Below are 144,179 nucleotides of genomic sequence, written 5' to 3'. Positions count from 1 at the left end.
TTCATGGTTTTTTTTTTAAAGTGCCAACCCTAAATCTCTTGTAGATCTATTTTTTCTTCCTCCGCAAAGCTATTAAGTCAAAACGCCTTATCTTAAGGCGGGAACCTTTTTCTGAATTACGATTCCTTTTTTTATACCCTCTTACACCGTCTTGTGGCGATAGATTGTGGAGACAAAATGGTGTAATCGATTTGTTAAAAAAGTACGCTGAGGTTTATTACCTACTTCCTTAACGCAAAAACATTTGAATTTATCTTTGCCTGTTTCTTTATATAAGCCGACCAAAAAGAGAAGAAAAACGAAGCCAATGTACAGAATTCCATCTCATTTTGATTGGCGAAGAAGTATGTTACGCAGCGTCTTACAGCGAACAACTCGCGAACGCGAAGCGAAGCGGCGCGGCACGGTAGGCCCACGGCGTTCGCGTTCGCAATGAGATCGCCCACGTAGAACACTTCTGTAGGTATCAAAGGATTGATTCACCCCGCGTCGCATCGCAATATGATTTGATATTTACCAGTCGCTTTTCGGTTGTGGAATGGTTGAGGAAAACGTGAGGAAACCAGACTAATCCTAACAAGGCCTAGTTTCCCCTCTGGGTTGAAAGGTCAGATGGTAGTCGCTTTCTTAAAAATTAGTGCCCACGCCAATTCTCGGGATTAGTTGCCAAGGGGACCCCAGGCTCCCACGAGCCGTGGCAATAGATTTTAGATATTTATTCTCATAATATAATATTACAATATAAATTATCTTAGACTAATCTACACGAATTTATATTATGATCGTCAGTACATACAATTTACATTATTTGATAAATTCAAAAATACAATTTAATTACATAATAAACATTACATTATCAAATAAATTCAAAATTACAATTTAAAAATGTCTGAGTAAGTAATCATAATTTTATCCACTTATGTCAAAAACAATAAGCCGGGACAAACGCTAGGAAGAAGAGGAAATTATTTAAACTGCTCTAACAAGTTGTAGACCGTTATATTTAATCATAAACTTTTAATAGTTTTCTATCTTCTTTTAATAATTACGACATTGTAGCGTAGTTGATAAACTAAGTAAAGTTACGGCTTTGAGGTCGTTAGGTAATTCAGGTCCCGTCATATGCACTGAACGTCAGTTCAGCTGTTAAACTAGGTATTTGAGTGCTTTGTAATTTAGTCTTAGTAACTTAGGCAAATACTAAGACGCGTAAAGTTTTGATAGCTAAAGTAAGTAAATGGCGCTATAGATATAATTTTTTTTTAAATGTACTTATGGTAGTTTATATGACTGTTAAAGGGGCCCACTGACTATCAGTCCGCCGGAAGATATGGACCTGTCAGTTAGAAAAAAAATATGTCAGTTCCGAACAGCTGACAGGCCGCTATCGTCCGGCGGACTGACAGTCAGTCAATGAAACGCATTAAAGTACGAGTGTGGGTTTATCATAATAGCTGAAAGCGTGTTACGTCAAAACATCACACGAGTGTTTTAATGGCTAATTATGTACAGTTACATATAATACACTGCTTTATCTAACTCAATTATGTGTGAGGAACCTGTAATGACCGCCATTGCGAGTTTTCTAAAAAATTCTAAATTTTAATGACAATATTAAATCTATATCGTCGTTCTTATTAAGTTATTACCTACGCAATAATAACATTTCCCAGGATAAGAAATGTAAAAAACTGTTTATAATTATGGTGACCGTAATTTACGGTTTTTGAACCTATCAGAGGATTTATGATATGTGTGTGCAGATAATATAGAAGATTTCGATAGTATGGATTCATTACCCAAACATCCATGTAGGTAGCCGTAACAGTGTACCAATCATTCACAACAAATGACGATCATCTCACATGTGACAGACTAGAGAAATTCCTCGTTGATTACTTCGACACTGCCGATAACTTACGCGGCAGGTATCCAACCTAATTAGCATATTGATTTAAGAAATGCTTTACTAGAAAAGAGTAGTATGAGGCTTAGTAATAGGATTACATTATGATATTATGCTATACAGGGTGATCAATCCAAATGGGTCAGCATGGAGAAGGCAGAAACTATGAGAGATACCGAAATCTGTTCTTAGGAACCATGGCGTCGATTTTAGATTTAATAATAATGACATTCAAACGTTTTTTTATAACCGGGAATCGAACCTGGTCAATATTCTTTATGTAATTGCTCGTAGTATTTGTTTGTATAATTGATCCTGAAATTTGAATAAGAAATTAGAAAAAATTGAATGCCATCATCATCTTCCTCGCGTTGTCCTGGTGTTTTGCCTCGGCTCATGGGAGCCTGGGGTCCGCTTGGCAACCAATCCCAATAATTGACCTGGGCACTAGTTTTACCAAAGCGACTGCAATCTGACCTTCCAACTCAGAGGGGAAACTAGGCCTTATTGGGATTAGTCCGGTTTCCTCACGATGTATTCCTTCACCGAAAAGCGATCGAGGTACGAAGCCGGGGTTTGAACCCGCGACCTCCAGATTGCAAGTCGCACGCCCTTACCGCTAGGCCACCAGCGCTTTGAAAAAAAAAACTGAATGCCATTATTTGCCAAAGAATTTTATAACTCTGTAAACCTAAATGTATATTAAAATTTAGTTTAAGATAAAATAAATTGTATGCCCGAAAAGGGTAAAACTGTTGATACCCATAAAAAAATGTACCTAGCTATACTTCTTGTACCTACACAGTTTGAACAATAAATGTTTCTGATTCTGATTCTGATTCTGATTCTGATTCTGATTCTGATTCATGGTTCCTAACAACAGATGTCGCTATAGTTTCTGACTTCTCCCTACTGACCCATTTGGATTGATCACCCTGTATAATGTAGTCGAGATACTTTAATTCAGAGCGTTGCTTTAAATATGTTGAGTTGTCAATTAATTATTAATGGAATAAGGTATTTAAAGTCTTAGAAATATAGAATACTTTGTACATTTTCGTTTTAAGATGTTTATATATAGAACGCTCCCCGCGGCGTTGCTCAAAACATATCCATCTGTCGCGGAGTGATGGATGAATAATGTTTTAGTGATAATTACATAATAATCCATTAAGGTATACCCATGTGTGCTACGCTAATATGTTTGTTTATAAGGTCTTGAAATAAGGCTTTATGCATTTCTTTTCTTAGACACCAGAGCATTTTGCTTATGTTAATTGACTTAGAAATTTAATTAATTTAATATTTCCCAAATTTTATTGTAATATTTTTTTAAACATGAATAGTTTAAAGGATTCTTCTGCACGTCTAGCATATCTTGTCAAAGGTCGCGGCAAGTTGCGGAAAACAGACACAGTGAAATTATAAGAAAGACCCCACACTAGCGTCTCCCGGGCGGACACGCTATACATCAAAAATCACTTGGGTTTCTATGTGTGAACGGCACGTCTGTACACGTGGCATGCGTCGTGTAAATTGCAAACGGCCGTCAATCTGCTGTCGCGGGGCGAGGTAATTCGAGTAGGGGCGGGGCGGTGCGTGGCCATTCTGTATGATAATAACTTATTCTGTGTCGCTGACTAGACGTCGACGCCCAAAAGATGCTAGTATGGGATCTATCAAAGGGTTCCTAGTTAGCTATTTAAGTATCCCTAAAAGTTATAAACAAAGTTTAAAATTTTAAAACCGGCCAAGTGCGAGTCGGACTTGCACACGAAGGGTTCCGTACCATTACAAAAAAAAAAACAGCAAAAAAATCACGTTTGTTGTATGGGAGCCCCACTTAAATATTAATTTTATTGTTTTTAGTATTTGTTGTCATAGCAGCAACAGAAATACATCATCTGTGAAAATTTCAACTCTCTAGGTATCACGGTTCATGTATACAGCCTGGTGACAGACAGACGGACAGACGGACAGCGGAGCCTTAGTAATAGGGTCCCGTTTTACGCTTTGGGTACGGAAGTTACGGAACCCTAACTACTCTGACTGTCTGTGTCGCTGACTAGACGTTGACGCCCAAAAGACGCTAGTATGAGGTCAATCAAAGGGTTCCTAGTTAGCTAAGTAACCCTAAAAGTTAGAAACAAACTTAAAAACCATGCCGTGTCAAATCAAAATGCTTCATAATAACTAAAACAGGTTTAGTAAAATATCTAACTAAAAAAACCCTTCTTTTACTAAACTATACTATACGCTACGGTCATCTCCGATTTTGTATAAAATATAAACAGTTTATTTAGATGACTTGCACTTTGATTCAATCACTCTAAAATCAATTAACAAATCGAGCATAGCAATTAGTGTTAGTTCGGTACCATGTTTCCGCCCAATTTTTAATAAACTAATAGACCGTATAGCACCGAAGTTTGAAGGGTTTAACGTTTAACCCTTTATAAAGCTTAAAGGTGTCAGCAACTATGTAAAATTGGACCCTATCACTTTGAAATAAAGTTCAAAATCAGGTGGGAAATATATTAAGGCTTAAGAGTCACACGAACCGAGCCGCCATCATACAATCGGAGTTACGCTCACATTTTAAAACGACATACTAAAATAACATGAAATTTGACATGGAAATTCGAGATATCTGGAACTAAGTTTATGTTGCTAGAAATTGTAACGCAGCGTACTACGTAGGCGAACAACACGCGAACGCGAAGCGGCGCGACGCGGCGCGACGCGGCTCGACGCAGCACGGGGTGAATCAATCCTTTGATACCTATAGAAGTGTCCTACGTGGGCGATCTCGTTGCGAACGCGAACGCCATAGGCCCTCCGCGCCGCGCCGTGCCGCTTTGCTTCGCATTCGCGAGTTGTTCGCTTACTGTAAGACGTCGAGTGTAATACAAAGAAAGAGTAAGTAGGAACCATGAACGTAACGTCACGTTCGAAACGTCAGGCCATAAATAAACGTAAGTTTTTACACGATTAAGTCCTGTGTTAGTTTAAAATTATGAGTGAAAATCGTGTTAGTTTAAATCAATTTTAATAACTAAACTCAATAATCAATATAATCATTGCACAACTGTATTCATTATTTTTTGAAGTTGTAAAGATAACAATAAATTGTTAGTTTTTGTAATTGACCGAGCGTTAGCGTAGGTCTCCGTTTCAGCTTGGCCAAAAATGCTTTCGTATGTTCTCCTCTACAGGTCGCAATTCTCAACCGATTCTCGTGAAATTTCGTGAGTAGGCCCCGTAGACAACATGCCAATCGCTAACGCTCCGTAACGAACGAAACGCAACTGTCACTGTCACACTAATATGGAAGAGTGATAAAGAGTCACAAAGCGATTCGATGGCGCAGCGCAAGCGACTGTCACCTTGGCTAGGCAGCCTGTTTCCATGATGTTTGTTTGACTATTTCGTTTTTAGATATATTTTTTTCAAAATGGCGGAGCCATACATTTATTTAGATTTAAAGTTATGCTCGCGAGGTCTACAGCTCACAGAGCCACTAGTTTGATATTTAAAGCTAGTAAAATAAATTAAATATTAATTTGTGGCTTTCCATAGAGAAAGGTTTTATGCATCGTGTGCATTTCTGTCAGAATTTCAGATAAAAAGGACTTATTGCACTTGAAACATACGGACCCTTCTGTAATGGAAAGCCACATTAAGTCTTAAAAAATAAAATTTTAATTACAAGATTTCTCTTCAATTCTCAAGATCTTCTCGGGTCCGTGGTGTTTTTTTTTTTTTTTTTTTTATTTATTGCTTATATATATATATATATCTTTACTTGAAAAATAATAATAGTGTATAACTAGCCTTATGAACCGATTTTGCATGTACAACCAGCCTTAAAGTTTGTAGTCTATGATTGTTCATTATTTTAGTATGTGGGTATTTTTGCACTTTGTAATTTTTCCTCAGTCACCCGTTGACCACGAACGCTGTAAAGAGTTCGAAACGTCGGGATGTATTATAAATTCAATATACGCGATATAATCCGTTTTCATAGTTTTATTTTACAAGATTTATGACTATTGCTAATTCCTATAGAAACACATTTAATTTATTTTTATTATCACTGCACGTTTTTTCTATAATGATAAATTTAAAAAAAATCCGCTCAAGTCGTAAAAAACACAAACCGCCTTATAATGGTAACAGCAAATGACATCTATATTACTAATGAGTTGTCTCCCGCTGCGCAAAATGTCATTACTAGATCAACGACGCACTGTATAATATATGAGGTCAATGTACCGTTTCTTTAATTCTTCATTAGCTAACACAGCGTACTACGTAGGCGAACAACACGCGAACTCGAAGCGAAGCGACGCGGCGCGGGGTGATTCAATTCTTCGATACCTATAGAGTGTCCTACGTGGGCGATCTCGTTGCGAACGCGAACCCCATGGCCGTGAGCCCGCCGCGCCGCTTCGCTTCGCGTATGCGAGGTTGTTCGCTTACGTAAGGCAGCGTACTACGCAGGCGAACAACACGCGAACGCGAACCGAAGCGATGCGGCGCGGGTTGAATCAATCCTTTGATACCTATAGAAGTGTCCTACATGGGCGATCTCGTTGCGAACGCGAACCCCATGGCCGTGGGCCCGCCGCGCCGCTTCGCTTCGCGTATGCGAGGTTGTTCGCTTACGTAAGGCAGCGTACTACGCAGGCGAACAACACGCGAACGCGAACCGAAGCGATGCGGCGCGGGTTGAATCAATCCTTTGATACCTATAGAAGTGTCCTACATGGGCGATCTCGTTGCGAACGCGAACGCCGCGGGCTCGCCGCGCCGCTTCCCTTCGCGTTCGCGAGTTGTTCGCTTACTTAAGTCGAGAGTCAAGACGCAGCGTAAGAATCGCGTGAAATTATTTTTAGAATGTTTTTACAAATAGTTACCCATTTAATTGTATTAGAAAATTAACAGCTTAAAATTGGTCATAACAAGGATGTAATTACAGTTGCCAAAACAGTTTCCAGTAAGGATATAAATCACAAATGTTCTAAGGGAACTTATTACAACAGAAAAAAAAACTAATAATTTATTATCTCCAAGAAAAAAAAGAGAAAATGTACCATCAAAATAACATCCAATTTGTAATGATAAATAATGTTAATTATTGCTTGGTAGTTCAATAATTTGACAATTTAGTTGAAATTGACATCATCATCATGTCAGCTGATAGACGTCCACTGCTGGACATAGGCCTCCCCCAAGGCTCGCCACTCCGACCGATCCTGTGCCGCTCGCAACCACCGAATTCCCGCGACCTTCACCAGGTCGTCGCTCCATCTTGTTGGAGGCCTACCGGCAGTTCGTCTTGAATGAATCTTTATAATAAAACATTCAAAATTGTTGTTTAAATAATCGTTAAGTGATGTCACTTTAAATTTGTTAAAACATTATAAAGCATGTTTAATAGTGTTCATATTGCCGAACTATTGTTTTAACTTTTACGAAATATAAAAAAAAAAACCGTATAAATACTATCTTAATTAACTCACTATATCAATTTGCTTTCTGCTCAACAACCACGATTCATATCGTAGCGATTTCAAAACCCTTCGTCCCTTCTATCGACAGTTTACGACTATTTTATCGATATCTATCAAAATAAAAATATCTAACCGCCCCAACATTTTATCGATATCGTACATATCAAAATAAAAAACCCCAGACGGTAACAGCCTGATCGATATATCGATACGGTTTCGTATCGGATCTGTATCGTATCAAAATAAAATAAATATGGCGGATGGAGTGGAACTAATGGAAATAAATCAGCTGTGTTGGTTCGATTACCCGAAAGAGTCGTCCATGCGTGCGTAAGGTGTAGGAGGGGGCGGGGCGGATTCATAGGTGGAAGCGATTTAATGAATAAGATTGATGATTGTATAGTTATCAACTTTTGTAGCAGGTATGTTTCTTAGGGCCACTTACACTATTCACTAACCCGGGGTTAACCGGCTAAACCTGGAGTTACCATGGTTACCAATTTGACACTGGATTAACGGTTAAACCGGTTACACACGGGTTAGTAAGATGGTGCAAGTAGCGCTTAGAAGGAAATATGTTTACTAGTTTTATGCAGTTTTCCATTTCTTCATTTGTATTTTGTATTTCCATTAATAATAAAAAAAGCGAAAAACCTTACTACACTATTATTTTAATACTACCACTTCCTTACTTATATGGAAGGTCTATCAAGTGTTTAAGATAAATAAAGTCTAAGAAAAAACGTGCCTCGAAAAATCAAGAAGAAAATATGCTCGAATACATGGCCAACACGTTTAGGTGCGTAATATTGTATTGAAAAAGGCGGTGGTCATTTCGAACACTTATTAAAATAAATTAAAGGATGTATTTTATTCATTTTAAACATCATGTTTCATAGTAAAATTTACTGCTTAAGACCTACACAATCGATATATAAATATAAATAGTTTTAGTTTTGTTTTTCAAAACGTCCGGGTTCGATTCCCAAGCTGAGTACAGGTTTTTTTTTAAATGTATGAATGCAGTTTTTCTTTTTACTAAAATCGATGACATGGTTCCTAAGAACAGTTTTCGTGTGTCTAATAGTTTCAGACTTTCCCATTCTGACCGATCTAAATGGGCCACCCGGTATATCTATGTATGTATTTATCTCTTTAATTATGTATATCGTCACCTATTAGTACCTTTAGTACAGGATTTGTTTAATTTGGGGCTAGTTTTTTTTTTTTTTTAATTACAAAAAGGCAAGCATTTGACCGCAATCTCACCTGATGGTAAGTGCCGATGCAGTCTAGGATGGATCATGCTTACCTAAAAGATATCTATTCACTCTCGATTTAAAAAGATCCACGTTATAGTGGACTGGGAATATATTTGCAGGAAGTGAATTCCACTCCTTAGCCGTTCGAATGATAAAGCTGGATGCATAGCGTACGAATCAGTGGCAAAGTAACGACGTAAGGGTGAAACGCAAGTCCGCGTCTAGTCCCACGGTGACAGAATGGAGATGGGGGGATTAAATTATGTAATCCCATCGCACACTCCCCGAAATGTAGATCGAGTTGTCAAGAGTGTCCTCAAATATTTATTCTATTAAAACGCTATAAGCTATGACTTATAAACATCCCAGAGCGTAGATCAACTCATCTAGAATGAGATGCACAATATCTCCATAAAGCGTCAGTCGTTTGGATGTTTACACTCTTTTAAGTACCTATTTATACTTTATAGCTATATTTTAATTATAGTTGTTTTAGTGTGTGGTGTAGGAAAGTGTGAATATTAAAGTCGGTAATATGTCGTTCTAACTTCTAACTTTAAATTAATTCAAAAAAATCTATGTAATTGACAGTATTATGAAGCATCTTGTGTGGCTCAAAATAAGTGCTGTTTAATACGTTTGGAGGCACATTAATATTTAAAAAAAATGGTATTGATTGTCGATATCGATTATTTGTGACCTTTTCGCAGCTCTCAGAACAACGGAACGGAGATTTTATATTTTTGAAAGCATTTCATCAGTTTTCAATTTATTAAATTAAAATTGTATCAATTACTCGCATATTTTAATTGACCGACCGAAAAGCGAAGGTCTCCGTTTCAGGTTGGGCAAAAATGCTTTCGTATGTCTGGATGTTATCTACAGGTGGCATTTCTCAACTGATTTTGGTAAACATTTTTTTGTCGTTTCGTTTTTTTTAATTTTTCAAAATGGTGCTAATTGGCAAAATGGACTTAAGCGCCATGTTGTTGTGAGGTCATATTGAAAAAATTTTGCGTCATAATTCACCTCTCAGAGTATAGTCTGATAACAAAATCTCTCTGTACTTTACTTACTCTCTGTGATCCAAATTTAACCAACAGGTGTAAATGTGTATGATTACTCTCAACACACCTGTTATTTCTTACCTTCCTCTAAAATGGCTTCCAAAAAATTCTCAGTTACATTAAACTAACCGGCACAGAGTAAATAAACCATACTTATACAAATTATAAGTAAAATTAAACAAATTATAAGTATAACATGAACAACATATCATTATAATAATTCAAAATCAGAAAGCCTTAAACGCCATGGTTTTATAATGTATAAGTTTGTAACTACACATAAAAAGGGACCTTAAAGCGATTGGTGTTTACGCCATTACTAACAATTATCCAATACAAATTGGCTGTTTTTGACGTAAGCACCATTCTCTGAGGTCCTTTTTATTTAATCCACTTATATTACTTTAGTCATTTTACAAATAAGAAAGTAAAGTTGCCTTAGTGTAAAAATGACGTAACCGACAATAATTTCTTTCACATTTACATCATTTTAAAAGTAACAGGCAACGAAAGTTCGAAGAACAATATGGTTATTGTAACCCCAATTTCGTAATTAACTACAATTTTCATAGCAATCATCTCGTTTGCGTGTCGGACTTACTGCACCCAGGAAACGGCAACTAGTCAACTTTTCTCACGGACTAACATTCTATCTAGCGATCGCCGGATGTGAAGGAACGCTAAGTGGCTGACTGGGGTAAAGTGGCGTCATTGACTGGACTAATCGTGTGACTTAACACTAATAGATACCTGGATAGTTATAGATCTAGAAGAATGTAGTGTGACCAATCAGCGACTCTCACGTTTAAAATAAATCTAATACTTTTTCAAACGAGTTATTTACATAATATTGTCTTCGGTTACCGCGATAGTTACCCATAAAATAAAGCAATGAATACGGATTATATACCGTGATTACCTTTTGTATTTTTATCAAAAGTTAATCACGGTCCATATCCCGATCAATATAAGTCTAGTTTAATTCAAATATTTATATATCGACAGGAAACAGATGTCAATTTATATCTACCATCTAAAGTAGCCATTTGTCGACTGTCTTGAAGAACAATGCAAAAACAATAATTGTCACGTCAATTCTTAAAATAGTACATCGACCGCCAGGCCCGTGTGTCCAAAGTTTTTTTTTTTAATTTTTTAAACCTCAATCCTTCTGGGAACGGATGTAAAAGGCATCCGTTTAATCGCTTTAACTGCTGTTGCAATTAAAGTCTTATTTCGCGGTAGTAAAGTTTCAAATTACTTGTAGACGCTGGTGGTCCGCGGAGTAAAACACCTGTCGAATCATTTTAAGCTAGTTAAACCTTATCGTTGAAAGAATAAAGTTGAATTTGGAATGATGTGAAGATTGGGTGTTTAAACGGGTTTGATAATGTGGTTTTTTAAATTGAATCTTTTATAGAATTTATTGTCCGTATGAGAGAGGATATAGATTGATCTTAAATATACCGGACAAGTGTATAAAGAGTTTAATTAAGAAAACTAAGATTTTATTATCTATAAAAGATTATTTATGCCTAATGATTTTTCAAGTGACCACCGTTTTATCGCTACCTAATTAAAAATAAAGTTGGTCCCAAACTTGATCTCGACATCTACATTAAAAATGTACATATAATAGAAAATTCTATTTTACTGGTATATCTAAAGGGGCCCACTGACACAGAATAACTAATATGCCACTGACTATCAGTCCGCCGGACGATATCGGCCTGTCGGTTAGAACAAAAGTTTGACAGTTCCGAACAACTGACAGGCCGATATCGTCCGGCGGACTGATAGTCAGTGGGCCCCTTAAATATGCCACTGGCGCCGCCGGACGACATCGGCCTGTCAGTTGTTCGGAACTGACAAATTTTTGTTCTAACTGACAGGCCGATATCGTCCGGCGGACTGATAGTCAGTGGGCCCCTTAAATCAGAAACTGACAACGTGATTTGTCACGATAAGTTGAGATATTGATTTTTAAGAATAAATGTGGCTTTCCATTACAGAACGGTCCTTATGCTTCAAGTGCAATAAGGTCCTTTTTATCTGAAATTCCAAGACAAATTCTGACAGAAAGGTCCTTATTGCACACGAAGCATAAGGACCCTTCTCTGATGGAAAGCCACAAATGCAATTAAAAACTAAAAGTTACACAACCTAGCCACCGCCATACAATCGAATGTACGCTCTCATTTTAAAATTACATTCTCGAATAACATGAAATTTGACATGAAAATGCAAGTAACATAACTTTATAGTTTTCGTTGCTGGAACTTGTAACGCTGCGTCTTACGTAAGCGAACAACTCGCGAACGCGAAGCGAAGCGGCGCGGCGCGGCGCGGCGGGCCCATGGCGTTCGCGTTCGCAGCGAGATCGCCCACGTAGGACACTTCTATAGGTATCAAAGGATTGATTCACCCCGCGCCGCATCGCTTGTCTTCGCGATCGCGTGTTGTTCGCATACGTAGTACGCTGCGTAATAGGTAGGTACAAATAAATTAGAACAAGTAGAAGTTTAACTTATATAAATTCTACTCACTCTATTTTCGCTGTTTATCCATTTTTAGCAACGAAAAATACAAGATATTAAATCATGTAAATGGTCATGCCAAGTTACATGTAACGCTGCATCTTACGACTCTTACGTAAGCGAACAACTCGCGAACACGAAGCGAAGCGGCGGGCCTACGGCGTTTGCGTTCACAACTAGATCGGCCATGTAGGACACTTCTATAGATATCAAAGGATTGGTTCACCCCGCGCCGCCGCCGCATCGCTTCACTTCGCGTTCACATTCAAAATATTATTTATTTGCGTTAAGTACATGCAAATACAGGTTATACAGTATATAGAATTATTTACAATATTTACATAAATTAACTTTATACTTACGTTCGCGTGTTGTTCGCCTACGTAGTAACAAAGATAGATATAATTCCGTAATAGATGGATACAGTCTAAGGAAAAACGTGCCTAGAAAATCCACGAAAATTTGATTCTCGATCAGATGGCGCCACTACCTTTGGCCTACTCCCGTATAGAGGGCGTTGACCGTCTCGTTTGTTATTTAACAATTTTAATGCATATCAGTGAAAGAACATGGGTCAAAATCATAAAAATAATTAATGCAAATAAAAAAAAATCATTTATCCATATTTAAATACATTTTATCGTATTTTTATAAATCTTTATTTTTAGTTTTAAAGTGTGTCGATAGATGGCAGTGAATTTACTGTGGTTACAAAATTTACTATGACAGTACCGCTCTATCTTATATCCTTTTTGGTAGTACGATGCGTTACTTTAGCATGTCGTTTTTAAATTAACGTAACTTCATTTATATGGAAGCGGCTTTTAAACGTGTTCGTGTGACATAGAACGCGTATAAAACAAAATCCTGATTTATACCACGCTCAACTAAACCACCAACTAACGTCGATATACTAAGCAATATTAATTACTAAAAGCACCGTCCATTATTTAGCTCACTCGATACAGCGATAATTTATCCGAATTTGTATAGAGTAAACTGAAAGCTGTGATAGAAATTAATTGTCAGCTCGAAGAGCGTATTTTTATCACGAAACTCGAGATTTTTTTATTTAGTGGATCGCATTGAATCGATTAGATTTTTGTAGACAAGTGCTGTTTTCTTTTCTTTTAAATAAAGATATTGTGACTTATGACAAATTTCGTGATATTATATCGGCTGATATATCACGAAATTTGGTATGATTATTGTCGTTTTTAGGGTTCCGTACCCAAAGGGTAAAAACGGGACCCTATTACTAAGACTACGCTCTCCGTCTGTCTGTCTGTCACCAGGCTGTATCTCATGAACCGTGATAGCTAGACAGTTGAAATTTTCACAGACGATGTATTTCTGTTGCCGCTATAACAACAAATACTAAAAAGTACGGAACCCTCGGTGCGCGAGTCCGACTCGCACTTGGCCGGTTTTTTTCCATATTATACAGATTTGTATCTCAGGGCCATTTTATTCAAAGTTGCACTCTACCCTTATTTTAAATTAGGAAATTTTTACGTCATTTTCCTATTAAAAATCACGAGCTCTTTCCAAAAAATGTGTCCCAAAGTTTTCATTCCGTTACCATTTTACGGAATGGAAGGAACAAAAAATATGGAAATTTTGATGGCCACCTTTATATAGGTAAATGCTGCTGCGACATTATTTTTTTTCATATTTTTTTTTCATATTTTTATTCATTAAAGATATACAACAAACTTTTCACTATTTCTAATTATACATTTTAATTTAAGCCAGCGTTTAAAGACATAGTGTGCAGTAACAGCCCAAAAAGACCGGGGCCTGTGCTAGGGCAAGTTACAATATATGTGACATAATTTTAGAGAGCGATCGGATTTTGGATAAACTATTTTCTTATAATATAAAGTTTACTTAGTCAATTAAAAAAGCTTAATTAAATAAACATGCATTACTGGTATTTTTTATTTTTATGTACGTATTTAATATACGTATATTGGATTTTATAATTATGTAAGTAGCTATATATATTATTTGCTATCTAATACACATACATACACCATTACATTTATACTATACTATATACATCTATTTATTTAAACTTTATTGCACAAAATACAAAAAAATATATACAAATGGCGGACTTAATGCCTAAAGGCGACGACATTGACGTGGGCTCTGTCACTGTCAATTTACTTGATAAAATGAGTGGTCGATTGAACGTTCTATTCACGGCTGTAATGCGGCGACGAACGCCACTTATTTTATCAAAGAGATTGACAGTTGAAAGTGACAGCGCCCGCGACAACGCCGCCACAGATTGAAAGATTTATTATTAGTGCAGTAGCACCTCTGCTTTCTTTTTTTTTGTGATAGAATAGAATAGAATAGAAATAATTTATTCGTTAGCACACAAAAATAGAAAATTATACAAAACAGAGAAACATAAAAAAGATAAAGTGATATACTTAACGTCGATCAAACGAGTAGACGGATCACCTGATGGTTAGCGATTACCGCCGCCCATGGACACCCGACACCCGCAACACCAGAGGGGTTGTAAGTGAGTTATCGGCCTTTAAGATGGGAGTACGCAGTATTCTTGAAGGTCTGAAGGTCGTATCGGTCCGGAAATACCAAAGGCGGTTCATTCCACCGTTTAGCTGTGCGAGCCAGGAAGTTTCTGGAGAAACGCACAGTTGACGACTGCCAACCATCTAAATAAGTAAGGTGGTGGTATTTCGATTTGATTATTCTTTTATTCCTAAAAAAGTACATAAGAAAACGAGTGAGTTAAGTCCTCATAACTTAGTATCTCACGATAGTTTTAATCCGATTTGATACACAACAGTTGCTGTGCTAAAACATTTTCAACGTACTTTAATTGGGTGTCTATAAAATTAAGACTTTTTCCTAATTTGGTCACAAAACTAAGTATTCTCTTCTCTACCAACAGACAGACAGGAACGAAGTTAAAATTAACCATGCTTAATCGTCTCTGTGAGTCATTTAGACAACTTACAAGGGGGTAGGTTAAAAATATACTTTCACAACGACTCGAAACCAGCATAACTTTGAACTCTCATCGGGTGTAATAAGTAGAGATCTGTTAGGTCAGGTTGTGTTGGGTATTATTAGTAGAGACATTTTACATTAGGAGCTAGCGTTGGAAAATGGTAAACGATTTCAGAAACGAAAATCTTTATATTTATTAATGGTTTATTTTCATAGTAATTTACCAGCTGTATTAATGTTTATATTGCGGTTGACCCATGTCTCCACCTGGTCATATAATTTTGACAAATATAAATGAAATAATAATATAGTTATCTAGTTAGTTTCCTAAACTTCTTACTAGATCCGGGCCAGTGAGTGACAGACCAGCACACATAGTTTTTGAGTTGAAAAAAAAAGGAATGCCAAAATACTTCTAAATTGCCGAAGTTGTCTTATTTAGAGACGATGTGTCCTATATTTTAATATTAGAATAAATACCATTGTGCATCACAGTTTGGCCCAAAAATGCGTTGACAAACAATTATTAAGAATATTTTTTTACTAACACATGCTGCGCCGACCCCAAGTGAATGGGACATGGGCAAGCGAATGTTAATGATGATAATGATGATTTTTCTTACTTACAAGACTTATTTTAACTTGGTGGTCAGAAATACAAAGATACCTCAAGGAAGCCCATTTGCCTGAAAAGACAACTCAGGCCGGATTAGCTTGGCGCAGAAGAGTGAGGAGACCCAACCCCAAATAATCATAAATTAATCATTTATTTGCACATAAAAAGGGTTTTACGTAGATATTATAAAAGTTACACAGTTAATGGGAAAAGGGCAAGACGAAAAACAAGACTTATTTTACAAAATGTTATTAAAATTTAAACATATTTTGATATGCAAACAAAAAGTTTAAAAACTTATCTTTAGTAAAAAAATTGACAGTGTCTTAGGGCCACTGTAGTTTCGTTGATAAAATCGTTAACCATTCTCCTGCACTAGCTCTCCATCTAATTCAGGAATAGGGTGGTCGGATACATGCAGTCGTTCTTTGGCAGTTGGGCAGGCGTTGTCTGAGTTTGGATTTAAAAAGTTTCAGTTGGAATTTGGAAGTGTTTTTGTGTTCCATTTTATTTTTGCTGTTGTGGTTGTGAAAAAGGTGAGATTTTTTTTAAATTAAAATCGGAACCTAATTTTACTTTTGTATGCATTTCAACAAATGTTTATTTTCTTGTCCATGTATTTTCTTCTTGAGGTAAAATTCTCTATACTTAGATTTTCTTCTATAGAGATTATTTCTATATTTCCATAATCTGTACAATATTTATAAGCACAATTTCAGCGTGTGTCCTAAAAAATCCTGAGTTTTGAGTTACCAAAACATAGAGAATTTTCATAAGTCAACTAAATATAACATGCATTTTATACGGGACAAGATTTTATTTAGTATTTATTCCGCCCAGAATGAGTTCTCCTGATAGCTGATACAAATATAGCAAAAGAAACAAATTTCCAATCAATATATATTAAAGAGCAACTTACATCACATCGTTTCATTTCTAATTACTCTCACACAGACATAAAAAAACAATCACTAAAAATCCAGAGAACTAACAAATTTAGGTACTACTAATAAAACTAAAACTAAATTAATCAATATGTATCTATTGTCAAGAAATTTAAGATCACTTAACAAAATCTCGTCTGACATTTTACATTTGACACCGTTATCATCAAAGTAATTTTGTTAATTAACTTATCTTTAATACGCCGTTGGCATTGGACCCTCAATTTGCTTATCGGTCGTAAAATTAAATGTTATTTAGTAGATAATGCCTAAACCTTAGGCATCGGTGCTTTGAGGTTACAACCGGAGATTGGACAAATGGCCGTCATCACTAGCAATAATATGGACATGACTTCAAAGATTAATTAATTGATTTCTTACCTGAAATTTAAATTTTATTATTATTTACAAGAAAGTAGTAAATAAATAAAACAGACACTTTTTATTGTATAGATATCAATAATCAATCAATTAATCTTTGGAATCATGTCCATATTATTGCGAGTGATGACGGCCATTTATCCGATCTCTGGTTATAGCCGAAACTTAATTACTAATATGATTATTTTCTACATTCAAAATTCCTAGTTTTATCTTTAAAAAGATAGGTACCGTTATATAGCTGAGATTTTTTTTACGCATTAACTCGTTAAGTGGACTAATCCTAGACAACTATAATCTGTACCTATTTATTATAAATCGATGTTTCCTGTACTCGTACTATGAGTCACTGACAGTGTCAAAACTGGCACATACGCTAATTTACTTCTTATATATCTCGCTCGCACTAATATGCGAGTACGAGTGAGATGCATAGAAAGTAAGTTACTCGATAGCGTTTATGTCAGTGCCAGACTGGTGGTAGCCCCACTGTAAATTTACTGTAAATTGTAAATATTCATCTTTAAATTGTAAATTAATTGTAAATAGGCATGATTTATTTAGGTAATAAGGTATCATTCAGACACAATTTTATTGTTTATGAATAAATAAAATGTACGTACACCTGAAAAGGTAGTCTCAGTGTAACTGAATGTGTAATTGTATATTCGACCTGCAATGTAACCTGATTCTTATATAGGGTAGGGTGGTCTAAGACTGCGCACTTAAGGTTTGAGACGTGATAAAATAAAAACAAACGGTATAATTAAAGTCAACTTTTGTTATTTTCTTCCCGAATAACAAGACAACATAATTTTAAACTCTATTAGTAAATGAGATCAACCAATCTTGATATATTAGAGCATAATTGGAAAACGAGAAATGCGCATTCTTACACTACCCGCGTTGTAAGAATGCGCAGCAGGATGTGTAAGATTGCGCGGGTGGTGTAAGAATGCGCGATACCTAAGGAAACGCGGTAGCATATCCAGCCAAGTTTAATTATTTACATAAGTCACAAGCAAAGGCGGCAGCACCCGTGTGCGCTGTGTATTGATCATGCCACCATTCATTACAAGCGATACACGTGATCCAGTCTTCAGTAATTGGATCTTTATAGATTTCGCCACATCACGGGCATGCCCAAGAGGGTCAACATCATTTACAACAACATAGCTTGTATAAATTGTAGATTGCTCTTTGGCTTCAGCAAAATTAGCCTCGTGTTTTCTCGTTCGGTTACAGAACTAGCCAAGAAATCAGCTTCAGTGAATACCTCAGGATTACAAGGTGATATTCCTAAAGGTTTAAAACTTTCAGCAGCGCATGCGGGGTTTGCAGCTTTGGGATAAGCTGGAGTGAAGATTTTAAACATTTGGAATATTTATAGTTTTTCCTGGGTTATTTCTGAGCCATTTTTCACATTCGTGTGGAAATGGATGTGTAAGACTGCGCGCGCATTTTTACACATTCGTACCATGCGCATTCTTACACATTCCTCCATTTTCACTAAAACATACTGGTAACGCCACCTATGCAAAATGACGTGAACTAGCGACGGCCGTTCAAACGCGCCATCGCATACGCGATCCAAATTCAAGATCTCATATTTTAATTTACCTAGGTCTTATTAGTGACAATACATTTAAATTGAAGAAAAATAAGATCAAAATGTGATAAAAACTTCAAACTTAACCTAGAGTATCTTATTTTCACAGTAAACTAAATTGATTCCGGGAGCAGTAACAGGTGCTATTACACTTCAAAACAGCACTGAAGTTAGCCACGAACTTCACTTTGTATTTAAGTTATGACGTATGCGCATTCTTATCGACCGCGCAGTCTTAGACCACCCTACCCTACAATAAAAACTTACTTACTTACTTACTTAAAGGCCTAGAATATTAGTCTAAGCTAATTCAGCCCGCACTTTGAAAAAACAAAGTTTAAATGTCACTATAACGCTGCGTCTTACGTAAGCGAACAACTTGCGAACGCGAAGCGAAGCGATGCGGAACGGAGTGAATCAATCCTTTGATAACTATAGAAGTGTCCTACGTGGGCGATCTCGCGAACGCGAACGCCGGCCGTGGGCCCGCCGCGCCGCGCCGCGCCCCTTCGCTTCGCGTTCGCGAGTTGTTCGCTTACGTAAGACGCTGCGTTAGCGTTCGACCATCTCACACGTGCCCCGTCCAAAGCACGTTTGCCATTTAAAGAATGAGAATTTGAAGTTTTAGAAATGCTTGTTCATATTTTATAAATGACCTTTCCTTCTCAAAACAAAGAAAATCTTTCATTATGGCTTTTCAATGTTTTCTTCCTTTATGTCAATATTTCAATAGCAATACAAGTTCCTTCAAAATTATGCTTACACGCGTTACAATAACAAAGCTCCATTATTATAATATTAAGACAAAAGTGGAGGCCCCCGCGAACTCGCCTTTTCACACAAACGTATTCCTCATTTTCCTCTTTGACTATGGATGTTAACATTATTGAATATATTTTGACACAATTTGTTGTAGGTATATCAACCACAGCCATGACGTAACATAGGGGACGTTTGATTTTTTTCGAATTTTCAAGTATTATAGTGGGAAGATTTGCTGACTATGGATGAGGTCTTGGTGGCTCAGTTGGCAGAGCGCTGGAGTATCGATCCAGAGGCCGTGAGTTCAAGTCACCAGGCAGTATTTTTCCACTTTTAAATTTATTCTAAGCTTATTATAAGAGTCTCAGCATTTATAAATTTGTATAAAATTTGTTTTTCGGACCAAATTTTTACAATAATCAAACAATTAAAAGAAGTCAAACGTAGGGTCATAGCTATGGTTAATACACATCAAATTATGTAAAATATTTTCCATAATGTCAATATCAAAAGAGGAAAATGGGGACTACGTTTTTATGGAGAAGCTGGCCGTTCCCTTTCCTCTTAATGTTACAACCTCAAACTTAATCCACTAAACCGATTTACGCACTAACAATATATAATAAGCTGTAATCTGTTTGTTTCTGAGATAATTTGTGATGGTTTTAAGCAGAAAGTACATTGTCGGTTGTTGATAATAAATTCCGTCCGTTGGCTCGTTGGGTGGATGTCGTTCGAAAAATCGTGGGGCTATTTCGGATGAGACTAGCCCAGGACCGGGATAAGTGGCGTACACGAAGAGAGGCCTATGCTCAGCAGTGGGCGACTGAAGGCTAAAATGATGATGATGATAATAAATAAACTAGCTTCTACCCACGACTTCTGAGACTTGGAATAAGTAAGGTCCATCCCTTCTGGGACTGCGGCGAGGAACAAATCACTGAGCATATATTTCGGCGCTGCCCTCTTCATTTCTATCCTGGCCCAGCTGAGGATCTAGATGCCCTGACACCCGACGTAGTTGCCTGACTTAACAACTTCAAAGCTATACTCTGATGGCCTAATCATTCATGCCATACGCTTAAAGTAGGGTAAACTCGCATTATTTGGTGACACGCCTAATTCGGTGATACAAGTTTTGAAGCATGACACCCAGGAAAGCTAGTGAATTAGGGCCTTTTAAATGGGACCTCACGGCTTCACGGCTTCGGCGGCTTTGCCGTGAGGCCTATTTAAAAGGCCCTAATTCACTAGCTTTCCTGGGTGTCATGATTCAAAACTTTTATCACCGAATTAGGCGTGTCACCAACTAATGCGAGTTTACCCTAAGGTCAATGTGGAGAACACCGTCTATGTATGTACTTTATTGCACATAAGACAGGTTCAGTCCGTCTATCAGGTAAGACTGTCTACATGCTCTTTCGTCGCCTCTTATTCTTGCGTTTGTACATATTTCACTTTTACAGAAGGTCGGTAAAGCAGCTCTTCCTTTCTGACTGTGACGTACTTGCCTTATGACGGTCTTCCCGGTCACAATATTAAGTATATGCCAGTCTTCCCCACATTGACCTAACATTGATATCTCACTTCCGTATTAAATTTACCTCTTTACGCCTAAACAGCTTAACCAATTAAAATTAAATTTGGAATGAAGACAATTTGAGTCCCGGGGATTTTATCACAGAATAATAGAGATTAGTCTAGGGCAAAAAGTTTTTTAAGTATTAATATTTTATTATTTTAACATTTCATTTTACTTATAAATTATAATTAGAATGGCTAATAGCTGAACGTTAAGATATTGGGGATTTCAAATCGTATCACATAAAGGTGTACTTTCATATTAAATACTCCTCTTATTTTAAACTATAAACGTGTACATTACAAAATTAGCCTCAAATTAGTTGCCAACCTCACATAGCTTTAAATTATCGTCAGCCAGTCTTTATCTCAAAGGAATACAGTCGAAATTACACCCCAATCGAGATAATTAAAGAATTTATATCGATATCAGTCATAAGCCTGCTCTATAAAACTAATTATGCGTTCATGGGAACAAACGTAACATATAACTTTCGGAATAGCGTAACTACATACTAGTTTTAATAATGTTTACGACATTTTAAACGTAAAGCTGTGAAGCACACAGATTGTTACAAAAGGTCGTAAGTACTTCATGTTAATAGTGGGGGATACGTCTTTTTTAAAGTAAAAAGTCGACTAGTACTACTGGTTATAGAGTAACTACTAGTTTGTATACGCGCCGGAATTTCGTTCTTTTTTTTCTTTCGGTAATAAATAATGTTTATGTGTTAGTTAAATTGTGCGGTTGGACATGGAGGCTTAATTATATATTTTTGGTTTGATGCAGTTTGGTATAATATTGTGGTGTGTAATAGATCGGCTTTTTGACTAAGGGCATTTTGGGATACCTAGTCTTTTTTTTCTTTGTTAAAAAATATGTGTAAGTTTCTAATGTCAGAAATAGAACGCTTCTGCTAAAATATAGTTTTTTTATATATATTTATATTACACGCATTATTATAAGCACCTACTCATCAATGTTATAGAAAAATACATAATACAATACATTATAAAGGCACTTTTACGTGCAACCCCCAATATTTAATTATTGTTTTTAAATAGGTAGGTACCAGGTACACAAACATTTGCACAATAATATAACACATCATAAATAAATAATTCTTATACATCTTTTTAACGATATGTATTTTTACTTATTCCATTTTTTAATTAGTAGGTACGTATATAATTTTGATTCATAATATTCTACTATGTATTTCTACATTCGACCCTACCTCTAATTTCACACCTTTTCGCTCGTGTTTTCCCCATACTCCCAAGGGCGTCGTATCGGCGACTTAGGGAGAGTTAAAATGCCTTATCCTCATTTCTCTGGCTTGCCAAAAGAACCAGGGTAATGAGAACTCACGTTCAATAAAAAATGTACGGAATACGAGTCTAGGTTTAAACTGGAATTAAAACTGCGCCTAAGCGTTGGAAAGACATTTATCACTGTAACTTTGCATAATTTATTTGCAGGTGATAAATAAAAATGCGAAGATGGATGGCCCTTGTGTGTTTGTATGGTACATGGGGTCAGAGTAAGGGTATAAATTATGTATACAGTAAGTGATTTTAATACGGGCCAACAGGTTGGTTAACTTTCGGAGCACTTGTTTCGTTAAACCTTTTGAATTCAAGTACATTTTAATAAAAAAATATTTTGCAGAAATCCAGATGTTAAATTATGTACCTATTGCACGATATCGAATCGGTTTTAAGATGAATAATTTTTTTATGGTTTTTTTTTTATAAATATTAGACAAGTATGTACAAATACAATAAACTACATCGTCATCTATTGAAAAAAAATATAAATAAGCTATGAAAACGGATTATATCGCGTATATTGAATTTATAATACATCCCGACGTTTCGAACTCTTTACAGCGTTCGTGGTCAACGGGTGACTGAGGAAAAATTACAAAATGCAAAAATACCCACATACTAAAATAATGAACAATCATAGACTACAAACTTTAAGGCTGGTTGTACATGCAAAATCGGTTCATAAGGCTAGTTATACACTATAATTATTTTTCAAGTAAAGATATATATATATACGCGATAAAAAAAAAAAAAAAAGTCCAGTCGCTATTTACAAGCCTACCGGTACAAGACTGCATTGAAATTGTCAAGAAGAGGTTATGTGAGCAGAACATGTCAGAGGAATATGCTAAGCTGTTGGAACATTGCCTTACATCTGGCTACTTGCTATGGAATGGTGAATTCTACCTTCAAGTCGATGGCGTGGCCATGGGGTCTCCGGTGTCTCCAGTAGTCGCTGACATCTTTATGGAGGACTTCGAGGAGAGGGCACTCTCATTGGCTCCTGTGCGACCGAAGATATTTAAAAGATACGTAGATGACACTTTTACTATACTTCCAAAAAGTAGTGTTTCAACTTTCTTGGATCACCTAAATTCCATCCATAGCAAAATAAAATTTACTATGGAGTTGGAAAAAGACTGTTCTCTCCCCTTCTTAGATGTATTGGTAAAAAGAAATCCTGATAACACCCTAGGTCGCACTGTGTATAGGAAACCTACTCATACTGATAGGTACTTAAATGGCAAATCGCATCACCATCCCAGTCAACTTGTTACAGTAGGCAAATCTTTGTTTCAGAGAGCCCAGAGGATATGTGATGACCAGCATCTGGCCGCGGAGCTCCAGCATGCCAGGCGCGCGCTCCAGGCAAACGAGCTCAGGATACCGCGGGTCAACCAGAGGTCCCACATTAAGATCCCCACAGTTGAGCGCAGGCCTGCCATTCTGCCTTTTGTCAGGGGGGTCACGGACAGGATCAGCCACATCTTGAAGCGTGCTTCTATAAAAACATATTTCAAGCCAATGAAGAAGATGTCACAATTCCTGAGGCCTGTAAAATGCAATACCCCTCTACAGACTGCAGGAGTGTACAGGCTGGACTGTGAGTGTGGCCTATCATATGTCGGGCAGACGAAACGGAGCATTTCCACTCGGGTGAAGGAACACATAGCTGATGTCAAGCACCGTCGACCTAGGTCTGCTGTCTTTGAGCATGTCATGGATAAAGCCAATCACTCAATCAAGTTTGATAAGCCTCTGGTTCTTGCCAAGGAGAAGCGTTACATACCCAGAATGCTGCGCGAGGCCATTGAGATTAAGAAATATCCAAACTTTAATAGGGAAGATGGCTTTTCTCTACCACCAGCTTGGGATCCTGTAGTCCACCTGATAAAGGAGCAAGCGAGACATAGACTGTGAGACCGTAGTGTTGGATGATGCTGGACATTCTGATGTTTTGAAAAGATGTGTCCCGCCGAGTTTGTTGCCGGTCCCATATTGGGATACCCTCCTACAATTTAGGAGGGAATTAAATCTTCTCGGGTCCGTGGTGTAGGGTTGGAGCCGGCATCGTTTTTTATCGCGTATATATATATATCTTTACTTGAAAAATAATTATAGTGTATAACTAGCCTTATGAACCGATTTTGCATGTACAACCAGCCTTAAAGTTTGTAGTCTATGATTGTTCATTATTTTAGTATGTGGGTATTTTTGCATTTTGTAATTTTTCCTCAGTCACCCGTTGACCACGAACGCTGTAAAGAGTTCGAAACGTCGGGATGTATTATAAATTCAATATACGCGATATAATCCGTTTTCATAGTTTTATTTCATGAGTAACTATCGCGGTAACCGAAGACAATATTATAAATAAGCTGTTTTTTGAATTTGTGAAAAAGTAGGCAATTCAACGACAAACATATTTGCTCTCAAATAATTTTATGCAAAAAAAGGAGAATGTGATCTCATTCTTTTTTTGTAAAACGAAACAGAAAACTATGCCCAACTTTTATGCATATTTGTGATTTAATCGGAAAAGAGAAGTTTTAAACTTTTGCGTAGTTTTTGTTTATCAAGTTTGCGAAGAAATATGAATCATAGTTCAACATAGTTTCGCAAAATATTGGTTTGAGCCGGACTTTAAAATTTAATGTTAGTTTTTAGTTTACTGACTTTTGAGCATAACTAAAAGTAAAATATAGGAAATGTTTGCTCAAATAAAATTAAGGTGTTCGTGTTTTAATTTAATGATGTTATTTGTGCATAAAAATAATATTTTAAGTTTAAAAATATATATATATAATTGCATAATTCGTTTTAGTAAATGAATATGTATTATAGTATAAACATTACAGGTACCTATTCGTCCTTTACTCCGTTATTACCAATTCGAGAATTCAGAAGTACCTATTAACTTTTCTATAAGAACCCTCCAAATACAAGAATAGCTTCATTTATAATTTTATATAAACCTGAGTTTACTCAGCTTTTCTCCCTTATCTTAAACACGTCAAAATAAATCATATTCACAACATCACACCAAATAAATCAATATTCATATCATGTCAACACCCATTCTATTTGCGTCACTAACATTAACCCTTTTTTTGTTTCAGATTCATAAAAACAACGGAACGAGCGATACGTCATCCAAAAAACAAGATGGCCGCTAAGCAGCACGCGTCGATAAAAACAGGAACGGACAGGGGAAGTTAAGCTTCCGTTTTAAAATGTGAATTTTAAAAATAGAATACCGGATCCCTATGTTAACGGACTAGTGACAATTCTTGAAATGTCTAAGTGTAAATATAGAGTGGAAGTGAGGGTGAAACCTTTGTTCTTGTTGTTGCGGACCCAAAGTGTGTTTTGTTTTAGTTTTTTTCTAGTGTTTAATTTTGGTGTGTGTGGTGGTTATCATGAACAGAAGTTTGCTATGGAGCCGCAGGATCAGGTAATATAGTTTTAAATAAAAAATATTTTTTAGTGCATGACCTTAAGCAATGTTTAAAACAAATGCTTTAAATGTAACGCCGAGCACTAAAATCCCTGTTCCCTGAAAACAACACATGTTATTATTGTTACTAGTTAGTACATCTATCTATCATATATTCCAATTAGGTACAATAAATACTCATCAACTAACCGGGATCAAAATATGTCACTATAGATATAGTTATTTAGTAGGTAATCCTGACATTATGAAGAGAATATTAGATGGTGAAAAACCTGACGACCTGTCTGGGCTAATCGGTAGTGACCTTGCTCCTGAAACCCATGGTCCTAGGTTTTAAAATCCCGGTAAAGGCATTTATTTGTGCACGGATATTTGTTCCCGAGTCGTGGGTGTTCTCTATATATACATATTTATATTATATATTGTCATGATTTATTTATGTTTACATGGCAGATAGCAGTTGAATAATAATTATAATGTGGCAACATCATTGCGTTACCCCGATTAGTACGGGGTAGTTGGTAAAATACCTGGCAACACGGTGGGTAGCTAGGTAGTGGGGCACGGGACCCAGTTGGACTGGCTCGTGAGACTCGTTCACTTAGATCGAGGCAGTCAAAGAGGACACATCGTGAAGGATCAGTCCGGTCAGAGTACCTGCAAGTACCTCCATTGTTGTATAAGTAATAATTAGAGTAACCCATAGAAGCAGAATCTTCACAATATCGTTATTGTACCCGCAATTCAAGCCTAATTGAGCTTTCCGTGATGCTCAGTCTATTTGACTAATGATATCCAAAATATAATATTTGTTTATTTAAAAAAACGCATTTAACTGATTTGCAAGACAGAAGTGATCCCATAAGTGTTCCGTTTGTCAAAACAAAGTTTTGCACGGAACACTAAAAATGATTACCGGTTGTTTTTAAATATCAAAAGAATACCTAATAACTGAATAATCTTAATATTGAAGTCCTTACGTGATTTTTTATTAATTTCAAACAGTTACAAATCTAAATCAGGGTGAGGCTTTTTGACTAACATTGATTTCTTCTAAAAATAGCCCGTCAGTCACGAAACACATTAGAACCCCACTAAATATCACTGTCACTGTTTATAATCCCGCCCGTAATCAGAAGCAATTTTAAAACGAGCCAGACCGCAAAGAAAGGCATTTCCATATCAAAGATAATCCCCGCCATGACAGTATAATTAGGAGCCCGGAACAATGTAGTTTTCCGGCTTAGACGGAAATGGCGCGAAGCCAGAATGACCTGAAAACTACTACGATTTTTCTTGTTTTTTATTTAAAAAAATACATAAAGGTCGGGATAAATTTATTGACAAAAAAAATTATAAACTGAATAGACGCCATATAGGCACGAAGTCCGACTCGCACTTGGCCAATTTTTTAGTATAAGCGTCATCAATAATTATTGATGATTGTCTAAAAAAAGTACATTGATCAATAAAAAATTAAAAACTAAAAAATACTCGTACCAAACTGACAACGAAAACTTATTATCACTACATAGTATAAAACAAAGTCGCTTCCTGCTGTCTGTCTGTCCCTGTATCCTTAGATCTTTAAAACTACGCATCGGATTTTGATGCGGTTTTTTAATAGATAGAGTGATTCAAGAGGAAGGTTTATATGTATAATACATCAGCATAGCACCCGTGCGAAGCCGGGGCGGGTCGAGTTACAAATATTTCACAAGACATGAAAATACATATTTTTGTCTGAAGTACACATTTGGCTACGTTTGGTACCAAAGAGTAAGCCAAATCTGCTGTGTTCTACGTGGGCGATCTCGTTGCGAGCGTTAACGCCGTGGGCCCACCGCGCCGCGCTGCTTCGATTCGCGTTCGCGAGTTGTTCGCTTACGTAAGACGCAGCGTGGAGGTCGCTTTAGTCCCTTTTCGTTTTAAGTACGATTGCCACTGATTGACCCAGGCCAGAGCGCAGATACCAAAAAAAACTTTACTACGCAGTATTTACATTATCTATTACTGTATAATTGTGCCATTTTCAATCAAAAGGGTACTTATTGTCAATGTCAATAAGGCGCTATTTCCATACAGCTTCAATTTGAAATCAACCTTATTGACAAGCGACAATGTGGTACCTTTTGGTTGAAAATGTCACATTTGATAATATGTCTGTTAATACATTTAATGACAACTAACCTAAAACTATTAAGTTTAGACTAACAATATTTTCTTTTTTCTAGCCGTTCTACTTTTTCCTTTCTTCTTTAGAAATCTGAAAACTATAATGATACATAATATTGTCTTCGGTTACCGCGATAGTTACTCATGAAATAAAACTATGAAAACGGATTATATCGCGTATATTGAATTTATAATACATCCCGACGTTTCGAACTCTTTACAGCGTTCGTGGTCAACGGGTGACTCCCCCGTCAGTCACCCGTTGACCACGAACGCTGTAAAGAGTTCGAAACGTCGGGATGTATTATAAATTCAATATACGCGATATAATCCGTTTTCATAGTTTTATTTCATGTATAATGATACATCTATTTTTATCTTCGTTTTATCAGTCAGTAGGCGTATTATAGATGGCTTTATCAACGTGATAAAATAAGTATCACTTTTTAACACCACGCAATTTAAAATTATATACACAGTCATTATCACGTTGTCAAGTAGACAAATAAGGCCATTATATCCGCACTGAGGACAATATAATACCCACAGTATGCAAATGTATGCAGGTACATTGTACATTACAAATTTACCAACCATAATCAATAGACAAAACCAAAGTCAATAACTCCAAACTATTTTCCGTAAAACACCATTGTGGTAATTTATGAATACTTCATAAAAGTCGACTTCGGCCACAAATAAGCGACAGAAGGGCGATAAAAAGGTCAATGCAAACTATTGTCTCACCCTTTATTGTTGTAAAACCAGTTTGTTCCGTCAAAATCATAAAAAAACTAGGCTTTATTTAGCGGTTATTCTTCAGAATCGGATTATGAATCGGTAAAAATAGCCAGGGTAATGATATCATTTCCCTGGCGATTTTTATTTTAACTTATTTTGACCAAATTAAAATACCTAAATTATAAATTTCGGGTTACTTTGTTGAAAAATGGGGAATTGGCGTGCCAAGGTAATGAAGTTTTGTGTCATCTTTTCTCATTTGCTGTTATTAAATTAAACAAAAAAGAAGTCGTGTCCCAGTTAGTCTTCACGGTAAAGTAATGAAAAATTAAATCAGGTCAGTTACTTTACCTACTTTTTTCTTTTGGACGTGGAAAATTGACCCTTTAATGAAATAATGACCTAAATACATCATTCAGATTCGATTCACAGCATACAGATCAAGATGACACCTGTTACGCTACCCATCGTTTTAAAAAATACTATAGTATGGCGGCTACGGTACTAGATGTATTAAAACTTTAGGGACCTGATTTAGTTAAATTATGTTTTATCCCTTTCTGACAAATACATAAGTCAAAATGACAGATACAAACGATTCATAGCTAATTAAAGCGAGTAACGCGTTTATGAATAACATAAGTGTTTAACAGTTTTCCGATTTGTGTATTTACATGAGTTATTGCTAACAAGGTAATGTCAGATTTCTATTTTTAAAATTCAAAAAGAAAACAAAAAATCTTGTGCCGATTTTTAATCTCGTGAAGTCCAGTGTAAAGAAAAATTGTTTGTTTAAAATTCCAAAAAGACGCGAAAGGTTAATGTAGAAACTCAAAAATAAATCGATTCAGTATTACTCTAAAGGGGCCCACTGACTATCAGTCCGCCGGACGATATCGGCCTGTCAGTTAGAACAAAAATATGACAGTTCCGAACAACTGACAGGCCGATATCGTCCGGCGGACTGATAGTCAGTGGGCCCCTTAACAATAAATCCAACTACTCTAAACCAATAAACATAAAACATATGAACATATCTGCTTGTTCGAAACCTCATTGTGATAATGATAAGTAACCCGTTTACTAACCCGTTTACCATTCCATTAAATCCTATTAAACGCAACATAATTAATGTTCCACATAACAAACGGATTTGCCGTGTTCCGTAATTTAAACGTGTACTATGTTCTAAACCTAAAAGCCGTAAAGTATTGTCGAGGCATGTGGAGATACGCCTAAATGGACTAATAAGGCAGAATTTAGAGGATGTGACCGCAAAACGGACCCTAAACCAAACTGAATCAACAATGTCTTTTTACATTTTGCATACTTGAAAATAATTTCTCGTTTACTTGTAGTTATTTATTTTTGCGAAACTAATATTATAACGTAGGCGCTATTCAAGATTTGATTTTGAACAGGTTCCAATGGAAATATACATCGAAAGATCGCTATAATTAACGAGTAATTAAACAATTATATATGTATTTTTTTAATGGCATTACTAATTGCAAATTTATTACTCTAACAAAGTATATAATTAAATAATGAATGAATGAATTATGAATTATGAATTATGAATTATGTACTATGGGTAGTAGGCGATATACATACTTATATAGATAAATACATACTTATATAATATCCGTGCTCATCACATAAATAAATGCCCTTACCGGGATTCGAAACCGGGACCATCGGCTTCGCAGGCTGGGTTACTACACTACTACCCATTAGGCCAGGCAGGTCGTCATCATAAATAAAATTTCTTTAACAATTTTATATTCTATATTATTTGCCACTGCTCGATAAACCTCTGTCCTTTTGTGAATCTAGATCAGGCATTTTATACAAAATTAAATTTAATTAAACATAAGGATAAGGAACATAATGAGTTTGCAAGCATGAATTCAACGATATGACCCGTTTTGCCCTAACTTACTCCCGTTATTTACTGTGGCTAGGAACATCCTTAACACGTGTACAATTTAATAGGACGTGTGTTCCGAAAATATCATGTTACTCGAACACAATTAAGGTCTTCTAATTGAACAGGAAAATAGAGTGTATAAATGATTGTATCTTGTTTTGTAAAATTATTATCGATGAAAATTATATGTTTATGTTTGTTAAAAAGTAAATAAAGCAAAAAGGTCCCGATCTCGCGTCCCAGTCAGGACATTTATTTGTGTGATTTAGGATTATTCGTATACTAGTTTTTGCCCGCGACTTCGTCTGCGTGGAATTAGTAATTTGGGTACCTTAATTCTTAAACAAATCTGCTTTTTAATCCACCCTTTTTTCACCCCCAAATCGGTCCACACTATACATTTCCACCCCATTTTTTACACCCTTAAGGGATGATTTCGGGGATAAAAGTTATTCTCTATCCTTTCCCACAGCTCAAACTATCCCCATACCAAGTTTCATCTAAATCGGTTCAGCAGTTATTGATTCCCCATATAAATTTTCACCCCCTTGAGGGGTGAGTTATGGGATAAAAAGTATCCTATGTCCTTCCCCGGGACTCAAACTATATGTATACCAAATTTCAACTTTAAGCGTAAAGAGGTAACACACAGACAGACAGACAGACAGACTTTCGCATTTATAATATTAGTATGGATATTAGTATGGATTTGGATGTAGTTTAGCGAAAAGGGTCCATTCTCGAGATTCCAGGGATTTTGTGGATTGAATATATTTCTCTAAATTACCTATACAATGTGTAAATTGTGTAACTTCAATACGAGCGAATATTTTAACGGTGGTTAGCATAGGACCTAAGAAGTAGATTGAGATAAATTTTGTTTAGAAATACAATGAAAATATTAACCATACAAAATAATTTGGCCCGCAATGTAAAACAAATAAAACAAAAACAACATACTGTTAGGTTACCACCGGGTTGATGATGAAAACTAATACTTGTATCAATATTTTAACTTTATTCGTTCACTAACATAATAACAACCAATTTACAATAAATATTCCAAGACGTCTACACTGTAACTCGTCTGTACACGAACTGCCCCTTGTCACAGTGTACCCGCCTTTTAATAACAATTCAAGATGGCGGGAACCAGTGACAAGTAAGGGTCAACTGATACTCTTTTTTAAGCTAATCGTAAAAGTAAAAATGATCAAAATATAAGCTATTAATAAATAATGATCCTTACAAACAGTGTTGCTAACAATACAAGTCACGAGATACGATCTTTTTAAAGTAACTGTTAACGCTTGTTGGCAGTTACCATAAAGAGCTCGTATTGCAAAATGTCATGTCATGTTATGTTTCGTAATATTTGCAGTACATTGCTGCTCGGTAAATTTTCAAAAAATAATTACGGGGTCATAATTAAGTGTAACTGTAAAAAAAATCTTATTTAATGATTACACTAAGGGTCAGAGTTCGCTAAATTTTATTGTATGGAAAGTTTCATAGTAAACCGCCGCGGTGCGCCGGGTGACGTTGATCAGTCTGTCAAGTACGGATGGTGCAACTGGCACTACATCTGGTTTAATTTATCGCCCGTATTGGATTTACAAACTGTATTCATTTGTTTATGTATTATATTTTATATTATTAGTACTCGTACTTGCCTATTTAAGAGAAGAGAAGAGAAGAGTGAGTGAAAGAAGAGCTATTCTGAACACTATTGCAAATAGACGCGGGAAAATGATTGGACACTTAATACGACACGACCACTTCTTTAAAACTATCCTGGAGGGGCGGATAGGAAGGAAGCGGGGTAGAGGAAAACCCAGACGCAGCTTTTTAGATCAAGTGAAAGAAAAAGTAGGGGTCGTGTCGTATCAAAAAGTCAAAGAGCTGGCGCGGGATAGGGAAAGCTGGAAGATACTCCACCGACAAGAGAATAACTCTTAAGTTAATGATGATGACTTGCCTATTTATACATTGCATGTTATATCGTCGTATAATTATCTAGTCTAGTACTGCAAGTCAAAATTTATCGAGCTAACTGTGGAACTAGGTCAAATTGTGTAAGATTGTCATATATTATTATTATTTTATTTTATTGTTTTAATTCATTTATTTTTTCCACAGACGGCAGTCGTCGGATCAAGAGTGACACTTCCCTGCAGAGTAGAGAGGAAATCCGGCCAACTCCAATGGACGAAGGACGACTTCGGCCTGGGCCTCCACCGCGACTTAAGCGGATACGACCGGTACAAGATGATCGGGAGTGATGAGGAAGGTATGGTATTAAGACCTAAGGGTAAATCATTGAATTCATAATGTCCATAAAGGTGGGATTCTGTGAACACCAGCTGAGCATTCGGATGCATTACATTACTGCAATACTGCTACAGATGTCAAAATCGATGTTGCTGTTAGGATTTTTGACATTTTTGGCAGCAATGCAATCGGCAGTAACGCTAGTGAGTGTAGTCTGAAACCGAAAGATACCTTTAAACGTGAATAAAGGTGATTTCTTTCCAGCAAAAGGAAATATGATGATCATATTTGTCTATGTGACAGCGGGATAATGTGTACCTTTCAATTGCGTTGCGTTGTGTTAAAACTCAAAAAACCCGTTTACTCGTGTGTTTACTCCGTTGGCTCAGCGACCCAAAATGAGACTTGTCCTCCGACACAAGACAGCGCCACTTTTCTCGGTCCCGTGCGATCTCTCGCCAATTGTTGACTCGAAGTTCGCGCAGATCCGCCTCCACCATGTCGCACCAGCGATACAGCGATACGTTGTGCTAAAAAGTAACACTTATTAGATCACGTGGATAAAGCCACCCACAATACGCCTACATGGTGCATATTGTATTATATTCTTGTATTTAATACGCAGAAGGTATTTGACGAATGACAAGGAACCAACAACTTGACTAAAAAAGGGACGAAAGCTGTGTCTGGTTCCCAAATGGAAAATAAATGAGAGCCAATTTTGTTTGATTTTAATAATATTCCATAGTCGAAGGAAACTATGACTATTATATTCACTGATATGATTATTATATTCACTGATAATATTTCATTTTATATTTTATTACGGAATATAATAAAAGTCATACTACATGACATTAAAGCTCTCCAAGGGGCCTCTACGTGCTGTTTTTCTATATCCCCACGCAAGCGTATCAATAGACCGGGATTTATAGGCCCGGCCTGGGCGACTAAAATTAGCTCAGTTATTTATGCCATTGTCTAAAATCCAGTCTAAATACCAGCCTTGTATCTATATAATCAACTAAGCCACCCTTTATTGAAACAAAAAGACCAGCTTTATTATCACCACTAATAACATAAAGCCGTGTACACACGTAAACGTGCCGTCATTAGGGATAGGGATGTTACACTCGCAGAATTGAGAATGCCACTGTGGTTTGGGTTAGTGGTCAAACATTTATAGCAATGTATTAAATATATTACGAACGGGTCACTCACGTATTTTAAGTCGAAAAATGCTCGACATGTTTCACTCCGTACCGAGAAGTGACATCAGGAGCTTGCGTTGACGGTAACGGACCGGTGCAGACTGCGGGCCGCAGCTCTCCGAGCCCGATGACTCGGCGCGGTCGCCGGTCGTGACAGGGGGGCGAGAAACTACCCTCGTTTTCGGCATTATTGTCAAATGATGGGTTACACACAACACTCACTACGTCATTCGCTAATGGTTCGTCCACACTGTCCACTGACGTAGTACCCAAAACTTTTCCAGCTGGACAGTACAAAAAGAGAAAATGATTTTCATTTCTAAATATTTTCCATTCTCCATGATTTTTGAGTACGTTATTGACACAATGAAAAACTAGGTTTATAGGTTTTCCTTTTTACAAATTTTTAAAATTTCAAAACCTCGAAACATCTCTAAGTTTTATGCAAAAATACTATTCACCGCCATTTGCATGGTAGGATCAGGAAACTTGAACACATAAATAAATAAACAAATAAATAAATTTGAAGTGTTAACGATCTCTGAAATTTTAATAAAATGATCCTAAGTCACCCAATACAGCTTTCCTTGCACAACCAACGTTGCATCCTTTTGCGAGTAAAAACCTAATCTGAAATTTTATAAAAAGACTTAATAATTCAAGTTAATCGCATCGCAAACGCCTGGAAGAGCTTCTGGTCCATGAAGTCGCTAATGAAGGGCAACCTTCCACTCTCTTTAAAGCGCAAACTACTCGATATGTGTATCCTGCCTATCCTCACCTACGGCGCCCAAACATGGTCTCAAACTGAAAATGAAAAGACTAGACTCAAGGTTTGCCAGAGAGCAATGGAACGCAGCATACTGGGTGTTCGTAGAACCGACAGTATTAGAAACACGGACCTGCGTTCCAAAACTGGCGTTGTGGATGTGGGCGTGAAGGCCGCTAAGCTGAAATGGGACTGGGCAGGGCACATCTGCCGAATGCACCAAGAACGCAGGGCCAAATTAGCCACGGACTGGATCCCACAGGATGGATCTCGGGGCAGAGGCAGACCCAAACGGAGATGGCGAGACGACCTCGATACATTCTGTGTGGAGTGGCGGGAATGTGCTTTGGATAGAGCCAAGTGGTGGGAAAGAGGGGAGGCCTTTGCCCAACAGTGGGACACACGAACAGGCTATAAAAAAAATTCAATTTACTTCAAGTTTTGTTAAAGTGTAAAACAGTAGAATATTGCACAATTTGACTATTAACAAATTTAATTGATTCACAATGTTCAGAGCCGCAGATGCATATGTGACTGCATATTTTTCACTTCACTAGTTAGATGATGAATGATGATGAAATGAAGAGTTTTGAATGATTCACGGTTAGTTTCACTTGACTTATATTAACCGGTACCTATATAGAGATTACCTTTTAAACAATACACAAGGTAATCACGGGATATAGACCCGGTCAAAATAAGTCTATATTCACAATATTTACAGTCGCAGATACGGACTGCATAAATCTTTCACATCAGCGGTTATATCTTTCACATCACTATTTATAAATGAAGGTGTTTGCCCACAGGGGATTACTCATTGGACATAAGAGACGTGACGCTGGACGACGATGCCAGTTACCAGTGCCAAGTCAGCTCGGGTTCCAAAGGTAAGGGTTTTTTTGAATTATTCTCGACGATTTAAAGTCTTTTTGCGTTATTCATAAATGCGTTACTGGCCTGAATTAGCTATGAATCGTTGGTCTTTATCTGTCATTTTGACTTATGTTTTTGTAAGAAAACGATCAAATATAATTTATTACTAAATCAGGCCCGTAAAGTTTTATGAATAAGGTTTGTCTTTTAACCCCGTAAGACCCTCGTAAGAGAATTTTTAACATTTTAATTTTTTAAGATTTTAAAATCGGATTGAATTTGTACTAGTATAAGTACGCGGGGACTTATGGGGTTACATTAATTCATAATATTTTTAAAGATATATTTCTTATTTAAGTACTATGGGATGGTGCAAGAAAGGGGTGAGGCCTTTGCCCAGCAGTGGGAAACAAGATAGGCTATAAAAAAAGTACTATGGTCTCAAAAAGTAGTGTGGCATGGCAATGCTTTTTTAATGACGGTCAGTTGTAATGTCTTAAACATGAAAATAAGTTTAAATATAAAATAAGCTACTACCTATAAAAATGCAGGACATAGAACAACAGTTTCGACTTAATAAAAATGTCCACTTCTGCCAAAATTAAAAATTAACGAATGACAAATTATACTCCTGTAAAATCAGGACTTAAATCAGAAATATGTTCCGTACATACCATGTTACATACATAATTATTCCGCGTTACTAAAGCGAAAGACAAATTATTGACGTCTGTCATTCCCTCCGGTCGAAACACTGACATATCACCAATTATCTAAGTCTTATTTTAAAAGGACGTAAGTGAATTATGTCACTTTTGCATTTCAGCCTTTCTTCGATTCAATCTTTCTTTATCGCCATATTTGATCCTCACCCCAAGGCTTTGTCAGATTGCTGAGGGTGATGTTTTAATCGACCAGTATACTTATTCCTCTCGAGTCGAATGTTGATCCCTACGATAGTTCTTCCAATTTTCATTTGTGTGTTGTTGTCCTATGGCACCCCAGAGGTGCTAAGGGCCTTCACAAGCTCGCGCCACTCCTTCCTATCTTCAGCGACCCTTCTGGCCTCGCTCCAGCTCAACCCGACCGCTCGTAAAATTTTCATTTGGTTAGGCTTAATTTAAAACTATAAAAATGTGTCGTTTCCAAATAAATTAAGCTATAACTCCCTAGGATCTTTGACCTTCAGTACACCTGCATGAAATAAGATCATTTTTGAGCGTGTGATGCAAAAACAATTTCCACACAATGACGTAGTTTTGAATATTATTTATAATATTCATCTTACTCATCACCTAGGCAAGCTATAGTAACAACAACAGAACAGTTAATTACAGGCTCTGGATAATGAGATGGATGAATGAATAAGACTTTTTTCCTCCTTTTTGTTATATCGCGCTCCATGGTTATACGGATTTATTTGTGTGGCGTTATTATGTGAAATTTCAATTTGTTTTGTTATATCTTGTAAGGCCCATCGTACAAAATTTTCCCTTTGACATTGTTTTATAGTCGTTTATTTGAGAAAGCAAGAAAACAAAAGAAATTAGATTTTATTTGGTTTATGAAACGAATTATAGGTAGATTGAAACGGAGTGTTGATAAACTGTAACGTACATTGGGCCTAAGAGCATTTTCACATTGTCCGATCCGATTTCTGGTTTTACGCCCTAGGTATATTGGAAGTTCTGAGTTTTATTAAAACAAATATTAGGTGTTAAACCTCACACGCTCCTTATATGTACATTGTATACATATGGGGTCTTGTCGACCCTACCCTTTGAAACCATATTCAATACCATTGAGCTGTCCTTCGCTTTGACAGGAGAACCCTTTGGGTAATTGGGACAATTCAATTGCATATCCCATTTTGTAGGTACTCGGTGAAATACACCTTGTCTTTCTTGTATTGTGTTTACAAGGATGATTCAAAAGGCGTATACGGCGGATTATCGTAAAGTCACTAATCTAGGTCATATTTTTGAAAAAATCGATGTCTACTGGCAAAAGTAGAAAATCATAAATTTTGACAGCTCACGCAGTGCAGGTGTTATTTTAAACGTCAAACTTCTATGAAATTATGACGTATAAATAACACTGGCACTGCCTGTGCTGTCAAAATCTCTGCAGACTTTTCTTGGTCTAACTCTATTAATTTTTGGCAACCGAGTTTTTTAACCTAATGGGGTCACCGTTGAATCCGAATTAGCCAATTGCTCGATCGATTTTTTTTTATAATAATTGTTGCAAAAAATATCATCAGTATTAATAAAACGTATTTTCTGAAAGTTTGGAGTACCTACCTGAATCCTTTTTTATCTAGACTATTTTGACAAGTTTTCACAGATAATAAAGTATGACATTGATGCATCAAGGCGGTTTGAATTACCTTATCGATCGTCAAGGTCGTATCAAAACAAGATCCTAACTATTACAAATGATTTGATTAGAATTGGCAAAATTGTAAAATATATTCCTTATAGTAGCAAAATTGGTATAAAGACTTTATTATAGAATATATACAGTAATCTGTTTTACCTAGAAGGAAAACGGTTTTAGAGTTTATTATTCTTTTTGACGATCTTTTAGTGAAAACCTTTGTTTTATCCCTTTTTGTAAAATACTGTGCCTTTTTCTTTAAGAAATAAATATATCTAATCTAATCTTATTTTTGTTTAATGTTTAAATTACGCAAAAAAAGTATAAAATCAAGCGATGTTTACAATTTCAACGCATCAATTTCCTGTTCAAAATCATTTTTTTAATCATCTTTACCGAATCGAAATTACACGGAAATACGCAGCAGTTTAAATATTTGCTGAACATAATGGGCCTCGAAAAATACGCTTTCAAAATAGCTGATCGCATTTTTAAGTAGGGAATTAAATGATTATCTTCGGCGGAAGAAATTTGAGCATAAATCTCTTTAAATCGGGGTTATTTTTTGTATTGTCTTTAATGATGCAGGCTCAGTTTCACTCGTATTGTGGATCATTTTACTGTTCTCAGAACTAAATATATAGGTATTAAAGTTTTAAATGGTATTAGTAGTAGTTTATGTAACTACATAATGAAAGGCATTAAATATAGTATGAATTTTCTCAAATGATTAAGCCCAAGACCCTAATCTCTTAAACAAAAGCCATTGTTTCTTTTGTGCAAGCGGCCGGTCATTGTATCTGAGCACGTGGCACGCTCTCGGTCATTGTGTATGAGCGCGTGGCATGCGCTCAGATACAATGGCCGACCGCTCGCAAAAACAATAGCTTTTGTTTAGGGTTGAGAAGATTCAAGCTATACGAGTGTGGGCTTATGAAACGAGATGAAAGTGAAATGAGTGTTTTAATGCCTAATTATGTACAGTTGATTAAATTTATTTATCTACAGACATATGGATAAGGTTAACTGGAAGAAATCCCTTAAAGGGTTCGCCTTTGTACTGCCTATTTCTGTGCCATATTTATGTTCTGTGTTTTGTACAATAAAGAGTTTATACATATACATATGACAAGCTCTCTATGATGTGTTCAGGAACCGGAATTTCATCACATAATCAATTAAATATCATCAGCGGGCGCAGCATGGTTCCATTTTTACCGCCGCTAGACTAGTAGAAATTAGGTCAAAGCAAATTCGTTTGTTTTTCAGAGATGTTCGAAATAGTCGTTCAGTGTCATACGGAAATCGATATCGACGTTATTATTATGCAAAGATAGCATTTTTACAGATAATACATTTGTTGTACCAAAAGAGTTTATCTTGCTGGGTGTAATTTGTGATTTTTAACGCATCATAGAGGGTTTAATGATATGTGTAGTACTAACATTTTCACAGATAATTAATTTGCTGTAGCAAAACAGTTTGTCTTTATGCTAGTTGTAATTTGTTGTTATTGAAAGCATCATAGATGGTTTAATGATAATGTAGACAAAACAACTTGATACAATTGTAATTACAAGTTTTTTTTTTATACTACGTCGGTGGCAAACAAGCATACGGCCCGCCTGATGTTAAGCAGTCTCCGTAGCCTATGTACGCCTGCAACTCCAGAGGAGTTACATGCGCGTTGCCGACCCTACCACTCCTCTCCCTCTGGCTCTGGCAACCTTACTCACCGGCAGGAACACAAAACTATTAGTAGGGTCTAGTCTTATTTGGCTGCGGTTTTCTGTAAGGTGGAGGTACCTCCCCAGTTGGGCTCTGCTCTAGATCTGTGCCCTACCACACAAATCAAGATGTCATTCACAGTGCCCATACCTCTCTTTTGGACGTAGTTTAAGGACAGAAGGGTCCAAAAAGTACTCTTAACACAACTGTTGTAGACCAACTAATTGAAACTTGAAGATTTTAGTCATAATTACCCAAAATACTTTACATTTCAAATACATTTTAGCATTATACAAAGAGCGAAAATTATTCAATAACATACTTACATTACTTACTGTTAAAGATACCAACTTGTAAGTTGTAACTAGTTCGCCGAACTGAAGCACGTCTGCAGTTCAGAGTTCTTAAAGTTCCTTGATGCCTCAAAGCTTGTATGTAACGAGTTGTCTGGGTACTTTCAAGACAATAATCTGCATGGTACAGAAAATTATCAGGGTGATGATTTTCTTGAAAATTTTACTTAAATACAATGATTAGATGCGTGGATTTATAAGGACGGACGTCCTATAGTACGGAAATTGTATTAGTGTCTAAGTATGGTTAGTTCCTTAGGGCAGTCAGTTAAAAAAAAATCGGTACTATGGCAGAAATTAATTCAAAATACCGACATTTTGAACTTCCCGTCATCGCGGTGCTAATTGAACTGAGAACAACTTTTTTGCCTTAACTTTGTAAGTCCTACTAACACGTGGTTAAACCGGTAACACAGTGTCAAATTGTACTGGTAACCATAGTAACTCCAGGTTTAACCGGTTAACCCCGAGTTAGTGAAAGGGTAGTAGTAAACTCTTTATTGTACAGAAAGACATATTAAAAATAACATACAATTAGTAAGAAGTACAAAGTAAAAAGTAAGAAGTCCGTAATTTTACAATTCACCCTATTGCTTAGTGCAAATTGCTCAATCAAAATAATATTTCCAAGCAACCGGTCAAGCTAAATGAGTCTGTACACGACGTACAAAACTAAACAACTTAATAATAAATTCTTCCTACACAAGGCACAATATTGTTTTTATATTTTGTACATGTGTATGTTTATGCTTGTGTATTATTTATGGTTGTATGTATTATGTCCGTAAATTTACCTAATCGTATTATCAATAAAATATGATTTTACACCGCCTACAACTTATAAGTTCGGCGGTAGAGAATGCCTCATGACATTAAGTTGGCCTTTTGTACGATGTGTTTTTTTGTCCAATAAAAATTTAATAATTTGTTTTGTTATAACAATATTTCCAAGCAACCGGCCAAGCTTAACGATTCTGTTTACGACGTAAAAACCTATACAACTTCAAAATAAATACTTCCTACATAAGGCACAATTGTTTCTGTTCCTGAGCCCCGCCTCGCGAAATTGTGTTTGCATTTAATAAATTGAAAATCTTTCTGTTCACGAGGCCTCGAGCCATCTTTTTTCCCCTTTTGCCCTTTTTCCTATCTGGAGTTTTCTTGTTTTAATTTGTTTAAAATATTTTCATTAGGATTTTCTGCTTCATTTATCTTGGTCTCTTTCATCTTGTAATTAATTGAAGGTGATCGTTTTAAGGATTTACTTTTATGTGCTTTTGATGTTTTTCGTTTTTCAATGTCATGTTTTAAATCAATCATAAAACAGATGCATTATATCCACCTATTTGCATTTCCCATTATCCATTTATTTCTTGTACTTTTAAATAACATAATAAATATAATAAATTTAACAACGTCATTAGTTTCAAACATTAAGTTCGCTCGATGGAAAATAAAATCGAAAATTTCACTAGACTCAAACAACAATTTTCAAGATACAAAGCTTTTATTGGTATTTTCAAGTGATTAATTTATTATTTAAAAAATATTTGAACAAACATTTACCTAAAGCGCCACCCTCTTCAAAATTCTCAGACATCAAATACGAAAGTCGAACAATCCCACTCTCAAATTTAAGACGATTCTGATAACTCAAACATCATTAATCCGAATCGCTATTCAAGCTTGTCATTACAATTGTTCGCTACCCCTGACCTATTCAACTAAATTAATTAGGCTGGATATCGTGACATTTATGCGAATTCTTAATAAGCCGTCTTAGAAATTTTACAGCGCTTCGATCCTTAAGGCCTCTGCCGAATCGTGCCCTATTGAGATGCAAAAGGCCTTAGAAATTAATTTACATAGCCCTTTGTGCGTACTGTAACTGGTACCTTTTGATAAATTCTCCTGCTATTCGAAATGTCTCTGTTAGAAATTTCTTATCGCTACTTCGGGCTCTTATGGCCCATTCGGCTTTTGTTTTAGGGTTTAAGGTTAACTTTGTATTTCTTAAGTAATCGAGGGTACCGCGTACATTTTCTTTGATCGTTATCCCTAAGCCGTTAAGTAAATTTGATCTTGTTTTAAGGAAAACGGTTGAATGTTCCGGGCGAATTTGAGTTTTCGAAAGATACTGCCAAGGATTACGGGAACAATGAAAGAAGTTTCCTAAGTAGCTTTTCGATTTAGGTGCTTTTTGACTTTGCAAGCATTATCGCAAACGTTGTTGCCCAATTCATTGAATATTCCTGTATAAGAAGTAAAATCAATGATATGCCCAAACGAAACAATCCGATCCATTTATGGACTTTGTACATTTTTATTATACAGCACAAAGAAGTTTCCCGGGTGGTTTTGAACGCCGCGAAAACAGTATAAGAAAAAAAAAGAACAAAATCGTAAATGCTGAAATCTTCAACTTAGCCATATAAACTGGTTTTGTATCACGTTTAATAATCTACGAAGTACAGCATTATCTATTATATAAAAAGAAAATTAAAAATCGAGATGTTGGAAACATACTTACCTAAAAATGTATAAGATCAGTGTACAAACCTAACATGTGCGTATTAAAATATATTAACAACATACTTACATAAAATGTAAAATTATTCTAACATAAATAAATGCATGCTTTCTTTTCCTTCTCTTCTACTAACAATAGAATAAGTCACAAATGTAAACATTTTATTAAGTAAGAGTTGAGCGCGGCGCGCCAACAACCTGGTTAGTCCAGTTTGGCGCATTTATAGTATATGTGTAACTATGTAACTGTATTATATGAATAAATGAATTAATAATAATAATAATAATGGTTAGGTTTTTTATAATGTGTTTATATATTTTTTTGTAATGTTTTGTAAGTGTTTTTATATTTTACTTTCATACTCATATTGTAAAAAGCCTACCTTAAGAAGAAAGATAAATAAAGAGATAATAATAATGTATATATATTATATTTTTTGTAATGTTTTGTAAGTGTTTTTGTATTTTACTTTTATATGTCTAAAGAAACTAATGAAAACGCATGGATGACGGTTGACAAGTAAAAAGCTTTATTTCAAAGACAAGATGCATAGACACACATGTTGTACATATTATTAACTAGATGGCGCTAGTGACCCTATTTTAGCTTATTTTGATATAAATAACAACACTCCCACTATATCAAAATAACAAATAAACTAATATTTAACAGGTGTAAACCGGTGAAACTATTTATTTTTATTTTATTATAACAGCAATTCCACAGGCAAAAAAAAACAAGTTATTTATTAAACATGAAACTAAATATGTAAAATGATTTACTAACAATGAACATTAATAAAATCATTTCTGAACCACACCAAGTGTTTTCATAAACCTGTAATGTTTCACCTCCGGTAAACCTTTCGTTAACAGGTCAGCGGGCATGTTAGCGGTTGGCAAATACTTTGTTTCCACAATATCATTACTAATCACTTCTCTAATGAAATTATATCTAACATCAATATGCTTAGAACGCTTATGTGATTGATGATTATTTGCCAGCTTCAATGCGCTCTGACTGTCATTGTATATTACAATTTTATTACTAAAACCCATCAGTTCCACTTCAAGGTTTTGCAAGTAAATGGCTTCACGGCAAGCTTCTGATAAAGCCATGTACTCACTCTCGCATGAGCTCAAAGCAACAGTCCTTTGTTTTTTGCTCTCCCAAGAAATAGCAGAACCAGACTTCATAAAACACAAACCTGTATATGACCGTCTGTCAATAGCATCGCTCGCCCAATCGGCATCTACAAAACCTACCAGTTCTGCTTTTCCTTTGGAATATTTCAAACAATAGTCTTTTGTTCTCAATAAATATCTTAACACTCTTTTAGCATAGTTCCAATGAACATATGAATAACTATTATTAAATTGACTTAAGTAACTAGTAGCATAAGAAATATCAGGCCGAGTTAATACTGATAAATACATCAAGCTACCTATAAGTTTTTGATATGGCAGTTTTTCTTCACAATCATTTGTTTTTTCAACATTCAATTTACATTCTATAGGAGTCTCAACAGGGTTGCAATCTTCCATATCAAATTTTTTTAACAACATCTCTATATAATTCTCCTGATCTATAGTAATGACATTTTTATCCTTATTCATATTAATTCTCATGCCTAAGTATTGTTTCACTTGACCCAAATTCTTTAATTTAAACTTTTGGCTCAGTGCCTTTACAAGATTATCTTTTTCTGTACTATGATTTGAAAATATTAAAAAATCATCAACATAAACACCAACAATAGTTTTATCATTATTGTTATGATTCTTTATAAATACACAAGGCTCAAGTTTACTCTTAGTATATCCTAAGTTACACAAAGTTTCATCAACTTTTTTATACCAAGCAAGTGATGACTGCTTTAAGCCATAAACAGCCTTTTTTAATTTTAACACTTTATTTGAGTCAGTGACAGGAAAACCTTCTGGCAAAAGCATAAAAATGCTTTCTTTAAGGTGACCATTAAGAAAGGCTGTTGTGACATCTAAATGAGTGATATCCATTTCTAACTGTACACTCAAAGCAAATAGTAACCGCAAAGTTGAGTGCCTAATAACGGGAGAAAAGGTTTCTTGATAGTCCACACCAAGCTTTTGTGTAAAACCTTTAGCTACAAGCCGCGCACGATATCTCACTCTATTGTCACAATCACGTTTCTTTTTTAAGACCCACTTACACTGCACTACACTCGCGTTATCTGGAGCATCGACAACTTCCCATACCTCGTTGTCTTCGAAAGACTGCAGTTCATCTGCCATCGCCTGCAACCACTGTTGTTTCTCAGGTCCACTGATAGCGTCTGCATACGTCATCTCATCTTCTCCCACGTAGCTGCTGGTGCATGTATTTGCAAAACCATATCGCTCAGGTATCTTCCTCTCTCGCTTCAGTCTGTCATCATTGACTGTGTCCAATCCTTCTGTGACCTCTGCTCTTCTCGGTGAAGCATTTTCTGAAGACAATTGATTTTCAGGTTTTAACTGTGACAGAGCATCTGTTCTATGAGTAGTATCTTCTAAAAACTGCTGCTGTCCATCCTCTTCATGCTGTTCACCTTCATCGTCCACATCAAGATACTCTTACTCAGACTCACTGGACTGGATAATCGGCTCTAATTTAACCACAGATTCCTGTGTCAACTCCCCCACTGAATCTGTGTTTTATATACAAACTGTGAATGTATCCTCATTCTTCTTCTTCTCTAAAATCACTACATCTCGACTTGTTGTGATCTGATTCTTTACAGGATCATAAAGTCTGTAGCCTTTTATATTTTCAGGAAATCCTACAAGTATGTGTTTCTTGGACTTTTTGTCCCATTTAGTCCTTTTTTCTTTAGGGATGTGTACCATGACAGGGCTTCCAAAGATGCGCAAACCTTCTAAATTTGGCTTTTTTCCTGTCCACATCTCGTATGGAGTTTTTTCTATCCCCGACGCTACTGACCGGTTCTTTATGTATACGGCAGTATTGGCAGCTTCTGCCCAGAATTTCTTGTCTAGGCCGGCTTCAAACAAAAGACACCTTGCACGTTCCACGATCGTACGGTTGCTTCGCTCGCTAAGACCGTTCTGCTCGGCTGTGTAGGGGTTGGTTTTCTGGTGTACTATACCTTCATTCTTTAAGAAATCTTCAAATTCTTTACTACAGTACTCACGGCCTTGGTCCGTTCTTAAAAATTTAATTTTCTTGTCTTGACTGTTTTCCACCATTGACTTGAACTCCTTAAAATGACTTAGTGCTTCACTCTTGGCTTTAAGGAAATAAATGAAAGTCATTCTGGTAAAATCGTCAACAAAAATAATGAAATATCTTGCACCACCAATTGAATTTTTCTCCATAGGACCACATATGTCACTATGAACAACTTGAAGGATCTCTGTGGCTCTTGTGCCTGGTGAGAAGGGTAACCTTGACTGTTTTCCTTCACAGCACACTTCACAGTTTAATTTACTTCCCGTGAATGTTCCAGGGAAATCTATTCCATCCACTAATCCGCGCTTCATCCTGTTTAAATCACTGGCATTTATATGACCGAGACGGCTGTGCCACGTCTGACCATCAGCTGTTGTTGAAGATAGCATACAGCTTGGTGTTGTTTCTAGTTTTAACTTGTAAACACCGTTGACTAGGTCTGCTTCTGCCACTAAATTTCCTAGTTTGTTCCGAATCCAACATTTCTTAGGACCAAAATGTACAGTATTTCCATTTTTGGTCAATTCACTGACCGATAATAGGTTAGTCGTAAGGTCCGGCACGCACAGGACATTTTGCACATTCACGGCGTAGCCGTGACTAGTCGTGATGTCCATGTTTCCGGAACACAAAACAGGAACTTTTGTACTATTTGCTACGATAACGTCTGGAATATCCGGCGAAAACTCTTTATTTTGCAGCCAAGTTTCATTCGCCGTAAAGTGCTGACTCGCACCCGAATCTACGTAAAAATCACTTTTATTGAAGTCTCCACTAAGAAAAACAACGCTAAACGCGTTAGTCTGCTTTTTCTTTTCTGTTTTTTCACTTAACAGTGGACATTGGCTTCGATAATGGCCTGCGTTCTTGCACCTGTAACAGATTATATTTTTCGTGTTTCCATTTGAGTTTGACGTTTGAGAGGTTTGTTGTCTATGCTTGCTAGTGTTGCCACACTTCTTCTTCAAGTAACTTTTTGCAAGTAATGCTGAATTGCTTTCCGTCTCACTTACTTGACTTGTTTCCATATCGAGTAATTTGGTTTTAATTGAATCTGCCGTTATACTGATACCAGAGTGCTCGATGGCCATAATCATAGGCATAAATCGTTCTGGTAAACCAGCTAGCATCAATGAACCTACCCACTCATCATCGATTTTGAAACCTGTACCACTTAATCTTTGCGAGGTTTCAACAATTTGTGTCACATAATTCGTCATATTTTCACAGTTTTCCAATCTGATGGATATTAAATGACGAAGCAAAGAAATTCTCCGCGAAAATCCTGAATCGTCGAACAAAGTTGAAGTTGTCCACAATTGCTTCGTGGTCTTTGCACTCTTTATATGCACAAATAACGATGAATCAATAGTCAAAATCAGTTTCGCTCGTGCTTTTGCATCTGCAGTGTCTACTGCTGCTGTTGCACTCCCGCCTGTTTGAGGTTCTTCCTTCAGATACTTGTTCGCGCCTTCAAGTATCAGCAAATTTTCTACTGCGAACGCCCAATCATCGTAATTTTCGCGACCCTTAAGCTTCGGCACGTTCGTCAGAAAATTGGAAGTCATTTTCACGCACTAAACACGAAAAACACTAAGACTTTCTAATTAAAAACCGGGATTATAGCCCATAACCTCTAAAGAAACTAATGAAAACGCATGGATGACGGTTGACAAGTAAAAAGCTTTATTTCAAAGACAAGATGCATAGACACACATGTTGTACATATTATTAACTAGATGGCGCTAGTGACCCTATTTTAGCTTATTTTGATATAAATAACAACAATATGCATGTTATAAAACCCTAACCTAAGACTCAAAATAAATAAAGGATATAATAATAATAATGTAAAAATTTATTAATGCAGCAAAAAGTAACACAGCAACTAGAAAATAATGCATACTTGCAAAGATTCTAAATCAGAATAACAAAGAAAACGTCTTAAAGAAAATGAACAATTTACATGAGGCTAATAGAAGAACTTTGTTTTTATCAACCAGGCACAACGGACAACTGGCTTGCGGCAAAATTGTACAACTTTGCACTATTTAACTTGCAAACTTTGTTTGAAACAGAAAGTTCCATAGGAAACTATCTGGAGGAACGGACTTTCATTGTCTTTATTCCTCATTCTCTGGATTATTAAATTGTGTTCAAATCCCAAGTTGCCGAGACAACCCAAATATAGCGTTGACTTATTGAATAAACTACTTTTATTACAGAAGGAAGTTTAACAAAGGACTTATTTATTCCTGTATTGAATTTTGATTAAAAATATAATAAACAAGTTTGGGAACAAATCAAATTATTTTATTAAACATTTTGATTTGTGTTTTTTTAAGTAGTCACACTACTATATATAAATTAAAAACTGTAATAGATGTCATATATTAAAGAAAAAGTGACGAAGCCCTCCAGTGGTGAAGGCCGGATTCGAACCGGCGTCTTTAGCTATCGCGGCTAACGCCATGAACCCCTAGGCGTCTTTACTAAGATGGCATATAGTCGAGAAATTCGGACGGGCACCGCCGTGGCGAGGTGGCCTAGGGGTTCATTGCGTTAGCCGCGATAGCTAAAGACGCCGGTTCGAATCCGGCCTTCACCACTGGAGGGCTTCGTCACTTTTTTTTTTCTTTAATATATGACATCTATTACAGTTTTAAAAAATATAATAGTTAAATTAGAAACGGAGTTCATGCTTGCTCAATTCGCGCAGATACAGTTTGCAGTTATTTTTATTCAGTAGGATAGAGAGATACATTACAAATATTAAGGCAGGAGTAAAATGCGAGCTATGATAGAACATATAACATTTAAACCTTTCGCGTTTTTAACACGTATTAAATCACATTTAAAATTGGGTCTATCGAGGTCGTGGTTTATCGGGGGTTTAAATGTGATTTAATATGATAAAACATCTCTGCATTTTTTTATTGTGTACTAAGAATAAGGTGCATCATAATTTAGGAAATTCAGGTAAATAATATTCCCACCACAATAATATATATTATTAAGAAAATTTTGAAATGTTGATACTGCGTTTCAACAAGACTGGGAAGTTAGAGTTAAATAAGAGCAGATTTTTTTTAAATCAAACGTTATGCAACCAAAAAATTTCCATAGCATTAAATAATTTCACGGTTTAGACTCACTTGTTTTAGTATAATGTTAGTATGTCTCACAACAGTTTAAATTCGATAATTTCCATAGCATTTAAACCATCGCTATGTTTTAAATGCTGTGGAAATTTTAAACCATAGCATAAATCTTATTAAATACACGCCCATAAACATTAGTTTACTTTTGAAATAAAACTATGAAAACGGATTATATCGCGTATATTGAATTTATAATACATCCCGACATCCCGATGTAAAGGGTTCGAAACGTCGGGATGTATTATAAATTCAATATACGCGATGTAATCCGTTTTCATAGTTTTATTTCATGAGTAACTATCGCGGTAACCGAAGACAATATTATTAGTTAGTTTATTTAATTATAGCTACCGCTGTATATCTTTGTTGTGTAAATGTATTAGGTATGTTTGAGTTTCAAATTTACAACAAGCAGTCTAACTAATTACACTATTGTACTTAGACATGAAATTGGACTACAAAGAAAGCGCTGGTGGCCTAGCAGTAAGGGCGTGCGACTTTCAATCCGGAGGTCGCGGGTTCAAACCCCGGCTCGTACGAATGAGTTTTTCGGAACTTATGTACGAAATAATTTTATATCATTTGATATTTACCATTCGCTTTTCGGTGAAGGAAAACATCGTGAGGAAACCGGGCTAATCTCCATAAGGCCTAGTTTGCGCTCTGGTCAGATGGCAGTCGCTTTCGTAAAAAGTAATGCCTACGCCAATTCTTGGGATTCGTTTTCAAGCGGACCCCAGGCTCCCAGGAGCCGTGGCTAAACTACCGGGATAACGCGAGGAAGATGATGACATGAAATGACCTACATAACAATAAAAATACCAAGAAACTTAGTTAATTCCAAAGTTGAAGAACAAATGTTTTAGTTTGGCGATTAGAATCGATTTCTCTATATATAGCCCTAAGGTCAGAGTAACTCTGTATTTTAATGTGAATTTTCTAGCTGGATTAACAACGGTAATAGAATGAATAGAATTTTCAAGGTGCTGGACATTTATTAACAAAGTTTCAACATTTTGAACATGAATCTAAACTATCGTGAGACATATTAACTTAACTAACTTATCGGTTTCACTCACGTATTTTTAGTCACTTACGCGACATGTTTCGGAGAGCCTAGTTCTCCATTTTCAAGCACTAACAGTGCCTAAGTGAGTAGCGGTCACGACGGGTGGGCGCCACGTACTGCGGCGTAAATGGAGACCTAGGCTCTCCGAGACATGTCGCGCGAGTGACTAAAAATACGTGATTGAAACCGCTAAGTTAGTTAAGTTATTTTGAACATGTTTTTCAAAAGCTTTCAATACTTTTAAAGACAGCTATGTTTTGAAATTCAGTCAAAAAGAGGTGCAATTTAAACTAAACTAAAATATCTTTATTTATATTTATTAGTGTTCCCAAATTGTACGATATAACAAACGACCTAACCACTATAAATTAATTTACTGAAACCCAAAAAAACCCGTTTTTAGCCGCCGTATTATCAAATAACTACCCTGACCACCTTTTAAAGACAACCCTGAATTAGGTAGGTTACAAATACAACTACACTTACATAAATGAGAACAATTTATAAAAAGTCGTAATTAATAGCCTTACAACTTTGAAAACCTACCTTAAGCTTTCAGTGTTAAGGTTAGTTTTTGATGTAGCAAGGTACAGAATATATGTGCTTTTAGAAATCACTGCTCAAATTAAAATGGTTTGTACAGGGGAGCCGGCTATTAGGTCACGGTACGCCCGCCTGACTGTCCTTGTACCGCCCGAACCGCCGAGAATCCTGCAAGGCAACTTCTACTCTACGACAGAAGACAGAAACATCATATTGGAATGCGAGTCCGTCGGAGGAAAACCCCCAGCTGAGGTGAGTGAAAAATTCTGGATTGGCTTACGTTCATGACATTTTTGTTGGTACTGAATGAAATTCCGGGCGATTCTTTCGGTGAAATTGGGTTCCTGGGAAATGTATGCCGATATTTAGGTTTATATTCGGCTTTTAGCAAGCGGCATATGAAGTTTTGGATAAAATATGAAAAGTCTTTCTTTAAACCCGAAAATTACTTGTGATTTTTTTCGATATGGCTTAGATTAGAGGACGTCATAGAAATGTAATTGCCTAATTGGGATCATTTTGTACTTGCCTTCCTTCCCTATGGAATAATGGGTTTTGCAATCATTGTATTTGTGTGACTGTGTGACTTAGATACTATTATCTAAGTGCGTCACAATCACACAAATACAATGATTTCAAAACCGTCTCACACAGTTTCATGCGTTTAAAGTTTAAACGGGACTAACTGATAGAATTAGTTAAATTGGTTTTTACTTTTACTACTCCAAATAGGCTGTTAACAATATTGAGTCTACTGATATAATCAGAAGCGAAGAGAAAATTAAAATGTCAAATTTTCTTAATGATGTAACTACAATATGTATATGTATTTCTGTAATACATTAACTACTTTGACGTTAATATTCGATAGCACATTACCATTACGCGTACTAAAAGCATGAATAATACATAGCATTCCAATTTATTAACGCCAATCCTATTAACATAGTAATCAATAATACAGCAAACTAAACAAAATTAGCTAATGCTCAGAGCACTAGGACTCCTAGTTCCATTAAACTAATTACATTACAAGAATCACGGATTTAATATACACTACTTTGCTTAGAATAGTTAACGATTCTTCAAATTCTACAATCACCAACTTTATTATTACTCCTATTTACGAAAACTTTTGAGATGTGGTGCTGGCGTCGAATGGCAAAAGTCAGTTGGACGGAGAAGAAAACAAATGAAGAGGTTTTACGCATGGTAGGAGAGAAGAGGAGTTTGTTGAGAACCATAGAAAATAGAAGAGGAAAGATGCTTGGACACCTGCTACGACACGACGAATTTATCAAGAACATAATTGAAGGGAGAGTTGAGGCAAGGAGGCGGAGGGGCAGACCAAGGAGAACATACATAGATCAAGTAAAGGAAAAACTCAACGTCGTGTCGTATCAGGCTGTCAAGGAGAAGGCAGAGGACCGACACTTATGGAAATCGCTCCACCGACAAGAGTATAACTCTTAAATATATGATGATGATGATTACGAAAACTGTGTTTTTAATTACATTGAACATTAAAAAAATGTCTTAGTGGTCCCGAAGAAAAACTGGCTAAGCTATCTTCTTCTACCTAGCGTTATCCCGACCTTTGCCAGGGTCCGCTTTCGTACTTGCCTTTCTCCACTTTGCGCGATCCTGGGCGTCCCCTCGTGTGAGCCCGTTTACGGTCATATCGGTTTTCACGACATCGAGCCATCGCGTTTTTCTTCTGCCTTGAAGATAGATAAAGAACTGAAGAAAGACTGGCTATATTTTATTATAAACATTTTCAACATGCGCTAGTTAAGTCCAGTTTTAGTTACCAGTAATGTGTACAAGTCTGTTTTTCACTTTGCCTTCATTTTTATAAGCAAATTCGTAAAAAGAAAACTCTTCCTTTTAAACCATACATCCCTTTTTCATTATTATATTTTTCTTTATATTAGCTTTGATTCAATTCGATCGTAAAAGCAACATTATTTCCACATGCCAATTTCCCTTTTAAAACTTTGTCATTCCAACCCTCAGTCAATTCTATTTTACCGTTATAAATCTTTGTGCTCGTCCCAAAGGTCCCCTAAGCTAAGCTACATCGTTTTCAATTTTAAGTCCTAATTGTATGAAGTCTCATGGGTCGTATACCTATTCACTTAACCGGATTAAATAAATAGAATACGTCGACGCCAGCAACGTAAATTGGACGTTTATGTAAACTGGCAGTATTTCTTTGAAGTGTAACTTATCTCCCATAGGCAAATATGTCAGGGTATTTTGCGAGGAATCTTTATTCCATGATAACATTTCCATTTTAAGGCTGGTCAAATTCTGCGTGTTTTTCGTTTAAAATTGTTTTTTCGTCTCGTGGGTATCGGTTACAAATGTGAGGAAAATTTAACTTTTATGTATGACAAATTTGTCCCGAGATTCTGTTTTGAAATTTTTTCTTCCTATCAAAACAATGAGTTTATTATTATTTATTTCTTTTAGGGTTTGCTTGTTGGTAATTTAAATTAAAATGTTTGTCCCATTTTTAGGGTTCCGTACCCAAAGGTTAAAAACGGGACCCTATAACTAAGACTCCGCTGTCCGTCTGTCCGTCTGTCCGTCTGTTTGTCACCAGGCTGTATCTCACGAAGCGTGATAGGCAGACAGAATTTTCACAGATGATGTATTTCTATTGCCGCTATAACAGCAAATACTAAAAAGTACGGAACCCTCGGTGCGCGAGTCCGACTCGCACTTGGCTGGTTTTTTTGTCGTACCACTTACATATTGTACTCATTCCTCTCAATTAAAATGTGAATTTTAAAATGGAATAGAATATTTTTTGTTAAATCGATACCCTCTATTTCGAATACTGATTGATATCAATTTCACGGTAAAAGGCCTCCGTTAGGAGATTTGATTGCACATTCATGCAGTAAAATCGAATTGCAGTCAATTTTTTATACCACGAAATCGGCTACCGTAGCCTATGGTCGCCTGTAGCTCCACCAGTTCGAATTTGGGATTATTAAAATTTTGCGACAATAATAAATATGTGAAACAATTTGAATGGGTTTTAAAATTTGTGTTGTGGCTGTGTTTCTTGTAAATGAAACCTAATTTAACCTCAAAGTGAAAGCAATCATTCATCATCTTGATAATATCTTTTTAGATTTACAAGACTCAGTAATTATATGTGCCATTTTCAACCAAAAGGGTACTTATTGTCGCTTGTCAGTAAGGCGCTATTTCCATATAGCTTCAATTAGAAATCAACCTTATCGACAAGCGACAATGTGGTACCTTTTGATTGAAAACGTCACATATTTCAATCAGCATTAAGTATAACCCAGGCTAGAACGGTTCGGGTTCGTCACTTCAGTTTTCTAATGAAAGTATCACGTGATCACCGATCACCCGTCATAGAAAACGGAGTATCGGAACCTCGGCCCGACCGTTATTCTGTGGACAGTAAATGGACTTTAAATACAAAATTTCTTAGACATGATCAAACCTTAACTCCTTAAAAAGTTTATCACGAAAATACTCAAATTATAAACAACTAGCTTTTGCCCGCGACTTTGTCTGCGTGGACTTAGTAACAGCAGTTAAAGTAAGTATAGCGCCTGGAAAAATTCTCATAATAATTATTCAATTTGAGCATATTATGCACACAAATTAGCAGGCACTTCATTAATTATCTCAATTCCCCCCGCTTTTTACTTTCTTAAGGGATGATTTTCGGGATAAAAACTATCCTATGTCCTTCTCAGGGACTGAACCTGTCTCTATGCCAAATTTCATCTAAATCGATTTAGCGGTTTAAGCGTGAAGAGTGAACACACAGACAGAAAGACAGACAGACAGACAGACTTTCGCGTTTATAATATTACTAGCTTTTGCCCGCGACTTCGTCTGCGTGGACTTAGTAACCGCAGCTAGAGTAAGAATAGCGCCTGGAAAAATTCTCATAGCAATCTAAATTTGAGCATATTATGCACACAAATTAGCAGGCACTTCGTTAATTATCTCAATTCCACCCCGCTTTTTACTTTCTTAAGGGATGATTTTCGGGATAAAAACTATCCTATGTCCTGCTCAGGGACTGAACCTATCTCTATGCCAAAAATCATCTAAATCGATTCGGCGGTTTAAGCGTGAAGAGGGAACACACAGACAGAAAGACAGACAGACAGGCAGACTTTCGCGTTTATAATATTAAGTATGGATTTTCCACAGAAAAGCTCATTTTCTGGAACGTTTCTGTCACAAATTGATACTTTAAACAAGATAGCTCATGTATAATATATGTTCACAGATAACCTGGGTGGACAGCAATGCCGGCGTGTTGACACAAGGCGTAACATACACTGTGGAACCTTTGTCGGATGGTCAACGGTTCACGGCTAGGTAAGTTACAAGCAAACAAGACGTAGCACGTTTGATTGTACAAAAACAGGACAGTGAAACCTTGCTAACTCGACCCTGACACGAAATCCTCTTTAACCTTATTTAAATAAAATGTCATTTATATCCGTTACTAATGACCAAAGAGGATATTATATTATAGAGAGGTACTGTCATAGTAAATTTTGTAACCACAGTAAATTCACTGCCATCTATCGACACACCTTAAAACTAAAAATGAAGATGTGGGACTTCTATTTTTGGTATAAATAAATAATCAATTAACAATAAGAAAGAAAACTAATTATATTTTCTTCTGACAAATCAAAGAACAATATTTTACATCAGTCAGTTTTTGATTAACGAGAAGTACATAATCGGCTTAGCGGCCTGCGTTCGCAGGTGGACGTAAGCCGACCAAAGAGGTTCGATATATTATAAAAATACGATAAAATGTATTTAAGTATGGATAAATGATTTTTTTTATTTGCATTAATTATTTTTATTATTTTGACCTATGTTCTTTCACTGATATGCGTTAACATTGTTAAATAACAAACGAAACCGTCAACGCCCTCTATACCAGAGTAGGCCAAAGGTAGTAGCGACATCTGATCGAGAATCAAATTTTCATTTAATATGATTAAGACCGGATCAACAATTTCCTTCACGCTAACCTAGTAAACGCAATTTATTTAGGTCGGGGTACTTTAGCCCTTAAAATGTTACTTTGTCCACCCTTGAAAACCCATTTATTGAATTAATAAATTCTTATGACGTTATTCATAAACGCGCTAAAAGTTTCAATTTGTTTGTTTTAACATAATATGCATTTGTAAGAGAAGGATAAACTAATTGAAGCTCAAGCTAAACGCTTACACAAAAACAGATTAATTACATACTTAATGTCGTTTTTAAGAATGTATAAATTCAATAAAATAGGTTTTCATGGGTGTGCAAAGTAACCTTGGAGGGCTAAAGTACCCCGACCTTACGGTACCCATAACTCGAAAAACTAAATTGGACGTCTATATCCCAAAAAATGATGTTTTCTTATGGGGGCAAGGTGTGTGAGCCACATCAGTGTAAGTGTGGGGTAATGGTGGAGGCGGATGGACACCACGGGCTCAGCTGCTTGCGGTGTGTGGGTAGGATACCCAGGCACTGTGCCATTAACGATTTAATAAGACGAGCTTTGGTGTCGGCGAACGTCCCATGCATCATGGAGCCCAAGGGTCTAAGTCGTTTGGACGGTAAGAGACCGGACGGCCTTACGCTTGTTCCTTGGGCGAAGGGCCGCAGCTTACTTTGGGATGCCACGTGTGTGAGTACTTTTGCTCCCACTCATCTCGCGCGCACGGTGAACAAGGCAGGTGCAGCGGCTGAAAGTGCTGCTAGGTTCAAGCATAGCAAGTACGCGAACCTTGAACAGGTGTATGATTTTGTCCCGGTTGCCGTCGAGACGGCTGGACCTTGGTGTGCCGAGGCCAAAGCCTTTATTAAGGATATAGGGCGACGCTTAAGAGAAAGGGGCGGCGACCCTCGCTCTGGTTCTTTCCTCGTCCAAAAGATATCCCTGGCCATTCAGCGAGGTAATGCCGCCAGTATTTTTGGCACATTTGGTCCGGGGGATAATCAGAGTGGGGGGTAATATTGTATTTGTTATAATTTAGTTTTACTTTTTTGCATTAATTATTTTTCTTTTCTTATATCACTTCCATAATATCTCGATGTTGACTGTAACTTCAAGAATACAATAAGACTAATATTTCACGTGTATGAGTTCTCGCAATTACGAACTCAAACCTCTGAATTCTTAAGATAAACAAAAACCTATAATAACCTCTTGTAGTCGAAATATTACCTCTTCCGTCGAGATTCCTGTTATCGAGGTTCCATTGAACATATCAATACCAAATGGGATCGAAATTAAACTTTCGTGAGACATATTTTAAAGTATTTAGAACACAACGGTTACACTTACTCGAATCCGCCGCGAGCACTCGAGCCTGAAGAAGGACCCCCGACGGGCCCGAAACAAGTGAGTGTAACCATTCTTAAGATGAACAGAACCCGACAGTAAACTCTTTTAGTCGAAACCTTTCCTCTTTCTGAGATTCCTGTTATCTGGGTTCCATTGAACAGTTCAATACCAAAGGGGGATCTTAAACCATTTGACATTCAAACACAACTCAGAGAAACATATTAGCAATAGAGCTACTAATACATAATAGACAGGCAAATACTAAAAGGGATCTCATTCTACAAATACGAACATAGCAACAGCAAAAGGGTCGTATGGCCGTGAATAATTTGCAATACAAATAAACTGAGCAATACAAATGTATATTGAATGCTTTTACATAAAGGCCGATTCTGAGTAATTTTGTTTTGATACGCCTTTGACCGTGAGCACCCATCAACGTCAGCGGCTCACGCTGATTCAAAATACAATCAGGTGTCTCATAAGAGTCACACGAGACACGAACCGGCCGCCAGAAAGCCGATTCCATACAATCGAAATTACGGGCTCATTTGAAAACGACATGCTTGAATTAATTTTGTATCAAGCAGAAACGGCTGCCGTTTAAGAAATATAAGACTCTTACGGTAAATGTCGTTAGGGAGCCTCCCTATGGCTCATATAAAATTACTAACATAATTATATCGTGTTATAAAACGAAAATAGTACGAGTAGAAGGTTTTGTCTGTAAAAATTCTAGCTTTGTTTTACAATTTCTAACAACGAAAATTAGTACCGGGTTCGTGTCAAATTTCATGTTATTTCACTGTCTTTTTAAAATGAGAGCGTTACTTCTATTTTATGGCGATGGCTAGGTTTGAATGACTCATAAATCATAAAGCATTTCGCTCGCACTTATTGGTGTGCGTCAGATGGTTTTAAAGATCATATCAAAATGAGATAAAAACCACATCAAATTACTGAAACAGAATCAGCTCCGTCATTATCCTTTGAAGGTCCATGTTTAATTTGGATTGTGGAGTATTATTATGTCCACCTAAATGGGAACCGTTGTATAGAAAGTTAAGTATATTAAATATTGGAACGTTATTTTAATTGTTTTTAACGTTTTGTCAAAGAATAATATGAAAGTATCAAATATGTTTATCAACCACTGAGATTCTGAATTCAATCTATTATATCAAAACACCTACCCACAATATAATAATTATAAAAATTTTGGAGAAAGTTATTTACGGTATTCAAAGTGTAAGTGTGTAATATGTAATTATTTACAAAAATTAAAAGAGTTGAACAAACCTTGAATAACCTAACGATTTGCAATTTTCAACATAACGATTTGTCAAAAAGACTAAAATCTCAATCAAATGAGGAATTTAATTTAACTAAAATGCAAAGCACCGTCTTCATTGGCGCTAAGCTCTGCAAGTCTGCACCCTGAATTTGATCAAAATAGAATCTAGATTAATGCAAATTTTGCACCCGAACGTTCCTTCGATATCTTTAATAGTAGCTGTAGAAATACCTAGTGACATATAACATCTAAAGCAAATTAAACGTAACGATTTAGTTTTAAATCACACAGTTATTTGTGGTATTTTCTATAAAAAGGGACCTTATTGTCCATGGCGCTTACTCCATTATTAACGATGCTTCGATATAAATACAATGCCGCGCGACGCTGTGCGGCGTAAGTGCCATCGACAATAAAGTCCCGTTTCATAGAAAATGCCCCATTTGAAGTTAAGTGACGGCCTTCCTGGCTAATTAGTAATGACCTAATGACCCTGCTTAGGTTGCAGGAGATCCCGGGTTCGAATCTCGGTAAGGGCATTTATTTGTATGTTTATCACGAATATTTATCTAATATTTTTTTTACAATAAATATAATAGCTTTTTTCTAACAAACACAAATAATAAAACGAATAATAAACTAAACGTATAATTAGAAAATTTAATACCTATGATTTTAAATATGACTATAAGTACACTTAACCTAATATATTTAGTTTTTCTGATTAAACTGTTATCCGCATAAAAGAATTTTCTTTCCTTTTTAAAAAATGTTAATTGTACCTTTGTGGACATCTGTTATTGGCTATGTTTTCTGTTCACTGTGATTTGTATTAATTTTTGTATTGCTGTTGATGCCCCAAATAAATAAAATAAAATAAATAAAACGGTGTGATAAAAATAATAGTTATGTACTTGTATTATGCACAAAAGCTGCTAATAAACTATCCACAGAAGTGACAACTTCTATTTTAGTCTGTTTCACCTATTAAAACCTTAATTCTACCAAAAGATAGAAAATCATTTAAATCGTCAGCTGAATTAATCATAGAATTGTCAAGATAATATCAAAGTGAGCTTTTAATAGAAGCAAAATGCAAAGCAAGTTTATCAAAATACGATCTAAATTAATGCAGATTTTGCACCCGGATTCATAATATACCTTCATTGTGGAGAAAGCTCTTTGCATCAAAAACAACATCATAAATATCGCTTTATGATATTTTGAAATTAAATGGCTCCTGCATTTTTAAATCACTAATCGCTTACGAAATCGTAGTTTGCCGCAGTGTTTTTTATTTGTATTTATTGTTTGACAACCGCCAAGGATGATATTGAAATTATTAATTTGATTTTCATTCATATTTACTACGAATGTTTATCTTTTACTTTAATAGATATCGTAATCATATCAATACATATTAATCTACTTTAAGTTGTATTTCCGTATAAAAATGATGTTATTCTCAGCTAAAATAAATGCAGCGACGCTTTGCAAAATAAGCTCCATTGGTCTTAAATTTATTTATTTTAAATTGACACACCTTGATACTTCCGAGGTTATGCACATAAAATTTGCCTGAATAATCTGTTCCGTCGCTAAAAAGTCACGCAAAAATAAAAATAAATTAGTTGCGGAATACTAACTTTAGAGTTTTTCTTTTTACTGGCAGTAATGGTCACCCAGACTACAAACGCCCTCTCTTTAAAATCCCACATCTACTTACATGACTGTGTTATAATAAATAATAATATGACACCATTTGTCCCCAGATCAATAATAAAGATGTCCCCAAAGCAGGAACACCATAACCAAACATTCACCTGTCAGGCGCAGAACACCGCGGACCGGGCTTACAGAGCCGCTAGCATTCAAATTGAGGTAAGGATATACATTTTTATTGATTCCTCAAAAACTTTTACATACCGGAGTTGAATTTAAAGCTTACTGGAGCTATGCAGAATTTCAAGAATTATACCTTCAACTGAAGAACTTGTGCGTTATCTGACGACATTTTATTAAAAGGATAGAATAGAATAGAATATATTTTATTTTTAGCATAGAGTAACTTATACTAGAGCGGTACTGTCATAGTAAATTTTGTAACCCCAGTAAATTCACTGCCATCTGTCGACACACTTTAAAACTAAAAATGAAGATTTATAAAAATACGATAAAGTGTATTTAAATATGGATAAATGTTTTTTTTTTATTTGCATTAATTATTTTTATGATTTTGACCCATGTTCTTTCACTGATATGCGTTATGTTAAATAACAAACGAAACCGTCAACGCCATCTATACGACAGTAGGCCAAAGCTAATAGCGCCCTCTGAACGAGAATCAAATTTTCTTGATTTTCGAGGCACGTTTTTTCCTTAGACTGTATCCATCTATTACGGGGTTATATCTATCTTTGTTTGTAGTAATTGTACATCGTCATATTCAAAAAAAAATTACAATTAGAAGAACAATACAATTATAAAATTAATAATATAGTTCAGAGGCATATGCAATAGTCAATACATTTCTATTAAGTTGATTGGATAGTGGTGGATGCCTTCTCCATAAAAATTTTGTCGTCATTTTTAGGGTTCCGTACCCAAAGGGTAAAAACGGGACCCTATTACTAAGACTCCGCTGTCCGTCTGTCTGTCACCAGGCTGTATCTCATGAACCGTGATAGCTAGACAGTTGAAATTTTCACACATGATGTATTTCCGTTGCCGCTATAACAGCAAATACTAAAAACAGAATAATATAAATATTTAAGTGGGGCTCCCATACAACAAACGTGATTTTTTTGCTGTTTTTTTCCGTAATGGTACGGAACCCTTCGTGCGCGAGTCCGACTCGCACTTGGCCGGTTTTATTTAATAATTAATTACTTTTTTATTAATAAGAGTGAATAGGCTATTACTGAACCGGTGAGGTCCATCTTAGGCCCTGTCTTCACTTTCCATCAGGCGTGACTAGGGCCAATCGCCGATCAGTTGATACGAAAAAAAATTATATGTTAGGAGCTTTTACTGTTTCGTATAGAATTATTTCTCTCTCAGGGGTAGAGCTATGGTTAATACACATCAACAAATACTGGAATCCTGAAAGCGCGATGTAGGGAATACTAACGCCATCTATTAGAATCTTGTGGCACGACGTTGCCAATGACAGAAGGTGCCACAAATACTTATCAAACTCATCTACTTGTGAAATATAGGTACGTTAGCGTCTGCTAAGTTCTCAATACTCAATTCACGAAGACAATAACCTTAATTAATGCACACAAGGCATTGTCTCAGATCCTAAATTGTGTAGAGGATTTTGCAGCACAAATATCTGACTTAGTCTATAATTGGGTATTCGACTGTGTTTAAAATAAATTATTTCACACCATGCATGAAATAAAGCTTCAAAAAATTAATAGAGAAATGTAGACAGTAGTTATTTTTAGACACAATTCCTATTTTAAAACCCTTATAAAACAATAAAGAGTAGGTAATTTGATCGTGACGTCACATGCTAGTCTTCTTCTTCTTCTTCCTCGCGTTATCCCGGCATTTTACCACGGCTCCTGGGAGCCTGGGGTCCGCTTGACAACTAATCCTAAGAATCGACGTAGGCACTAGTTTTTACGAAAGCGACTGCCATCTGACCTTTCAACCCAGAGGGGGAACTAGGCCTTGTTAGGATCAGTCCGGTTTCCTCACGATGTTTTCCTTCACCGAAAAGCGACTGGTAAATATCAAATGATATTTCGTACATAAGTTCCGAAAAACTCATTGGTACGAGCCGGGGTTTGAACCCGCGACCTCCGGATTGAAAGTCGCACGCTCTTACCGCTAGGCCACCAGCGCTTAGCGTCACGTCACATGCTAGTGTTTCATATAAATTCCATAGTAGCAAATCGTTTTGACAGTTCGAAAAAAGAAACTGATTTGACTAGTAAATAGTCAAATACCCTATTGTATACTGGATTTTGCAGTACAAATACCTAACACAGTCTATTTTCATCGCTTTCAAACTAGGTTGCTCCCACGTTCATTTTCATACTGCGTTTGATTATTTGTGTGGTTGTTTAACGGGAGCTTATTTAACATCTTGAGCACAATCGATCATGTTGGTTTTCTCATGAACTAGCATCATTTCGTTTCGTAAGTAAGGTCTATTCGGGTAATTCCGACTACTTCGAAACGTCGGCTAACTTAGAAGATCACCCATAATTTCATTATAAAAATTATTACAAACTTTTTGGAATTAACCGAAATTCTCATCTTTTCGTAATGACACAAATACACCTTTTCCATTTTTTTTATTCGGATTTATAAAAACGAAATTAGTTAAGCTTTTTGACATTGAACATTTTGCCAAAATGGCAAAATATGGATAGGTAATTTTTGGACAGTACATGCACTCAAAAATAGATAAATACATAGAAGTACTTACATACATAATAATTATCTAGTATTTTTTATTCCTGACAACTGCTCAGTGACAAAGAATGTGTATATGCGCTCAGCAAACGCCTAAGGGAGGCCACAGGTGACCCTCGCGCAGGCGGCTTTCTCGCGCAAAGATTGGCCATAGCAATCCAGCGCGGGACGCTGCCTGCGTGATGGGCACCCTACCAAGGGCACAAAATTTTGATAGGTATTTTTAATTTTTAGCTTTAGTTATTACAATTGTAGTTAGTTTTAGTTTTATTATTTATTTTATGTGTAATTGTTATATTTTTTTTGTAATACTCTTTGTATTAATAAAAGTACTTGTATATTTATAATATTTCGAAAAATCTGTTTTTTATTAAGAAGTATTTGATAGAACTTTTTATCACGTTTACTTTAAGTAAATACTTTTTTTATAAAGGTATCAAAGTACCAACTTTCTCTTACAAAATTATCTTCCAAGAGGCTTGTTAAAAGTTAACTTACTTAAAGATGATCATAGTTATAATATTGTCAAAGGCAAGGTCTGATTTATGTTAATAACTATTCAGTTTTCTCTTCAAAGAATAATCCAAATCTTTGGACCCTAAAATGTTAGCTAAGTTGAGTAAAAGGCAAAGGCACATTATTTCATGAATATTCTAGTGGAATCTTTGATTTTAAATCTGTTTTATGAAATAAATCCTTATCTTTTTAAGAATTGACTCATCTTAGCTTAGGGAGAATAGGGAGATGGAAACTTATGTTTTAATCTTCTTAAAGAAGTCTTTCTTTGAATCCATTTGTACTTACGTTTTTTCAATAACAGCTAAAATCTCATCCATAATAAAGTTTACGTCATATTTCGTTTAAAAAAGTATAATTATGATGATGAGTTCAATCCTCAAATAAGTATCAATCAATATTTTTTTCACCTCAGCAGCTCGAACAAGCCTACTTTCTTCACTCCCTGGAGTGACGAAAGTGCGACTTTCCTCACTCCAGGGAGTGACGAAAGTGCGACTTTCCGCACTCCAGGGAGTGACGAAAGTGTGACTTTCCTTACTCCATGGAGTAAAACAAAGTAGCTTTTTAAATAAGTGAAGGCCATGAACTGCCGCTTCATACTTCGGGGTCTATTACAAAATCGACCTTTAATATGTTCTCACTACTGAGGTCAAAATTATATGTGCAACACGAGAGCAAAGTTATTTTACATCTCGTGTTTTTGAGTCCCTCTCTACGCTCAAGATTCTAACTTAGAATCACTCGCTTTGCTCAATCTTTCGCTTACTCGAGACTCAAAATCAACACTCGCAAGAAAAACCAACTTGTTGCACAAATAACTAATTATTATTTCTCTATCAGTGTTTTTTTTTTCATGCGACATTTTAATAATTTTCAATTCAATTTATTTATTTAAGACAACACTGGCCCATAACGGTTAGTAACAATTAAGGTTAAAAACTAAGTGTTAGTGGAACACAAAAAACAGAAAACGACAAAACAAAAACAGCAATAAAATTCTTACAACTCACCTAATAGCGGTTATGACACATTCAAAATGCCGCATTATAGGTGAGTCGTATCGGCCCGCAACAGTGGTCAGGATGGGGTTGGAGCTGGCCCGCACTCTGCAGAGCAACGAGGCAATTCTCTTGCGTATTATGGCATAGTAGTCATCCGTGTGAGCTTGCGCAAACATGCCCGATGCGCTGCAGAAACGGGACAGCCCCAACAACATCCTGAAACCATTATTATATTGGACGCGCAGGGAACTGATGGTCTTCTGCGTATAACTAGTCCAGAGGCTGCACGTGTAGAACACCTGACAATATGCTTTAAATAACGTTACTTTTACCTGTTGGCTACATCGTGCAAACCTCCTTATTAGCATGTTGCATCGGACTGCCAGTGCCCTGCGCTCCCTTTCTATATCTAATTGGTCTTTAAGGTCGTCGGTGACATAGTGTCCAAGATATCTAAATGTGTACACGCGCTCGAGTATGTTATTATTAAGTTTTATGTCAGGTACACTTTCCGGTAGCTTGCCCCCGACGGCCTTAAATACCATATATTCGCTTTTCTTAGCGTTATACCGTAAGCCATGTTTACTTACGTACTCTTCACATATGCTTAGTAGTTTTCTCAATGCCCTGACCGTTGGACTGAGCAGCACCATATCGTCTGCGTAGCTGATGTTGTTGATACTAACATCATCAACTCTGCATCCTACTGGAGTGCTGCTCAACCCCTCGATCAGGTCGTTAACGTACAGGTTGAAGAGCTTGGGGGAGGTTATACCCCCTGCCTCACCCCACACTCCAACCTGTACGACTGAGAAAACCTACCAGCCCATCTGACGCTATTGCTCTGGTTAAGGTACCAATATTGAAATATTCGGAGTAGCTCCGCCGGTACTTTTTGCTCCCTTAACTTGTTCCAAAGGACATCGTACGACACAAGATCAAATGCCCTGGATAAATCCAGGAAACATGCGTATATAGGTGTGTGACGCTCAGTGTAGTACTGTACCGTGTGTTTTAGACTTAAGATGGCACTTTCCGTGGATAGACCCGGGCGAAACCCGAACTGCGCATAGTGTAAGTTTAAATGCTTCCCAAGTTGTGCGTCCAGTAGGCTATCCAGTACCTTAGCAAGCACAGCAGCGAGCGATATGGGCCGATAGTTGGACTTACTAGAAACATCGCCAGTTTTATCTTTGAGAATAGGCACAACAATGGTCTTCAGGTCATGGGGAAGGAATGAGTGAGACATGCACAAAGAATAAAATTTAGCCAGAACTGCATATAGCTTATTGCCCGCGAACTGTAAGTGTTCTATACTGAGCCCGTCGTGACCCGGTGACTTTCCTCTGGTCATTTTTGTGATCACATGTTTGACCTGTTCAGAGGTAAAACGAACAAGGTCCGACTCACGACAGGCCCCGTCATCAACCCTTTGTTGCGCTGGGCCCAACGGAGAATCTATTTTAAAATGGCCAACAAACATATTAGCAATGGATTCCGGCTCACTCACATCTCCGACGCTCACCGGCACGCCAGGCTGACCATCCAGTTTCTTAACGGCCTTCCAAAATTGTTTGAAGTTTTTAGAGCTGTGATGCGACGCTAAGATATCTAACTTAATTTGCTCTTGATGATTCTGGCACCATTTCAACTTGCTTTTAAATATTTTACGACTTGCGCACATACTTTCGTAAATTATTCCCGACATAGGCTTATTAAAGTTGACCCACTCCTGAAAGTGCATCCTAGCCTGCCCGTGCGCGTCCCGGACATGTTTATTCCAGCCCACGACTTTTTTACCCTTCCTATTACGCCCACAGGTTTGATGATAACTTTGCACTGCAGCGTCTGATAAAATAATAACTATATCTCTATATAAACAATCAATTAAATGTCGATGACTTATATTACTACAATTTGTATTACAACAAATGTCAAAATCTTGAAAATTAATTAAATTTAATTTATCATTACATATTTCATAATATTTATCTATTTGTCCCCCGTAATACCTGTACCCCTAGTGTTAATTTCATTCGATAGCGTGACGTGACTTACGCATTTGCGTTAAGTGTCATTTTGTATGGGATTTTGAGTTTCCAAAACGTCCCACTTGGCGCGCTGTTCAAAATCCCATACAAAAATAGACATAACGCAAACGCGAACGCTCGCTCGTCCCGCTATGGAATTAAATTAATTTCTGAATATTCGAATAATATAATGGCACCATAGTTGCTTTTGGACTATATTTAAGTAGTTTTACATTTTATTAAGTTTACGACTTATTTTGATATTATGAACTAACGCAAGAAGCAATTTCAATTAGTTCCTGTTGCTAATGTGAAAACAGCATTTAATTTCGCTGTTAAGCTTCCTACAAGCTTCAAATATCTTATAAAAGTTACAAAACAACGTATTTACGGAACTCGAAGTTAATCCCAACATGCTTGTGTTAAGTACAAAGACAAAAGTTGTACTAAGGCGGTTCCCTAAGCCAGAAGGCAAAAAAATCTCGTTATATGATCATCATTTTCTAAGAGACGCTGATATTTGATTTGTAGACGTGGAAAAAATATATGTAGTTCTTAATTATATTGTCTGTAATAATACAGCTTCCGATATACGAATTATGACACTTCGCTCGATAAAATTAATTCCCAAAATAACCTCTAACTCGGACTTTTAATCAAACTTTACTCGGTTATTTATTATGTGACACTATAAAAAAAAGAAGAAAAAACAATCTTAACAAATAGTAATTTGACTGCTTTCGAATTTCGATATTGTAAGGCAACGTTTTTAAAGTAAATAAAAATCGACAAAATTCGATTAAAATTGACACTTGGCGCGCATGGTCTTTCCCGTTTTTTCTTGCGAAATGTGACAGTGATGGCGGCAAACCGATGGAACGGCCTTAAGCTGGTGATCTTTTATAAACGGGAGCACATCCAAAAGGAGGAAATCAAAGAAATACAATCACATAATGAAATACTTTATCACCACAACAGCTCGTAAAGAATCTCTTTATTATTTAAAACTGATGAGAATGTTGCATTTTACTCACTAGAGGCAAATTAATTAAATGCAATTTTTCTGTTGTTGCCTCATGTTAGCTGGTGGAATTGAGTAATAATTTTGAATCACAATTATTAGATTTGTAAAGTTGTGCCTCGCGTTGGTGTGGTGGAAAATTGTTGTGTTTCACTTGGTAGCAAAGTATATTTAACCCTCGTGCCTTAAAACCCTTCAGCCCTCAAGATTCCACTTTCCACAGTCTCGATAACCATTAATAACTTTGAAATAAACGAAGAGTATTGTTTTTCTCAAATATCTACACATTCTTGTATGAGCCTAAGCAGCAAAACAGAAGTTTCTCATAATAAATATTAATGTACTTTACACTCTTCCGAGCAAAAAGCACAGAAAACAGTAAACAGAGAATGTTTTGCCGCTACTCCGTATTCCGCCCTCGTGCTGCCCTTTCTTGTCCGCTTTTTTCCACCCGACACAAAACGGAGCTATGAAAGATGTAACAGAACAGTGCTGGTTAGAGATCGGAGCAATATAATAATAATTTAAGATGAACAAAGTAAGATTTTGGTTGCTAAAGTTTATGACTTATGCACAAGCACAATTGTACAATGTACTTACCTACACAATATTATAGTGTAAGGACTTTGCCCTTACATGCCCTTTAAAATTTAATTTGAAAATAATATTTATATTCGATATTCAGGTCGAACCATAATACTTACAATCGATATGTGATAACCCCGTGAGAGTGAATAAAGAACACTTCCAATATGTCGCTGTTTCAATCAGCAAGTCCTTACAATAGTTAGATCTTATATCTGCTTTTTATGAACAAAGTAAGATTTTGGTTGCTGAAGTTTATGCAAGACTTACGCACAAGCAATAATAAAGATGTACAATGTACTTATCTACAAAATATTATAGTTAGATCTTATCTGCTTTTTGAGATTAAACAAATGGTACACGAACATAATGCAATTATATTTGATGATCCTGCCAGTTTAGTGAGAAATATTTTTATTTTGCAAACACATAAAATAGACGTACCATTTTTTGCCCGCTTTTTCTATCGCGACGCAAAACGGAGCTATGAAAGATATAACAGAACAGTGTTGTTAGAGATGGGGGCGATAAAATAACAAATGTTAAGATTACTTAAAATTTTGGTGGTAGAAGTTTATGTTAGAGTTTTTAATTTTGAGCAAATGCGGAATTTACTCAAATCAATAATAAAACTGTAGGTACATTATAAATACAATGTGGTTACATTAGGTTTGATGAGGTCACACATATTAGCATATTACAGATGGATTTTGAATTTTAAAAACGTATTCTTTTTTGTCAAAACAACGAAAAAGCTTATTTTAAATGGGACGGGACCGGAAACCTTTTAGCACGTCCTGATTGTGTTTATGTGTGATTTTACACAAGCAAAGGTTTGTTTACAGGATATGTTTGTTTTACGAGATACAGCTGTAAAAGCAGATGGCTTTACAAATGTAAATAAACATTACAGATAAACAAATGTTGAAGTTGAAACCAATTTATTGCAAAGGTAAAATATAAGCTTTTTATTGGAAAAGAAACAAAGCAAGTTTATAAATTTGTTTAACTGTACACGCGCAAATAATAATAAAATAAATCAAATTGAAAGGAATGCTTACTGAATAATCAAAAGAACATTATCTACAGTACGAAGTAAATGTATTCCTGTAATCATTAAATATTTACCGAGCACGAAACTCCTCATCAAATTTGCCTGCTCCCAAATTCTTACTTCCTGGGTAAAGCAATCGTAAGACACCCCGATACTGAGGCCTTATAAAATATTGAGATAGAATTCGAGTGAACCCCAGGTCAACGAGGGTGAACTTTAATCCAAGAAGATAGAATACAAAATCGATTGCAGGAATGACGGCAATGAATGATAAAGAATGGAAAGATGTAAGACAAGGGAGTAAGGTCCATTTTACAACGTATTTTTCTGTAGTTTGGAGGACTGTAAACATCCTCGTTGAATTCGCTGCATATGATGAAAATTTCTTTCCCTTTTTCTACTTCCTATGAAAAAATGGGCTTATGAGATGAAATGTTCAGGTTTATTTGCTTCTTATATGTAGTTTATAATAAAGAAAATTGAAATTTATTTAGGATCGGTGTGCAAATATTTTATTTGTTAAGGTTGTGATTTGTAATATTCCTCAACACTTGCAAAGTTTATTTCGACTAGTGAGATGTTTTGTACAAGGATATTACTGATGTTAGAAATGTTGTTTTTATTTATTTATTATTTAATATAGTATTGACAACACAATAGACAGAAAATTTGATAAGGAGTAGTGGTAAGGAGGCTGTGCATAAAATACGAGTAGCACAGAGAGCCATGGAGCGCGCCATGCTCGGCATCAAACTTCAAGACCGAATGAGGAATGTCGACGCCACACCAAGGTGCGAGATGTGGGTGACGTCATAAATGGAGTTGGGCAGGACACGTTGCCAGACAGAGTGATGGCAGGTGGACCAAATTGTTGACGGATTGGTGACCGCTTTCGTTTGGCTCGTTGGGTGGATGACGTTCGAAAAATCGCGGGGCATTTTTGGATAACACAAGCCCAGGACCGGGATAAGTGGCGTACACGAAGAGAGGCCTATGCTCAGCAGTGGGCGACTGAAGGCTATAATGATGATGATGATAGCAGTGACATTATTCAAAATTCAAATCAAAATTCTTTATTTCATAAAAATGTACATTTTTTTGATACAGGGGATGGAGCCGCCCGGTAAGCAAACAATGCTTGTGTTGGGAGGCATTATTGTAACTTATTTCAAATTATATTTATTGCTAGACGTAGTTATCAACAAATTGTAAGGTGTCATTATCGATATAGTTTAGGCTAATGATTAACAGACTTTCATATTTGACTTATATATCTTTAAAATGAAAATATAGTATGAATAAACAAACACAGGTTTGAGTCATTTTAGTTATAGCTGTACAACAATTTTTTAATCCAACTACCCTTTTTTCAAATTTAGGACTTTTTATGCAAGTAAGTGTCCAAAATTTCCATACTTTTTGATCCTACTCTATACTGTTATCGTCATACAAAATGTATGACAATTGGTATGGAATAAAAATATAACAGTAGAATTAACATAAAAATGTCCAAACAAATAATTTTTTTGTTGTTTTTTTGTTTTTTTAATAAACTGGCGCTTTTCCGTTTATCCATTTGATTCCTTTATTTTGTCAACTTCTTGAATATAAAGGAATAAATATGAATATTCCTCTTACATATTCCTAACTGTAAAAAGCCTACTTCTCTTTCGCTTGTAAATGCGCCCTTATGTTTACAAAGGGACGTATGATTTATGTTTCAATAAAATAGAGTGTTGGCAATAAATTTCACTTGAGTTGTCAATGCAGGGCAGTTTTATTATCAATAATATCTTTATGTTTCGAGGGTGGCCGACGTGGCCGTGGCAAAAAGCATCATCATCATCATCATCATGTCAGCCGATAGACGTCCACTGCTGGACATATGCCTCCCCCAAGGCTCGCCACTCCGACCGATCCTGTGCCGCTCGCAACCACCGAATTCCCGCGACCTTCACCAGGTCGTCGCTCCATCTCGTTGGAGGTCTACCAGCAGTTCGTCTTCCGGTACGCGGACGCCACTCCAGAACCATCCGGCCCCACCGGCCATCAGTTCTGCGAGCAATGTGCCCCGCCCACTGCCACTTAAGGATTGCAATTCTGCGAGCTATGTCGGTGACCCTAGTTCTACTGCGGATATCATCATCTCTGACTCTATCACGCAGAGAAACCCCGAGCATAGCTCTCTCCATTGCAAAAAACATATTAAGTTTCAAATATTCCTTAGATATTTTTAGGGATTCTAGCTTTTTTTTAGGGTTCCGTACCCAAAGGGTAAAAACGGGACCCTATTACTAGGACTCCGCTGTCCGTCTGTCTGTCTGTCACCAGGCTGTATCTCATGAACCGTGATAGTTGAAATTTTCACAGATGATGTATTTCTGTTGCCGCTATAATAACAAATACTAAACAGTACGGAACCCTCGGTTCGCGAGTCCAACTCGTACTTGGCCGTTTTTTATTTATTATTTTACTAGAATCTGCACGCGACTTTGTCCGCGTAAAATAACGATGATGACTCTTCTTCCTCGCATTATCCCGGCGTTTTGCCACGGCTCATTGGAGCCTGGGGTCCGCTTGGCAACTAAACCCAAGAATTGATGTAGGTTGCGCTAGTTTTTACGAAAGCGACTGCCATCTGACCTTCCAACCCAGATGGGAAACTAGGCCTTATTGGGATAAGTCCGGATTCCTCCCGATATTTTCCTTCACCAAAAAGCAACTGGTAAATATCAAATGATATTTCGTACATAAGTTTCGAAAAACTCATTGGTACGGGGTTTGAACCCGCGGCCTCCGGATTGAAAGTCGCATGCTCTTACCGCTAGGCCACCAGCGCTTAATAACGATGATGACTATTAATGATCCATAAAACTCCTACGCCCTTCCTCGGATTCCAGACTATCTCCGTACTTCATCATAATCGATTCAGCGGTTTAAGCGTGAAGAGGTAACCACAGACAGACAGTTAGGACCTTTCCGAATTTATTCATATTATTAGTAGTAGGGTGGCCCAATTTTTTTGTCTGTGACTTTATAATCAACATACGATTTTGATTAGTTGGATCGCTGCATTAGTTTTTTTAGGGTTCCGTACCCAAAGGGTAAAAACGGGACCCTATTACTAAGACTCCGCTGTCCGTCGGTCTGTCTGGCGCATACATCTACGGGACGCAACAGACAGGGCGTTAAGCGTCGCTACCTTCTGGTCCCGCTTAATATGAAATGTATACGAAACCATCGACACGAGAAGAAGAAGAAGAAGAAGAAGAATAATATAAATATTTAAATGGGGCTCCCATACAACAAACGTGATTTTTTTGCTGTTTTTTTCCGTAATGGTACGGAACCCTTCGTGCGCGAGTCCGACTCGCACTTGGCCGGTTTTTTTATATATTTTTTTTTATATACCACGTCGGTGGCAATCAAGCATACGGCCCGCCTGATGGTAAGCAGTTACCGTAGCCTATGGACGCCTGCAACACCGGAGATATTACACGCGCGTTGCCGACCCTTTAATATACGGCACATATACGAAACCAAACCTTTGACAGAGTAATTTCAATACATTACTAATGACATCACATTTTTAATCGAAGCCACACCTCATAAAATAACATTATTGACAAACAGAACGCGAAATAAAACGTTATAACTTCAACGGCGTGATAAAAATTATTGTCGCCGAAAAGACTGTTAAGCGGAAATTACTATTCCATACACGGACGTAAAGAGGATTGGATATAAACCTGGATGGGGGGTAAAATATAAATGAGGGATAAAATATATATGCATTTACCGGTATATCTACCTTTAACTATTTGTTTATATTAATATTGGCTCCTGCCTGCGGCTCCCTCTGCGTGGGATGATGATGATGATAATGATTAATAAAAACTATCGTATGTCCTTGCTCGGGATTCAATCTATCTCCATACCAAATTTCATTTAAATCGGTTCAGCAGCTGCTGCTTAAGCATGAAGAGATAACAGACAGACAGACAGAGAGATAGACAGACAGATAGAGGGAGAGAGAGAGAGAGAGAGAGAGACAGATAGGGTCCCGATTGTCATCTACAAAATTTGTTGGAATTAAATTAGTTTAAGGTTATAAAGATCCGATTTTATTACATAAAATTGTACCTATAGAATAGGTATTATTGCATAAATTTCACAAAATTGTAGAATATAGGTATTATAGCCTAAGAGTAATTTTGAAGAAAATTTATTTATAATAGGGTTTTCTTAATGTAGCAATAATAATATGTTCATCGAAAACTGAAATATTAAAATTATTATAATCCAAAAAAAATGTTTGATTTTGAACACCTTTATCGATCTTGTTTAAAATGTTTGCGCATCGCATTGAGTCGGTAATGTGTATCGGTAACTTAATGTCCGAGTATTGAGTATTGTTATTGTTAGTATTGTTGTTATTTTTTTAACGCTTATTATTAAGTATTAGTTTAAGTTCTCATAATAAGTGGATTGTAAAATTCTTAATAAGAATAAATGATCTTTAAACCTAAACCTTATAACCCTTTTAGGTTAAGTGCATAACACTTTGTTTTTTAAAGCATAACTTTCTCACAAACTAAAGTACTTAATAGCTTACTAAAAACTCCACAATCGCCAAAGACACTTTCAAAGCCAGATAGTGCACTTTGCACCAAAATGTCATATGAAAGTTTAAAATGTCTTCGTTTGTAAAGTTTTTAAACATACTAGTTTATTCAGACATACACATACACATACAGTTGTGCAAAGTGTTACTAGTTTAGTAATGTCTTGGGGAAGAATATATTTGGCAGAAGTTTATTATATACTATGCTAATAAGTATTAACTGGTAATAGTAAATATTATGATCCATAGAGCAATTAATTAAACATAACGAGAACATAACACAGTTGGAATATAATAACATACAGTCGAACTTATTATTATTTAGCAATGAACGAGAAAAAAACGCTGACAAAATTACGTTGATATTTTTTTTATTGCATTAAAAATTTAAATCAATCAGTTAATTAAAACAAACAGTATTGTGTTGAATATATGCTCCCTTAACTATGATACACAAACACTACCGTTTGTTAAAATTATAGTATTATGTACAATATGTAGATGTAAAAAAAGTCAATAGTGAAGTAATCAAAAAAGTAGTATAAACCGAAGACGAAGAAAATTCATTTCTGATATTAGTTTTTTCAGTTTCATAGTAATTTTACAAGAAAAACGTAAAAAGGTTAAAAATTTTTTGGAGATTTTTGGTTTGAGAGAACTTTTGTATAGTGACAAAAAATATTATACAAACTCGCGAGTGAGTTACAGCTTTTTTTTGCAGAATCCATAACTCCATAATATAGGCTTTTGTCCTTCAGTAGACCTGCATGAAATTAAAAAAAAAATCGAGCAAGTGTGATGAAAAGGTGTATTTTGCTCCTATTTTTCATATGAATGTACCTAGCTTGATATCTGAGCCGTATCCAGTAATCCTATTCATTTCGGTCGTTACCAAAAAAGGCCCAGTATCTTTATCATGTATTTTTCGGGCCCCGTAAAATAACAACCCTTTTTACTGGCAACCCAATTACTTTTTATGATCAGATGGCCAGCGATATTACTAGCCATTGGGTCATACCGTTGTGACCGTATTTTTATCTGTTTTTATATAAAACGTCTTAATAGGGAATATAAAATAGCATTTGTGTTTGAGTTATGTTTTTTTATTAGAATTTTCTTTGTAGTATTATTAAGGTTGTGTCTGTAAATTTGAGCGGTTTTTTTACTCTATTATGTCACATAAAAATAGGTATCTAAATATTTGTCGGCAAAATGAAATAAGACGTTCTATTGACTAAATTGAGGCCAAGGTGCGCTTCAGACCAGATGGCGCCACCTAACGGAACTTCGGAGCGGTGGGGCAACAAGCAGTGGGAAGGCATAAAAACCGGTCCACTGCGCCCGCGCCGGCATTCTGTTGCGGACCTCCGACGGATCGTTGTGCCTCTAGTGATTGACTTAGAATATTCCTAGTAAATTATTGTTGTTGTTAATTATCGAAAGTGATTAATGTGTAATTTGTTTTGATCAATATACCGCATATTAAAAGTGTTCCATTGTTTTACTTACTGCTGCTAAAATAGTCGTCTTACACGTCCACATGTCGGATCTTGAGCAACCCAAAGACCCTGACAACGGCACTAAGCCGACATCAGAAGTGACAAAAGAACCCAGTGACGACAAAAGCAAATGTGGCAGTATGCAAGACAAACCATCCGCGAGTGCAAACAATAATGACGCTGACATTTTTATGCGAGTATTGCGTAATATGGCAAGTGGTTTACAATCTCAAGTGACACCTAATTCGGCGCCTGGGCCGCCACTGAAGCTCATTCGTTTTGATCCGGAGGATGCTGACGCTGATATTGAAGGATGGTGCAACATAAATGAGGTGATAATAAAACAAAGGAAGCTTGAAGGTACCGATTTATTATTGCCTTTAACACATGCATTGCGTGGTCGTGCAGCTTCTTGCTTAACAAAACTTAAAACTGATTGTATCACGTGGAACAGTATAAAGGAATTGTTATTATCCAAATTTGCTAAGCCAATGCTTATGCAGGACTACTTTGATAGTATTATTAAATTCCAAATAAATAACAAAGAAACTGCTGCTGATGCTGCTGTACGACTATGGCAATTAATTGAAAAGATTCCTAATCTTGATTTACCTGAGAATGTGATTACTGGCTTTGCCATATCGGTTCTATCAAATACTGACCCGAATATTCGACGCGAACTAAATGCCCACGTTATCACTGCAAAATCTCATTTGTGCCGAGTGTTGCGAGGTGTATCTCTTCTAAAAAGGAAACATGATGATTTCGAACAACGCACCGATAATAAACGAACACGGTATTTTGATTCTCGCACTTTTAGCGGCACGTGTCACCGATGTGGTGAAGTTGGCCACAAAATAGTGAACTGTCATCTGAATCGACCTACCAGTTCGCAGATTCCAAAGCAGCCCTCCTCTCGACCGGAAGAAAAACGCCCTGTTACCTGTTTTACCTGCGGCAAGCCTGGACACCTGTCATCCACCTGCCAAGCCATCAAAGGAAAGAAAGATAATGTGACGATCAAGGAAGTTAACCTATGTTCCAAGGAAGCGGTAACTGGTGAGCTGAATATAGCAGGTACTAACTGTCATTTTATTTTTGATTCCGGTTCTGAAATTTCAATGGTTAAACGAAGCGTTGCGCAACAAATCAAAGGAACACCGTTTCACGAAACAGTTCTTTTGAAGGGCGTAGGTGAGGGTGTTATATGTAACGAGCAATTGCGTTGTGTTGTTAACGTGCAACAGTTGACATTAGAGATATTGCTGTACGTCGTTAGTGATAGTAGCCTAGTAGAACCTGTATTAATAGGTCGTGATATTCTTAAAATGGGGGTACGTGTTGAAATAGATGACGAGTCAGGGCTCACAATATTTAAATCAAAATTTGCTCAAGTCTGTAATGTACTTCCAAAAGTTGATTTGTCGAAGATTGATACTGACGTTACTGGGTCAGATCAAATTGCTCTTTTAGAATTGATAACAAAATTTTCTGATAGTTTTGTCGACGGTGTGCCCACTAATAGAGTGAACACTGGCTTTATGAAAATTGAATTGATAGATGAAAACAAAACCGTACAAAGACGGCCATACAGACTTTCGGCTGCTGAAAGACAGGTTGTTAGGAGTAAAATATCTGAACTAATGGAAGCAGGCATAATACGTGAAAGCAATTCGCCTTTTGCTAGCCCCATTCTTTTAGTAAAGAAAAAAGATGGTAGTGATCGTATGGTAGTCAATTATAGGGAATTAAATTCCAATACTCGTGCTGATAATTACCCACTTCCTAGAATAGCTGACCAAATCGATCGGTTACATGGTGCAAATTATTTCACCTCACTTGACATGACCTCTGGTTTTCACTGTATCCCTATTGAACAAGAATCCATAGAACGAACATCATTCGTTACCCCTGATGGACAATTTGAATATGTTGCCATGCCATTCGGTCTCAGAAATGCGCCTTCCGTTTTTCAAAGATGTATTCAAAAAGCCCTCAAAGGTTGCGATTTTGCACAAATTTATATGGATGATGTCTTAATACCATCTCAAACTATTGCTGAAGGGATGGAAAGATTAAATCGTGTTCTCAATGCTCTTACTGAGGCTGGTTTCTCTTTGAATATGAAAAAATGTAGCTTTTTAAAGACACGAATTACTTACCTCGGTTATGTCATCCAATCGGGAGAAATCAGACCTAACCCGAATAAAGTGCAGGCCTTAGTAGACAGCCCTCATCCTCGTACAGCTACTCAAGTTCGACAATTTATCGGTTTGGCTTCCTATTTTAGGCAATTCATACCGAAATTTTCGCAACTAATGGCACCTTTATATCCGCTAGTCCAACAAAAGGGAACAATCAATTGGACAGACCAGCATACTGATGTTTTCAAAAAAGTTATAGAGATTTTGACTTCGGAGCCTGTATTGGCCATTTTCGACCCCAATAAGGATATAGAGCTTCATACGGATGCTAGCTCTCTTGGCTATGGTGCAGTCCTGATACAGCGGCATAATAAAGTCCCTCACGTGGTGGCCTATTTTAGCCGCCGTACCACTGAAGCCGAATCGCGTTACCATTCGTATGAGCTCGAGACCCTTGCTGTAGTTCGGGCTATAGAGAATTTCAGACATTATTTGTATGGGCGTCGATTTACAGTACGTACAGACTGTAATGCACTGAAAAGCTCTAGTTCAAAACGAGACCTGACGCCACGTGTCCACAGGTGGTGGGCAATCTTACAATGTTATGATTTTGACATAGAGTATAGAGAAGGTCGACACATGTCACATGCTGATTTCTTGTCAAGAAATCCTCTCCCTACCTCCTCCTCTTGCGATACTGACTTAAAACACAAAATTGTCCAAAATGTTGAGTTGCAATATGGATGGCTAGCTGTAGAGCAGCAACGTGACAGCGAAATTTCTGACATAGTTTCGAAATGGAGTAACGGTGACCTTCCCCAACACGTAGCACAGTCTTATGATGTTAGGAAAGGAGTATTGTATAGGAAAATCCAGCGCAATAAACGTAGTTCGTGGTTGCCCGTGGTACCCCGTTCCTTGGTTTGGTCACTCATTAGTCATATTCACGTAGAACTCAAACATCTTGGTTACGAAAAGACATTGGATAAGCTGTATGACTGTTACTGGTTTCAGGGAATGGCTAAGGCGGTAAAAAGATTTGTTGACTCTTGTCTAATATGTAAAACATGTAAAGGAACTTCTGGAGCGCAACAAATTCAATTACATCCAATCCCTAAAGTGTCTATTCCTTGGCATACCGTGCATATCGATATTAGTGGTAAACTTAGCGGTAAAAGTCAAAGAAAAGAGTACGTTTTCGTGACTATTGATGCATTTACCAAATACGTTTTGTTGCGTCACACACTACATTTAGATTCCACCAATGCAGTTCACACTTTAGAATATGCCGTAAGTTTATTTGGACCCCCAAAACGAGTCATTGTAGATCAAGGGCGCTGCTTTGTCAGTAATGAGTTTAGGGCCTTTTGCATCGAAAATCACATAGATTTACACATCATTGCGACCGGAGCTAGTCGAGCAAATGGACAGGTAGAAAGAGTTATGCAGACTCTTAAAAATCTTTTAACAATAGTGGAAAATAATGATGATAGTGTCTGGAGGGATGAACTTGAAGAAATTCAGTTAGTTTTAAATACAACAAGATGCCGCGTAACGGGTTTTACGCCCATCGAGCTCATGCTCGGTATTAAGAGCCAACCATTAGGTATTGCAAAGATAATACACGATGTAGACGCTAACGATAATAATAGGAATACTTTGGAGGAAGACAGGCAACTCGCGGCTGATAATATTCTTTCTTTAGCTAATTCCGATAAAGAAAGATTTGACAGGGGCAAAGCTCAGGTAAAACCATTTAGTGAAGGTGATTTTGTGTTCTTGAAGTGTTGCGAACGTAACCAGACTAAGCTAGATCGAAAGTTTAAAGGGCCTTTTAAAATTACTAGAGTTTTGGAAAATGACCGCTATGAACTGCAAAACATTGATGGCTCAAGTAGGACCTATAAATACCCCCATGAAAGCTTGCGAGAGGTACCTAAAGGGCGAGCAGGGCTGACTGAAGTGGCAGAGGTTATGTGTGATGATATTTTTGCGGAGGATGAGACCGTGTCGGCAAGTGAAAGCGAAACTAATGAGAATAGTCCGATGGTAGTAGATGTTGAGGTGCATAATGAGATGGAAGACATTCCGGTAGTCCCTGGGACTAGCCGAATGTGAGACTGCAGTATTTTGTGTGAGAGTGAGCTGCATATTTGTTGACTGGCTGCAATCTTCTGGCTTGCCTCACTCTATATGAGTGTCGGCCCCCAGATAGAGGCGCAGAGCTGTAACAAGTGCAGGACGAAATCCGTTGGAGTGACATAAGTCTGATGAATTGATTTGTAGTCAAAGTGATGATGAATTTTATTATGATTAAGATTTAAGTGAAATTTATGGTAAATGTTTACAGATTAGGCGCCCGAGGACGTGCGAAAGTCAGGAAGGCCGTGTCGGCAAAATGAAATAAGACGTTCTATTGACTAAATTGAGGCCAAGGTGCGCTTCAGACCAGATGGCGCCACCTAACGGAACTTCGGAGCGGTGGGGCAACAAGCAGTGGGAAGGCATAAAAACCGGTCCACTGCGCCCGCGCCGGCATTCTGTTGCGGACCTCCGACGGATCGTTGTGCCTCTAGTGATTGACTTAGAATATTCCTAGTAAATTATTGTTGTTGTTAATTATCGAAAGTGATTAATGTGTAATTTGTTTTGATCAATATACCGCATATTAAAAGTGTTCCATTGTTTTACTTACTGCTGCTAAAATAGTCGTCTTACACGTCCACATGTCGGATCTTGAGCAACCCAAAGACCCTGACAACGGCACTAAGCCGACATATTATACAATTTCACCCACATTTCACGCCTTTTATAAAAATAACACATTATCTAAATTTTATTGACGCTCTGTACTTAATAGTAAATTCCAAAATATATTGCTTATACCGGGTGTTTCCTGTAACAGGAGCAATAAATTAAACTGGAGGCTGTACGCCTCAAACTGACCAACATTTGTTCAGCAACTTTTTAAAATTATGAAATTTTTAGATTATATCTTTTTCATACTAATTAAATATTATTTTCAATGTACGCTGCCATCTGTGTGTTTGACTTTGCTTGTCACCCTTTAAACATAACAAATTTTGCAATACATTGCGTCTTAGAATAAACTTTAAAGTGTAATGAAAATCAAAACGCACGTTATTTTTAAAAGTTGCTGAACAAATGTTGGTCAGTTTGAGGAGTGTACTGTAGGCTGTAGCCTACAGTTAGTTAGTTAATGCTCTTGTTACAGAAAACACCCGGTATATATTTCTCATGGAAAACATTGTAATGAGTAAAAGATGTTATGTTTTTAAATTTATGATGTAAATGTAAAGGGCCCACTGACTATCAGTCCGCCGGACGATATCTGCCTGTCAGTTGTTCGGAACTGTCAAATTTTTGTTCTAACTGACAGGCCGATATCGTCCGGCAGACTGATAGTCAGTGGGCCCCTTTACAGCAATTAATACCCTTGTGATTAAAAATATCTGAGAAACTAAATATTAAGCCTACAGTTATTAAATAAATATTAAATTTTAATATTTAATATATAATTTAATAAATATAAATTATAATTTGATGTACCTATACGAGTTTATTCATTTTTTTTAATTCTTGACCTTCAAAAAGTGTTCTATAAGTAACTATTTTCAAGAAAAACATTGTGAGTTTTGACTTTTATTAATTAGATATGTTTTGCCAACAGGTAAAATACGCCCCAAAAGTGCAGATAAGAATAAAATCAGGAGCCAAAAGGATACCTGAAGGAAGCGACGTAACTGTTGGTAAGTATATACCCTGGAAGAGATCGCTTACAGCGATAAGACCGCCTGTTGCTACCTTTATTTACTTTGTAAATATGTTATTGACTTTTCTTTTGTGGTGCAATAAAGTGTATTTACTTTACTTTACTTACCCATAAAGTGTTCAAAATACCATACAAAAAGAGACATAACACAAACTCGAACGCTTGTCACGCTATTGAATAAAATTAACACTAGGGGTTTTGTGTACAAAGTAAACGATTATTCTAAGCTACTTTTTAATGTAATCACGTGCCCGTGACAATAATGCACTCTTAAGGCCGTTCCATCGGTTTGCCGCTGTCTCTGTCACATTTCGCAAGAAAGAAAGGGAAAGAGCATGCGCGCCAAGTGTCAATTTTGATCGAATTTTGTCGATTTTTATTTATTTTAACGTTACCCTACAATATCGAAATTCGAAAGCTATGAAATTACTATTTAAGTTAAGGTTGTTTTTTCTTCTTTTTTTGGTCATAGTATCACATAATAAATAACCGAGTAAAGTTGGATTAAAAGTCCGAGTTAGAGGTTACTTTGGGAATTAATTGTATCGAGCGAAATGTCATAATTCGTGTATCAGAAGATATGATGATATTATGATTCGTGATATTAAAGATAATATAGTCAAGAACTACATATATTTTTTCCACGTATACGAATATCAACGCCTCTTAGAAAAACATGATCATATAGGGAGATTTTTCGCCTTCTGGCTCAGGAAACCGCCTTAAAGGTTATTAATACTCCAAACCAAATGAAAAACACCTTACTTCAACTTGCAATTAAGTGCAAAAAATACCCTAATGCTTTGTGTTAAGATCTCTTTTCTTCTGTATCACAATACATCTAGTAAAGTAATTTATCCAAGAAAGTGTCCTCGCATTAGTTAAGCGCTCAACCCTTTCTAGAACGATATTTTATTTAGTATAAACACTGAAAAGTTGTTATTTAAATGCTAGTTATGTAGTTAACGACACCAGAATTTAAAGGTTAAGTTTCTTGTAAATAAATGGTACATTGTAGAGGGTTAGGGCTATGTCTGTGACAACTTTTTTATTTAGTTAGTTATTAAGAAGTGTATGGGTTTTTTTATGCCTGCAATAAAACATTTTATTTTATTTTTTTATTTTATTTTATTATTTCTTAGATTGATGTGTCTCGAACTTTGCGTTATAATTGCTTGCAAAATAATTTCCACCACACCAGCTCTCCAAGGCTCTCTTTATTCTTTTTATTTATTGATTTTTAAGTTTTGAAATTTTAACTTTTGACTGTGCATATATCATAGTTTATAGTTTTTTTAGTTTAGATTTTTTTTAGTTTTAGTTTTATTTAGTTTTTTCAATTTTATAGTTTTTAATTTTAATCGTTTTAATAATCAATGTATTTTATTATTACCCATCAATTAATTGTCAAGGTCTTTTACATTTTATCAATTATCAAATGCTCAGTCAATTTAATTTTAATGGATCTTTATGTTTTATGCCTAATCTTTTTTTTTATTGCAAATGTTATGCATGTTTTACCTATGGATCAATGTTATCTGTATTAAATGATTTTATTATTATTTAAAAACTGATGAAGTTGAATTTTATCCACAAGAGGGGAAATGTAATGTGATGCAATTTTAGAGTTGTTTTCTCATGTTAGCTGGTAAAACTAAATTTTTATGAGTTTGTTTGCTTAAAAATTATGTATTTGTAGGGTGCTTTGACTATAAAAATAGATATATTTTTTTTACTTTTCCCGTAATAATACATGTGTTATTTAATATGCTAATTAATATAAATTATTAATGATGAATGTTATTGTTTTAGTGTGCCAAGCGGAAGCAAATCCCACGAATTTAACCTACAAGTGGTATATGGACGAACATCTAATCATAGGAAACTATACTAAGGAATTGGTAAGCGATTGATATTTCATTTTTTTTCACCTCAGCAGCTCGAACAAGCGTTATCTTTCGTCACTCCCTGGAATGAGGAAAGTGAAACAAAGTAGCTTTTTAATTTAGTGAAGGCCATGAACTGCCACTTAATACTTTTTTTTTCTTTGTATTATTTTGTGTAATGCGAAATACATTTTAACCTTTAATATGTTCTCACTACTGAGGTGAAAAATTATGTGTGCAACACGAGAGCAAAGTTATTTTACATTTCGTGTTTTTAAGTCCCTCGCTACGCTCAAGAATCGTGAATACACAAATGTTAAAAATTTTTTTAAGTACTTGTAATGCTTTTTCGCAAAAAACGTACTTGTGTTAATGTCATTCGCGTTACACAGTCGCGTTAACTTTAATCGTCTGAGAGTTGCAGTTTATTTCTATAAAAAATGTATCATCCTATACTAAACTTCTCCCTATTGGAGTCAAAGAAACATGTTATGACGTTAGGGTAAAAAGGGTAAAAATAGAAAGGTGCCTTCAGCGGTGTGGTCATGCGTAAAAGATGGATAACGACATACTATTATGTACAGTCGAAGGCAAAAATATCGATCCAGACAAATAGCTTAAAAATATGTGAGCACGACTTTATTGTCTAAGGTGTAAGAGGTATAAGAGATATTTAATGCCCTTAACTGTACCTATGTGTTACGGGTAATGTTAATTAAAAATTGAGCTCATCTCGCCATCAAACGTAACAGTTTGGTGAAAATATAAATGTTTAGTAAGTAAGTTGTAAATTTGAATATATAAATAATATAATATAAACTCAAGTTTACCCTGGCATAACTAGTATTACCCGAGCCTTTTGGGTAAAGTCCGAAAATTTAAACAACATTAATCTGTATTCGGCGCATCTAGGTCTACCCAACACTGGCTGGGTAATGTTAGGTGTTGCATCATCACTTCTGACATTACCCTCCCGGTGTTGGATAGACGCCGAATACAAACTAAAGTTGATTTTATTTTCGGGGTTTACCCAAAAGGCTTGGGTAACACTATTTATCCAGGTAAACTTATATTTACTTAAATTTTACATGCAACACTAAAAGGTTAAGTAAACTTAAGTTTAGTATTACCCAAGCCTTTTGGGTAAAGCCCGAATTTTAGTTTACCCAAAAGGCTCGGGTAATGCTAGTTATCAGGGTAAACTTGAGTTTAATTAATCTTCTAACATTATCCGTAACATATGGATGAAATGAATGGGGGGTCGGGTCGGTAAGGGTCGCCAATTGTCGTAATGGCGAAGAAATTGACATAAGTGTGTTCAGGTAGAAATATTTGTGTAAGGATGAGTTTGACGTCTATTTTACAACATGACCCAAATTACGTTGACATTTTTTTATGTATCATATTCTTAATAAAGTTAATATGATACGTATGGGTTTGTGTATCAAATCTAAAGGATAATATATTGAAGGTAATGCGTTTGGTTTTAGTTGAATGTTCGTAGTTTTAATATCCAAGATATTTTTTTAACGTGTAAGTATGTAAGAAAAATATTCCCAAATTTTTTTTCGTCAACAGTATAAGTTTTGGGCACAGAGAATAGATAGTAAAGGGAGTTACTGTCATAGTAAATTTTGTAGCTACAGTTTTACTGCCATCTGTTGACATACGATTAAAACTAAAAATGAAAATTTATAAAAATTCCAAAAAATGTATATATAATATGTATGGAGAATATTTTTTTTTGTATTTATTATTTTTATTTATTGTAAAATAACAAACGAAACCGTCAACGCCATCTAGCCGAGAATAGGCCAAAGGTTGATATTAGTGGTAGCGCCATCTGTGCGAGAATCAAATTTTCTCGATTTTCGAGGCACGTTTTTTCCTTAGACTATTTATTTATTTATTTAAACCTTTGGGAAACAAACAGCCAAAAACAACACACATAGAAAATCAGATAACACATTCACAAGCCACACAGTTTCCACTAATGAATGATAACAGTTATGTTGCTCAGAAACTAACATTAATAATACAATTTAAACTTAATTTAACATTAATACAATTTAAAGCATGCAAAACTTAAATACCTAACTCGAATTGTTGAAGACAGCATTTAAACGTTGGCAAGTAGATGATAATGTAACTAATGGGTATTATTTTTATTATTAGCTGTTTTTTTTATTGCAGAAACAAACTATTCATCTTATACGGTGTTATACTAGGTCTTTGTTTTTGGGTAATCCTGTACTGGTTCTTATATTTGACGTTTGAAATTGTAGGAATAACAATTCATATCCGGCCATCATATTCAGTTTTGTTAAAATCTCTCAGTAAATTCTATTTACCCGGTTCCCGAGATACAGGCTGCGCCTAGTTTGGGGCCGATGGATGGCCTTAATTGTAAAATCTAATTTTTTGTTGTTCAATCTGTGATGTTAATTTGTAAAATATTTGGTTAATAAACGATTTGTATTTGTATATTTCATGCGTCTTTTTTGTTACAGAAAATAGAGAACATAACAAGAAAATATAACGATATTGTCATCAAATGTGAAGTTTTCAACGAAGTTGGCAAGAGCGAAGACTCCAGAACGTTGGAAGTTACATGTAAGTTTTTTAAGTCATTCATGAATATAAATAATCCTACGAAATTCGAATAAAATTGAACATATATAATAGTTATTTATTATACAAGGGTGCAAAGTTGTATTTTACCCGCGAGTGTGGAATTGAAACAAGAGCAAGCGAAAGGAGTCTATAGTTGAACCACGAGCGAAGCGAGTGGTTCTAAAATAGAATCCTGAGCGTAGCAAGTGTTTCAACACACGAGAAGTAAAATACATTTGCACCCGTGTGTAACACAAAACTTTTCACCTCACTATATCGAGGAAAGTGCAACATCCACAGGCGTTAGATCATCTTCATTACTGAAATCACTCATTTTTTTATAATATAACAAAAAACTCTGGAAATTCTGTATTTTTACGTGAGAAGTTTTTAAGTAAAAATTTTGTTGACAATGTTGACATTTCTGACGTATGAAATGTCAATGATGCGTTTTGAAATTGCATCGACTCAACTTGTGCGTTCAGAATTATATTTAACATCATTATTAAAAAACAAACGTTTCTTATGGAACTTTAAGGTTTATGACATAAAATCATTAAATAAAGCTAAATTTGGTATTTTTTATTAGATTCTCAAACCATTTGTTTAATGATAATTAATATCAAACGAATTATTATTATGAGCGTTTTACGTTTTGTTATCTGTCAAGCTACTTAAACATGCTCCATCCAAGGTCAAATTACTTTCCCCACTAGTGGATAAAATGCGTTTTTCCCCGCTTGTTTTAAAGGATAAAAGACAACTTTCCGAGCTAGTGAGGGGAAAACCAACAACTTACCCACACGCCTAATATATGCAAGTTTCTTTTAGGAAAGGTAGAACACTGTAAAATAAATGTTAATTTTAGTTGCTTCATCGTGTATTAAAACTTTCACTAACAATGTGCCTATCCCTCAGACGCGCCAACCTTCAGGACTCATCCTAAAGATGTGGAAGCCGAAATCGGGAAGACTGTCTCGTTGACATGTGACGTTGAAAGTTACCCGGCGCCTGAGATTCGGTGGCTGCATCAAGAGGAGGATCAGAATATTGTAAGTATCTGTCATTTTATATCACGCAACGAACTAAAAATAAGTAAAAGACTGACTAGAGCTAAAAAATGACCACGCTCCACGGTAACTGTGCATCTGTGCCGCGAGCGACTCAACTGTACAGCCTACGCATGTTGACGACGATAAATCGCCGCTATACTTACTCAACCTCGTATCTGCAACACTCATTTGATGACAAAAACACCCGTATTCCGAATGAAAGAAAAGCGACATTTCCATCAAATGATTGTTGCAGATATGAGGTTGAGTAAGTATAGCGACGAAATATTGTAATGTCGCGCAAGAGTCAATAGATCAAATTGTCGCGAGTATCTTCGTCATTTTCGGTGTAATATCTACAAAAAAACTCAAACTAATAAATTAATAAATTAAAAAAGACAAAATATAGGGGTCTCGGCCCCGAATACGATTTCGAACCTTGGCCCGTGGGGTCTGAACGCGTCTTAAAAGAATAATAGACGTCACCGGTGATCGTAGAGCTGGCAGCATCCTCGCAGAAAGAGTAAGCATTGCGATACAGCGAGGAAATGCTGCCAGCATCTACGGCACCATGCCGCAGGGAATAGTTTTTAGTTATTTATTTTATGATTAGTTTTCGAACTTAAACTATCGTGAGACATATTTTAAAATACATGTCGCCAAAAGCGACTAAAAATAATAGTAAGTAAAAACCGTACTGATCTAAATATTTTTAAGATTAGTTTTCTTTATTTTTAGTTTTAGTTTTTAAGTTTTATAAGTTAGTTATTTCAGACCTAGATATACCTCATGTCATCATTAATGAAGCATATTTACAACTAGGGAAGAAATCAAATTATTTTATTAAATATTTTGATTTGTGTTTTCTTGTGGGTTCAGATCAAGATAGGTAATTATTTACCATAAGTACGTATATAATAATGTAGATTTATTCATATGGGTAGTTAGTATTGTTTCTAATTTAGTTCTGAATATTCTTGCCATATATCCTAGTTTTTTTTTTATTTGTTTACTGTTTTCAATTTATTAGATTGTTTTATAAATGTACTATGGTAATTAAATTATGTTGAGGTTAATATGTTAATTTACCCAAAATACTCAGGAATTCGGTATTAAAATTTATTAGGTTAAATAATTAAATTCCTACATCGACCGCATTAAAAATAAAACAGCGTTTATTACATTTCCATGCTTTATAATTTCAATCTTAAATACAGGTCAATTTGGCATAAATAATTGCTTTTATACAAGCCTGACACTCTTTGATAAAGATAGATAGTCTTATTGCGATTCCTATAAGAGGAAAGAGATAATAGTGCCATGCTTTGTCCTTATCACCGACCGGGTTTTTTTTTCATGGTCGGGTTATGGCAGCATAGGTAGGAGGCGATGGCGAAATACCGAAATTTATAAGTGAAAGAGAAAAAGGATTATGCTGCCATACATTAAGCTGTCAATACATGAATATGTCTTTCTCTTACCCCTGGTCGCTCGGTTTCATGTCTATAACCACTATACTATGTCTATGCTTTTATATGACGTCAATGTTTATTCGGTAAACGCGGCTACAACCAATAAACTGACCACATTAAATACAAATACCGACTAAAAGCTTTTAACCACCGAATAATACAAAACTATTGAGGTTTTCAACTCAACGTAGGTATACCTACTGTTGGCGCTATTTAAATGAAACAAATATTAAAATATATCATTATTTTAATGGTGGGTTTTCAAAGTATATGCAAAGATAGATATAACTCCGTAATAGATGGATACAGTCTAAGGAAAAAACGTGCCTCGAAAATCAAGAAAATTTGATTCTCGTTCAGAGGGCGCTACTAGTTTTGGTCAACTGTCGTATAGATGTCGTTGACGGTTTCGTTTCTTATTTAACAATTTAAACGCATATCAGTAGCAGAACATGGGTCAAAATCATAAAAATAATTAATGCAAATAAAAAAATCATTTATCTATATTTAAATACATTTTATCGTATTTTTAAAAATCTTCATTTTTAGTTTTAAAGTGTGTTGACACATGGCAGTGAATTTACTGGGGTTACAAAATTTACTATGACAGTACCGCTCTAGTATAAGTTACTCTATGGTATAATTATGTAATGGTTCTTTCTTATTAAGTTTAGGACACGCGCGATCTGTATGAAAGAGATTGCAAGGGCTACTGAGAGCGCAGCGCTGCCCGACCATGCGTCGTATATACGAAACTCTGGCGCTTTTAACAACGAAAACTAGTACTAGACTTTCATGCCAAGTTTCATATAATTTTAGTATGACTTTTGAAAATGAGAGCGTAAATTCGAATGTATGGCTGCGGCTAGGTTCACACATTGAGTGCCGGGAACCCGCTCTGCGGGTTCTCTTTTCGTAGTCGATTTCCTTTAAACAGCGGGAAAACGCTGGGATCCGCTACGAGCGTAGCTCTACGAAAACGTGAACGTGTTACTGACGGCGCGATTCGGGAAATAAATTAGAGATTCACTAGATATGAAATAGTAAAGATATGTGACGTTCCTCAACAAAAGGTACCTTATGACGGTTGGCGCTTACGTCGCATAGCGCTGCAAATTATTGCGGCGCTATGCGACGTAAGCGCCATCCAATATTAATTGGAGCGGCGTTAATAATAGCGTAAGCTCCAACCGCCATAAGGTACCTTTACCCGTGGGACGTCACATATCTTTACTATTTCATATCTAGTGAATCTCTAATTCATTTCCCGAATCGCGCTGTGAGACAATATAATTAAATATGTGTGTGTACAGTGAACTGAGACAATATAATTAAATATGATGAAAATTTACACGCAAAGACACGAATATGTGTGTAGCGCAGTAATATGAAATGTAATGAGAATGATATTACAAAAGGGGTTAGCTACTAATGGAACTCGTTTGACAATAACAATAATATTGAACGACTCACAATTTGATCGAAAGTTCCATTACATTTTTATTCGTAATTTAGAATAATTTATAAGGAATATTGTTACGTTTAAGTTAATTTGGCGGTTATTTATGAGTTTTAGAGTGTTTCGCTGTTGTTTATTGTTTTTCTGATGTAATTGTACCTAAAACTTAGGTCTACCCTAATATTTAGGCACATACTAATTGGTACAATATATAATCAATTAAATTACTCCTTGCAATCACTCGTATTCATACAAAAAGATGCTTTCTGAATAACATTCTGCCTATGTCTGTTGAAAAAATAAAATAAAAAACATATTTTGACAGGCAGCTTTCTTAATTAAATTCACTGTTTAATGATTAGTTTTAATTTGTAAATAATAATTAATAATCATTTAAATAAATAAAATATAGCTAAATTTCGGAAGTATCTAGGTTAGATTTCACTTAAAAAAATATCCAAGCTTTCTTAGAAATAAAGTAAGTATCCCTGATACCAATACTGATAATTTTTTATTCTCAAGTATGTCAGATTTTAGATAAAGTTAAGATCGGAGGCGTCTGAGATTTCTCAAAATGTATGTACATTATAATATTCCAGTCAAGTTCGCAACATTTCGTAATCGAGAAGCGAGTGAGAACCAAGTGAGAACTCATAACGACGCCCACACCCATAATAAACATATCAAAAAGGCGACAAACCTTCACAAAAGGTACAATACGCGCATTACTCTATACGCGGGAAATAAGGAATCCTGATAAACGTTTGCGTTGGTTGAATACGTTTGTCAGATAAGTTTGTGAGAGGAATTGTCTTATTGACCTTATTTTCAACACAATTGTAAGACATCTTATTAATTAATTAGGTATATTTCAAAGGACATTCAGAATTAAAAGTAGCAGATGTGAGTGCGCGTTAAATTAAAAGTATTTACCAATTTCAAAAAGCCCTATAGAAATAGATGTCTCGATATGTAAAAAGATTGTAAAGAGAATTTTATCTCGATGTTTTATCCGCTCCGCTTGGACACGCGCGGAAAGAAGTATTTTAAGAAATTTGCAATTTTTACATTAATATCGGAGTCGTAGAGATTATGAAGAGGATTCTGCCTTGAAGTGGGTAGTAATAGGATACTTTAAAAAGCCAAGGTCGTATGTGAAGCTATAGTTCAAATAAGTATACCTACCATACTTTATAAGCTACTTTTAGCGATGGCCAGGATTTAAATAAAAATATTAAGAACAAATTGACTTAATTTATTTCAATTTTCACAATTTTGATTTTTAACACTAAGTAGTAAACTAATCAAGTAATCGCAATAATTAATAACTAAAAATAGACAAAATCTAACTGCACAGAATGGACAAGATGCTTCCTTATACAACCCTTACTCCTCGTTGCTGGTGCAGAAAAGAGACCGGTTTGAGGCGTACTCGCGCTTATAAAGGCTTCTGAGGGGGGCGGCGGTTGTGACGTAGCATGACGTCGTACTCAATCGTCATCTATCTCCTTTTACTACTATTACTCTATTTTATCCAACTCCGCACCACGTTTTCAATAAACTTCAAAAGATAACCAGTAAGTATTTCATTGAGCTCTAAGCAGGTTTAAGGATGATTAAATTCAATTTTTATTTGAAAAAGCGATAGTGTGGATCAAATTTTATTACCAATGGAATAAATTTTCCACACATTGAATGCTGTTGAATAATACATTTTAAGTGTCTATTTCAAAAGAGTAAAATATTTGAGTAGTAGTAAAAAATAGATCGCAAGCATAATTCTTAATTTATAGTATCACGATTATACTTACTTGTTAATATGTTAAATAAAAGTAAGTTAAGTAGTGTTAAGTATGACACCATTGTTAAATAATATTTATTCATGATCAATCAAAAATGGTAACTTAATATGGAGACTGTTTAAACTGAAATTTTAATGATAAAAATTGCTACAAAGTTACAGAAGTCAGAAGATTCTCAGTACTTTTTAAGTTGCAATAAAAAAAAAAAAAAGCAAAAACAAATGACAAATGACAAAAATTGTTAAACAATTACGTTAGGAATAAGCTCTTCTAATAACATTTTATTTTACTAGCCTATTATGGTGTCCTTGTCTTCGACGACTCCCGTTATAGTGCCTACTGCCTAGGCCAGTTGTTGAGAAAGGTGTCTAGGTCGTCCCGCCACCTCCATCGGCCTGCCGCGCCCACACACATTACATTATTTTAAACTTTTAGTAATAAGCTAGATATAAGACAATTTGTGTGCCCTGACAGGGTGTCATGGAAGCTTCCTGTATAACTTTAATAACATCCCATGTACATGACTTTACAAATAAACATCTTATCTATCTTATTTGTTACAGCGAGTCGGTAGAACAGCTAACCTGACCCTGACACTGGACACACACACAGCTGGAAGATACATATGTATAGCCAATGTACCTGGCTATCCTGAGATTGAGACGTCTGGATCTATTTTTATCAAAGGTAAGTAGATTTTTTTAAATTTTATATAGTTTTTAAATATATCTGCCTAAGCAAATTTTTCACCGATTTTAATGGAAACATTTATATTTAATATTCCATTTTTCGTACTTAAATATTTCTTGCGCCTATCACTGCTTGATCTCTAACTGGTAGAGAATGCCTTCTGGCATTAAGTTCGACTTTTGTAAAAAATTTACTGTGCAAAAGTTTTAAATACATAAATGGAACAAAGTGGGGTGGGGTGTAATATTTAAATATTATGAATAAATCTAAGAACAAATTAAATTATTTTCTATGAAAATATTTCAATTTGTGGTTTTTCAAGTAGACACACTACTATTTAAACTATAAATTGAAATAAATATCATATACGAAGGAAAAAATTACCAAAGCCTCCAGTGTCCAGAGCTGGAACCGAACCAGCGTACCCCGTTTACCGGACAGGTGCCTGACACTCACAGCTCTGGACACTGGAGGCTTTGGTTATTTTTTCCTTCGTATATGATATTTATTTCAATTATGAATAAATGTCTATGTCTAAGGTAAATACAAATGTCATATTTTTATAGAAATTTAACATGAATGATGATATAATACTTTGTGATTTCAAATGCCATGCAGAGTAAGCTTGGTCTGACTCTATTGGTTTATTAAAAAAAAAACCTGTCTATTATTTAAACGTTCAACTTACATGTGATTGTGTACACATGTCAATCTTGATGTGATTTTTAATTATAACTCATATTTTTTGCCCAGTATTTTTTTGTGATTGTGACATTTTTGGCATGAAAACGTTTAAATGTATCATTCGCCCTTAAAACACGTATTAAAACAAGCAAAATACCCACCTAATTTTAAAAACTTTACCGGAATGATGATACAAAATAATTTTTGTTATTAACAATAAAAAAAGTTACGTATGAGTTACCTACCTTTTTTACTTGCGTAATAATAGAATATATCGTTCATACGAAGTAAAGCTTTTTATTTAGTATTTCCGTAGTTATAAATGTAGCATTAAAAGAACTTTAAACGAAGCAAAATTATAAAATTACAAATGATTAATTATTAGTGGAGATGAATTATAAATTCAATATACGCTATATAATCCGTCTTCATAGTTTTATTTCAATTCAATTTAATTAATCTTTTGTAAAAAATAAACGGATGAAAAAATAATTAATTCGTACCAGCTGCATCTGGTAAAAGCAAAAAATATAAAACTTGGAAACATCGTTCGCAAAAAAAATATTCCTGTGACAATTATAGAATTCCTAGAACTTGGATTTCAGTTACGCAGCTTTGTCAAAATATAATTAAAATCGTGTAAATATATTGATATTTCTTGAAATTGATAATTGAGTTCCCGTTTTTCCGATAATTCTTTACAAATGTGGAATGAGTTGCCTCCTGAGGTATTTCCTTTGTGCTACGACATGGGATTCTTCAAGAAGCGGGTATTTAGGGTTCTCAAGGGTCGGCAATGCTTAAGTGGCTCCTGTGATGTTGCTTACGTCCATGGGCGACGATGACTGCTTCCCATCAGGCGGCTCGTCTGCTCGTTTGCTGAACATCACATAAAAAAAAAAAAAAAAACAAATATATTTTAATCTCATATTGGCTTGGTGGTGTTTTTCTTTGTTACTTTTCACATTCGTTACATGAGAGAAACATCGTGAGCATAATTATACATTATTAATTTAGCTTACTACCGTGATTATTTGAAACATCAATTTTTCCTAGTAGCAGGTGCTCCTTATTAAGTTTGTATATTGTCTCCGCTACCGATTTGGATTAGTATTGCTACTATGCCACTTTTCTCTTAGAAATTTTGTACGAGTGTATAGGATTCTTCATTATGTATTTATCAAATCTCAAATTTACCTAATTTCTCAATCATAATCGTCTAAATGAACTTTGAGCCAACATCGACACCATTTAGGTGCTGGGTCTTCTTCGCTATGGATAATGAATAATTAGTATTTATAGTAATTCCTGTTCAACTCATCAGTTATTTAATATCTATTAACTCGTGAAAATAAAACTAGTTCTAATAATCTCTCTCTCCCCTTAGCACTATTATTCCCATCTGATTGTGGGGTCTGATTTCCTTGTCCTTTCTCTCCACTTCGCACGTCTACTGAAACGTCGCAGGCCCTCATGTCTTTTGCTATGGTATCTGCCCATCTCATACTAAAACTATACTACTTATAAAACTAGTTCTAATAATAAAACGTAAAAACCTTTTTGAAACTATTTTTTAAGTTTTATAAGATTAACTTACATTACTTTTGAAAATTGTTTAACACAAAACTGTAATAAATACAAAACTAACTAAATTAGACTGAAATATTGTAACTTTATAAAATTGTTTAATACAAAGCTGTAATAGATATAAAACTAACTAAATTAGACTAAAATATTGTAACTTTATAAAATTGTTAAACACAAAACTGCAATAGATATAAAACTAACTAAATTAGACTAAAATACCGTAACTTTATAAAACTGTGTAACACATAACTGTAATAGATATAAAACTAGCTAGATTAGACTAAATATCATTCGAATATAATTGAACTAAACTAAAGTTGTACCTAGAAACAAATTTAATAGCAATAATGTAATAACTAATAACAGAAATTGTATTTATCTTATTCCAGGTATATAAACCTGAATCTCATTTTTGTCCTCAATTGTAAAAATTCTTAATCCAGGTATATAAACCTGAATCTCATTTTTGTCCTCAATTGTAAAAATATTATTCTAGTTAACTCGCATGACATAAAAATGTACATCTGGTCTCCCGCGATACAGGCCTAGCCTAGTGCGGGGACTCCTGGAACCTCCGAATGTCAATTCAGTTATGCACCAACTCTTTTCTGTAATTTGTGATATGTACCTACTATGTACTACAATTGTATTCGTTCTGTGCAATAAAAACATTTTTTATCTTTTTTATCTTTTATCTTAACTAATTATTTCGTTCTTTTTAGGTCCACCAAAAATCCTTTCTAACTACACCCAGTTCGGATCCCAAGGAGACAGCGTGAAGATAGAATGTGCAGCGTTCGCTGTACCTCGCATTGAGAGCATCGTGTGGACCTTCGATGGGAAAGAGATAGATTCTATACATGATCAGGTAAGAAATAGTAGATTTAATAATCAAGGGATGAAAGGGAATAGAACGTAAAATACATGTGTATTAAAGAAAACATGACTAAGTGAAAACTTCAATATACGCGATATAATCCGTTTTTATAGTTTTATTTAATGAGTAACTATCGAAATGCCTAATGAGGCGTCTCTTGATTGTATTATGATAGCACCAATCAGCGTGAGATGCTAACGTTGATTGGTGCTGACAGTCAAGGTGGTATCAAGATAAAATAAAATAAAAACTTATGAAATCGGTTCCTGTTATTTTTATGTATCCATTTCGAGTAGGAGTTGATGTAGGAGGCACTGGATTTGAACTTAGGATAGAGAAAAGTTTATTAATAGAAATTATAACAATGACATTGATGAATGTTTTGATTCGAAATTGTATTATTATGAACAAGACGATGATATTATATTATAAAAGAAGTTTCCTTTTTTTATAGGTACCACGAACCAACAACATAAGGCTATTATTGATCCTATTCTTAAATTCCATCCTATTATTAATACAAAAATCTATAGATACTATTATAACTATTTATATTTTAATATTGTCTTCGGTTACCGCGATAGTTACTCATGAAATAAAACTATGAAAACGGATTATATCGCGTATATTGAATTTATAACACATCCCGACGTTTCGAACCCTTTACAGCGTTCGTGGTCAACGGGTGACTGAGGAAAAATTACAAAGTGTTATATTTTGTCAACAGGATTACGCATTCCTCGAAGACGCGCAGCCAGGCGGTGTCATAAACTCGACTCTGATCATACGAGAAAGCCAATCCAAACACTTCGGAACATATCGTTGTAATGTGTCCAATGAGTATGGAAGCGATGCGATAGATATAATATTGAAGCCTAATAGTAAGTTATTACAAGTTTATTACAAGATTTAATGTTGTTAAAGGAGATATAATTGAAAAACAATAATCAGTTAAAAATATTGGTGATCATAGTGATAGCAAATAATTCAGAGCAATGGTATATTTAGAGTTAACAAAGTAACACAATTTTGTTGCAGAAACGTTTCCGCTACTAATAATTCTGTTCGGGGTAACGTCGGGAACTATAATGGTGGCAGCATTAATAATGCTAGTAATATTATGTCAAAGGAAGCAGAGGAAGAATAAGCAAACGCAAGTTACAGGTACCTTATTTTTTTACAATAATTATACGGACGGAGTACTTACTAAGTATATAGGTACATTCACGTGAACATTATTATGTTAAAAGTCGTTAAGAAAATAACGTTATGACAATTGTGTAAAATTCTGTCGTAAATTATGATATTATTTAAATCATAATATCACCAGAGGGTATGCTTTTATCCCCTTAACAAATTTATAAAACTGAACGAATCTAAATCGATAATTACATTAATTGAATATTTAACATTCGTTATTAAAATACTTCATTCACAAAATACGAAATCAAATTCTCTTTTTAACAGCAATCATTCAATATTTTGCTACAAAAAAGCTAAAAATTTCGTTCCATTTCATTTAGTTACGAACTTAGTTTTTTGACGTCTCATCAATTTTATTTATCCCGAGATGTTTGACACGTGTATTAAAAGGCAACGGAATAAAGTTTTTGGGACTTCATCAATTTGTGTTGTTTCAGAAAAACCCGATGTGACAGTGACAGCGGAAGAACTGTATAAAGAAAACGACAGAAACTCCAATATCAGCGATCTCAAACTTGAACTTCGACAAGCTAACGGAAGTTGTGAAGTTGTAAGTATTGATAAAGTTACTTCGGAAATTGGAATCATTTTGATTGCTAATCCTATAGTTTAGTTAGCAATCGCTTCAATTTAACCAGTTTAAGAAATGCGTAAATTCTTCGCACAAAAATTATACTGGTGTACCTCAAGGCACTGTTATAGGTAGCAATATGTCTAATAATGCAGCAGTTGTTGGTTGAGGTGTTATTTTCCACTGTCTTTCAAAATCTATAATTAGTACTTCCAGGTTACTTTCAAAGTTTAAAGTTTGTTTTATACTGCTATTAAAAAGTGATATTAGTATTACAGAGCATTTATTGTTACTCTTACTAAGTTTTACACTTTGCGCGCTTAGTTACCCTTAAAATTTTATTTATCTGATTGTTTTCTCATAACGTAAGTTGAATTATAACATGTTTGAGTAATCATAATTATATGTGGCTTTCCAAGGGTCCTTATGCTGCAAGTTCAATTAGGAGTTTTTCGCCTAAAATTCCAACATAAATTCGGATAGCATGGTCCTTATTGCACATGAAGCATAAGGACCCTTCTCTGTTGGAAAGCCACATATATATAAAACACACCCACATACTGAATTCGTTTAACCTTTAGGGCAGTTATGCACAAAAGTGCTTTCGGCAAATATTGTCGGTCAAAAAAGTCAAATAGTGAACTAAAAGTTTGTCCTTGTGAGACCCAGAATCAGCTTTTTTTTTATAGAATTTAGAACCTTTAGCTACTAAATAGAAGCTCAAAATAATCTCTCCCTCTTGACAATGATCATATATTACTGGTCAGGCTTTAAACAAAACTTGTGTTGCTATTATTCGTATTGTTATGCCTTTCCAGATGCATAAATGCACCTGAAATACCAAATAAAAGCCCACGTTGCCATTAGCATAAGTCTATTTAGCAAAGTTCAACATTTGCAGAGAAACTATTTTGAAGCATTCTGATTGGCTAATTGGCCAAGCGGAGTTGCGATTCAAAAGTTTGAATGCAATTGTAAGCTAGAGGGTAGTTTGATAAGTTTATTTGGATCTTAGCGAGTTTATGAACTATGAGAAGAGTTTTAATTTAAAACAGGTACTAGTTACTTGGAAGTTGAAGTGATCAAAATAGAAAAATTAATGAAGAAACGTCGACAACTATTAAAGGTTTTCTTTTATGAGATTGTGTATTTACATCACAATTGACCAAACTAGTATAAATACAAAAATATTTAACAAAACTCAAATCAAAGTCAGCATCGAATAGAAAATGATGTTTAAAGTAGTATTGTTACATCCATGTGTAATTATGTTAAAAATAGAGGCGTGCAGGTAGAATCAAAGCTTGGAAATGTGTGGCACGATATATTTGGCCACTTTCGCCTTCACCATTTATTTAATACTGAATCTAGATATAATAGTTGAGATAAAATAATATTTTCTAACTAAATACTCGTATAAGATTGCAGAATAGACGGTTTTCCAGATATACCAAATAAATAATTATAAATTGAAATTACATCCATAAAATTAGCGATAATATTTTATTTAATTAATTTATTCTTGGCTTGTCCAACAAGTCTCCATTGCCATACAGCGCGGCATCGCTGCGAGTGTGATGGGGACTTTTGGACCCGGCATGCCACAGAACGGGTCTTAGGTTAGTTAAATAGTTTTAAATTTGTGTTTGTAAAATAGTATTGTAATGTAATTATGGTCAGAACACATTAACCACTGTCCAGCAATGTAAAATTATATTTTCGTTAGCTTTTAAATAAAGTTAATACCATATTTAACAAAATGATGTAACAACGCTTAAACCATTAGCTTTAATAGGGCAATAACGAACAAAATACACGTTTATTGCCCGAAAGTACTTTTTAACTCTTAATAAGACAATGTTACCTTTTTAGCTCCTTAATTTGTTCATTGTTAACAATTAAGAGACTTTATTACATTTTAGTATAGTTAGATGCTTATCTTAAATATACTTATTGTTAGCTGACATGGAACTTTTTCGTAACACGAACAAAACCACGTAAAAAAAAGTTAAAAACACGATATTTGAATAATTAAATAGCCTTTGACAGGGGACAATAGTGGCTTTTAAAAATAATTGATTTAATGGAATTTACCGAACGCTTGGAAACAAAAGAGTGGTTGGAGTTTTTTGTACACAAAATATTCGCCAGTTTTGTTGAATGTTTTAAATGACAAGACGTCGGTCAAATTTAAATAAGTATTTTAAGCGAATTCAAACTGTTGTTGTGAGACATACTAACATTAATTTTACGGTTCAGACTCACTTGTTTTAGTCACTCACACGACATGTTTCGGAGAGCCTAGGTCTTATTTCTCAAGCACTAACAGTGCGAGCAGCGTTCACGACGGCCGTGTATCGCGTACTGCCGCGCGCCGCGTCACCCGAAACATGTCGCGCGAGTGACTAAAACAAGTGTCTAAACCGTAACATTATTTAAAGTATTTTAAGCTATAAATAAAGGTTTACTGTAACATTTTTATTGTTACTAGACTATTTGCATAACTACTATGAGGAGCAGTATTCAATTTGTAAAAAAAAAATGTATGTTTTCTTATATATTATGAATATATTATATAGATCATACTGAACAACTTTTACTACAGGGTGATTCATGAGACGTGAGCAGGACTAATCCTGCACACTCAGTAACTTTACTGTTGATTGATCGATCACCGTCGTATTTAGTTGAAACATACCACACTATTTCTGATTTTTTTGCTTTTAGGTGAGGACAAACTTAATTCTCTACAACCATGGTTACTACAACACCTAATTAATAAACATAAATCTCATTCACCGTAATGAGCTGTCATTTATGTTTTGGTTATGATGAAAATAAAGTGATGACTCTCAATTTGACACATAATATCGGTAGTTTAGTTCTGATTTTAGGGCGACCATGCATGTCGTGAATAAATTAATAATTTAATAATTAACGTTAATCTCAATAATACTTTGTAAAAAACGTAACTTGAAAAAAAACGAGTCGTCAGCAATCAGCCTAAAACTTTGCTTCCCAATACGTGCCAAGCGTGTATGACAATTATTTGTTTATTTACTATAACTACTATTGGTGTTATTCATAAATCTATTTAAATATAACAAGCCCTTGTCCTTATCTGTCGTTATCGTGTACTGGTTAAAAAGGGACAAATTTTAACAAACGTTTATTGAGTTTTATGTTCCTAAAGGGGCCCACTGACTATCAATCCGCCGGACGATATCGGCCTGTCAGTTGTTCGGAATTGTCAAATTTTTGTTCTAACTGACAAGCCGATATCGTCCGGCGGACTGGTAGTTAGTGGGCCCTTTAAGACTTTCTACTTTTACTTTTTTTACTTTTTTTTAATATTTATTTATTTTTACTTTCTTAAGACTTTTTTTATTTCTTTTTTTTCATTTCATTTCATTTCATTACGGTTGAGTTGTTAAGACCTAACACTCCTTTTCTTTCACAGGACTACCCCAACACAGGCTCAGACAGCACGCTTTGCTCCAACGCCAAGCTTGGCAGTGGCATACCACTGGCCGGCTCTGTGCCCCTCAACTCTATAAGTCAGAATAACTACCAGCCTTATAGATATAGTAATGACTATACGGACCCGGCATATGCGGATTGTTACAAGGTGAGATTTTTAGATGAATCTAAGGGGTCTCTATTATTTCCCATAAGGTTTCAAGTCATAATGTAGTAGTAGTAGTAGTAGTAGTAGTAGTATTAGGAGTAGTAGTAGTAGTAGTAGTAGTAGTAGTAGTAGTAGTATTAGGAGTAGTAGTAGTAGTAGTAGTAGTAGTAGTAGTAGTAGTAGTAGTAGTAGTAAACACTTTATTGCACAAAACAAGTACATAACACAGAAAACACAGAGGTACAGTAAATGTGTACAAAGGCGAACTTATTCCCTTTAGGGATCTCTTCCAGCTAACCTGTGTATGCTAATGTATTGTAGTCTTCCAGCTAATGTATTGTTTGTCCACATTTTCGTTAGTCATAATTTGGTTTTTCTCAGAAACGCGTAACTTTTCAGGATGCTCCAAAATCCTTCATTCTCTGTCTGCCGAGGGCGTGACATTCACACGTCAGATGAATTTAAATAGTATTTGCCTTAATTTGTGTCGCATTACTTTTCCTTAGCAAAAAAAAATATGGCGAAGAAAATAATAAGACCAAGTTTTTTTTATTAAAAGAAAAGTATGCACATAACTGCCAATTTAACTGTAGCATGCAAAAAACAAAGTAAAAAGGTTCTGATTTAATAAAAAAAAATCAAACTAAATGCAAGAACAATACTCTGTTATGAAAAAATTAAGATAAAGGAATCAATGCCGGAAAGAATCAATTTAACCTATCAGTGTGAAAGAGGAATTTTCCGGTCTTTATTCTTCTAAAATTACAATTATGTTTTACAAGGAAAACTCGATTTAAATGCTTTTCAATGGAAATTTTGGGATCAATTGCAATTCGGGGGTTTAATTAATTGATTGCCGTTTTGAACTTTGAAAGTATTTCCTTACAGTTATACAATGACATTTTTTACATTAGATTTTATAAAGAAAAAATATCAGTTTTTAATTTTAAAAGTCTTACAAACCTACCGCCAAATAGCCGCTCCCATACAATTGGTTACGTTATCATTTTAAAATGACTTGTTTAAATTACCTACATGGAACTTGACATAAGTCTTTACGTAACATAATAATTATATCTGTGTCTGACAGGTACTAGTTTTCGTTGCAAATAAAACTAGCAAAGAAAACTAGTACCAGTCATAGATTTATTATGCTACTTGAATGTTTATGTCAGATTTCATGTCTGACGACCGGTCTGGCTTAGTGGGTAGTGACCCTGCCTATGAAGCCGATGGTTCTGGGTTTGAATCCCGGTAAGGGAATTTATTTGTGTGATGAGCACAGATATTTGTTTCTGAGTCATGGATGTTTTCTATGTATTTAAGTATCTGTATATTACATATATCATTGTCTGAGTAACCCTCAACACAAGCCTTCTTGAACTTACCGTGGGACTTAGTCAATTTGTGTAAGAATGTCCTTATAATATTTAATTTAATTTAATTTAATTAATTAATTATAATTATTTTATAATGTCGTTTTAAAACGAGAGCGTAATTTCGATTTAACAGAAAACTTTGTATTTACTCAAATTTGAACGTATAATTATATTAGTTTAACCATTCTACGCCATTGTTTGCCACTTGATAATTATAAAACTCATTTAAATTATTAAATTGTTATGCGGAGCAAGTAATAGTCTATTAGTTAAATTTTCACACAAAATATAAGTAATTATTAATTTTCTATTCAGCTAAATAAAGTTAATTTAAAACTCCACTACGTCAACAATTAATTATATACTAAAACTACGTAAACTAAAACAATTATATTAGCAGTGACTAGCCAGATTATTTGTAAATGCTCTGAACTTTTGTAAATCTGTGAATAAGCGGGTAATAATACAATTAAATTTATTTACACGAGCATTTTTATTTCAAAATAGATTAATGTAACTATAAAATAGTCGTACCTGGGTTTATTTAGTCTAGCACAAACATATTGGACTAAGTCACCCATGTTTTTAAGTATTAGTTTTAGTTTTGTAGGTAGTTTTACGGTTACATTTAATTCTAATTTTGTTATTAATTATCTTTACGGTTGTACTACTTTTGATTTTTTATTTATTGTTTCACTCGTAACTTCGATTTGACATTCTTTTTTGTCCGCAGGTAAACAGTTACCAGACCTACGTGCACTACGGCCACGATTACACCCCCGGGTCTTTGCGAGTACAATCCCCCACGCTTAGCGCGGACAAATTAACACCTAACAGGTAAGGCTCGTTCACTTCTTTCTAGATCCCTCATTACCGAGAATCGTGACCACTTGGTTTTGCAGTTCCTTGGATTTGTCTCCATCGGTCTTAGGTAGCCGACGCTTTTTTTTTAATAAACTGATCGGCGATTGGCCCTAGTCACACCTGATGGAAAGTGAAGACAAGACAGGGCCTAAGATGGAGCTCACCGGCTCAGCCTATTCACTCTTGTTTTAAAGAGACCGAGGTCATATTGATCAGGGAATACAGATGGCGGGAGCGCATTCCATTCCTTAACCGTTCGTACCAAAAAGGAGGAAGCAAAACGTTTCGTCCGAACAAATTGAATGTGGACCACGAACCAGTGCATTCGCTCCCCGCGCCTGGATGTGCGATGATGGAAAGGGGAAGGTGGGATCAGGTCGTGCAGTTCCTGTGCGCTCTCCCCGGAATGTATCTGGATGGAGTTTACCAGAGGCCTTCTTAACTTGGTCAGATTATCTAGTTGTTTGGGTAGTTTTTGCGACTTCCACTTTTCCGAGCACGATCACTTTTTCTAAACTTGCATCAAATATATGCATAACATGGCCAAAGTAGAAAAGCAACCTGTTTGTATATGGTGGAAAGACGTTTTATGATGCCAATCTGTGAAGTGTGAGGGAATTGGCATATATTTGTGCGCATGGCCGTCCAGGGTATCCTAAGCATTCGCCTCCAGCCCCATATTTCGAAGGCTCACAGACTATTCTCTATCAAATACTACAGCTGTTCGCTCCGACATTTGCTCTTAGGCACCTACCTACCTACCCAACTACCTACCTACCTACGAATATTGCACAACGGGCACGATTACACTCCCGGGTCTTTGCGAGTACAATCCCCCACGCTTAGCGCGGACAAATTAACTCCTAACAGGTAAGGCACACATGAGTATCTTCACAGGCAAACATAGATTATCCCCTACCAAATAATAATAATAATAGGCCTTTTCATCTGTGCCAGATGTTTTAAGCAGCATCCCGGTAACGACACTTGCGTTCGTGGCTGTGTAGCCCTATGCGGGAGAGGATCCCTCGTCCACACACGCGGCAGGTGTATGCTCCCCCAGGTGGGCGGGGGTTGGAGGCCTGCTCGTGGCGCCCCAAGCGTTTTTCTTTCAAGTAGGTAAACCAGGCATCGTCGTGCTTGGATTGGCCATCATGGACAACACGACGCCACATGGGTCGGTCTTCGGCCAGTTTCTGCCATTGGTTGCATGGGATATTAAAGGCAACCATATCACGCTTGACACAATCTTTAAAGCGCAGCATTAGCCGCCCGACCGGTCTTTTTGCGTCTGCGATCTCTCCTAGCAGGATTTGACGTGGTAAACGAGTCCGTTCCATACGATGCACATGCCCAAGCCACCTCAGTCGTCTCTTCTTTAGTATGGCTGTGATACTAGGGAGCTGTGCCTGGCCTAGAACAGACTCGTTTGTCACGCGATCCTTCCATGTGATGCCAAGTATGCTCCGCAGACAGCGCATGTGAAAGGTGTTCAGCCGGCGTTCTTGTTTTGCGTAAGTTGTCCAGGATTCCGCTCCGTACAGAAGTGTGCTTAGGACACACGCTTGGTAAATAAGCATTTTCGTTTTTACCGTGAGATGATTGTTGTCCCAAGCCCTTGCACGGAGCCTCCCGAACGTAGTGGCTGCTCTGCCGATGCGAGAGTCGATCTCCGCGTCAAGCGAGAGATTGCTCGATACAAGCGAGCCAAGGTAACAAAACTTGCTGACCACCTCGAGAGGCGCGCCGTTAAGCATGATCTTTGGCTGTGCTGAACACCCTTGCGCTAGTATGACGGTTTTCTTGGCATTAATGGACATGGAAAAGAGGTCACAGGCTTTTGAAAAATTGTCCATGATTGTCTGCAGACTCACTGTGAGCGACGAAAGCAGCATCGTCAGCGAAGAGAAGGCTGTCTACAAATAAGTCCGCTCTATGGCGTTTGGACTTAAGCCTCGTTAAGTTATACATCTGACCGTCGGATCTTGTGTACAGGTGTATGCCCTGTAGGTCGTCTCCAAAAGCAACCTTCAAGAGTACAGAAAAGAATATTCCGAAGAGAGTAGGTGCCAATACACAACCTTGTCGAACGCCTCGGCGGACGTCGAAGGGAGCAGATGTTTCACCGTTGTGTAGGATTGTGGCTTCCATACCCTCGTGGAATGATTTTACTATCTTCAGGAGCTTTGGAGGGCAACCAATACTGACAAGAACCGAGTATAGCCCCTCTCTGCTCACAGTGTCAAAGGCCTTGTTAAGGTCGACAAAAGCTACGACTACAGGACTCTTTTGCTCCCTACACTTTTCCTGTAACTGTCTAAGCGAAAATATCATATCGACAGTTGACCGTTGGGCCCGAAAGCCGCATTGTGCCTCTGGATATACGCGGTCAGCCAGCTTTTGTAGTTTAGCCAAGGTGGTCCTAGCAAAAGTTTTGCCGACGATGCTAAGCAGGGATATTCCACGGTAATTATTGCAATCACCGCGGTCGCCTTTGCCTTTGTAAAGAGTGACGATATTAGCGTCGCGCATGTCTTGAGGCACGCAGCCCTGTTCCCAACATTTGGTCAGGTTGTTGTGAAGGACGGGAAGGATGCACTTAATCTTGACGATTTCGGTGTACACTTCGTCCTTGCCCGGACTTTTACCGTTTTTAAGCTGTTTGACGGCCAGGTGGAGTTCCTCTATGGTAGGTGCGGAGTCCAACTCGTGCCAAGTATCCAGGACCGGGAGTAGTCCCATAGTTTCTGGTTGAATGTCGACTGGACAGGAGTAGAGCCCGGTGTAATGTTCCACCCATCTTGCCATCTGGCGACTGCTGTTTGTTATGACAGAGCCGTCAGCTTCCTTTAGAGGGGCCGTCTTTTTTATAATAGGGCCAAGAGCTCGCTTAATGCCTTCGTAAACACCGCCTATGTTTCCTGCGTCTGCACACGTCTGAATTACTTGACAGAGTTCTGTCCAATATGCGTTTGCATAGAAGCGAGAGCTACGCTGGAGTGAGGCTTTCGCCTTTTTGAGCTCTGCCCGTGCAGCATCGCAAGGATTAAGACGGAAGTTTAAGAAAGCCTGCCGTTTTAAGTCAATAAGGGGTAGTAAGTGCTCCTCATTTTCAAGTTACCAGTCGTGTGACTTTGCCTTCTGGTACCCAAAAACTTTCCCTGCGGTGTCTGTGAGAAGGGACTTTATTTTTTCCCATTCGACTTGCGCTGATACGGAACTGTCCCATGCCGATATTTCGTCGCGGACCGTAGTCCCAAACAACTCCAATGCCTCCAAGTCCCGGGTCTTAAAAAGATTGATCTTCCTTCGACCAAGAGGCTTAGACGAATGAATCTTTTTTGGGACTAATCGGACCTTGGTGGAAACAAGACTATGGTCAGTGTCGCAATCGGCGCTATGGAACGTCCGTGTATGGAGCGTTTCCCGCAGGTCCCTCCTTCTGGTAAGAGCAAGGTCTAACTGATGCCAGTGTTTTGAGCGAGGGTGCATCCAGGAGACTTTTCGCATTAATTTTCCTTTGAAAAATGTATTGGTGACGCACAGTTGATATTTTGAGCAGAACTCCAGCAGTCGTTGTCCGTTGTCGTTTAGCTTACCTATACCATGCGCACCTAGGCAATCGGGCCAGTCAGTATTATCCTGGCCGACCCTAGCGTTAAAGTCGCCCATAATGTGAAGCCTATCGGATGAACGCACCCCGCGAACTAGTTCATCGAGCTGGTCATAAAATCGGTCCTTGGCCTCGGGTTGGGAGTTGAGCGTCGGTGCGTAAGCGGAGATCAAAGTGACGTAGCCGCTTTTCGTATTAAGACGCAAGACCATGATGCGCTCAGACACACCTACAGGTGTCTCTATTGCATCAAGAAGATGATTACGGACCGCAAATCCTACCCCATGCTCCCGTGTTTCCGAAGAACTCTTGCCCTTCCAGTAAAAAGTGTAATTAGCTTCGCGCAAAGAGCCCTCATCTTCAATCCTGGTTTCCTGTAAAGCTGCAATATCGACGTTTAACCTGTTGAGTTCCGCGTCAATATTGTAAGTTTTGCGCAGATCTTGCGCGCAATCAAAGTTTTCGCAGGTGTTCGGAAAACCTGTCCTCATTGTTCGGACATTCCATGTCGCGTAGCGCATGAAGGAAGAATTATTGTCGCTTTTGAAAGTTTTGTTTCCATTCTGAGCAGGTGGTTGGTGTTACAGCGTCAACGTCCAGCCGTAAAGCTTGTGTCCCGTTCACCCAGACAGGACAAATTAACGCTGAGGCGGATCAGTACCTTATTGGTCGAGGATTGCCCGACTTCAAGCAGGCGGTAACTGATCAGTGGATCTTCGATGGATCCTCCTACTGTCGGGAGTGGCCCCTGGCGCCCGCACATGCGACGCCTATTCGTGCGGACTTATAACCGGTAACTGCCACTCCCCGTGTTGTTTCCCCCCTGCAAGGCAGGTGGGCGAAGTGCCCTCTCCGCGGATGCTGCTGCGCCTGGGACAGACGACTTTATGGCAACACGGGCTTGCCCAGAACCCGCACCACCCTCTCTCTCCTCCCCGACATGTTCCACAGGAATGACAAGTCAGTACGTGTGGTGCCGGTTTGGCCGCAGGTGCCTGGCTTGCGCCTAAACGGTGGCTCCAGATCCGGGTTTATTATTAGTTTTCCTTCTTTTTTGAGACTTGGTGTCAGCGTCTCGGGGCTTAGTGTTTCGTAAGACACACTTCAGCCGTAATCCCTTAGTCGCCTCTTACGACACCCACGAGAAGAAAGGGGGTGGTGCTATTCTCGCCCGACACCACACGGCACCCCTACCAAATACTGCAACTGAAACAGAATGGGTCTTGATGGCGACAGCGAACTGGAGGTCATAGCCAGAGAAAACACAAGTGGATCGATGATCTGCCAAAATGATAAAACCAAGAAATTGTTGACAAAATATATGGCGCGCCGCACGAAACTTGAGACGGAAGAAACGTCCATTGCATAGAAACATAGAAACGTGCACTATGGCCACGATTACACCCCCGGGTCTTTGCTAGTACAATCGCCCACACTCAGCGCGGACAAATTAGCTCCTAACAGGTAAGGCTCAGTAACTGATTATCCCCTTCTAAATAGCGTAACAATAAAATAATGGGTATGGAAAGGCGACAGCGAAATAGATGGCGTAGCTAGAGACAACGCTTCTGAATTGGATCGATTGGTTACAAACAAAAAAACAAACATCATATATTGTCAGGCAACAAAGGCCCTAAACACTTCTATTAAATGGGAACAAAAATGTCAGCACCTAGGTAATACGAGTATCAATTAATTAATTAATAAAATTAACTAGGTATGTTGCTTAGTTACTACATTAAATTACATAATTTATCTAGTAATAAATTGTGGTCTATGGCGAGCATTTGCACATTTCAGTGGTAAGAAATCATCAATAACATTTTAATGTCGTGTAAAAATAAAAAAAATAAAAGTATCAAATGCGCTGTCTAGTGGTAATTTGTGATCTACGTCCAGTTTATTTGACTCATTTGAGTAATGTGACACCATAACATGCCGTCAGGCGTACACTTTTGATGAATTGTGTTTGTCAATTGCGAGCAAATTTATTTTAGTGCCTCTGTTGTCCAATTTGTGAGTCATTCGAATTAAAAATGAATGAATTAGTCCCGAAAGGATGTTTATGTTTGGAGTAAAGTAGAGTACGTTTACGTTGTTAAATTTTTTTAGTTTCCAACATATATTGTGTGCCCAGTAATTAATAGATGACTTTCTAACGACAGGGGCAAGGCTGGTCCAGAAAATGCACTTATAGGTCTAGTAAAAGTTTTGTGGTTTTCGAAATAATCGATTTTTTCTGTTTATTTCTAATAGCTAGCACCATAGTTGATAACATTCACCATCTAGGCCATGTCTTTGTTTGTAAAAATGTTAATAGCACGTGTTACACTATTATAGAATCAGTATCAGATAAACTATTTTTTTTGAGAAGAGAGCTAAAGATTATTCTCCACAAGCGATCGTTGTAGAGCATAATCTTTAACTTTTTTCTCAAGTTGTTGACAATTTTTAAGAAAAAAATGATTGAAAAAATCGGTCTGGCCACCATAAAGCTCTAAAATAAAAATCAATCTTGAGCAAAAAACAGGATACGTATTTAATTTGTGGCCTGCTGTAGTCGGTCGGATTGTATGGGAGCGGCTTTTCGGTCGCGGGTTCGTGTGACTCTTAATCATCATATTTTTGTCTCATTGTTGTAGATCTGTCAACGGAAGTCTTCCAAGGAGCGTGGATACGTCTTCAACAGTCCAATTTAACCCTGGGAATGGGTCGCAGAACAACTCGCTGCAACGCAAAAGGCAGGATAGTAGCAACGCGTTAAACAACCTTGGGTTGCCGACCACTGAAGGTAAGATTTTTACTTTCTTAACCCTTAAATGCATGATTTTTTGTTTTACTTTTTAATAAATTGAAATAGATGTGTCATGTTGTATAGATTGAGGGAATAATATTTTGGATAGCTGCATATTGAGCCACGGACCATCAAATATACGATGCATATATACATCATTATGCATTTAAGGGTTAACACGTTTGCGGACGGTGAGTGACATCTTGTGTCATAGGCCAAAGGAAACAAAAAACTAAGCAATAAGCAAAAGCAAACGGCTTCTAAGCAATAGCGCCGTTACATGGCGACGTAACAATCACAATTACACACAATGTTACGTCACAATGTATTGCCATTTTGTTAGAAGCCGTGTTTGGCGGTCAAAGAGTTAGGTTAGATTATAAAATTGTGTTTTACAAGAAAACCTTAAGACGTACATACTGCGACATACATACATACATACATTATTACATACAATATTCGAACGGTAGGTACCTTAATCATGTTTTTGTTTTGATACTAAAGGGTGATAAACTGTAAAATCATTAACAGGGGTCAATAGGGGTCGATACAGCCTTAGAATATAACGGGATTATAATTAGAGTGGTTCTCTTTGTACCTAATTAAAAATTGTCTCTAGCTAATTAGTATCTAATTGAAATGAAAAAAAAACTACTTTTTATTTTAGACAATCACAACACGAATATTTCGTTGAAGCAAAAACCATATCATTAGTTAATTTTTCTTTTATTCTTGAACTAGCTCTAATTTAGTTTAAAAATAGCTTTATTTAATATGAATAAAAAAATTAAGTGGTAGTGCTTAATGTTAATTTACTTTTTATTTAATTAATGACTCATTTTCGTGTAATGTTTTACAGTACTTTATTTTGAATCCAAAATAATTAAAAAGTTACAAGATAAGTACAAAATGAAGCTCATTCAGTCTTTTAACCGAAATGACCTAGAATATAATCCTAAAACTAAATTATATTGAAAACTAGGTTATATTTTCATTTTTTCTGACTATTAGTTTACAAAGAACTCGTTCCAGTCCCTGATGAAATGAATTTAACTGTAATTCGTTTATGGAAACACTGTTTTGTGTTCTCAATTGCTGAAAAATTGTACTTATTTTTCGTGCAACTAGCATTTTAATTCATTCATTTTTAATTAAGCGTGAGTAAACGTTTTTAGGATAAAAATGCTGTCGTGATAAAGTTACTTTAAATTACTACTTAAGCTATTTTGGAGGGAAATCTAAAGCCAAGCCAAAAATCACAAAGTATATGCACCAACTCGACTTTTGGTGTCAAGAGCTCAGATTTTTTGTCTCCTCCGTAATAGTTTAGACGTTTAAGCAATAGCCATACCCCTATATAAAATAAAAATAAATTCTTATTTGACGAAATTAATCATTATGCAATGTGCAGCGAAATTTTTTTTTAAACATATTTTAGAGATACTGAACTAATTTACCTCTAATTGAGGACTTACATTTAATTGAATATATTAAGCCATCTTTATTTTAATCGATACCGATTGTTTTTTATTAAACACAACACAAATATATATAATAAAACTAAAGAAATAACCTCACTTAATTACAAGCACTGTTTGTATTCTTAAATACACCATGAATCGTCTGTAATAAAATAAAAAACTACTAATGTTACTTTTAATAAAAAGCTTATCTTGTTCCCTAGTGAGTCGGGTACCAAACGGCGGCATCATCCAAGGAGTTGACCTCCGCTACGCCGCTACATACGGCAACCCCCACCTACGATCAGGGGCTTTAGGCTTCACTGTAAACACGGCGAAGCCTGCATCAACTCCCGCGCCTCCGCCCTACTCGTCTGTGCGAAGTTCCGTTGTGATGCCGTCAGGTGAGGTTTTAAGACCCAAAAGCATTCGTGTCAATTCGTAATGTCCAAATTCAGTTGTAGAATCCCCTGGTCCTTTTCTTCTCCTTTGTCTTTCTGGTACCTTGTTGTACATTTTGCTGCATTTGTTACCATCTTTTCACTCTGTCCTTATCTACTCAAAGGTTATATAGGTTATCTCTCGAAGGGATAAGTTCGCCTTTGTACTTCTTATTAAGTTTGTGTTTTTTTAATATGTATTTTTGTACAATAAAGAGTTTACTACTATTACTACTACTAAAATCAGTTTATATCTATGAACTATTGCAACTGTTCAATCTAGTTTAAGAAAAAGGTATGGTGTTTCAAAATGTTCATTCTGAGTTGTATCTTTTACTTTAATAATTTTTTAAATTTATCAATTTTTAGTGTGATGGGTTTGAATGGAGTGTTGATTAGGAAAAGTATAAAAAAATCGAAATAAATCAAACTTTGTATTGATATTCTTATAAAAATGATTTTAAATCCGTTTGTTGTAGGTACTTCGTCACATTCGATCACATCCCCGACAAGTTTAGCGTCCCCACAGTGTGCTACGAGCCCTATAACGACTTCTACAATGTCTACGGATAGCACGCAACCGGCGGTGAGTTTATGGTTTTAGGCTAACATCGTAATGTAATGTGGGAGGTAATTGAAACGACTTGTTACGATTAAAACGTTTATTGGAATCGTTTCATGTATAATAAAGATCCTATATACTAGTATCACAGAGTAAACATAATAGAGAGTACACAAGGTTACGGTTTAACTCACTTATTTTTAGTTGTTACATACAAACTTGTAATAATAAAAAAGTGTAAAAATAAATAATGGAAAGATATGATCTTATTATAATTTTTGTTTCATTTTCTCCTTAGATCGGAGTGGCGACGTCATCAGCAACCCCCCAGTCACCCAGCGCTCATTATATATTAGCCCCATCGAATAGGACTATTAGCAACGCTGTTACTGTTACTAAGAAAGGTAAGTTGTAAATCATTTAGTTAATTTATATTTTAGAGACTTGACTGACTTTTGACTGACTTGGAACTCCGGTAGCCATTTAAGAAATATAACACTGACGGTAGATGTCGCTAGGGTCTCCCTAAGGCTCATATATGATAGAAATATTCGCTGTATTGTGTAAGGTCTAGGTAGCTCAGTTGGAAGAGAACCGGGCTATCGTTCCGGTGGTCGTGGGTTCGAGTCCCATCCGAGACAGTGAATTTTTCCGCTTTTAATTTGTTTCTAAGCTTTATAGTAGGTATCGTTCGCAGACGTTTCTGCTTGATATAAAATTAATTTAGTATCTCCCGAGCGGCGGTTTTATTCCTACTGTGCTGACCTTTGTGTCACTAATAATTTTGACGTAACAGGCGTTTAGTTTGCTTTGACTTTTTAAATACAAAATAAAAATATGGAAGTAACCATTCAACTGTTTAGCTCAAATTTTCAATTTAAAGATTACAGTAGATATTTTGGTTACTTAATTTTATATCTTGTTCGCTTATTTGGCGTTATTTTATTTTAAATTTACGGAGAGTTAATTTAGTTTAGAGTATCCTTTTCATCTGAGGACCCATTTCATTTTCGTATCTTTCCATGATCTCCAATCTAAAAATATGCTCAGTGTTTGTTTATTTTTTATTTTAGGGTTTACAAATGTCACAGATCATTAATATTAGTATAATATTAGTATCTTTTTCAGGTAATGGCCTCCAATCTCCGCTAGCGACACATGTGTAATAAAAGTTTAAAAGACATTTACCAAAATAACTAAGAAAGTAGAGACAGTGAAAACTATGAACTAAAAGTTAAATTCTGGTCATTAATATCTGATCACCACACATCATAGTCATTTGACTATAATTGTGGTTAGATATTAATCACTAGATTTTACAATTATTTTAATGACAATGATGTTGTTTTGTTAAAAAAACTAGTGTCAAAGTTCGGTATAAAAATGTTACAAGAATCAGTTCGAAAACTGTATTTTTACTTCGTCAATTTTCAAGGACACTCAAAGTGACTTTCAAATGTGGTGTGTTATTATTAAGAATTAAAAAGTTTTGTAAAAAGTCAATTTCAAATATCCGACTGAGAATCTTGTTGCTATTTGTAATTATATTTCAGAATAGATATAGATATATGTAACTAATTATGTATAGTTTGATGTATCTTCATGCATAATTAGTTTTTCTTGATTATTTCTAATATGTTTATCGTAACTGTTACAAATATAAGTGTCATTAAAATCACGTTATTCTGTTTCTGGGAAAAAAATACTTTCATTTTTCTTAAGCGACAGAATTAACTTTTTAAATATACTTTTTTAATAAAAATATGATATATATTTAATACCTATTACATAATTTCAGTCCTGAAACTTCATATTCAGTGGTTTTACAATTTTACAAAAACATCACTTCCGTCTCGAAACAATGATTTTAACAGTCGTTCTTCTCTGTAAAAAATTAAATACCAAAATTTGTTAGCTTGATTTGGCGCGGCCATAGCTATGCTCCAAATATTATTTTAATATGCAAAGTAAAAATATTGCCTATGATAAAGTTGTTTGTAAAATTGTAAATTTATCTGTTTAAGTATAAGCTGAGATCATTTTGTAAATGCAGTGTTGTGGCTGGTTTTTACACCATGTTTTTACATTTGTAAGCGAGTGTGGCCTATGTATCATAACTGCTAAAAGTTACATTTTGTACTTACCAGCTTTCGAATTTCCACCTAGTTATAAACTTAAGCTTTAATTTATCTACGAAAATGTGCCATTTCCATATCTCATACACATATCTTTATATTAAATTATTAGGGAAAATTGATCAGAAATAATAGCACAGTTCTTCCATTTCGTTTAATAGTGCAATGTCAATTAAGAGTGTTTTCCTTCAAAGTTTAATAAATTATTTCAAATATTATTTTATAGTAAAATATTTCATCGACATATAGTATATTTATCGCGTATAATATGCTCAATCTTTACAAATGGATTTTATTTCAAATTCTTATCTAAGACTGATTAGACTAACCTTCACATTGCCTATATTCATTTGTCGAAAGTTCAATGACTAAGGACTGACAACATTCTATTTGGCCCTGAGATAGTGTCGCTACAACTTTACATATGGCAATAATGCGCGTATGGTAAACTTGAAGCATGACACCCAAGAAAGCTAGTAAATTAGGGCCTTTTAAATGGTACCTCACGACTTTACGGCTTCGGTGGCTTTGCCGTGAGGCCCATTTAAGTTTTTTATAGTTTGTTCTGTACTCTGTATGTAGTTCAAGAAACTCAAGAATGTACATATAAAAGTGAGAGCGCACTATTCACCAACTAACTGTCTTCAGTTTGGCGAAAATATTGTATACCTAGTTCTAAGTGTCTTTTTTTTGAAGTAAAAAAAATTATCCCTAATTCAGTAGCTTTCCTGGGTGGATGCTTCAAAACTTGTATCACCGAATTGGGCGTGTCACCAAATAATGCGAGTTTACCCTATATCATATATAGTTAAATAAAATGTCAGTACCGGCCATGTCAATGACTGCTTTCGAAACATTGTTTATTGGAATATCGTGTTAAAAATATTTTTTTCTCCCATCTTTGATAATTTGGCATTTTTGTGGTAAAAACATTTGTAATTGCAAAATAGTTTCTTCTTTTTTACACCATTGACATTAACTTTTAACGTCTCAAGTCTTGCCAGTAGGTAAAATAAATTGGTACTTACCACTGAAAATACTTACCATATCGAAGGCCAAATACAATCTTGCCAGGGTATAAATACGAGAGTAAAATCGCTGTATGCCAGCTATATATTACACAATTACTTGCCTCATGAATAACTTAATCAATTACATTAATTGTTAATTTCAATACCTACTAGCATTAGCTATTCAAACTTTGGGAACCTAGAATCCGTATTGACGACGCCAGTTAAGTAATTCAGTGTTTCTATTGAATGTAGCATCTGGTTGTATAATGATTAAATTACTTCCCTTTCCATGTACAGTCGCCATCAGATATATCGGAGCGGCCGAGGTGGTCACAATATCTGAACACGCACTCTAACGCCTTGACAATAGAGGCGTGTTCAGATATTTGTGAGAGTCTTGGCCGCTCCGATATATCTGATGGCGACTGTACACCCTAAATTCTATACAAAACGATCTATTAATGACAGTTATTAGGTAAGTATCAAGAGATTGAACTTGGTGATAATAATTAAACATCTTTTGTCAAACGCGGTAAGGTATGAGTATGAATCAGAGAAATAGCCACTGGAGTGCACGAAAAGTCTTATAATGCAAAATCCAGTCTTCAAAATTGTACGTGATTAAAAGTCAAACTGTCAATTAAAATAATAACAAACTTTTCGGCGACTACCCTCTAAATTACAGAACATTATTCACTCCTAATGACAAGAATTTTTCAATGTCGAGTCCCATTTGATGTAATGGCGACCTTGATTGTATCGATTACATGTGAAATACTGTAGTCGTGTTTCGTTTCGTTGTCTAAACTGTTGCTATAATTAGGAACACATAAATGGTGCCATAGTTTTTTTCACTAGAATTTAAACTGTCGTGAGTAATATTAATATTACATCCATTTTATGATACGGTACGGTTATACATTTGCGTTCGTGACTAAAAATATTTAAGTATAAAAATATCAATTGGATGATACATAAATAAAAACATATGATTTGTACGTGAAAATTGTACGTGATTAAAAGTCAAACTGTCAATTAAAATAATAACAAACTTTTCGGCGACTACCCTCTAAATTACAGAACATTATTCACTCCTAATGACAAGAATTTTTCAATGTCGAGTCCCATTTGATGTAATGGCGACCTTGATTGTATCGATTACATGTGAAATACTGTAGTCGTGTTTCGTTTCGTTATCTAAACTGTTGCTATAATTAGGAACACATAAATGGTGCCATAGTTTTTTTCACTAGAATTTAAACTGTCGTGAGTAATATTAATATTACATCCATTTTATGATACGGTACGGTTATACATTTGCGTTCGTGACTAAAAATATTTAAGTATAAAAATATCAATTGGATGATACATAAATAAAAACATATGATTTGTTAAAAAGTGTAGTGAAAAAACCGGCCAAGTGCGAGTCGGACTCGCGCACCGAGGGTTCCGTACTTTTTAGTATTTGTTGTTATAGCGGCTACAGAAATACATCATTTGTGAAAATTTCAACTGTCTAGCTATCACGGTTCACGGTACAGCCTGGTGACAGACAGACAGACGGACAGACGGACAGCGGAGTCTTAGTAATAGGGTCCCGTTTTTACCCTTTGGGTACGGAACCCTAAAAACGCTATAAATAAATACAAAAATAGTAACTCAAATTGGTAAAAAAGCCTACAGCGGTTTTACTTTCCGTATAATATTCATATTTCCTCGTAGAAAACATTATTTTTGTGTCCCTTCACGATAATTTATCATGGCCTAGAGGTTTTATATTAGCAAATCTACCGTTACTCATGTCATCCGTCTTTTAGTATTAAAAATATGACTCGATATTTTTCTGTTATAATGTAGACTGACTTACTCTAGAACGATCAGGTCCGGGCCAAGCCGTCTTATACGTTATCTATGGTGGGTTCTATAGAAAGCATCACCGATCGGCGATCACTATAGAAAACGAAGTATCGGACGCTCCGGCCCGGACCCGGACCGTTCCATCATGAGTCATTCTTAAATATATATACCATAGCACGATTAGTGAAGTTAAAATTAATGTTAACACTAAAATTTGGATGAAATAGCGAGTTGAGAAAATATTGTTCATAGAAAAAAATAATATGAAAATATCGAGTACCTTACCCACTAGATAGACTGTAGATAAACATTTTTAAAAACTGCTTACATATCAAGAAAGCTACGTAAATTTTATATGTAAGCAGAATTATGAATTTAAAAATATTCTCCTATTATAATTGACATGTTAAAAAGCCTGTTTCACATATGCAGATGATCAGTGTTTTCATAGCTTCCAAAAAAGAGATTATTTTTAATACAAGGATCGAGGGTTAGCGAGATTTTGTTAAAAAATCCCAAGATTGCGGGATTTTGTTCTGAAATCCCGGGATCGCGGATTTTTTTTCGAAACTGTCAGTTGTTCGGAACTGTCAAATTTTTGTTCTAACTGACATGCCGATATCGTCCGGCGGACTGATAGTCAGTGGGCCCCTTAAAAGTCCGAGTTTTTTTATAATCCCAGTGTGGCAGCCCTATCTACTACGATGTACCTAGTGACGTCAAAGACAAGATGGATTGTCGACACTTGATATGGCACTTACAAAATTAGATGCGTTCGGAAAATTTGTATATGTGAGGCGCGGCTGTGCCAGGGACGAGTAAATAATAAAGGCTATTAATCTATATAAAGTCGTGTTCCTTAAATGAATTTTCTTGCAAATGATGTCGATTTAGCGAAAATTCAGTTTCATTTATTTACTTAAGATTTTGGCCTTTTCTTATGTTTCAGCACCATTTTAGTGATTTTTCCTGTTAGTTACATTAGGTGGTGTTATGTTATAATTACACCGTTTTTTTGTCTCACCATACTGAGTGGTGAATATGTAGGTCAAACAACTTTTAATATGCAGCCAACTCCGAAAACGCAAAAGAATTTGTTTCGGCGAAACATATTTCAATGTTTTCTATGGAACAGCAAATTTTTTTCGTGATTATGGGATGGCCCCATAGTAAAAGTAAAACCCTCAGAGTATGATCAGACATAAAAACATCACCGTTTATAAGTTATATGGGAATCAGTCTTCACCAAATATGGCGCCATATACAGTGTGGAAAAAATTTATGGGGTGTGGAAAATTTTGAAATTAGCAGTCTTTATTAGTACTGTCTCTGTCTGTACGCTAGAAATGTAATTATTTTTTCTGTGATACATAGATTAAAGTGTTTTGTGTAAATATGCTATAACGAGTGAAATTGTTAAGAATTGTAATTATTTGGATATTAAGGCTTTGAAATTTGTGAACTAGCATAGTGACGTTTCGAGTGGGTAGATGGCGTTGTCCGCAAGAACTTGTAAACTAGTGAAATGTACAAAATACTTTTCTAAATAAAACGAAACTTTGGCCTACCTATGTATATTGAAGTTTTTTTTTTCATTCTCCACCCTATCTATATACAGTGTGTAAATTAAATACGGGCAATAATATTAAATAACGGGTCACTCACACACTCAAAAACGCGCGACATGTTTCACTCCGTACCGAGGAGTGTCATCAGGAGCTTACGTTGACGGTGACGGACCGGCGCAGACTGCGGAGTGCGGGCCGCAGCCCTCCGCGCCCGATGACTCGGCGCGGGCGCCGGTGGTGGCAGGGGGGCGAGAAAGGCAAGGGCTGTCGAGCGTTTTTCGACTTATTAATATATTTAATATGTCTGCGTCTCACGGAAGTTTTGTTATTAAAACGGGCAATAACATTCGTTATTATTATGATAGCATTTAACTATAGAAAAAAACGTAAAATTACGAAAAATACATAAAAGAAAAAATGGAAGTTACGTGGACCTTTGACTGGAGAAAAAAAATGGGCACCTACAGAACAAACCATCATATCGTATTCTATAAAAGTAGGAAAATAAAATCCTGAAAGGTAGAAGACGGTTTCGCTAATAGTTTCCGAGAAACAAGATACTTACCTATTTTTGGGTCCTGTACAAAAAAAAACACTATTTTTTTCTGCTTTCAATATGCCTTATTTTGAAAAAGTGTATTCTACATTTATTGTTCCTTACACAATTCTCCATCGAATAGCATTTTTTTTAAATGATTTTCTCAAAAAAATACAAATGACCTCTTTTCTGCCGATCCAGCCGGGCTAGAGCATGATAGGCGCGAGAGTATTTCGCCGCGACATTGACTACCTGTCCCCCTTTAATTCATACAGTTAGTAAAAGACGTATAGACTCGCAGCGAGATACTGTCGCGTCAATCATGTGCTCGGCCTACTGCCCACAGTTTTGTCACTTCGGCCGGCCTCGGCAAGCTTCGGCTTCGCCTTCCACGCGTGTCGCACGAGAGTCAGCCCTAAGCAACTTACCCACACAATGACGCGTGTAGGTACAGACGTGCCGTTCACACAGCTACGCATATTATTATGATTTTTGATGTATGGCGTGTCCATCCCTATGACCCTGCTAATAGTGTTGTGTTCCTGCCGGTGAGTAAGATTGCCAGAGCTCAACGAGGGTACGGAGTGTTAGGGTCGGCAGCGCGCATGTAACACCTCAGGCGTCCATTGGCTACGGTGACTGCTTACCATTAGGCGGGCCGTATGCTTGTTTGTCACCGACTTAGAGTAAAAAATAGATATTGTTCGCCTTGAAAAGTCTTAGTAAATTGTTCTACGTAAATACGTAAATAAAGAAACTAACTAACTGACTGAACTCATTACACACCAAGTAATATCTAAAACCGATGCTTTCATAAAGGAATATTACCCTCACCTTAGCTGAGTTATTCCGTCTACGCATAAAGAAATTTTACGTCCCGCGGATATAAGGCAATTGTCATTCATCTGTTATACGGACATGAACATAAATGTTTATCGTTGTGTGGGGCCACGGATATAGCGATTTTGGACGTGTTCCCATTTGTCCCCGCAGAGCACAGATGCGAATAGATGCATATGATTTTTTCCCACTTGTCCCCGGCTCATTTATGGCGACGGTAAATGGAGCGGGGACAAACGGGAATACATCCGATTTCGATACATCTTCTCTGCACCTCTCTGCGTTTCTGTATCAATACTGTCGGTTGCAATGCAGTTACAATTATGGTGGAAATGAATTTGTAATCTTTTAACGAAATTCCGCAGTATAGACATAGAGTTGGACCAAGCTAACTCTGGATGGCATTTGCAAGGACAATGTGTGGCAATGTCATTATTAATGCTAATTTTCTATGAAAATATGATGTTTATATTGATACTCCCTCACTCTGGTCTGTTCAAGTCGATGCAGTTAGCTTAGACGGACTCTTAACAGCACTTACAAGCAGTCATGAAAAAAACCGGCTAATTACGAGTCGGGCTCGCGCACGAAGGGTTCCGTACTATTACGCAAAAAAACGGCAAAATCACGTTTGTTGTATAGGAGCCCCACTTAAATATTAATTTTATTCTCTTTTTAGTATTTGTTGTTATAGCGGCAACAGAAATACATCATTTGTGAAAATTTCAACTGTCTAGCTATCACGGTTCGTGAGATACAGCCTGGTGCCAGACGGGCAGACAGACAGACAGACAGGCAGCCAGACATACAGCAGTCTTAGTAATAGGGTCCCGTTTTTACCCTTTGGGTACGTACTCTAAAAAACTAACAAAAATCCCTGGCGCTTATTTACCTTCTACTCATAACATGACACAAGTTGCTAGCGTAAAAGCGGAATCAAAAACTTGAGATTGATAATTACCCTTTTCCCGGCCCCACACTGGCACAGAACAGAGACGCACGCACGGAGTTGTCAGTTATTGCCGTACTTTTGTTTTGCTACTAAATGCACGTCCACAAATAACTCGGGGTGGAATAAAGCATTATATAAAATGGTAGGAGTACCTATGCCAGACTCCGTATTTTCAGCGTTTACACGTTTATTTGGTTGCTGCAAATACGCACAAATTACGAAAAAATATCATAGTACCATGTTTAAAAAAACCTAATAACAATAATTAACTAATTAACTATCAATTTGTTTAAAATGTAATGAAAAAGTATCATGTTTTAAAGTTTGAAGAATATTTGTTTTATCAAGGTTCCATTCTAAGGATGGACGTATTTATTTTCCTTAAAAAAATTAAGTCGTAAGTTGCTCCACTCAGTTACATCGTAAACCGTTCTGTAAAAAATCGGACTACTGTGTAAATAGTTATGCGTGGTCATACATAAAAATAGATATAAATATATCTATATACGCGTCGACTTAGGAACCTCCTCCGTTTTTTTCGTTGGTTAAATAACAAACCATGGGTCGTCACAACACAACATATTTTTGTTGATATTTGGAATTTACACGAGTGATCGTAAAAGTAGATGCAAAACGGAAATTAGGACGCGAAAGTCACAAACATTGCACCGACTTTGTTACAATTGTAACGATAAAGTGTAATTTTTATAGGAATTTGCCGTTTAAATAGGCACTCCGATATTCTGTCACTTGTCAAGTCAGTGAAAAATTAGCTTTGTCTGACTATTTCTGCCAGCGCCATGTTTTTATTTTATTGATTCAAAAAATTTAACAGTATTGCAGTCAATACACTGTGAAATTTATAATAGACATTATTTATACAGACTATTATATGATAAAGTCTAACAAGAGGACAAACAGTACATAAGAATTTAAAAAATTGGTGACCACGGAGTTTTATATGGCCCATCCAGAGAAAGTAATCTGTGAAAAAACGTATGCCAGCTGGTGGACTTTAAGGACCTCAATGGTAATTTTGAGTTGTTTTATTGAAATGAATGGAAATTTAATAGCATTATAAAATACACTAAAGTGTGGTTCTTGATATAGCCTTTTAGTTTATATTTATGTTATTAAAATAAATGGAAAACTGAAATCAATTCTGCAGCTTAAATTATAAAACAATCAGTTTAATGTTATTTCAATTTGTTTGACATTAAAGGCTTGTGTTTAAAGTGTCATTAAATCGGACCAGTCGTAATTGCGTAGTGATAAAATCATGGAAATACATCAAGAATATTGAAAGTCATTATGAACCATTTGGGGTATTAAATATATTAAACCGGGTCACTGGCGTATATGTGGTATTTTCTATAAAAAGGGACCTTATTGTCGATGGCGGTTACGCCATTATTAACGATGCACTGATATAAATGCAATGCCGCGCGACGCTGTGCGGCGTAAGCGCCATCGACAATAAGGTCCCTTTTCATAGAAAACGCCCCATATAAAGTCGATGATTGCCCGGTTTAATATATTTATATCCATAGTATTAAACAATCGAACTTAAAAATAAAAATAAATAAAGGAATAAAAACGGGCCAAGTGCGAGTCGGGCTCGCGCACGCTCCGTACCATTACGCAAAAAAACGGCAAACAAATCACGTTTGTTGTATGGGAGCCCCACTTAAATATTTATTTTGTTCTGTTTTTAGAATTTGTTGTTATAGCGGCAACAGAAATACATCATCTGTGAAAATTTCAACTGTCTAGCTATCACGGTTCGTGAGATACAGCCTGGTGACAGACGGACAGACAGACAGGCAGCAGTCTTAGTAATAGGGTCCCTTTGGGTACGGAACCCTAATAAAAGACATGTACATAACAGTCGCCATCAGATAAATCAGTGTCCGAGGTGCTCAGAAATATCTGAGGTCTCTACTCACTAGCGCTTTGACAATAGAGGATTGTTCAGATATTTGTGACCACTTCAGCCGCTCCGATGTATCCGATTGCGTCTTACCAGTAGTTGCTCACGTATCGTTCAGGAAACGTCTGTGTACAGTAAGAGATTTCCAATTTCCTTGCAATCTTGCTTCGTCTTAGGACGGATATTGAGTGGTGTAATGGGTAGTTTTAAGACCGCTGAGGAAAATATTAACTTTTATGTGTGGTTTATAACTTTAAAAAGACACACAACAACAATAACAAACACACACACACACACCATTATTATCCACTGAACGCCATTATTATCCTCGAGTTGTGTGAGAAGCGATTGAAATCAAGAAGCACCCCAGAAGTTTTAATAGGGAAGATGGTTTTAACTTATCGGCAACTTGGGGACCAGTGATCTAGAAGTTAAAGCCAAGGGATCTATCTTCGGATGTGTGCGCGGATGTTGTGTGTTGCGTGTCGGACTATAATTAACATTTATGTTTAGTGGGTGGTTTGAAAATTAATGTGATGTCTACTCCAAACTTTAAATACAATTTTTAGTCGGGTAGTCACAAAAATCTGTGTTTTTTTGCTGAAACACTGAACACGTTTTGCCGGGACGTCGGTTAGCCGCGACCACGACCAGTGAAACCTGTGTTGAAACGTCGGTAAATAAAGGTAACAAAATCGCGATGGACCCGATTGTAAAAGTGATTTAATATGTGTTCAAAACGCGAAAGTTTTAAATGTTATACACACACACAGACACAGAAACAACATTGGTGATTTCTCTTACTTTAGTATCCAACAAGACGTTGTAAGTGAGTATGACTCATCCTAGACCGGGGCCACAGGGCGGACACGCTATACATCAAAAATCACTTGAGTTTCTATGTGTGAACGGCACGTCTGTACACGCGGCATGCGTCATTGTGTAAGTTGCTTAAAAACAGTACTGAGCGGCCGGCAAAAGGTCGTCAATCTGCTGTCGCGGGGCGAGGTAATTCCAATCGGGGCGGGGCGGTGCGTGGCCGTTCTATATGATAATATCAAAGATAGATATAACTCCGTAATAGATGGATACAGTCTAAGGAATAAACGTGCCTCGAAAATCACGAAAATTTGATTCTCGATCAGATGGCGCCACTAGTTTTGGCCTACTCTCGTATAGAGGGCGCTGACGGTTTCGTTTGTTATTTATAATTTTAAAGCATATCAGTAAAAGAACATGGGTCAAAATCATATAAAAATAATTAATGCAAATAAAATAATCATTTATCCATATTTAAATACATTTTAACGTATTTTTATAAATCTTCATTTTTAGTTTTAAAATATGTCGATAGATGGCAGTGAATTTACAGTGGTTACAAAATTTACTATGACAGTATCGCTCTCTTATTATATCCTCTTTGATAATATTATTATATTCTGTACCGGGGCCGGGACCGGGTCGGAGCTTTCGGCGCAACGTTTTCTGTAGAAAGCACCACGTGATCACCGTTCAGCCGACATAGAAAATTACGTGTCGGACGCCTCGGCCCGGTCTAACGTAGTCATCCTTATAGAAAAACTTAGACGAAAAGTGACGAGACTATTTCCAATTACTTAAGTTCGGATTGCCGTTTTCTATCAACAATAAGCCCCCAGTTTTAGGTACATTTTCAATCTTCTCTAAAAAGTGGCGTCATAATACACCAACGGTGCACGGTGCCGGTTCGCGAAAGTGCAAAATCATCATTTGTACCTATTGAAAGGGGAATAAACACGTCAATAAATAAGCCAATCGGAGGGAGGAGATGTCAACCCACACAATTTAATTTTTCCCTGAAAATAGTGCCATATAAGTGAATGAATGAATGAAATAACTTTATTTCAAGCAACCAGTGGCCCATAGATAAATACCTTAAAACTAGCAAACATATACTAAGAACTATATTTTAAAACTAAAAACACACAGTTATGGCTGCGATAAATAAAACGAGTGAGTGTAAGTGAGTCAGTGAGTGATATAAGTGATAAAGCACCATCGTCAACTTCTTCTTCTTACGCCATGATGGCAAAGAACTAGAAATAATATAAATATAAATATAAAAGCCTGAGTAGAGCTCAAAAAACCCGGACAAGTGCGAGTCGGACTCGCCCACCGAGGGTTCCGTACTTTTGACGTGATAACGTCTTGTACGATTTTGGGAACAAATCAAATTATTTTTATTAAATATTTTTCTTTAATATATGACATCTATTACAGTTTGTGATAACGTCTTATAAATCGATGAACACCGGTAGTATGCACGAAAAAGTGTCACGTTGTGGACAGATCTCCATGTTAGCTTGACAAAATAATAATATGTGTACATGTATATTGTTTTGTTATGACGTTATCACGCAAAATTATCGTCCATAAACCGACTTTATAGACAACCATAGTTTTTAGTGTTAGTTGCTACAGCGGCAACAGAAATACAATCATCATCTGTGAAAATTTCAACTGTGTAGCTATCACGGTTCATGAGATACAGCCTGGTGACAGACAGACAGACGGACAGACGGACAGTGGAGTCTTAGTAATAGGATCCTGTTTTTACCTTTGGGTACGGAACCCTAAAAATGAACACACGTGTATTATGCCTCGAGCGATTCCAATGTACAGCGCACAGCTTGTGAGAGAGTGGCGATTATTTCCCGAAAATCAAATTTTACTGGAAGTAATTTTTCATTCGCAAAATTTTCCATTTTATTCTTTCTCAATAGCTGCCTTTACCGAAAGCTTTTTTAACCAATTCGCATGTTTTCCTATTATATTTCTTTTTCAATGATACGTTTCCAGTGTAGTGTGTTTGGACAGACCAACGAGTGTGAAAGCGATCGGACCAACAAGTGTGAATGCGACCGTTGGTAACGTTGAAAGTGAACGCAGCCGACGCGCAAGAATGAGGGTAGACAGAGCGCTGTCTACACAACTTTGACACCCACCCGCTATCTTCATTCACCCGTGAACATGATGCATGTAACTGCGTCGAAATATCGGGAGCTCACAAATAACACAAAAGGTAATCACGGTCTATATCCCGGTCAATATAAGTCTAGTGAAATATTCTAAAAGCCGTGCAAGATGACATTTAGAATTTAAATTTAACCGATTGAAGCTCTTAGTGACCAATCATACTTTTTAGGGTTCCGTACCCAAAGGGTAAAAACGGGACCCTATTACTAAGACTACGCTGTCTGTCTGTCCGTCTGTCCGTCTGTCTGTCACCAGGCTGTATCTCACGAAGCGTGATAGACAGTTGAAATTTTTACAGATGATGTATTTGTGTTGCCGCTATAACAACAAATACTAAAAAAGTACGGAACCCTCGGTGCGCGAGTCTGACTCGCACTTGGCCGGTTTTTTTAAATAGCGGGAAATTGTGTATTGCAGGCTACATTTTGATCCCACCTATCATGACCGCTGTAGTACTTATTGATACTACTATTTTGTACCATAAAAGAGCAAAATTGTCACAATTTTTTTAATCGGATGAATAAAATAAACAGTAATATTTCACTTAAGACTACAGATAAAATACCCCTTTTTCTCACTTTAGCCCAACTTTTCCAAAGGTCACACACGCTCCTGATTACCAAATGGCCCGTTTTACGGGGCCCTCGTTTGACAGAATGGCGCCGTTTTCACTATATTTTCTCCCCTTATCATTTCATAAAAAAAGAATGTTTCCTTCAATTACTAAGGGAAATGTGGGTGATTCAATAAATGAGTATAGTTAATGTTCGCTTTGTCAAAAGTTACTATTAGGGTGAGTTAGAAGGGAAAGTCGTAGTTTTTCCTCTTTATACTCTGGTACAAATACTTTAGGAATTTTTATCGTTCAAAAAAATAATAGGTACACTTTAGGATTACGTATAGTAGTAGTTATAAAGCGGTTTTGGACCACGACCCAGAAATCACCCTGTATAATACCTTCCATTGCAATAAAACTTGCAAACTAATAATAAGGCCGCAACTTGAACCGAATCGAAATCACGGCCGATTCCAACGCTGTATTAAAAGGCTTAAGTCGTTCACATTTAATGTAAACGTAAGCCTTTCGTGTAAGCAGCCTAAGTTCCGGGGTAAGTGATTCTAAGCCGAACTTTTAAACTTAGCTCGTTATGAATGGCTCAACATTTTACGTGTGAAGTCGATAAGTTGGTAATCGGGTTCTATTTGGAAATTGGTTTGGTGAAATTGTTGGTTATTTAAGGGAGTTACATAATATTTATTCGTGCGAATGTTTATTTCTAAATAAATATTCGTGCTCAGCGAAAACGTTCTATATCGAAGATTGCGTACCTAAACATTGAGCGGGAGAGTGATTCTGAGTAATAAACTCAACTTGTTATTAACAGATATCGAATTCTTCTTCTTCTTTTAAAATTATGGCTTCAGCCCAGTGGGACTATTTCGCCAGTATCAAGGTATTAAGAGGTTTAAAAACGACAAAAATTGTATGGTTGTAAAAGACAGTGTACGGTGATTCGTTAACTCTTGTAAATCGATAGCTAGACTTTACAAGAAGCACGTGGACTACCGGCCGTTGACTCCAAGATGGTGGTTAAACGCGCTTCAAAATTAATTCTCCGTTTACTGCACACTACCACATTAGTTTACTGTATAATAAGCTATCGATATTACACTTTAAACAATATTAATGAGCAAAAAACAAAGTAATTAATCACGATGCTAACTATCAAGATGGCGCTCGAACCGGAAGTCAGATATCGAATTAGTGAGGGCAAAATGGAACGAACGACAGGGAGTTTATTGACATATAAATCCCTGTCATTTAATTTGGCCTCAAAACAGCTCTAAATACACCGGTAGCTAAAAAAGTTCTTAGGCCTTTTTAACAAAGTATTTAATGAGATTACTCGTGTCAGAAGACTAAAGTGTTTAAACAATTTTAACATTAATTTGTTCCTCAAGTTTAAGTTGCCAATAAAAGCTTAGGTACAAACTTCTTTAATTTTCATTATTCTATGGAATCATGCTAATTGTGTAATTTGTGAAGGTTCGAAGTTTTTAATTAAATATTTTGTTAATTACTTTTCGGGAAAAGGTGCCGTGAAATACAGAATTTGAGAATTAGTAGCGTTTGAAATATATCCTTATTTATTTCATAAATTTGAGATGTTTGTTTGTTCTTCGTTCGTAAAGTAATAAAATGAGTGACCAAATTTATATTTGCATGAATAAATTAATAAAATTAATAATGTTGTTACTTAGACCATCAATATTGGTAACCCAAATAAGGGGAAAAAATAATTAAAAGTAAATAAAATTTACTTGGGTACATGGGGAATTCTTATTTTATTAAATATAATTTAATATTGTCTTCAGTTACCGCGATAGTTACTCATGAAATAAAACTATGAAAACGGATTATATCGCGTATATTGAATTTATAATACATCCCGACGTTTCGAACTCTTTACAGCGTTCGTGGTCAACGGGTGACTGAGGAAAAATTACAAAGTGCAAAAATACCCACATACTAAAATAATGAACAATCATAGACTACAAACTTTAAGGCTGGTTGTACATGCAAAATCGGTTCATAAGGCTAGTTATACACTATAATTATTTTTCAAGTAAAGATATATATATATACGCGATAAAAACTATGCCGGCTCCAACCCTACACCACGGACCCGAGAAGATTTAATTCCCTCCTAAATTGTAGGAGGGTATCCCAATATGGGACCGGCAACAAACTCGGCGGGACACATCTTTTCAAAACATCAGAATGTCCAGCATCATCCAACACTAAGGTCTCACAGTCTATGTCTCGCTTGCTCCTTTATCAGGTGGACTACAGGATCCCAAGCTGGTGGTAGAGAAAAGCCATCTTCCCTATTAAAGTTTGGATATTTCTTAATCTCAATGGCCTCGCGCAGCATTCTGGGTATGTAACGCTTCTCCTTGGCAAGAACCAGAGGCTTATCAAACTTGATTGAGTGATTGGCTTTATCCATGACATGCTCACAGACAGCAGACCTAGGTCGACGGTGCTTGACATCAGCTATGTGTTCCTTCACCCGAGTGGAAATGCTCCGTTTCGTCTGCCCGACATATGATAGGCCACACTCACAGTCCAGCCTGTACACTCCTGCAGTCTGTAGAGGGGTATTGCATTTTACAGGCCTCAGGAATTGTGACATCTTCTTCATTGGCTTGAAATATGTTTTTATAGAAGCACGCTTCAAGATGTGGCTGATCCTGTCCGTGACCCCCCTGACAAAAGGCAGAATGGCAGGCCTGCGCTCGACTGTGGGGATCTTAATGTGGGACCTCTGGTTGACCCGCGGTATCCTGAGCTCATTTGCCTGGAGCGCGCGCCTGGCATGCTGGAGCTCCGCGGCCAGATGCTGGTCATCACATATCCTCTGGGCTCTCTGAAACAAAGATTTGCCTACTGTAACAAGTTGACTGGGATGGTGATGCGATTTGCCATTTAAGTACCTATCAGTATGAGTAGGTTTCCTATACACAGTGCGACCTAGGGTGTTATCAGGATTTCTTTTTACCAATACATCTAAGAAGGGGAGAGAACAGTCTTTTTCCAACTCCATAGTAAATTTTATTTTGCTATGGATGGAATTTAGGTGATCCAAGAAAGTTGAAACACTACTTTTTGGAAGTATAGTAAAAGTGTCATCTACGTATCTTTTAAATATCTTCGGTCGCACAGGAGCCAATGAGAGTGCCCTCTCCTCGAAGTCCTCCATAAAGATGTCAGCGACTACTGGAGACACCGGAGACCCCATGGCCACGCCGTCGACTTGAAGGTAGAATTCACCATTCCATAGCAAGTAGCCAGATGTAAGGCAATGTTCCAACAGCTTAGCATATTCCTCTGACATGTTCTGCTCACATAACCTCTTCTTGACAACTTCAATGCAGTCTTGTACCGGTAGGCTTGTAAATAGCGACTGAACGTCAAAACTGACCATGATCTCATCATCAGTCAATGTTAGGTCTTTAATCTCACCGATGAAATGGTAAGAATCCTTTGTATGCGTGCTAGTGTTACCACGTAATGCTGAGAGGGCTCCCGCGAGGTACTGAGCCAATTTATATGTGGGAGCATCTATCTGGCTCACTATGGGACGTAGTGGGGCACTAGGTTTGTGTATTTTTGGCAACCCATACAACTTTGGAGGCACGGGGCAGTCAGGAACTAAACTTGCAACATTCAGATCAAGGCTGTCCGAGTAATCACTAATTAGTTCTTTAGTGGTTTTCAATACTTTCATAGTCGGGTCCGTCTTTACATGTTTGTAGGTTGTAGTATCCGCTAATAATTCTCTAATTTTCTGGTTATAATCTGAAGTATTAAGTACAACCGTCGCATTTCCCTTATCCGCTCGAAGAATAGTAAGGTCTGGATCATCGCGTAACGTTTTCAACGCGGCCAATTCATCTCTAGGCAAATTCCTTTTCGGAGGCTTGGCTTTCCGTAATAATGACGAAACATCCTGCCGTATAGCCTCCAAATCTTCCTTCTTTACCTGATTTTTCACCAGACAGTCTTCTACACTAACAATAATGTCCTCAAAAGGCATAGTTTTTATCGCGTATATATATATATCTTTACTTGAAAAATAATTATAGTGTATAACTAGCCTTATGAACCGATTTTGCATGTACAACCAGCCTTAAAGTTTGTAGTCTATGATTGTTCATTATTTTAGTATGTGGGTATTTTTGCACTTTGTAATTTTTCCTCAGTCACCCGTTGACCACGAACGCTGTAAAGAGTTCGAAACGTCGGGATGTATTATAAATTCAATATACGCGATATAATCCGTTTTCATAGTTTTATTTCATAAATATAATTTATTTCGTTTATACTTATCTATCTAATATTAATGTATTTTGTAGCTTCAAGTATAATTAAGACTTATTATGTACGATTAAAACAGAAAAAGAAAAAACTTTAAAGACGGGCGAATTGAACTAATTGCACCAAACAATTTATTTAGAAAATTAAAAAAAGTATTTGAGTCACTCAAATGACAAACGTGAATATTTAAAATACATAGTATTAATTTGCCTAAATCTATATCTATCGCTTCCAGTAATACCCTTAAACCAAACTACAGGTAAGTAATTTGCAAAGTTACATAATTTATTCTAAGCTATTTATAACGTCTGAGAATAAATTGACACCTTTGTCACAAACTTTAAAGCCAATAAAATTAACAATTACGAACCGAAAAAGGAAAGTTTCTTCCCAACACTTAGCACGTCAGGCTAATTCTGGTTTAATAATTTGATATGGAATTTCATCACATATTGATACGACCTTTAGCCTCAGAGGACCCTCGAACCACGTTCGACGTGTTGCCTCCCTGTCACACTTTACGAATTTACAAGTGCGAAAGAGAGGCAGCACGTCGAACGTGGTTCGAAACGTGGTGGTGGAACGAAAGCCGGCGAAGTAGGTAAGACTGTTGAGTGCATTTCGTTAGGAGCATTAGGCTGGATGACAAGTTTTTATTAATATAGTTATTTGAGTATGAAATGAAAATGGGGCCTATTACATTAAAACTATACAAAAATCTGAAAATTATAGTCAAAGTCTGACAATCGTACAATCGAAACGTCCTTTACTAAACGGGACTTGAGGTCAAGATCAAATTGAAGCCGTTTTGAAGTATGGAAAACAAGGAAATTGCGATTTTGATTGTTAAATTTTCATAAAAAATATTTGTTACAACCTATTTTTTAATAAAATGTGAGGAATTGAATGGAAATGTAATTTTTGAATTCATTTAATTTTTTATAATTTCCATTTTTTGTATCCAGTTTATTGTGATAAATTACTTATTATATATTTAACTAGATTTTATTATAAAATATAGCAATTAGCGTGTCGCTAACGCTGCAATGGTTCTCACAACGTCTTATCAAAATAAAAACCATATCAATGTGTAAAATCAGAATCAGCCTCCGTATTAACATTAAGAGCAAGATAAATCAAATATTTCCCTTCACAAAGACAAACGCGTTCAACCTTAACGAGTTAAACTCGGAAAGAAATTCCTAAATACACAAGTCAATTGACTTTGCAAAAATCAGGGAATTTGCTCTCGCAGCTGAGGATGATTAAAAAGTTTAAATCATAATAAAACTTAGATAATGGTAAAGAATTTTCTTTTAAATAATAGATTTTCTCGAAGTGCGATAATACTTAAAAACGAAATCAATAAAATGTTATTAAAATTTTGATAGTTTTACTTTTGATACTGTGTAATATTTTTAAATATTAAATTTTCTTAAAAACACAATACAAAAAAAAAATACAAAAAAATACATATATTATTTCCCTAAGTTGTTCAATATTTCATGTTTAGAAGAGGTGTACCTCAGGGTTCAACTTTCGGACCTATACTTAATTGCCAATAAATTTAATGAAGTTATTTGCTAAAGTGTCGACTAAACTAACCGTTAAAAAAGAATACCTATAAAGTGTACGGTTTAATTAGAAAAGTAAAATAGGAATATACGTACGTAATGATACGTAAACGTGTTAGTCTAGAATATAATGCTGTTACATTACCTACACTATCTTAATTTTTAGGCCAATTTTTTTGGGATTACTAAGCATTAAATTATCTCTTAAATTCTGTGCAGAAAAGCTACCTTCCACCTAGCCACATTACCGTCAGGCACGTTTTAAAAAAAACTTTCCACAGACAACAGATTGCAAATGCAATTTGCATCTGGCTGCCAAGAAAACGCCAACAAAATGCCAAATTTAAGAAAAAGAGTGGCTTATTTAAATTTCGAATTCGGCACGTCAGTGGACGCTCGACTTTCCTACCGTTAGCACGTCTTAATGAAGTTTTAAATGTATTTTACAGCACCTCGTATCTTTCTTATTAGTTTTGTTGTAAAAACAATCTTATGACTAACAGTTGAAGATTGAGAAAATACGTAAACGTTGAGGAAATAATGAGTTTCTTAAAGTCACAGTGCGATTTAGCAGATGGCACCGGGGAGTAACGAATTTAAATTACTTTTTTCTTTCAAGATCTTATTTCAGTTCCTGAATTGAGATAAAGAATTTTTGTCCTTTGACTTACTTCATAGTTGTAATTAAAGATTTCGTTAAGATATCTTTTGTTTTACATTTTCAGGCTTTCATTATTCATTGCTTAGGCAGTTAAAATCATGGCCCTGACTTATTGTATAAAACGTTTAAGGACATCTTCTTTCCTAAGGAATTACTTCATTTTGAGAGTAATTGGCAACTTGACAGTTTAATGTAAATAATGTCAATCTATCTTGATTTTCCTGAGAATCAAATGTCTATATAGGTCTCATGGCATTAAAGCAACAGAAAGGTCAGAAATGAGAGTTAAAGTCTGACGCTCGCACTCTACGATTGAAACGCCTCTAATACACTTTTAGATTTCACACAAACACACACATCTCACTCCCTCCTCACAACAAGCTTACACACATACAAGTTCACACTTCACACTCCTCTTTTTCTTTTATCTTTATGTTTAATATAATTATGTAATATAACTGTAATGACCTTGAACCCTGCGATACAGCTAGGCCATGCCTAGTGCGGGGTTCACTGCAATGTGCCTGTTGTTGTGTTGTTTCAATTGATAAATAAAGATAATAAATAAATAAATGATATTGTAATGTGACGTCACATTGCTGAAGTCTGTCCTAAATGTATAGAAGATCAAGAAAATTGCCATTTTGAACCTGAAATATTGCGTTTATGTATATAGTTGTCACAATGACGATTTAAACACTTCAATGATCAAGAGTAACATAGATTTTCTATGTATTCCTCTCTGCATTGTTTTTAACGAAAGTATATCACAAGGTATCTTCCCATCTGAGCTTAAAAGAGCAAAAGTAATTGCAATTTATAAAAAGGGATGTAAGTCTGATGTTAACAATTTTCGCCCAATATCCATACTTTCGGTACTATCTAAGATTTTTGAGAAGTGTTTGTCTGTCAGGTTGGAAAAACACTTTAATAGAAACGGCTTATTCTCTAACTGCCAGTACGGTTTTAGAACAAATAGGAATACTTCAACTGCAGTTATTAATTTAGTTACTGAAATAATGCTGGCACTTAATGGCGGGTACTATTGTGGAGGGGTATTCTGTGATCTTACCAAGGCATTTGATTGTGTTGATCACGAAATACTCCTCACAAAACTGGAATCATACGGTGTACGTGGTACAGCTTGGAATCTGTTTAATTCTTACCTCACTAAACGTTCCCAGTATGTTGAGATCGGAAAAGCTCAGAGTATAATTCAATCGGATGAAACTATCATAAAATACGGCGTTCCACAAGGATCTGTGTTAGGCCCTCTACTTTTTATTATATTCATTAATGATTTACCACACTGTATTACCACTGGAACGCCGTATCTTTATGCTGACGATACCAGCATCATTATTAAAGCTCACACTGAACATGAATTAAATATGAAAATGCAGAAATGCTGGTCGGATTTGTGTCAGTGGTTCTCGGCAAACTGTTTAAAAATGAACTGTGATAAAAGTTTTTATATGATGTTTCGTCGTGGGTTTAATAGCCCAGATCCTATTTGTAACATTCCTATTACAAAATCAGACTGCATTACATTTCTAGGTGTCGAATTAGACCCATTTTTAAGATGGCACAAACAAACTGAAAAAGTCTCCAAACGGCTGGCCAGTGCTTGTTATGCTTTAAAAAGCCTATCCAGTTGTGCAGATAGTGAGACTCTAAAAATGGTTTATTATGCATATTTTGAGAGTATTATGAGGTATTGCATAGAAGTCTGGGGTAATGGCATAAATATACAAGATGTCCTCATAAAACAGAAAAAAGCTCTACGGTTTCTTGTAGGATGTTCTGGTGTACCTGACACGCATAGACATATATTTGTAGAGCATAACATTTTAACTGCTATTTCTCTCTACCTTTACTCTATATGCCTATATGTTTTTAAAAATAAAGACCAATTTATAACAGCCAGACAGAATGTTCGTAGGAATTTTAGAATTAAGGATAACATGTTAGTAATTAAAAGTAATTTTAGATATTTTGACAAGAGTTTACACAACACCGCAGTAAGGGTGTATAATAAATTAGATAAAGATATAAAGGAATGCCAGGATCTAAAAACATTTGAAATAAAACTGAAACAATATTTTATTAGTAAGCCCTATTATTCCATCAAAGAATATTTTGCTAGAGCTTTAGATTAATATTAATATCTGACATTGATGCGAATATGAATTGACTGACATATAATATACATATAATCTAATAGTATTATTATTTTGACCATATATATATATATATATATATATATATTTTTTTGTAATGTATTTCCTTTGAGATTGTGTAATTAATTTCGACATTACTGGTAGAGTAATGTGTCTTATAAGTGTATTTGCATGCATTATATACTATGTTTTATGTGCAAATAAATGATTGATTGATTGATTGACACTTACTATTTATTTTTCAATAATACCTATGTAAGGAATCGAATGGTACCATTTTCTTGTAGTAAAAAAAAAACTTAATTTTTAGGGTTCCGTACCCGAAGGGTAAAAACGGGACCCTATTACTAAGACTCCGCTGTCCGTCTGTCCGTCTGTCTGTCTGTCACCAGGCTGTATCTCATGAACCGTGATAGCTAGACAGTTGAAATTTTCACTGATGATGTATTTCTGTTGCCGCTATAACAACAAATACTAAAAAGTACGGAAACCCTCGGTGCGCGAGTCCGACTCGCACTTGGCCGGTTTTTTGAAACTGGATCCTTGTATTTTTTTATATACACAAAGAATACTTTTAAATTCCACTTTTTTATAATGGATGACTTATTTTCTATCTATTTAACTAAATTTTGTTATTATTATTTCTCTTTATTAATCTTTTTTCTTAAGTTAGGATTTTTATAATATGTATATAAAAGTAAAATATAAAACACTAACAAAACAATACAAAATACATATAAACACATTATAAAAAACCTAACCTAGGGTGCCGCCAGCAGTGAGGCAGGGCCCAAGCTGCCGGTGGTCAGGGCCGCAGAGAGAGGAACCGGCGGACTATCCGCGCCGTGTCCAAGATCACCGCCTTCTGCATCTGACCCTTGATCCAACCACCCAGCGAGAGTCTCTCTAGGTGTTGGTCGAGACTCTTCGCAATGAGACCGTTCGCTGACACGACTATAGGAACAATGATCGTCGAGTCAACATTCCACATGGCGGTTATCTCGTGAGCCAAGTCTAGGTACTTGCTGGACTTGTCCTTCTCGGCCTTCACGAGATTCTCATCATGGGGGATGGTGACGTCGACGAGCACTGCCCGGCGCTGCGTTCGATCTATCAGCACGATGTCAGGCTTATTGGCTACAATAGTCCTGTCAGTGATGATAGACCGATCCCAATAGAGCGTGGCACGACCATTCTCGAGAACTGGCACAGGCAAATACTTGTAGTACGGTACTTCGCGGTCCACAAGGCCATATAGAAGAGCAAGCTGCTGGTGAATAATCCTGGCTACGAGATTATGTCTGTGCAAGTACTCGCCGTTAGCAAGATGAGAACAACCGGAAATGATATGCCTGAGTGACTCTCCGGGACGGCGGCATGCCCGACAAATGTCGACCGTACCGTCCTTCAGGATATATTTCCGATAGTTGTTCGTCATCATAACTTCGTCCGCAATTGCACAGGCAAAACCCTCGGTTTCTCCGAAGAGGTCCCCGAATCGTAACCAGTTCACCGACGCGAGCAGGTCTACATCGGGTCCCGTGAGGGCCTTGTAGAACCGCCCGTGTAGCTGCTTATCCTTCCATACCGCCTTGCGGTCCGCAGTACTTTGTACCACAGGTTTGTGCCAGTTCTCGTTTGCCAAGGAGAGCGGCGTGAGTTTCCTGTCTACTGCCACCACGTCACAATGTATCCCACACTCGTTGTTAAGGAAATAATTCCTGAGATTGCACACCTCGCGGTTGTGGAGATCTTTGGCGTTTAGGAAGCCTCGGCCTCCACACTTCCGTGGGATGTACAATCTCATAACTGACGAGCGTGGGTGTAACATACGGTGTGTGGTGAGCAGTAGCCGGACCCTCCGATCCAGGGCATCCAGCTCGGTCTGAGTCCACCTTAGTATGCCAAAGGAGTATATGAGTAGGGGCATTACCCAGGCGTTGAAGGCGCGCATTTTGTTGCCTCCTGACAAAAGACTGTTAAGGACTTTTGTGAGCCGACTGAAAAAGCGCTCCTTCACCGTCCGTCTAATACCCTCATCCTCAATACCTAACGACTGTGACATACCAAGGTATTTATAGGTTTCTGATTCAGAGATAGATCTGAAAGACATAGTCTCAGAAAGTTGTAAATTTATTGAACTTACAACCTTCCCCCGCTGTACATGCATAACCGCACACTTATCGACACCAAACTCCATTCTGATGGCGGTACTGAAAACTTCTGTGGTTTTCAGTAGCACCATCAAGTCTTGGTTATTTGGCGCAAATAGTTTGAGGTCATCCATGTACAGAAGGTGAGAAATTACTTCACCCTCTCTCCGAAGCCGGCAACCTAACCCTGAATCCTTCAGCAGGGTGCTGAGGGGATTCAGAGCTAGGCAGAACCACAGGGGACTCAGACTGTCACCCTGAAATATTCCTCGCTCGATCCTTATAAAGTCCTGCAGGCCAGGGCGGTCATCTCCACCTCCTGGTTGACGAAGGACTGTGATCCACTGCCTCATACATGCACTTAGGAAGGATATTAAAGCTGCATCAAGTTTATACAGCTCCAATACCCTTCTCAGCCATGAGTGAGGCACCGAATCATAGGCCTTCTTATAGTCAATCCAGGCGGCCGAGAGGGCCCCCCCGTTCCGACGAACTTGTTGGCATATGGTCATGTCTATGAGGAGGAGCTCTTTAGTACCACGGGACCCAACCCTACATCCATTTTGAGCGGAGGCCAAAATATTGTTTGCGACAATATGCGCGTTGATTTTTGCTCTCAAAATGGATGTAAGGAGCTTGTAGAGTGTAGGCAAGCATGTGATGGGTCTGTAGTTCTTCGCTTCCGTGGTACTACCGGACTTGTAGAGCAGGAAGGTGACACCAGTTGTTAAGGAAGGTGGGAGAGAACCAAGCTCGAGGGCTTGTTGAAATTGTGCTGCCAAGCAGGAGTGCGAGCATCGGAACCATTTTAGCCAGAAGTTGTGCAATCCATCCAATTATTATTATTATTATTATTATTATATTCAACATATACAGGATATACAGTATGTTGATGAGTACATTTACTTGGGCCAGATAGCCTCCTTCGAAAACAGGCAAACCATAGAGGTCAATAGACGTATTGACAACGCCTGGAAGAGCTTCTGGTCCATGAAGGCGCTATTGAAGGGCGACCTTCCCCTGTGTCTCAAGCGCAAACTCATCGACATGTGTATCCTGCCTATCCTAACCTACGGTGCTCAAACATGGTCATTAACTGAGGCGTTAAAGTACAAACTCAAGGTTTGCCAGCGAGCGATGGAGCGCAGTATACTAGGTGTTCGCAGAACTGATAGAATCAGAAAACACGGAACTGCGCTCCAGAACTCGAGTTGTAGATGTAGGTGTCCAGACCGCTAAGCTTAAGTGGGACTGGGCTGGGCATGTCTGCCGCATGCACCCTGAAAGGTGGGCCAAAATGGTTACCGAGTGGGACCCACGGAACACCATAGATGGTGCTGGCCGGGGTGCAGGCAGGCCGAAAAGGAGATGGCGGGACGACTTAGACGCATTTTATCCGGATTGGCGGGACACTACAAACGACAGGGTCGAGTGGAGGAAACGAGGGGAGGCCTTTGCCCAGCAGTGGGACACTAAATTAGGCTAGTAAAAAAAAATAAAAAAATATTCAACATGTGTCAAGTAGCTAATTGTGTTAGCTTCTACTTAGTTAAATTTAAATTCATTGCTTTAATTTTATCAATACGTAAATTACCTAGTACCTAGTAGGGACTTTGTCGCGGAGAAAGGGCCTGATTAGAAGTTTAAGATATGACAAAAATTAGCTAAAGACATATCCGATCCATATCGTATCTTTAGCAAACTTTTGGCGTATCTTAAAGTTCGAATCGGGCCGAAACATTGATCATCGATTTTAGAAATATAGATCATTGATTTTGTGAACGCAGGAATAGGAATTTTATGATATGGTCACTAGTGTGGAAATAAAAGTAACTATAAATTAAATATTGAAATGCATAACCCTTAGGAAAAGAATACCATATTTGCTTAATAGTTTGCCCGAAGCCATAAGATGTGAAAATAAGAAGTCTAAATTTAAATCTATGTTAAAAATACACTACCTCAATATTTTGTAGTAATTGCACTACTATAAAATTAAGTTAAGTACATATGTAACTAGAGACTGATGACCCCACAGTAAAACTCATTATTGAGTTTTGCGGGGCTATGATTATTGTATGAATACTCTGTATTTTATTAAATAAATAAATAAATAATAAATAACTAAATAAAAATAGTTGTCAATTTCAATTTATTTATTTAATGCGTTTTTGCAACCGTACTTCAAGTAAAAGCTATGCTACGTTTTTCCCCATAGTATAAAAAAGGACCTTTTCTCACTATGCTGAGATTCGACGAAAGGGACATGAATTTATATCGGTTATAGAACTTTGTGGGTCTTGTTTATCTGAATCTTGATGGCGGGTAAAAATAAGGTCTTTCGAAAAAGTAGTTCCTGGGCGGACTGATTTAGTTGCTGATTTCGGAAGTGAGAAAGAAAATAGCAGGTATTCGTGCAGCGTTCAGGCAAAAAAGGTTTCCGTGTATAAAAAAAAAACAAATCTTAACTCCAAATATTTGAAATACCTTCGTAGGAGTCAGAAAGAACAATAGTTATTTGTGCAACAAGAGAGGAAAGTTGGTTTTTCTTGCGAGTGTTTATTTTGAGTCCCGAGAAAGCGAAAGATTCTTTAATTGAATCACGAGCGAAGCGAGGGACCAAAAACACGAGCTGTAAAATAACTTTGCTCTCGTGTTGCACACATAATTTTTCACCTCAGTAGTGAGAACATATTAAAGGTTAAAATGTATTTCGAATTACACAGAATAATACAGAGAAACAAAAAAAAAAATGTAATAGAAGTATGAAGTGGCAGTTCATGGCCTTCACTAAATTAAAAAGCTACTTTGTTTCAGGGAGGGACGAAAGTGGGCTTGTTCGAGCTGCTGAGGTGAAAAATGTTATGTAAAGGTGCTGATGGACTTGCGCATTCACTCGAGTAGAACATTAAGCAGTTTATAAGCAGATTCGGCGAATTGTTCGAAGAACGCTAGGACATTCTTCTGTTCGCGATAATGCTCATTACAAGTGAATGCTCAAGTCTATCACCACCTTAACATATCGATTTTATTACGATGAACAGCAATTTATGGCAAATAACGATCAGAAATAAAACTAACCCCAATAACTTCAACGACATCCAAAATCCGCTAAAATATATCAACTTACTGATTCCAAAACACTGATTTAAACTTTCACGATTTTTACTCATTATTATTTACAACGACGGGACTTAATCGCGTAAAATTTTAAGATCTCATCCACATGGAACCCAGTCATTAGTAAGTGTAAGCGAAACCAAATATCGAAAGTTGAAAAATCGAATATTGTGAGTGTTGTGTGTCGACCCGGTAACATCCCTAGTGCGCAAAACGTTCAAGTTAATAAACAAGACCAAGTGCGGGTAATTCGAAAAACTCGCGCGCCTAGAAGATGTTGATGTCAACTTTAGCCAGTCTTTTCCGAGACCACGGGGACAACGCCGTCCTCGAAACGTCGGAGGTAAATTTAATACTTATTTTACTGATTCCAGTCCTATCTACTAGGATAAGAAAGAGGAGAGTGAAAAGCAGTTAAATAAATTTATAATACAAGATGTAACAAAATTAATGGTGATCCGTTTATGGGCATACCTATTCGGTATCGTGTTCTGATTAGGAAAGTAGAAAAAAAAAATTGACCAGAAAATTCTTTGACCTTTGTCGGTCGACCGATTTGAACGACGTTCTCCATAGTTTTTTTTGCGTCATAACCGGACGAAATGCGAGTCGGACTCGCCCACCGAGGGTTCCATACTTTTTAGTTATGTTATAGCGGCAACAAAAATACAACATCTGTGAAAATTTCAACTGTTCAGCTATCATGAGATACAGCCTGGTGACAGACAGACGGACAGAGGAGTCTTAGTAATAGGGTCCCGTTTTTACTCTTTGGGTACGGAACCCTAAAAAACGGATTTCAACTATTTTTGTTATACCTTATTACATCGTGAATATACTTCGATCTTTGAGGTAGTCCCGACTACTATTTGTATAGACTAAAACTATCTCGAGTAATAAGTGGAGAGCTGTGCCCAACATTGGGACGCATACAAGCTGGTGACGATCAAACGGTACCTCTGGCGACCGCTATCCAATATTCAGATATTGGCGCTAGGAGCCAAAATTTATTTAAAGCTGTTAAAGTCTAAATAAACTAAACCGCATTGCAAAGTTCGGTATTACAAACATTGTATTCTTGCTTTGAACCTTACTTCAAATGATTTAAGGTAGTGTTTTCTTTGATAGCGTTTAACCCCTGGGATGGCAATATGGCAGGGCTGAATGGTACGGCTAAATAGACCTTTTACTGTGGCAAAGATCCGGATAGGATGGGGTTTCATTTTAAGCGTACAGCGGATCGGGTAGCTGGTTAAAATACATTTAGGCAATCACAGTACAGCTCTGCTTTGAGGTTGTTAAGCCAGGTAATCCAGCCAGGGCATCCTGGTCTTCAACTGGGTCAGGATTAGGAGTAAAGCGGGCAGCGCCGAAATATGTGTTCAGTGGTTTGATCTTTTCGCCGCACTCGCAGAGGGGAGTTGCCGCTATAACAACAAATACTAAAAAGTACGGAACCCTCGATGAGCGAGTCCGACTCGCACGTGGCCGGTTTTTTTATTTATTTATTATGAGCATTACTATAGCTCCATTTTAAATTGGAATACATTATTTTTGTAGCAGTAGCCTTAAAATCCCATCTCAACCCCCTTTCATCCCTTCTCTCCCCATTCATAACCCAACTCTCCCCGCGAACCCTACTCACCCCATTTTACGGCACAGATTCCATTTTTGAATTAGAATCCCGTGTCTCCTAGAACAAAATTTTTGCTGTCGATAATTCCAAAAACAGTGAAGCTTTTTATTACTTCCGAAGAATATTTAAAGTTTACGAGTTTCTTGTTTTTATTGATATTATATTGAAAACCACTCAAAACGAGGATCTTTAATGCTTTCAAAAGCTGTTTCAAGAATATGGTAATTCTAGCTTTGTAGGTACTTACAAAGCAAGTTGATGGAGTAGGATGCATAAAATTAAGACAATTTCGTGTTTGGAATTCGACAGGTAAACGAGATGGCGCTGTACAGCTTCATACATTTTTCGGTAACTGATTGTCAAAAGTTGACGTTTGTCAATTCAGTGACCGCGGCGCAAAACATATGGCGCAGTCGCAGTACAGCGCCAACTGTTTTTGATGTCAAACTAAGGGGCACGTTTTTTTCTTAGACTTTCTCCTCTCTATTCTATAGGTAGACATAGTAGTACGATATAATTATACAAACGGTACATGATTAAAACATTAATATAATATCGTTTGTCAAAGGACTCATTTCAAACATAGACAGAGAGAATCATACTATCTTTTGGACCGCGAGCCAGGCGCAAATTTCGTCAGTCATCGCCTCCCGGGCGAAAACTCGTATAGCGGTTAACGGCTATGTATGATGAACCCTCGTGAACGTCAGCTGCCGCTCCGTTGGTGGGTTGAGGAATGGCAGCCACCGAAACGCGTAACACGGTCTTTCAACCGCGATACAACCAGCTGACGATTTGTTTTATTAACAATAGCATCTAAACTACCATGTGACAAAGTATCAAACGGGAGGCGATGACGCCGATGACTGAAAATAATTGTCTTTTTTACATGTTCATTTCATTTCATTTATTTCATTCACAAGCAATATTTACATCGCATTGGAAATTATACATTAAAATACTTAGGCTAACACAAAAAAATACACAATAACATACAAGGAATAAACGTTAATTTGCTCAAATATAACAAAAATGATTTACTAATGAAAAAAAAAAAACAATTACAATTATAAAATGTCAGTCTTAACTTGTACCTGTTCATGTGACCAGCTGACGGTCTTTCCACAGCGATACAATCGGCTGACGATTTTGTTTATTCACAATAGCATCTAAATTATCATCTGACAAAGTATCAAGCGGGAGGCGATGACAATTTTTTTTATAGACTATTTGCTGCCATTCCTCAACCCACCAACGGAGCGGCAGCTGACGTTCACGAGGGTTCATCATACATATCTGTTAACCACTATACGAGTTTTCGCCCGGGAGGCGATTGGTCATGGAAATCTGTTCCTGGCCCGCGGTCTATTTGTCTCATACTATAGTACAAGCACCCAAAAAAGGATGAGTATATTTTTTTTGTTCTTATTTACTGACAATTTGGTTTGACCAACTATATTACCTACCTAGCTTTCAGCTTCTTTAGTAGTAGGTAACTGTAGTAGGGTAGTGACCATGTCCATGAATAATTAATGTCATTTTCGGGTCTAACGCGATAAAATTTCATTATTTTATCTTTTTTTCCTACGATCATGCCTATGAAGCTGATGGTCTCGGGCTCATATCCTGGTAGTGGCATTTACTTGTGTGATACTCAAAACAGACAAAGATTTAAAAGAAAGTTTCCATGTCTCACTTAAAACAACCCTTTTATCAAAGTATAGGTCATTATCTCATGATTCATTTCATTATCTCATCATTCATGACGGCACTGCTATCCTAGGAAAACAGAGCTTAAACGCTATGTTTTTATTTGCAAACAATAATTCCAAGCGACGCATTGTCAAAAACGTCACGTAGATGCTTTACGGCGCTCCATATTGACGTAAAAACGTAAAAAGTTTACGCGACGGAGCTGGGGCAGTGATGAGATGAGACCCTCAGACAACATTACCGGGAACGCCATCCCACACGGGAACATTGCAAGATTACCGCTCGCTTATGGAAAAACTGAGTAAAGAAAAAAAATAGGTATTATAATGACATTATTACACCAACTTGACAAAGTACACAGTAAGCTCAAGAAGGCTTGTGTTGTGGGTACTTTAGACAACGGTAAACATCAAATATCAAACATCAAACATTTATTCAGCAAATAGGCCACAGGGGCACTTTTACATGTCAATTTTTGTATACATAAATATCTATAAATACTTAAAATAC

The 144,179-nt window shown here is 36.4% G+C and overlaps 1 protein-coding gene and 1 long non-coding RNA gene across 2 annotated transcripts; one reads left to right on the top strand and one right to left on the bottom strand.

Moving 5' to 3' along the window:
• The first annotated feature begins 25,521 nt into the window (after positions 1-25,521).
• LOC134751909 (irregular chiasm C-roughest protein) lies at positions 25,522-113,073 on the top strand. The gene is made up of 22 exons (XM_063687462.1): positions 25,522-25,958; positions 32,947-33,097; positions 35,868-35,948; positions 51,008-51,159; positions 55,199-55,290; positions 60,338-60,446; positions 81,165-81,243; positions 83,079-83,167; positions 85,663-85,765; positions 86,684-86,817; positions 92,114-92,237; positions 95,234-95,379; positions 96,116-96,269; positions 96,427-96,552; positions 97,029-97,141; positions 100,623-100,790; positions 102,903-103,006; positions 109,289-109,437; positions 111,125-111,304; positions 111,820-111,926; positions 112,201-112,306; positions 113,031-113,073. The coding sequence occupies exons 1-22, from the start codon at positions 25,800-25,802 to the stop codon at positions 113,066-113,068; spliced, it is 2,664 nt and encodes an 887-aa protein (XP_063543532.1). The 5' UTR covers positions 25,522-25,799; the 3' UTR covers positions 113,069-113,073.
• A 19,985-nt stretch (positions 113,074-133,058) lies between these two features.
• On the bottom strand, positions 133,059-133,543 carry LOC134751915 (uncharacterized). The gene is made up of 2 exons (XR_010128719.1): positions 133,463-133,543; positions 133,059-133,198 (listed from the first exon to the last, which is right to left on the bottom strand). It is a non-coding gene; the product is annotated as an uncharacterized LOC134751915 (long non-coding RNA).
• Positions 133,544-144,179: the final 10,636 nt, after the last annotated feature.

Source organism: Cydia strobilella, chromosome 23 (genome assembly GCF_947568885.1).
Source record: "Cydia strobilella chromosome 23, ilCydStro3.1, whole genome shotgun sequence".
In the NCBI taxonomy this organism is placed as follows: Eukaryota; Metazoa; Arthropoda; class Insecta; order Lepidoptera; family Tortricidae; genus Cydia; species Cydia strobilella.
This window is presented reverse-complemented; position numbering and strand designations above follow the sequence as displayed.

Excerpts from the sequence above, each read along its gene's own strand:
- LOC134751909 (XM_063687462.1), top strand. The coding sequence starts at position 25,800 with ATGTCTAAGTGTAAATATAGAGTGGAAGTGAGGGTGAAACCTTTGTTC. Across the intron at positions 55,291-60,337 it reads GGTCAACGGTTCACGGCTAG|ATCAATAATAAAGATGTCCC; the intron begins GTAAGTTACAAG and ends ATTTGTCCCCAG. Across the intron at positions 111,305-111,819 it reads TTCCGTTGTGATGCCGTCAG|GTACTTCGTCACATTCGATC; the intron begins GTGAGGTTTTAA and ends CGTTTGTTGTAG.